This window comes from Cinclus cinclus, chromosome 2, assembly GCF_963662255.1.
Source record: "Cinclus cinclus chromosome 2, bCinCin1.1, whole genome shotgun sequence".
In the NCBI taxonomy this organism is placed as follows: Eukaryota; Metazoa; Chordata; class Aves; order Passeriformes; family Cinclidae; genus Cinclus; species Cinclus cinclus.
Genome location: NC_085047.1, coordinates 10913867 through 11058045, shown reverse-complemented (window position 1 = coordinate 11058045; position 144179 = coordinate 10913867).

Sequence of the window (144179 nt, the reverse complement as noted above, 5' to 3'; positions counted from 1 at the left end):
TTTCCTGTCCTAGCCTTGAGGGTGATCTTTACTTTCTCTACAATGAATGAGGACTCAGTGGTGCATAATGAAAAAATAAAGAGATTTTGCATTAGGAAATGACAGCTTTTCTTTCTTGATTTGTATGTAAAGCATATGCATTTGCTGAAATACAGCCAGTTTTACTGGGGTTCTTTTTTCTTCTTTTATATTGCTGTAGAAAGAAAAGAAGTACTGGACTTCTGTGCATGAAAATCACAAAGCATGACTGTTTTGCTTTTTATTCTATTGAGAACTTATACCACTACTGTGTTGTGGATTTAAAATGCTTGATTTTTTTTTAAACACCTGCAAAATTCCCCCATGTGTAATTTGATTCACTGATTCTTTTTTACTGTATCTAAATAAACAATTTAAGTAGTGTCTGGACACTGAAACTCAATTGATTATGAAGTTAGTTTGTATGTGGCTTGATTTTGTTCTGGGCCACCTCACACCATCCCAGAGAATTCCTGAGCAGATTGTGGGGGTTGGTGTGGGACCATTTGTATTACTGGCTGACATAGCTCACTGACCAAAATGCAGCCATCCTGTTTTGAAGACCATGAGAGAATTACAGTATAGACAGGCCCATTCTGCGCCACTTGGTGTCAGTGACCAAAAAACAAGGTAGAACTGATCTTTCTGGACATGGGGCTTCTAGAACTGTGAGGCTTCACTGGACAGTCACAGTAGGCTTTGGTCTTCACTGATACTTTCTATCTAAACAATTCTCTCTCATTCTTTCTCATGTTCTATCTCCATAAATCTGAAAGTCTAAGTTTCAGATAATCAGTTGGAAAAGGGCACTCTTGCGAGTATATTCTCCAGATAATAGAAGAGGGAAATCCTCACTAATTCTCATAATAGCATTCTATTGTTTTAGCTCCTTCTTTTCTATGTCATGAGCATCATACTTAAAGTTCTTCATGACCAATCCTGAGATATTAAAACAAATATTCTGAAACTCTGTATTAGGAAATTAGTCTAATAGCAGCTTTACAAAACAATGGATTGCAGCATTTTCTTTAGAGCCAAGAGAGCAAAGTCAGCCATCTCAAATCCCTGGTCTTTCCCAGATGTGTAGAGTTGAAAACAAGATCAATAGCAAACTGTGATGTCAAAAGAAAATTAGAATTCACTGGTCTCCAGGATTTTCCTATGGTTGCCTGGTGTTATCCTTCTTGTCTTCCAGGTATCAGTCTGGAAGAAAAGGAAAGGAAGGAAAGGAAGGAAAGGAAGGAAAGGAAGGAAAAGAAGGAAGGAAGGAAAGGAAGGAAGGAAGGAAGGAAAGGAAGGAAGGAAGGAAGGAAGGAAGGAAGGAAGGAAGGAAGGAAGGAAGGAAGGAAGGAAGGAAGGAAGGAAGGAAGGAAGGAAGGAAGGAAGGAAGGAAGGAAGGAAGGAAGGAAGGAAGGAAGGAAGGAAGGAAGGAAGGAAGGAAGGAAGGAAGGAAGATTAGATGCTTATTTCTCTTTTTCAGTGGAATGGCTAATATCAACATTGGTCAGTGGAGCCAGCTCTCTAGTTGAGATAGTTCCCAGGTCTTCAAGGACATTTGAATTATCCACTCATCTGAGTGAAAAATCTTTGGGATGCAGACTATTTTACTACACCTTTATCAAAGGCACAGGAAGGATTGTCAGTGCTTAACTAACAATGAGTAATTCCTCAAATGCTGCACTCAGAGCTGGGGTTATTCCCGGGAGCTGACATCTTCATAAGTTGCAGCTTTCTATTGCATCAAAGGGAATAAAAAGTAGTCTGGATGCAAAGACAGTAATTTTATCTGTGTGCCTGGTGCCAGGAAACCATTGCCAAATTAGGTCTATCCACCTCTCTTCTCAGAGCCTTTGAATGGTAAAAAAAATTGGTTTCATGATAACACAGTCTACTGATCCACACTAGATGAGAATTTAGTTAAGTTGTAGGCTAAGACAGCCTGTCACTGTTCTATACTGTAAAGTTCAAAAAAACAGCAAATTGGTCACAGTTTCAAAAGGCTGTGTAAAGCACATTGCCATAAAACAAAAAAAAAAAAAGTAAAATAAGGAAAACAAAACAAACAACACACACATAACATTTAAAAATGTTGAATGGCAAAAACATAAACAAATATTACTATCTACGCAGTTTGAAAGTCATATGATTACTCAAATAACTTCTTTCCTTTGTTGCTCATGTTCCTTGTGCTAAGTTTTTCTTCTTTCTTCTACTTTCACTTCACCTAAGGAGGAATCCCAGACAGATATTATCTAGCAATTCATAACTATGTTGGTATTTTTATTCTTTTGTTATCAGGGGAGAGGGTCTACTCAAACACATTAATTTCTTTTTTGGAATTTTCAAGCACATAAAAGGGTAGGAGATTCTGATAAGGCCCTATTGTAGTTATGTGGTATAACTACAGCTAAGGTCATGTCGACCTGCTCTTGTTAGAGTACATCTTCTACTTAGCAGAAAAGAAAACAAATTGTGTCACTCTTTATTCCATCAATGGCTGCAAATAAAAGGATATTTTGAGAAACTGAATTAATAATATGCTATAATAACAAGAAAGAAGGGATGATAATTAAACACGCTCTGCAATTCAATCCCAGCAGTGAATCTACTCTTTTGGTAACAGTTCTTTTTAATTATAGAAGAGACAATTCTGAACAACTCAAACCTGTGCCATGCTGCACACATGACCAAAGCAAAAATATAGTTTGTTCCTTTTGCACCCAGTTTACCCAATCACTACACTTCAAAAAGAATGCAGAAAGTAAGCAAGACCCAAATCTGGTATACAGGGGATGGGTTTGTTTGTTGCTTGGTTTGTTTTCAGATTTTTTTTGAAAGGTCAGGGATATTCAGCAGCATGGCTTTCCAAATGTGTTTCAGAATGATCAGCATGGTCCTTCAAATCACAGCATCTTATCCTGGGGGACAGACTACACAAGCAAGGCAGGCAAAATAAGCTTGAATGATAGCAATGGTAACTTATCAGAGGCAATTAAAACTTCAGGTATTCCTGATTAATTTAACACTGAAACATTGTGAGACTAAGAAGCATTGTGAGATGTGCAATCATTGTATCCTAGAGGCAAAAAAACATTTGGTAAAAGGATTTTTTGTTGCAAGTTTCTAACAAATTTTTGCTCGGAAGATCAAGACAATCCCTTTCTTTGTCTCTAGAAGCTACTGAAATAAAACATGATTCTCAGTGCCACTCAATTTTGATAAATGATGCTATATGAAATTACAGTGCCAGCAGGATATCAAGGAGAGAAAAACAAACCAGAAGAGTATCCTTACTAATGGCACTAATAGCAGTCTGCACCCATGTGCATAGTCACATTTGGATCACCATTCTGCTCCTAAGTGTATGACAGAGTAAAGTAGATAGATTCAAAACAAAACAGATTTGGCAGCAAATTCCAAATTCTTAAAATCCTTTTGCAAGGACTATGCTTCCTCATTGCTATTTTACCGTCTGGCCAAAGGGCATTCCTTTTTGCTGAGGGCTTTGCAGAAAAAGGGAACCAAGCTGGGTGGAAAAGGGTGGAACCAGGCTGGGAAGGGTCAGAGAGGTTGAGAAGATGTGCCAAGTCCACAGTGCATCTTCTGCTCTTGTATTGTTCAGGTAGGCTGACTCTGAATGAAACCTTGCTGTAGAACATGCCTAAACTTGACTGTCACCATTAGATTTAAAGACTTGACACCTCAAAGAGATGAATAGAATAAATTAAACTGACTGTCTCGGATAAGCTGCATCATTATCATATCACATGACTGTGTCCTGTAATGGGTGGCATATTCCCTGGGAAAGCAGCAGCAATTGCTTCTTTTTTAGTGTGTCCCGTATGCCTTGCTAAGGCACTTTTCACAGAGCTGGGTGATGGCTGTTTCTTGTGTGGATTATCGAAATAAATAGCAGGCTGCAGATGAAAGCCTGATCTTCCTACAGTGCTCAGGAAAAATGTCATTTCTAGCTTGTGAATAATGTGACCTACCTAAATTATACCTTTCAGCACAGTTGTGCAAATAATCTTGGTTTGGAGGGAAAAAAACAACCACACACACTTTTGTTTTGGTTTGCTTTCTTTTTCCTCTCAAAGGAAAGAGAAAATTTAGAATATAATATTCCTTCCTATCCATTTTCAAAGTCTGATCTTACTGTATTGGTCAGGGAAAAGTCCTGAGTTCTAAGAACATGCAGAATACTTGCTGTTTGGTTTTTACACTGTGAACATTGCATAAGATTAAATGTCAAGGAAAATTCTACATTTCTTCCAGGTAGATTGGCACTAATGTTAATTAAAAAATGAAAGATTTTAAAACCCAGAAGATTGATTGTCTCAGGTTTAGTAGAGGAAAGTGCCACTGTAATAAACAGCTATTTGACATAGGCCATGTGAAGTGGATATTTTATTGCCAGGGAGCAGGAGGGCACTCACACCTTTGGAATATAGACATTATGCTTTACTAAGAAGCTATGCTGAGCCATATCCTTCCAGAAATTCTTCATGACCTACTACTTGATCCCAAACCACAATTTTGGAACCAGATTGTAGCAATAATCATTCCTTACTATACACTTATTCCTGATATAAAGAAAATCAATCGAGCTTTTAAGAAAGGTCGAGATTAATCCATTCCAGCTATGGTTTGGAGGTATGATTCAAGTCCAACAAAGAGGAAAACCCCTCTATCAAAATCACAGATTTCTTGCTGAAACCCTCCATTCTCCCTATCCTGTCCTGCCCTTAAGAGGACTCGTGCTACTGCATCCTGCAAGACATTTCATTTACTAAGATCAAGTGAAGCTTTTTCAGCTGCTGAAAGTGAGTATCCCTCTTTGAGGAAAGGCAGGATTCACTGCACACATGGAGAATTGCACCATCATGTTCAGAGAGTGAAGAACTGCCACAATCACTCATTTTTTCTTTAAGACTTCAACAGAAATCCAGCCAGGAAATTTACCAAAAACATATTCTTTAGAGACAGACAAATGCCTATTAATATCCACTGTGTTGAAAGAAGAGTCCCTGGTCTGTGGGATCATCAGGATCTAATTTTGCCTTCCTGGTAAGATTCAATGGGTGATGATGTTGCTTCCTACAATGATCCTCATTGTATCAAAAATCTAAGTTCAACAGTAAGTTTGATATTTATACATAAAGCAGTCATCCTTAACTTCTATTGTTTTGACTTTCAGTGTGAATATAGACCATAGTATGTATAGTTGAGAGCCAGGTGGCACAGTCTTATCTCTCCAAGGGGAGCCTATACCTACATGTGCCACATATACCACATATGTGCCATATATAGGATGTGCCACATTATCTTGAGCAGTTCAGAAATACCATGGCCAGCTACTGAAAGCTAAGAAAATGTAATTCCAGTGAAAAACTAAGCTTTTTATATTGTGGTGGTTCTGTGGTTTTTGTTTGTTTTGCTTTTTTTTGTTTCATTTGGTTTGTTTTTTTGTTTTTTTTTTTTTTACTTCCCACTGAAAACACAACCTTATATTCAATGCTTTCCTAAAGCTCAGGAGAATATGATCAAATATATCAAATACCACTTTTGCTACTAGTATTTCTTGTATTACTTATCTTAAAAAACACTGAAAAATAAAGTCGGAAAGCTAAAAGGGCAAAAGGCAGAAAGAATCAAGTTACCTAGATCCTAACAGACAAGACAAATAAATACTATTATTTAAGTTAACAAAAGGATGACTGATTTGGGCTCAAACTTTGGAGCAATACACAAAGCTGTGAAGGATACCAGGAAAGTTAGAGATTTCTACTTTTAGTTCACGGAATGAGACATCAATAATGGATGTAATATAGTTAGTGCCCACAGTACCTTTGAGCCAACTAGTAAAATGCATCATTACATAGAATACTTAACACAAAATGTATGATAAGCAAAGAAAATTCAATATAATCTGCAACAAATATTACACTTGCCTGATTGCTCACTGAAGATTAAAAAAAAAATAAAAATTATATAACCTTACATCCCAAACTAAAAAATTTAAAGTGTTTTATGGGGAAAGTTAAACAGCCAAGTACAAGCATTTAACCAGAGTAAAAGTGGCAGAAGTAGAGTGGACTTGAGAAAACAGGAGAATGCAATTCCACAGATGGAGCACAGACAGATCAAGAGGCGATTCTTCATGGCCTAAAGAAAACCTCCTAAATACCCACCTAAACTAAGCTGCTTTAGTAATTTATCCACTGAAGAATTATTTCCCGAGAGGCAGAAACAGTATATTTTATACTGAGTTCTAGCACTTTACAAACAAGACCAACTTGTACAGGGTGGGAATTTAGAGTCCCAACCATTGCTTTCACTGTGGGATCAGCATTCCCAGCAGCAGAACCATCCCTCGCTATGCAGTAAATTCTCTGTTGGGGTTCTCAAAGAGCTGCTTCCAAGGATTCTACAGTACAATTAAAACTACAGCACTAATGGGTTTGACTAAAAAAGGTGTCCCCTTTCCTCCCTGCCGTTTCTCCTGTCCATCCTTGGAGTGTGCTGGACCTTGGAAGCTGTGACAGGGCAGGGCAGGCTTTCCTGGGCAGGGTTAGTGACCATGCTGGCACCTCATCCCACTCTGCAGGTGGCTGCAAAGAGGCACAGCCTCCTGCAGGCAGCAACTCCAGCTCTCCTGGATGTGTGCGTGTCTGTAGTGCTGCAGCTGGAGGGAAAGAAGGAACTGCTCCTGGGTGACAGCTCTGCAGCCTGGAAATAACGCCAGGCTCCGAGCAGCTGCACGGATACTGCAGTGAAACTGAGCTAGGTGGGCACTTCCCAAACGTCTGGGACATGATTTACCTCTCTCAGAGATTCTCTAGCTTTTCCTACTTACACAGAGCAAGAAGTAAAGCTGCTGTGATCCTTGGTGCACTTGAAAAACGACCACGTGAGGTGTAACTTAATATGATCAGAGCAAAAATCCTCATTGTGTTAAGAGTGGGTGAACTCCTTTGGCTAGGTTTCCAGACTAAATATCTATATTAATTTATTACTATTTGTTGCTACTCCACTTTGTATTTCACATCTTCTTCCACTTGTGTTGTACTGAAGTTGAATTTCCATGCTCCAGGTTTGTAAGTGATTTTTTCCAAGAGGCACATGGTTAAAAGGTGACAGAACTCAGCCACAGGGGCTTCCACTGAACAGACAAGTCAATCTCACAGCTAAAAATCTTCAGAAGCTGCATGTAAAATGGATTTTTCTTCCTAAAAATAAATTTTAGTATGTGTGTGCAATTTAAGACTCTAGTCCAATGACAGTCAATGAAAAAATTACAGGAATACCTCATAATTCCAGTGCTGTGAAAGTCCTCTTTTAAAATATAAAAAACCTTAGAATGGAATGCCTGGAGTGGTAAGGTTTCACATCCTGGTGTGCTTTTGGTCACTCTAAGGTCTATTTCTACTCTTAACCAAATGTTCTTCCCCACCATAAGCTGAGAAATGTTTCCTGAGTAAGCTGTCATTGAAACAGATACTGCTTGGCACAAATTTCTATGACTAGGCACTTTCTAATGAAAAAAAGTAAATCAAAAATTCTCAGTAAGTTTCATACAAATAATCATTGAAATTAGACAAGAAGTAAATGGACTTGGCATGTTAAATCAGCATTGTTTCCAAGCACAAAGCATGGAAAACAGAAGCTCCTAGAGTGGTTTTAAAGTGAAAGTGTAATTGAATTGCATATATATTAATCCAAACATTATTTTTTTCTTTCTTCTAATCCACTGGAACTGGCAATTTATATGCACAAGCAGTTCTGCCCAACTAACCAACCTTAAAATGCCTTTGTATTTAAATAGAGTGACATCTGACATTTCTGTGTCCACGTCTTATCAGACCTCTGTTTACCCTATGGAAAGTGCCAGCCTAGGGGGAGAATAAGGTAAAGTGAGAATTTGCCTGCTGGGTCGAGGACAGCTGGACTTCTGATTTAATGTGAAAGTTCAGGATGTCCCAATTAAATCAGGACACTTGAGAGATATGAAGACTCAAATGTCCCCCAAAAGCTTTGGTCTAATGTGATTAAGCTGGCTGTTTTTGCTAATGATAGACATATTCCAGATTGCAGAAAAATGGTAAGTAGGTATAATGGGATTTTACTGTTGTGTGCTTACAAGAATATGCCCCAAAAAGAATATGCCCCAAAAAAGGTTTCTCTTCCCTGCTTCCATTTTCTATTGAATGCCAATTATTTTTAACTTCTGGAATGTATAATATAATCCTCCTTGAGATACATGATGCCCTTAGCTCCTAGGAACATAATGGTCTTTTATTTTTACTCCTACACTCCTTGCTATCTTTCCTTCTTTGAACCTTACTTGGTGATTTTTAGACTGCAATGCCTTCATGAAATGTCTATGATTTCTTCATGTGAACAATACTGTTTGTGGAGGGAGTACTAGCTGACCACAAGGTGTGAAGGAAATGTACTTCATTATGCAGTGTAATGCTGCACAAACATGCAGTACAGATGGAGTTTTGAAAAGGTAAAAAACTGTTAAGCCCTAAATATCTGAATAGCATAGTAGTTGCTCTCAGCTGGAATTACTGTTGAACTGTAAGCAAATATAACTTTATTGCTTTACTTCCACAAAGACAAATATTCTCCAAGAATTGAAAGGGCAAATAAAGGAAAATGTGTGTTCTGCACTGCAGAAACAGCCTAAAAACGAATGATTAATAGAAAGAAAATCCACTTACAAGCTCATAATTTTTAAATTTCTGTAATTGTCTAATGTTATTTAACCACACACAGGTTTTAAGTCAGTGATAAGTTACCATTTGTCATGAAATGTCTTTCTTTAGCATGATTGCGTCCTTCTCTCCCCACCATGACAGATTGTATTTAATTGAACAGTTGCTGGTTTAGAAGTGTCATTAAAAATGCATATATTCAAATAGTCTTAGTACAGTGTATTGCCCTTTCAGTTAATTTTCTCCTTTTATGTAGCAGTAAATATCCCTTTGTGTTCTGGTTCTAATTTGCTTAGAAATAATGTGCTTATACTAAGTGCAAAGAATTTTTTAAAGGATCAGCTAAGCTGGTTAAGTTGCTTGCTAATATATTTTATTGACCTGGTGTCTCTCAGTCCTTATACCATTAAACTCCAGGGTCTTTGTTGACAGGATACACTTAGAGGAAAAACTTGGATCCAGTTCTCACTTTTTTTCCCCAAGATGGTTTTAAAAGGAAATTCATGCTATAAAAATAATTTTGGCCTTACATGAGAGAGAAATCTTGGACTTTAACCAGTCAACACAGATTCTGACTAGGTAAACAGAGGAGAGACATCTACCTCACTGGAGTTTTGCCAGAAGGAAGAACTGGGGTGCTTAAGTCATACCAACACACACATCCTTAAACCATGTCCACACTGTGCCTGGCTCAAGCAAATGGCTTAGGCTGGCCTCTCAGTTTATACAGTCTGAGTTGCCCTTTAAACACAGCCACACAGAAAGTCAGAGAGCAAGCCAGTTGTATAGATGTTCCCAACAACATGTATATCCACACTCCCAACTAACCTGGGATGGAACCAGCAGGAATAATAACTATTAAACTTTACTGCCTACTCTGCAGCACTCACTACTTAAATATTTTTAATCTCTTCTTTCCTTCCTCTTTTATTTGTTGGAGGGATGAATCTAGGTACATAAGGAGCTAATATTAGAATAGTTAATTCTATAAAATCTAATAACAGCGAAATATCATCATGCTGGAAGCAATGGGCCTGACCTGTGGCTGCTGTGAGCTGAAAAGCTTCATTAGCATAGATGGAGCTGTGTGAAATCTCGATATACTGAGGATCTGGCCCATTTTTTGCTGATGATAAAATTTGACAATGCCTGTGACTTTTATATTATGTGTGTGGATGTTGCCCTGAAAGTTTCATAGACTATGAAAGAAAGGGATAATTACCAATGACAAATCTAATGCTTGAAGAACTCTGATGTTACTCATCCTTCAACTGTCTAAATCTTTTTTTGAGATTTTTTTCCAGTAATACAGTTTTGTATAGAGAAAATAAAATTAACACTTCATTATTATTCATCATATGGCACTGGAGACAAACTTGAGAAAATATACATTATTTACCATCAGCAATCTAATTAAAAACAATAAAATAAAAATGTATCACTAAGCTACTCATTAAGAATTCATCCAAGACATAATCTAGCAAAGTAGTTGGATGAGACCTAATAGTACATTGATTAGGGAAAACCCATCATGATTAAGATGAAAATTAGGAACAAAAACAGACGAGCTAGAGAGTCAATAAAAATTTCTTTAGACTAGAATTTCTCAAAACTCTTGAGTTGCCAACAGTGGGAACAAAGCACTTATAATCAGAAAGATCCATGGTCACTGATAAAATTTTGCATGAGAGAGATGTATTTTTGTAAATATAGTTAATTTTATTGTCATGGACAAATTCTAGGGTGATTTTTCTGACAAATATAGAATAGTTCCAGCCAACTCTCTGTCAAGCCAAGCTTTTATGTGCCTGCAGAGAGCTATGGTAGAAAGATAACACATATAGGCAGAAAAAAAAAAAATGAAGGAAGAAGCAACTCAAAGGCTTACACCTGGAAACACAATTGGAGTGTAACAATAGAACCACTGAGTTAAGCAGTTGTAAAGACATGCTAGCATGGGCTCTCTAAGCATAATTTTTGGTCAAGGACAGATTATTGTAAAAATTGTAATAAAAGACAATTTTAGATTCCTTTGCAATGAGCCTTCACAAAAGCAATAAAAGTAATACGTGCTATATAAGCATGTTTTGTACAAAGCCAATTAACCTCTTTATTTAAAAACAAGAGCTTCGTTATTGTTGAATACAGCAGCTAATCCTTTGCAGCAGATAACTTTCAGCAAGTATGAGTGGAATGAGTTGTACTTGCTATGCCACATGTTCTTCCACAATTGGAAGATTAAATATTTAATTTGCTACATACTGGTATATATGAAGGTCAGGAAACTTTTGGTATAGGAAAAGTTGAGGTGTCATCTGAGGACATCATAAATGTTTGTACTAGGTCCATCTTTCCATTTATTTCTTTTCTTGAAATACAGGTAAAAATACACAGCCTTTTGGTCAGCAAATTTCAGCTTTTTTAAGTCAATAAAAGTTTGTAATCAGCTTCAAAGTAGCATCATGATTGTATGGCTAAGAAAAGCTACTAAGACCAGCTATCTTTGTTTTTTTGTATAAAGATGCAGCAAAGTTGCACTGATAGACAAGGTGGCCGAACCATGGTTTCAAGCAGTAAAGACTAATACATTTCTCTGAGATGTTTAATACAGCATTACACAGGGACAAATGCCTAATCACAGTCCTGTCTTTATAATTAGGACCACGCAGATTGATGCAATGGTAATTTCTGATTAATGACAAGACTGATAAAGTGAATTAAGAATAAATAGTACAATGAATTAGGAACAAAGAGTATGGCAATGTGACCAGAAAAACCTTTCAAAATTAAATTTCTGTTATAAGAAGATAATAGAACAGGTTATGAGGAGGTGAGGAGGCAAAACAGGGAAGCATATCCTTCCTTCTAGAGATTAGGCTTAAGTTGTGTTCTCTGGCAAAACCTCACTTGCAACATTTTCATCAAAAAGCAGCATCAATTTTTGGTCTCTAAACAAGGACAGAGAGACACTGAGGAAGGCTTAACCTTTTGCTCTGCCCTAACCAGACAGCACTACTAGACTGTGGCCTCAACAAGGGACAGGACATTAGAAGAATCTATTATCTTTCTCTGCTCAAAGAACAGAAAGCTTCTTATTACAGGTAATACATTTAATTTTGAAAACAGATCTATTTTCCTTACATGTAATTGAGTTCTGTTACAGAGCACAAAACAAGGAGGGCTCATTGTCATCTGCAATGGAAAGAGGTCGATATCGAAGGACACAGACTTGAGTTCCCTTTTATTTTCAAGGGCATAAATTTCTTTATGAAAGGTTTCCAGAACACAAGAACCTCTCTTTTTTGCATCCATACAGGCTAAATACTGTTTTCACTGGATTAAGGTACAAGCTGAACATAAAACATAATTTTTCCCTCTTCAAGCAGCAGTTTCAGTGAGCACCAGCTGCAGTCAGGTCTCCCATCTCTTAACTCCTCCTTGATAGGATTTCTTTGCTCTTACTTTGCTGTTGAACGTGGTTCTGGCTTTTTCCATCTTGTGTACAGAGGCAGCAGGACTCGCCCTAACCTGTGTGACCGCCTTTCAAACCCTGGGTCAAAAAAGGAGGCTGCTGGCATCGTGCAGGTTTGTTCTGCTGCACGAGCGGCTGTTGAAGAGGAATGGCTGACTCAGAACTACTTGAAAATCATTTTGGCATGTCTTAGTAGGCTGTTACTGGTGGGCTAAAAGAAGAATGGTGATGTTAGAGCATAAATATATATTTTTTTTTTTTCGCAAGACAGGAACCATCCAATTAAAATATAAGTCACTCGTGTCAGGGACTATCAATATGTACACAACCAACATTACTGAAGAACTGGTTTATAAGATGACAAGATTAAATCAATAATAAGAACAATAAGAATAAGCAGAATAGAAGAGGTGTTGAAAGTGCTGGGGTTTTTTTAATGGTCGGAAAGAAATACATAAATTTTACGTATATATGTCAAGTATACAAGTGCTATGATACTAAGCTTCAAAACAATATTATATTTAATCACCTTAGACTACAACAGGAGAAGAATGCCTTTTTTGGAACCTGGGTTTCAGATGATGGTAGAAAATTATGTCTCTGCTTTAAAGACATGAGCAGATTGTCTAATTTCTCCATCTACATATTACTGTGTCCTTTATAATTTCTGATAAACCATATGTACTCCAGTGGACACAGGACTTCAGCTCCCCATATTCTGACAACTGTGTCCACTTATACTTACACTGTCTCACTGCCACTTGCTGAACATGACATTCTGTATAGCTTTCTTAGAAACATGAGGTGAATATAGCTCCTGATTAAACCTTCCCTCTTCCTCTCACTCTCAAAAAAGTGACAGCTGGGTGGGTGACTTCACTTGGCTGTTTTAGGTATCAGCAAGGTGCTGCTCAAGCTATCTATATCAAGACCCTTGGGTCCCTATAGCCATGAGGATAACTGGAGTTTTCCTGAGGTACGTCCAAGCATTTAAGTGAGACAGTAGATAGAAAGAATATTTGTCATGCATTAAAAACGTAGACTTGAAAATCACCAGGGACTTTCTTTCCTTGTAAAGAAATTGCATGTTTATCTTGTGTTATCTCCATTTTTCAGTGGGAAAGCACAGAGTCTTCTGTAAAACTATCATGCACAAAAAGCATACACTGTTTTATGTCTTATCTCCTTCTAACTGTACATCTTAAGAAATTCTTACTGCAGCTGGACATTATTTAAATAACAAAAAAATCAGTAAATAGAGAGATAATTGATACCACCTTATACTATTCATATAAGGACTTTCTGGAGAAGAAGTATAATCAGGGTCATTTTCTTACCCTCTCCTGAAAGATTGCTCACTGTTAAAATTAACTCTTAAAATAAACTTAAAATAATGTTTACAGCTGTTTTACTAAAAATACGAGAAATAATGGCAACATGCGATCCTGTCTGCAGTTCCTGTCAAAATCACAATGCAAGACAGTTCTGCAGCAGATAACATTGATTAATGTTCCTGTATAGCAATGACACTGTACATTTATGGACAGACTGGTGAACCTTTGCCAAAACTCACTAAAAGCAGCTGCAAGGCAGGACTGACTTTTAACCTCCCCCATTTAATGCAGGAACTTCTTGGCATAAAAACGGTGCTAGTAGCATACAACCTGCAGGGTTACCATTAACAAAAACAGATTTGGCCAGCAGGATGTGTCTATTTCCTGAATAAACTCCTGACAGCTTACATGAAAGTTAAGTTATACAGACATATCTGGAAACTGGAGGAAGAAGCAACCAGAAGACATTATTTCTGAGGATACTCTGGAAAAAGAACCACACATTTTTGATGTGACAATTCCCATTTTCATTGGTTAACAAGTAATATTATTTGATATGAGAAGTAAACACCTGCAGAGTTCTGTCCGTTGGTGTAAGCTGTGCATATGAATCCTTATTTCTGCAAAGTGATCTCTGAACAATAGAGTGGAGCTTTTGATTTTCTCAACAATATATTGTGAAGGTACAGAAGAATTGTTCTTGCCTTCTGAGGAGACATGTATGGTTAAAGCCAGATTGTCAAAAATAGCTTGTCTGTGAGTCAAAAAAGGATATTGTAGGAGAACAATGGTATTTTCCTTCTCTTTGGGGACAGGAAATCAGGGAATTCCTTAATAAGGGATGCTGATTAAGGAAAGATGCTTTTTACTACTCAGAAGGCTATATTCATGTCAAATTTCATTTTCTGAAGTCAGCAATATATTATTAGTGTCATTTTCTGGAACAAATGATGCTGTAAATAATTCCAGCAAGTGCACTTAATATAGATTTGTTTGCTAAGTGGTGGTGTCTCCCGCCAGGGTTAAAGGTAGAATAAGATGTTGTTTATCCCATGGGCAAAAGAAATGACAGGATTTCTTGCTTCCTCTCTTGTTTCTGTCTGTGAGCCATTGTGATCCCGGGTCAGAAGGTCTATCACATGCTAAAGGAGGGACTTCTTGCACAGAGCCCTTTGTTTTTGCAGGGCAGTATAAGTGGCCCATTGTGCCATTCACTAATGCCCCATCTCTTTGTTTCTTCCTCTGTTTCTTTTAAACAAACCCCTGCCTACTTCTGGAAAAAAGTTCTATGCTCAGCTGTTTAATTCTGGATTACAGCCTTCTTGATAACCAAAAGTAAGGGTGTTAAAACAGCTAGAGCTGACATGTTAAAGCTAGAAAAAATGAGGTACTTCTGAGAAAAGAGCTGCATAAGATATATTATTTTTCATTCAAATGAGAGCTCCCAGAATCCTTTAGGCCCCAGTCCCACATCCACTCATACCTTTGGTATTTCACTCCAGGAAAGCCAACAGAAGCATCCCCAGGCAGCCACCTGTGAGCACGTGCATGTACAGAGCCTTAATCCATCAGTCTAGTGGAAGACGAAAAGAGATAGAGACAGCTTTACTGCCTCAGTTACTGGCTGTGAAAAAAAAAAAATCACAAAATACAAGCAGCTGCTAACTGGCTTAACTATGTGAATTACTCTCCTAAAAGATCCAGATGACCTTTATTGGTGCAGAATCCTATCAGAACACACACTTTCTTAAAAAAACCAAACAACCAACATCAACAAAACTCTTGTTTTCAAACCGAAAGCTGCTAGCCATTCTTTCAATGAAGGAATGATCATAAAATGTTCATCTTTATACTGTTTGCAGGCAAATGAAATTAATATTGTTTGCAGAAAAGTTAGCCCTTCCATTTGCAGGTAGAAACCATGACCTGTTTCTTCCAACACACACTATTGCAGGTTTCAAATCAAAATGTCCAAACTCCTTTCATTTCTGGCCAAGAAGAAACAAGGCTTGCAGTAGTGAAATGAGAATGCTAGCATGGGTAAAATTTCCTAAAGCTGTTCAAACTTGCAGTCATGCTGACAGACTTTCAGATCCAAAATGTTTATTCTCTTAAGAATTGAAAAGAAATTGTTGAAAATAATGAATCTGCTTCTGAAAACCACTACTTTTCTCCTGAGAATTGGTCTGAAAAATCACATCTGCAAGTTGAAATAAACAATCACCTTTCAGACAGTGGCTCTGGTAGAATCCTCCCTGTCAACAGGCCCATTTTAATCAAATACCCTCTTATCAGGTAACCCCCACACAGAAACTGTAAGTGCATTTTTTACTTTGAATATTTGTATGAACATTTGAATAACTTTAACTCGAAAAGTCAGCTTGAATACATGTAAATTATCATGAGACACACAAAATTGCACCTAGATCTCTACCTCTGATTTATCTACCCATCTGTTTTAGTTTCAGATGATTCATCTTGAGAGCACTAGAACACCTCCTGAAACATGGAAGATTAATCAGTCCTGCAATGGACTTATGGAGATGCTTTACTGTGAGGATGTGAGTTGTGTTGATGACTGCACTGAATCTACTCACTGGCTTGAAACTTAGTCAGTCTGAATAAACACACTTCAGAGGGTTCATTTCTCTTCCTAGTTTTCCCATAGACCAGATGGATTCATTGTATTCTTTTCCTTCTAATATTTTATTTAATTTTTCTCTTTTCAACCACTTGATTTTTGTCCTTAGCATAAGTATTTCCCTTCTTAGGAGGAGTCTTTATGCTCTATAACAAATTCTAACAGAGGGCTTTGACCATCTTAGATAGATTTTTAGTGCACAGTGGGGATCTCAGCTATAACCAACTTTTTTCAGTACTATTTTTACATAAATATGTTCAACAACAACATCCATAACAATTTTGACAGACTGTCAACTGTGTTAAAGACTCTGATTTATCCATGTCAAGAAGGTGGTTTTCTTAAAGTCAGCTTAAGAAAGTGTATTTTCATTTTCACTCTAATGAGGAATTCAGCAGTATACAAATGAGGGTAGAAAAAAATGTGAAGAAGGTGCTTATCAGAAGTTAAATAGGTGTGGATTAAAAGAATCTGGTTGCTTTTCCACTTTTCAGCTGAAAGGCAATTGCACTTACATGCAGCTTTATCAAGAAGCATTTTTTTCCCCAGTGCCACAACAGGAAAATGTCTTTCCTCAAGGAAGAGCTACAAGTAGGCACCTATAACTAAAATGGCTATTGACAAAGAATTAAGGGCATTGCCATGATTTCGAATCATTCCTACTCTTCAATTATCAATAGGATTTAACTTCTGGGATTTTTTCCCCCCTAAAGTGATGGCACTGCTGTTCAAAATAGACCTACTATACAAATCACAACTGGAAATTACAAGTGGCACTGTTTGGCTGGCGCATAAACCTCAACCAATGGTTTTCAGTTTGATTCACATTGGGCGTGCCTTTTTTCTCCCTTAAAAAATTAAAAATTACCATTTTCAAAAGGAAAGGAGCTGTGAATAGTCCACGTTTTCTATAGGCATTGCTAGTAAGCAGAGCAGAATAAAGATGCCTTCATTTCACTAACAATTATGAAAAGATCATATCAGACAATGACCTTTAGAAATGCTTCAGTGACCACTGTGTCAAGCTGTAAGTCCTAAGTGGGAATTCTTCAGATAAGCTTTGACTTCACTTTCACTTATATGCCTAATTTTGCCTCATTCATGTTAACATGATTTTTACTGATGACTTTAAAAAGGAAAGAACAGAGCCCTGATGTGGAATAGGCTAAAAGAAATTAATAGACGGCCATATGTACAGTGGAGAGCTGGATTTAGCTGTGCATTTTCACTTCCTGGTTTCTTGATTTTCCAAGGACATCCTTTAGCATTTGATGTTGGTGCCAATTAGAGAGAAGGTGGAGGTAGAATTTATGGCACTGCCATCGACAAAACTCTTGCTGAAGCAAACGGGAAATACGTGCATGAATTTAGCTGAGTGTCAGTAAGGTAGAAAAGAGCCAGCTGACTGGTTCTTTTCAGTTTGTAGATGGACTAATAATCTCAAAAAAACCCCCAAAAAACAAACAAACAAACAAACAAACAAACAAAAAACAAACCAAACCAAAACAAAACAAAACAAAAAAAAACAGTGGGAGAGAAATATCTCTTTGTTAGGGTTTAAAATAAAGTTTGTATGTGTACTTACTTTTTCTAACAACAGTCCGCATAAGATTCAACAATACAAATCTGTAACATTCTCCTGCCATTCAAGGTCATGTTAACCTTCTTGAAGAAGAAGCCAAGAACTCCTTAAGTTAATCATCCTCTACATTGAAGCTAGAGCTTTTTTGATTCTGAGGTTTTGCTCAAGACGCAACAAGCCTGTGAAAAATTGGTGAAATGCAAGATTTCATTTACACAAGGTCAAAGTGACCCAGATTTCGAGTGAGGTCCAAAGTATTATTGGTCTTTCACACAAGAAAAGTTCTGTGCACAGCTCATTTAATATTTAAGAGGTTTGCATAAGAGTATGTAAAAGAGCATTTTCTTCTTGCTCTGCCAAGAAAGATCAAATAACTGTTAATACTAGATAAACCTTGTGTGAGTTCTAGTCCCCAGAGTAACTTGGATTATATCTTGTATTCTCAATACACAACTGTTTATTCAAGCTGGAAATCTATAGGAAGGGGCTATATCCACCACAGATCCAAGTTTGTAGCTCTGTGGGCTCTGGTTGTGCCTGCAATTGTTGGGCCCACAATTGCTAAGATAAGTAAGTGTAATGAGAACTGAACATTTATATCTACTATGAGATTACGGTAAAAAGCTTTTGAGCATTCAGCTTTGGCTGTGGCATAGCTCAAAAATACAGGCAAATTTATTAAAAAGATGCTGCATTTTGAGTTGAATGACTTTATGACAATATAAATCTATGTTGCTGTGACGTTAATATCTCACTGACTCAGACTTAAACAACCAGCGTTTGCATTGGGGAAAAAGTTACTGGCTTGAAAATTAATGATTAATTTTATATTAAGTTTGGGAGAATGAGAACAGTGAAGTCAATAGCTCTAGCAAACAATATGATTTCCATATCACATTTAATTACACATGAGTTCTTTAATATTATTTTTTCAAAAAATCACATTAAACCTCACTTATAAATATTTTAGCAGTTACATAATGGACTGAGTTGTTATTTGCTGTGAGATTTTTTTTTTCTTCATATTTTCCTTCGGTCCTATCTGTCAACATGTCAATAGTCAGCTCAGGGACATGGACACTCACACAGCCAGTGTGAGATGAGCAGCATAACACGTAACTGTGACAGGCAGAATCAGATCTGAGGTGATCTTTTTGTAGAGTGTTACACTACAGTGAAGCAGTTACTCACTTTTAGCGAGTAACTTTTAAGTGTTTGTCAGCTACTGCAATTGAAAGGGGAACACAAAATTGTGACAAACGGTGATATTTTTTTGCTGTAAGTATTTTTATAAGTTAGAGAGACAGAGTTGAGAAATCTTTAATGTAGAGGTCTTCTAGTATACACCTGTTATCTGCTGACTTTCCTTGTGCTAAAGTCAGAAAGTTGGCCATTCCAGTTCAGAAGAAGAGTTGTATCATGCCTTGAAGATAGATTCCTCACTGGGGAGGCAGGGTCCCTGCCCCATTTCTGGCACACGAGCCCAGCTCTCTCCACCTATTAACACAAGGACAGAAGAGACTCTGCTGCAGCCCATTCCCAGTCTAACACCAGTCTGGCAAGGCCAGAAGCAGCCCTTGTACCCTGGGAGAGTACAGGCTCAGCAGTGGTACCTGTCTGTTCATCTGCTCAGTCACTCCATGAGCTTTCTCTCACAGTAGCCTGTGGACAGGCCAGGAATTCTGCATCATTTGTCTGTAAATCCAGGGCCTGTCTTGCAACCACAAGCCATTGCATTGTTTATAAAACACAGACTGCTCTCTGCTTCTTAAATACAACCCGTCCTAGTCTGAAACCTCTTTAAATTGAGCATTGTCTTACGCACTTTGATTGTGTGTGGAAATATACTGCTTCAAGGCAAAAGGAGAGGAGTTGAATTATTATCCTGAAGGCTGTTTGTACACTTCCATGATCCACCCACTCATCTTACCTTGAGGGCAATGTGAATTGCATGGGCTGGTCAAGAACAGAGCAAAGCAGTCAAGTGCTGACTGACAAGGTTGCCCCTCCTAAGTGCTGGCTCTGAGCTCTGATCTCTGAGCACTATTGATACTCAGCAGTGAAGCAGAACTGCTGACGCTCCTGCTGGGCTCCACACAGAAACCTGAACACCACCACTGCATTCACAAATTGGAGCCAGAGTTCAAGGAAGGGAATTTAAAGCAGGAATTTTCATCTTAAATGAAAGATGTTTTTGCTCTGGCTTCTATTCAGTACCATACTCAAACTTTAACCTAACTTTAAACATTGCACCTAACTTTAAACATTAAAACCCTATTGTGTACTGGAAGGCTAGAAGTCAGCTGTGTGAGTGAACTTAGGCCTATATCAAGAGAGAAACCTCTAAAGCACTTCTCTTTATTAAAATATATTTCTACTGAGAGCTGATATGTTCCAGATATGGCAGCAGACCACATTTCTTAAAAGTTACCTCATGGTCTCAGCCTTCCTAATGACACTGTAAACCATTGGTTACCAAACCAGATTTAAAGTGTGTGCATATAGAAAACTCCATTACAAAGACAGCTGTCACAGCTGGCCTGGCCATTCTTACTTCATTACAGAAGAATAACAAATATGTGTCCATGTGTATCTACGTATCTGTATGCATTTCATTTTTAAAAAACAAAGGGTAAATTCCTGGCCCTTGGAAAATAATTACCTTCCCATGTATTTCAGCAGGGCAGGATTTCTCATATTTCTCATCAGCAGTTTGATCTCTTACCTGATTTCCCTCTGAATGTGGTTTAAACTTTACCCAGTTCTTTTTCTTCCCCCTACTTCTTGCTTTATAAATGTGAAAACACAATTAATTAACTGTGATTATAAAAAGAAAATCTTTACATTTACACAGGCATGGATTTTTACCTTCATCAACTGGAAATCTGTCTTTATAAGTTTTACAACTATAGTAGAGTATTAGCTATAAATGAAAGTTATATTTCATTAATCCTCTGAGGTACACTTGAAACTTAAAGTAATAATAAAATAATCTACAAAAGTAAATTTTAAATACTTAGGTGTGCTTAAGAAAAAAAAATTAAGAGAAGGGAATATGCAAAAAAGTGGTTGTTAAAAATGTTAATGGTCTTAGAACTTGCTTGTGAGAGTAATAATATTGCACAGAGCAAGCTACAGATGGGCATGTGGTGACCACATCTCTGTAAGGATTCTCACCATTGCCATATGCTGCTGCTGATATAAAAGGAGAAAAATCAGAGATGGAGGAACCACAGACTGTAAATTTGATGCAGTGCTTTAAAAGAAATTGAGTGTGATAGATTCTTAGCTGCCTAGTTCAAATGTTATAAAGACTTTTGTGTAAATTTTCCAGCTTTTCTACTGAATACTTCTCCCAACATGAGGTGTATGTGGAGTAGGAGTGGATGGCTGAGTCAAGTTCATTGGAAATGAGGTAATAAAGAAACAAAAGTATTGTATCTGGGTAGGTACAATGGAAGAGGAAATCAGCACTGGAAGGATTTTCCTGTGAAGGGGATACTGTCAAAGGGTTAAGCATCACTGCAAAGTTATCTTTTATCTCCAGTACTAGTTTACAGAGGCAAAGTGCCATCCAAACTTATGTGGGATACCTATGTATGTCATCTGTGTGGCATGCAGGTGGATATATAGAAATAATGCTGAAAAGCCCTAGACCTGCAAATCCTTAGACCTTTTGAAAGCTCTAGTTTAGATGTGGGCAGGGAGATGGCCCTTTGCTCCCTCAGCCCTCTGAAATCACATTCTGACTTCAGAGTGGACAAATCACCACCGTCAGCTGCTAAATTAATTGAACCAAAAAACTGAGGGAGAGGGACCCACCACCCATTCCACACACGCGAAAATTTGGGCAGGAGGAGGATGGGGGAGGCTTCCTGATCTGCCTACTAGACCACTCTGTGAACACTTTCAAACAACACACCTTCAAATCCTTGTCTAGACATGGCCTTATGCAAGTGAGAGATAAGAATCAGCCCCTGAATGGGTGTTTTGTTATATAACCACCCATGAGGCACAGGGAGTTAAACATTTGCAGTAGTTTGTAACATTCCTAAAGCATTACGTTTTCAGCAAAGTGGATTATCTTGTCTCATTTTTCTCTGATGAACAATCAACTTCGATCTTGACACATGAATTTATTATGCTTGGGTTAGACAAACTGAGCCTTAATAAGCTGCAGTTAGAAACCTCACTTTGTGTTTGTGAAGAGAAAACTCAGCTCTTAGGTTGCCTGACAGTAGCATGAAAATGAAGTCAGGCTTCTCTACCCTCATCCAGCTCAGGTTGGATGTTTGTATACCAAAGATGTGACTTTTTGTTATAGGTTTTGCTAGATATTTGATTGCCTTATTGGAACAGTTCCACAGTAGCTGACTGAGCTGACCTCCAGATGTATCCCCTCCAGGGCATTATGTTCTGTTTCGCATTATCAGCTGCATGCTCCAAAGGTTAGGTTGTGAGAGCTTGGGTGGGGCTTTTAACTCCTTCGTCCATCCCAGCAATCCTGACATGCCTGTTCTCCTGTGGTTAATTCTACCCAACACTGGAAAAAACATAATACAAACTCAGCTTGATTTAATAATTGCAGTCATGATTTATGTGCAACGGTGTCACTTCACTGAGCATTGATTTGATAGATAATGGAAAGCATGCGCCTGGCTTATTTGGAAAGTTTATTTGACACTATAGATTCTTGAAGGAATGTGCAGAAACTTCTAAGTATATGGAACAAGCTCACCTGGTGTAAATCAGATATCTGAATTGACAAGAGCAGTAATGGGTAAGGCAGTAATTAGTATGCATAACTATTTCAAGGTGAGTAAAGTAATACAGTTCCAGTGCCCAGAGTGTCATTGATTTACGCCAGCTGAGGATATGGCCTGTAGAACTGACAAGAAATGGCTATGCCTACTAATTACTGAAGCTGCTAATGTATTTCAGTTGGTACTAACTGGTTTTATGTCACTGGAAAATTACAGAAGTGCAGATGAGACACCAATATGTTTGTGCAGTTTTTTTCGGTTAAATGTCTAAAATAGTGGGGCTGCATTTTGTGTGTTGACTTGTTAACATTAAACCTTGCTTGATGCACTGATCAGACTTCTCACTAACTTGAGCATCCTCCTTACAGTTTGCACTGTCTTCATACCAGATCAAGGCAGGATGAAAAGCTGATTTTTTTGGTTAGCCTTCTGGCATAGTGTGTATGCACGTAGGATGCTTTTGACGCTGTTACAATTTCAGGTGGTTACTCAGGAAGAAGCAGGTGGTGAGTACACAGAACTTCCATACTTGGTATTTGCTGTGGTTTTTAAGTAGCAAGAGCTGAAAATGTGTGGGAAGTGCTTTAAACTCAATGGGCTCACACAGTTCCTAATTTATGTAGAGGGTATTGAGGGTTATACTGCGTGCCATATTTTGTCCTGTCAGATTTATGTCTCAGATCACTTCAGTCACAGGTATGTCTTTCCAGGGATTCAAATCATCACTGAAGGTAAAAGCCCTCACAGAAATGAGGACACCAAAGTCCTTCAAACCACGGCCATAAGGTGATTGAGCATTCCTTCCCAGCTGCTGTTTTGTTAAATTCAAGGACTGTGATGTTTTCAAATGCAAGAGTATTTTTTTTTATGCCAGGATCAAGTTTCTTTGTAACATCATTGGTAACTGTAGGCATAATTGCCAGCGGTACTTGACCATATAAAAACATTTAGAAGAGCTTTTAAGACTGAGGTCTCTGCCCTGGCTTTACTCTACTGTCTCTGACACAATAACAGTGAAACTCCCTGGAAATATTCAGCACTAAGATATTTTTTGTATATTGGTGTGCTCCACATATACAATACTATGGCAAATAACTAAACCTTTGTGGTTACTTCCCTGCGAGGAAGTTCTCTTTGTAGTTTTGGGCTGGAAGACAAACAAGCGAGCCCAAGATTGTTCATGTTCACAGAGTAACTTTTATTTGCATAGTCAGTAACCCTGGAAAACAGATGGTTACAGAAACTTGAGGGCAACTCCTTCACCCTCTATTCCCAGTTCAGCACTAGTGGATAAAAGGCAAATTAATTCTAAAGCTCAATGTAGTACATGTGGTAAGAATTAGTCAGGAAAACTCCCCTTAAAGAAATAGAGTTACAGATCCAGCAATTTCTATTCTCAAGACTAAAATTCCTGTCCACAAGCTAGCAACAGGAAAAAAGGTAAACATCTCTGCACCTTCTTGTGCAAGAAAAACATTAAAAGACGAGCTAATGAGGTTGTGATATTTTCTTGTTTTCACAGTCCAAACCAAAACCTATTATTAATTGTCACAAGTATCTTTGTGCTAGTATCTCCTTTTCTTTCAATTGACAGGCTCTGGTTTGTTATAGTGTTAATCCATTTTGACAATACAGACAGGATATCTTCATAAGAAACAAGACTTTCTGTTGACCTTTACCACATAGCTAGGCTATTTTCATAATTTACCTTTATTATCCTCACTTCAGCTCTGAAGAGACACAGCACTTTAGAAAAAAATTCAACTAAAACCAAACTGGCCAATAAAAATATCATCTCAGATCTACAATGCTTCTTGAACAGATGTTTTAAAAAATCTTAATTTAAAAATTACTAAGTTTGTTGCAGTTTATTTGTCTTAATATTATTCAGTATTTCTGTGCATGCTTTTACTAACGCAACTCCTAATAAATCATTATGAAAGAAGAAAAAATATTATTTGGTATTAAGCCAGATTGCCTTTTTTATCCATTTTTCTTTCTTTTTTGGAGTTGTTTATCCACAAGGTTGGCTCTGGCAACTTTTAAGTACCTAAACTTCAATTATCAGATCTTGTCCAAACTATTGCACTCATCCATTAGATCTCTTACATATTCCTTATTCTTACATAGAAAAGAAATATATTTAGCCTGGTTCTTCATTGTCTACTCTGTGAGTAGTCATTATGCCCATGCAAGAAAAACACAACATGAAAGGAAAAAAAAATCTTATTGGTAGCACAATGAATTTGTTTTGAATTCACCACAATAATTACACAAGGTGATGAGTAGCTCGTTATTGCTAAGAACCAACTATCTTTTAGCTAGTACTGCATATCATAGATATAAAGGCCCTGTCTTATTACAGTGATTATTGTTAGCCCAGTGCCAATCCAAAGATCATATTTGATTGTCCCATGTGCAGCAGAATACTAATCTATTTCCCTTCTTCATTCTTCCTCTATGCTTGTATAGACAGGTACATTAATCTATTCTGCCAAGAGCTATCTTTTTATCTGTGCAGAACTAAAATGATCCTTCCCTCTCATCAGCATCTTCCTATATGCAGAAGATAAACCAAAAATGTTTCCTCACCCCATGTTTTTGTCAGTTCTCTGCTTGGAGGGTGATCAGATCATTTTTAATTGCATGTTGAGCAACAAATATCTGACATTAGAGTTTGAGTGACTAAGAACCGAATTTTGTTGACAATATTAATCTGTTCTTCTGTTTAATAAGTTTTTAGGAGTTTAATCAGATTAACACTTTGCTGAGGACTCAGGAATACCTCATTCTGACAATACTCAATGTTTGTCATTCACCAGACAACACCAAGCTAAATTCCTTTACACAAAAATCCTTCATGCATCACATCCCAGTGTATCCTGGGAAGGAAAGTAGCAGTGCAAATAGACCCAGTTCTTAGCAAAGAGGTTTCAAAAGACAGAATGATCCAACCATACAGTTTGCTGGCAAGAAAAAAGGGCAGTCCCACTCATCCCCTTCCCTTTCCTCGGGCACTGCTCTTATCTCCTGTCAAACAGACTAAGCACAGAGAAATGACCGAATGAATCATCTTCTGGGGGCCTCGTAACCTCACGGGAGGAATTTCACCATCATCCCTTTGGAAGGCAGGATCAAGCCTGTAGGGCCACTCTGAAATAATTTATCTGTGGGAGGAAGAATCTAAACTTCTATGATCCTCAGCTTAGCTGGATGGAAAGGTTTTCGTGCAAAATTTTCATGAAATTTGAAGCGGTGTAGAATTTTCTTTTGACAGTGTTTGGCTGTTTGTTTCAGTTTTGAGAGTTACTCAGGGCTCTAACTAAAAGAGAGGGAAATGAAGAGGATCTCATCTTCTTGTCAGCCCATGAGTCAGCATGATGAGAAGATGCAAGGTATGACCCAAGTACATTTTTGGGTGACAAGTTAATGCAAAGTTCTGACCATCTTGCTCATTAAAGATCCCACTGCAGCAATTATATCTGTAAAGTGTGTTAACTCTGATGGCCTGGCTAGATGTCAAGCTTAAAAATTACATTCTCCCATCTTTGTTTCAAGTGGACACTATAGTCTTCATTTCCTCTCCAAAAGAGCCCTCTTACTCTGGACTGCTAAATTCTTCCTATGTCTCATCACAAACTTTCAGCACTGTAATAGACTGAACGATCATGACATGGTTTCTGTATCAACTTGTAAAGCAAAAGAGTATTTCACAAGATGAAAGGTGGTATAAAAATGTAAACTACTAATAGTTTTGGGCCTGCTCACTGCAATATGAAATTTTGCCAGTGGCAAAAATTAGTCAGCTGAGGGAGAGTTGAGGGGCTCCATGAACCATTGACGTGCAACATTTCTCCCAGCATCTCTCCCAGTTCAGTGTCATGAATGCATAAGTTTGACCTAAAAATCAGATCTTTATGTATATTGTAGTACTGGCTCAGCTTTCTTTTTTTTAGGTCAGAATCTCATCAGATTTATGCTGCAAGCAATTACAAGTTCTGCTTGAGAGACACTTGTGCTAAGAACAACAAAAAGGTAGTACTTGGGCTTTTTGTACATGCTTGGTTGCCTTTGTGGGCTCAATGGAGGAGAGTAATTTCATAAAGGACACAAACAAGCCGTCTATGCTAAAGTTCTCCCTTGTCTGATGCTAACACTGGGTGTTTAGAGAGAGAACATAAGAGGAGGGCACCCCTGTAGCAGTACTTCCCCTGGTAGTATCTCCTCAGATTCTCCCTCTGCAGAGCTGTACACAAAGAAACAATGAACAGGACTGTGGCGTGAAGAAGTGATATACAGATATAGCTGCCACTGAAAATGCAATTTGCATAATATGGTAATGTGTGCATTATAGTTCCAACTACATACATGATCAAAGCATCCATTGTAAATGATAATGCAAATTAATTTTAGGTGCATTATTATTAATTGAACCTGAATAGAAATCAGATTCAGTAAAAATAGAATCAAGAAACAAACTGAAACTATTTAGGGAAACAGACATTAATGCTGTTATTCTCTCTCACTTATAGCTAGGCACGTGCTCCTTCTGCCTTCTCTGGTATGATTTCAGATAGAAATTCTCCTTTATTCTGCAGTTCCTTCTCTTGATTTCTCTTTTGACGTTCATGTCACTCTCTCAGCACACTTTCTTAAATGTATTATTAAGGTCTGCATGGTCTAATAGGTTGCTATTACCCAAAGCTTTATTCATTCGTTTTCCAAATTAAATCAAGTTTGGGCTTGAATAATGTTGATAGGGACATTTGCGTAAACTGAGTTTTTTACTCCAGTAATGGGGTTGTTTTTGTGAATTAATGGGTCATTTGTTTTCAAAAACAGAACACCAGCATGTTCCTAATGTTCCTGCCCCTTCTAATAACTCTGTAATGGCAATCTTTTGTACTGTTGTAATGGTTTCTAGTTTCTTCAGTGCCTGGAGATAAGAGAAGGATAAAACTCTAGGATATAGCCATTACCCAGTACTGAAGTTCCTGTCCTAAAGTGGGTTTAAAATCATTTAATCATATAATGTAATTAAATCCTGATTTTTGTTAAATATTTACATCTGGTGGGACTACATTTTTTTCTAGACAGTATTAGAATGTGATATTCAGTGACTACAAAAATATTTAGCATTGATAGCTCTCAACTGCAAGAAGTGCGTGGTTAGTTTCCCGAGTATTAAAGCCACCATTAAGATATGAGCATCTTTTATCTCTCTATGAGTATTTGAACTTCATCATAAACATACTTTCAGCACAGGATAATGCATTGGGCAAAGACTGCATGCAGCTGTAGATGTAAAACAATATTAAATTTCTTCCTAAATTGAGGAAGCTAAAGAGAACAGATAAAGTTTGTGATCTCATTTCTGGGAACATTTGTCTGTCTCTCCTTTGTAAGATCTTAACAACTTCACTCTGTCATTTGAAAGAAAATGCCATTTTAAGTAAAAAGTAATCTTATTAATTTCCTTACTGTTAGTATTTTCCTTATTACAGATCTCCTGATTTATTTACATGTGGCATTGTAAGAAATGTTTATAAAACAGCATCTTTTTTTTTTTTTAGCAGTTCATACTATATTGATAGTTATAACTGCAGTGACATTGCACAGAGCTTATTATCTTTGTATCATATGATGTATTAGTTAATACCCAATCCCTCTCCTAAAATAATTTTGGAAAATGTATTGAGCAGTGTTGTATTTATATCACAGTGGCTACCTCTGAACCAACAGGACCAATATAACTATAATATATTATAAATATTTATATATATAGATATATAGAGAGAGTGTGTGTATATGTATATACATATATGTATATATACTCTGATCAATTATTGCCTACATCACCTACAGAGAGCAAAGGTAGAGTGAAAACTGGAAGGCTAAAGGGAGGTGTTTTTTCCCTGTCTCTTGATGGCTACTTACACTTTTATCCTGCTGTATTTCAGATGTTCTCACCCTATCACTTTCAAGAGAGATACGGGCAAGGGAAAGCTGAAATACTTTTCCCATTGTCGAACACAGAAAACATTTCCTTGGAGAAGTCCTGGTTACCAAATGTGTCTGCAGAATGTGCAGACACTAACAGCAGTAGAGCATGCCCAAAAGATTGGCTTTGTCACCTTTATTCATGATAAATTACATTTTACTTCGTGCACACTCACTGAAGTCAGCAGGGCTCGAAGCAGAGTATGCAGATTCACTCTTCCCAAATTTCACATTTTTTAGAAATGCTGGTCACCATTTCAACGGCTCTCAAACTGGGTGTTGCAGGTGTCTTCACTGAGAGCTGCAATTTTACTGATGCTCTGAAGCACAGGATGTCCACTCTCATTATGTTTCAAGGCACAGGAAATGCAACTCAGTATATGAATGCATAAGAAGGAAGGAGCCTTGATTTTTAAGTTGCTGTAGGAGTGAGAAGAGAGCATTTACTGGATCATTAATTTTGAAACTTGCTTTTCATTTTTAATGTTTCCTACAGGATTCAAGAACTCTGTTTGCACCAACCCCCAAAAGCCCGCAGTGAGGAGGCTCACAAATGGGAAGTGAAGAACTGCCAGGCACTTGGATCCTTATTGTGAAGACTGACTGAAGAGAAGCATGTGTAACACAAGGTGCTGCATAGAAACCTTTGAATCAGAATGGGTAACTAAACAAATGATAAACAAACAAACAAAAAAAAAGTTGAGAAATACGCATGTGTGCACTGCACTCAAAATTAGTCTGTTGCACTGTTGCCTGAGGCCATAATTTACTTCAGATGTTCAGCAGGATTCAAATCTGACAAAATACTAATGTGGACAACAGGAGATTCCCAAACCCAGGTTTTCTAAAAAACCTGCTGGAGAGGTTATACCTTCCTACATAGTAAAGCATAAGGAAATTCCTTATCATCAAGAGCAAGAAGGAGAATTTTTCCAAGAATGTATATTTTTTTTTCCTTAGTTCTTTTCTCTGAACTTCTGCTCACTAATGGTATGATGCTGGAAATTGTTGTCTCCTGTGGTCTTGATCCAACATGGTCGTTCCTACATCTCTAATCAGGATGGATACTCAGTAAATAAATAAGTCTTGTGACATGCAAAAGGAGGAAAGGGACAAAGCATTCCAGGCCAAGGTCAGAAAGTCCCTGTGAGCTCTATTCTAGATTACTCACTGTATTTTCTATTTTCACATGGCTTACTCTGCAGACTTCGACTTGCTTGATGCCTTTCAGTTTCATGGGATATTTTTTCAGATATTGACAATAGGTGTTTTGCCCTGGATGACAAGCATGACAGACTGTAAAGTCATGTCCTAGACATTCTGGTATGTGCTCATATCCTGGTGTGATCTCATTTTAAGGAATGTGATTGTGATTCCCAGCATTACAAGCTGAAATCAGGATTTGGTTATATCTGCCATATACCAAGTGAAATACTGTCTCTCTCAGAATTTCAGCTCATGCCAGTACATCTTCATAGCCAATGCTGGGAAACATCACCAATTACTGTGGCTGTTTACAGAGCACAAGAACAGAATATTTAATTTTACCAGCCTCTAAGGAGAGCAAATCTGAATTTGAACTCTAGTTAAAGTTTTGCTGATTACTCCTGACCTTTCTGGGACAAAAACATGAAGGTCACTGGAGTCATGACTTTTTTCACATTCTGCTTGTCTTTGTCATTCCCCTGATAATGCGGAGGACTAGAAACAAGAGCTGGGTGGTGTTTTTTTCCCCCTGCCTGGAAATGTATTTAGATTAGTCACCAGGTTTTCCAGTCTACGGTCATTGAAGGTCATTTGGTTTACAGCTGAAATTCTCAATTGGAACCTCATCTTGTAATCAGAACTTAAAACCCAGGCGAGATTTTGTATCTCCTCTGAAAGGGTAGGTTGTTGTGTGATTAGCTTCAGAATGTTAAATGGACTGTCTGTGTAATGATGGGTAATTTTGGGGGGCTTAAATTGCTCAGTGAGAAGACCTGTCTTGAATAATAATACTGGGCTATATTATAAAGAACAGTATTCTAGGCTTCTCCTAAATGCTAATTCTATTACACATTAACATTTCCTTGGCTGTAAAATGGCAAAAGGCAAGCCAGCAAGATGTAAAAATCTTGCAAAGTGCATTTTCACTTATAGACTGTTCCTAAGAGCAGGCTGTTTCCTGAATGCGTCCCTTTAATAAGCATCCACTTACAGTGGTCATCATCATCCAGTCAGCATCTGTTAATACCTGTTCCACAGCCTTATCTGCTGGCAAACACAGAGTATTTGTTGCAATCTATAGAGTCATGGAAATGCCTTTGTGATTTTTGCACTGGTTTTTAAAAAAACTATTTTTGGCCCTAAGTATGAAGCGTCAGTCACACTGTGTAGATGTACTCCTAGGGGCTGTTCGCAAAGCCTGGTGTCCTGTACGTTCTTTGGTTCCATAAGACTACTGAGGAGAACCTGAAAGCCCTTTTTAATTTTTTGTTGATTAATTGATTATTTTAATGTCTCTGGTCCATGTGCAGTTCAACCACAAATATTTACATTTGCATGTATGTGTGTGTGTATACATAAATAAATAAAACAGAAGGCTCCTTGAAGGAAACAATCCACCCCTGCCATGATACCGTTATTGAGGATAGTATTTAGCTTTGTTAGGGGAAACAAGTTTTTTTGGCCAACACCTCCTGATGTACAAGTTGATCTTTGATTTCTTCATCGTTATTGCACTTTAGGATCTCAGCTGCAGAGGTTAACCCATGGATGGCTTCAGCATGTTCCATCTCCCTGTTTGCCCCAGTTGCTATCTCCCTTTCTGTGTTTCCATTTGACCTCCATGCTTGGATATGAGCAGGAGGTTATTCTGCATAGGGATGGGGGTCAGACACTGCCCTGTGCAGGGACAGCTTGATGAGTGTCTCCAGTTGGATGTCACCCCACAGTCCCCCAGCATCACACCATGACCTGTGATGCCAGCTCGTTGCTGTTCCAGCAGGCAATATTGTCACCGTTACTGGAAAGTTGGGCATTTCCAGAACATCTCTGTGGTGCATCCCCATCTTGGCTCCATTTTTAAGGAGTCTGAATCATCACCCTTTGGACGCTACTTCTTGATTCCTCTCTGGGCTTGCAGAGACACCACTCAGCTCTTAATCTCTTCTCCAGAGGCACTAAACTCTAATGCCAGACTACCTTTCTCCTTTATCTTCTTTAGCCACTCTACAAGCAGAGCTTCTTTTAAGTGATTACTCTCATATATTCACTTTACACAGATTAAAAATGTTCCATGGATTTCAGAATAGTTCACTCCAATACATTCCAGTTCAGCAAGTCCACCAGCCACCCAGAGGTTGCAGACACCACAAATGTGAATGCACCCCTACTCTCCATGCTTTTTAATATATTGGGATCAAAATCATGCTGCTGTTGCTTCACATCTCTCTGATGCAAAGACAATGGAAGAATGAATATCTGGAAAAAAACACAGCCACATAAGGAATCAATACCATTCAGAGCTATCTGCATTTTTTAGTTGTCATTAGCCAAACAAGACCCTGACTTCTTTGGAGACCAAAAGGCAGCAAAGTCGTTAAACAATTTTCTTTTACTCAAATTAATTTCATGAGTCGGATACATCCCAGGGATCTGGTCCTACACTTCTAAAGCTGGTTATTTTGCTGAGGCCAGGCTGACTTTTCCAGCTAGCTCCCTTTCTCCACAGCTGAGATCTCAGAAGAAATAAAAATCAGTTTAACTCCTGTTACAAGGGCACCTTTTAACTCTATGTACCCAGATCCATCAGCCTCCTGCCTCTCACAGGCTGGCAACCAAATACCAGCAAGTTGGAGAATGTGTTTACTTTTTGATGAAGTACAGACCTTAAAAAGTGAAGCTGGATACAAGGCTCATGACAGACAGCAAGACCTTTTGGAGACAGAAACATGCAGCTGCAGAAATGGCCTGCTTACAATGAATTGCAGGAAGGTTATGGTTTGAGATATTTCACTTTTTAATAGGCCATGGAGTCTCCTGGATCTATGTGGACACTGCACTGGCTCCAGGGGTCACATCTCTAGCAATAATGTAGGTAGCTGTGTGCTCCGTTCTAGCACACGATTTAGATGATGTTCCTGAACCTAATGAATTTTGGCAGCAGGAATGATAATAGCAGACAATTGTTTGTCTCCAGTCGCTAAATTTTGTTGGAGAGTTAAAATAAACCTGTCTGCTTGACTAGTCTCATGTGCAACAAAACAAAAATAAGCTTTCACAAAGAATCATTTTCAAGCACCATTTTACTTTTTGTCTTAGGCTCGCAAATGCCTTTCATGTTTTCTGATATGTCAGATATCATAATGCAAAATAAATAACCAAATGAAACACACAGACATATTCTCTGGGTGGCTTGCGATGTAGAAAAAAAGGGCCTTCTGCTGCTTCCCTTACCTCCTTCTTAGTCTTCCTTTTTTTTCTTCCTCCCCCCCGCCCCCTGCTTTCTATGACTTTCAATAGATTCTTCTTTGTAGCATGGGCATGAAGCACCAATGTTATTTTAATGCTGTACCATTTTGCAGCATTTTGAAGCCCAGTCACAGCTCTAACAGCTCTAACTCACAGGACCCCCTGTGAGTTAGACATTGTGCAGAAAGAACAAAGTCAGCCCTGGCTCTGAGGACAGCCCATCCCACACTGCACCTCCCATGGCCACAGGAGACTCGTTTTGTAAATGTTGATGCATTCAACACATCTGCCACACATGCAGATCATGGAGACAGGGACATTGCCTGGGATGCTGGGGAGCTGGCAGCAATGCCTATTGGTTGCTAAATACATCATTCAAATGGAACCATTTGTTTTTTTTAAAAAAATAGCTTAAAGCTGATGTTAGTAGTGTGAATTCAGCTTTGGAGGATCATGGTAGCGGAGCAGGACTTGTTAGGTCAAACATTTAAAAGTCCCCCAGGCATGTAGGAAATCAGCCTTAATTTCAAAGTTGAAATTTAATTTCAAGGAGCAAAGAACTTAAGATATTTTTTGCAAGGAAGGATATGTTCCCATTTCACTTTTCAAAATATTACCCCTTCTGTTTAAAAACCATGCTCCCGCATACAGACCCATTCCTGACACTCCAGAACACCGAGAAAACAGCAATAATTCTTTGTTGATTAGACCAGCACAGTGTCTGGCCACTAACAACAGCCAGAGAAGAAAAATCCCTGTTACGGTCCTGCAACGGGACCTTTTTTTCTTTGTCAATAAGGGATTCACAACTAAATTTTACGGGAGGCAAATTAAACAGAAAACTAAAATCTCGCCCTCCTCTGGTTCCCATCTCTAGCATTGTTGTTTGACTTTACATTTACATTTTATTACAAATAATATTTCAAAACTGCATAGGAGCAGCGACCTATCATTTAGCATCAGCTTGTATTTTTTCCATAAGAGCAAACCTGCTTCAGCTAGAAGTAGCTACGGGCATTTGATTAGTTAATTTTTTTGTTTGAATTAATATTTTTTTATCAAAATAAAATGTTATTTCTAAATTATCTCCCCCCCCCCCCAAATCTATTAAAGGTCTTCCTAAAAGCAAAGCAGATTTTCTATTTTTTAAAGTAAGGATCATAACTAAAGGCTGTTATTTCCTTTTTCTGTGGAGTTATTTGGGCAATTAAATATTAATTAAAAGAAATTATTTTTTTTTTATCCTAGAAAACTCATATTTTTTTCCCTCAAAATAATAATAACAGAGTGGAGTAATACATTCTAGAAAGATAAATAAAATTGTTCTGTGCCTCACAATTCTTTTGTTTTGACCTGCAGGTCAAAATTGGATAATGTTTCTTGCTAATAATAGCTCTGTAAGGGGAAACATGTTGACAGTGACTTCAAAACAGTTTCAAACAATAAATGATCCAGCATCCTTGCTTAAAATCCCTCATAAAAATATCTAACTTCTAAGACTGTAACCTTCCAAGGTCTGTTCCCTAGGCTGGTCTCCATGCCCAGCTGATGTTGGGTTTGCATTCACTGCTGGACTGTGTCCCCTGTTCTGTAGGCGATGCTGTCCAAGGAGATTCCTGGCACCAGTAAAACACCCTCCAAGCTGCTGCATGATATGTTTTTCTAAATCATCTGCTGGTTCATTAAAACAGAGTGAAAAATTTTATAATTTTGAAATTGGGGGGCAGCTGCAGGAACATGATTTCTCTTGGACAGAGTAAAGCCATTGGGACTCTGACCCATATCTAGACTTTAAACCAGTAAGAAATTACCCGTATTTTGCTGATTTCTTGCAGCTGAGGATCCTGTAGATTTTCGAAGGGTTTAAAACTACTCTTATTAAATACACAGTTTATGCTCTGCATAGTGGGATTAATAAGTCTTTTGCCACCAACTGGGATAGTCCGCGTATGATAAAAGTTGCAGCCACTATAATCCTGCTGCATGAGAAGTATATTATGGCCATAGCTGGGAGAAATTTGGCTTAGCTCCCTTGATTGCATAAATGTGAAGTCCTCTTACACCAGCTGTGTATCTGGCCTTAGAAACTGATTTATCATCTGGTCCCTTAGCCTAGGTCAAAACTATCATGCATGTATCTAATTGAACGTGCAGAATAGCTGACATGGAAAGAGAAAATATGTTTGAAAAAAATAATTGAAAGTATGTCAGAAAGCTACAAGACCATTCCTAGTTATTTTTAGAGTGCTCATGACAAATTTCTGATGCGCTAACCACCTGTGAGGCAGTGCTAGCTCCTTCCAGCGAGAAAGGCTCCCACTTGGTCTTCGTCTTTACAGCCAAAGTTTTCAAGGACACGGCTTGTTGCTTAATTCATTTGATCCTATTGGCTAGCTGTCAACAAAAGTGTCAATCCTGTATTTGTAACGTCATAAACTTCCAAGTATGATGTTGTAAACTGAGGACCATGACTTTGACTTAAGGGCAGCAGCAGATGGCCGAGGCACGCATTTACAAGCTTGTTTTCAGGAATCGAGACCTTGCGATCATAACACTAAAAAGTTACTTCACTGGAAAAGAAGGCAAGAAATCATTTTGCCGAGGTGCCCCTACTGTTTCTTCAAACCTTCCTGAAACAAACGTAATTGATTTCTAAGATCTGGGCAAGACTGCATATTTATTGCGCTGAATGAAATATGGATTGCATGAATTCTGCCGGTGTGACATTCAACCCACTCGAATATTATGAGTTTGACAGTTTGACTCTAACTCAGTTTATTTCCCACTTGAGAGACTGGAAAGGAACAGATGGGGATGTGAGAACGACCAGGGAGGGGAAGAGCGTGCAGCAGCTTGTGCTGCCGGGCCCTGGTGTGAGCGCACGTCCCCGCAGCCACTCAGGGGTTGTGACCGCCACTGAGAAGTGGCTTCCCAGACATTATTAAAGCTGCTGAAGCACACGCAGCTCCTAAAGCAGGCGTTAGGCAGCCCCAGAAGGTAAGAGAAGGTCTGCTGAGTATGGGCTGTGCCAAATTTAGCGCTGGAGGAGAAAAGGTGATAGAGGTCAGCTTTACAGGTCGTGTAGGACGCTGGCTGTTTCAACTGCTCATCACTGCTGTCAGGCATACCCCTACAGTACTGCTGAGTTAATAAATAACTGGTAGCTGCATCATCACAATATTTACTATACTGGTCTGAACATCCCCCCCCCCCCCCCCTCCCCAGTTGATAGCGTCTCTCTTTTTAAAATGTTTTGTGTGTTTTCAGGTCTTTTGTCCACTTACCATATTTTGTGTCCTTATTACATATACTGCTTAGTCATATATTTACTGAAAATTAATGAAGAAGAACACTTGGCACATTCCAGAGTCAAAATACTTTGCAAACATTAACTAATTAATAATGTATCCCTTATTTTCAGACATGCTAGCATGCTTGAATGCCGAGTGAAATTCTGCTAAATCATTGTCTCCCTGCACGTCTCATGCTCTTTTGCTAACCCATTACATGGTTCAAGAGTCTGATTATTGAGTTTGGTTATAGACAGCAAGTCTGATTCAAACTTTTGATAAGCGCATGATTTCCAAAATGTGTCTATAATCCAGACCAGGCTTCCAAACAGAGCTCAGTGTGACACACAACAGTGAGTGCATGAGCTATGATCTTAAAATAAGCTGAATGTCTTCTACCTGACAAAATATAACCACCGTTTTAAGAAAGTCTGGCCCCAGATGGCAGAGGCTTTGCCTAGGAATCAAAGAGGTTTTACTATTTTGTTGTATATTCCAGTGGAGACCCTGAACTGAGCGCACTCCATATGCCAACAGGGATTCTGCAGCAGCGCCAGCACTACCTTCTGCAGCAGCTCGGGCCACGGCTGTGCATTTAACTCTTTGCCAGCCAAGAAGACTCAGACTCCTATTCTCCAGATAGAAAACCAAGATACAAAACTTATAATTAACAGCAGCTATGTCCATTCTTTTTAGAGCCTTGTTTCACTGCAGAGTTTACAGAGGCTGCACCTTTATTTATCCCAGGACACCCTTATGAATGTTTGAGTGCAAGGCTCAGTTACTGCAATGCCCTCTTAGCAGGAGTTTGCCATAACTCAGCTGGTTCACGAGGCTTGCTCACAGACCTGACAGCTTGAGCGATATTGCTCCCACCTTGTTTTCCCTGATTTTTGCCAGCATGTGTATCTCATTCCCTTTTCTGTTTACCATCTCCCTGCTGCCTTTGCATGATGCAAACTGTTGTCTTGAAAGAATCACGGAGCGTTTGGGAAATATTCCTTTGTGAAACTTCAAACAGATAAAGCAATGTGCAAGTCCAGATGCCTCTTCAAGGGTTTTCATATTTTGAAGGTGAGGGAGGGATTGTGGGGCTTAAGATTTTGGTTTTGTTTTATAAGTACAGGGAGAGTGCTCTAGGTCTAGACAATGATCAAGAGCACTGAACACTGCTTTCATTCAGGTACTACAGCCAGAAGAGATGACTTCCAAAGATTCACTTCCTCGAATAAGTGATGCCCTTCCAGGAGGTACCACCCACTTGCCCAAAAAGAACAAAAGGCACAGTATGTACATATTCTTGGATAACACTCCTGAGGAAGGAACAACTAGTCTCTTTCTTCATGAGAGGCTTATCTGAATTCTGTACACCAGTTCTTCTTAGTCTGCGATGTTTGCAGCTCAGTCACAAATTTTTCTCTACATTTTCCACCTCGCTTGAGTGTTCCAAAGCCTAATATGAGAGCAAGCAATGTGCTTTTTCTGGTCTGCAGAAACCAGTATGCCCTACTTTTCACTTTCTGTAGAAAATAATTTTTTTTCTTCAGAGAGTGCTCTGTAGAAATGCAATGAATCCTCCAGCCTGCTATTTTATAACATGCTGTACTCCCAAGGTCAATCGATTATTATTCTATATTAATTATTAAATTTCTGATTAACTCTTGCCATCCCCCAACCCTTATTGAACTCACTCAGAACAGTGACTGTACTGATATTTCTTGCTTTCTTTGTTCTTCAGGTTCTATGGAGTGGTTAGGGGTGAACCTGACACTGCTAGAACCTAGATAACAAAGTAGAAGAGATTTTTAAGATAATTTAAGAGAACTGCTGTGGCATCTAGGCACCAATACAGAAACAGCAGCTCTTCTGTCATACAGAAATAAACCCTTTGCCTAAGAACTTATTGCTTCTAGGACTCCCAGACTAGTCCTTATAAATAGCAAACTTGTAAATAGTTTGACAGCCTTCAGGGACTGGTGACCTTGAATTCCCTTTCTATGAGTACATCCAAGATCATGCAAGAAATCCGTGTAAAGCAACACCTATATTTATAAAACTTATAGAAATGCATAATGTAGCAGACCTGCCTTGGAAACAGCTACTGTTTTGACTGTTTTACTCTTCCATGGTTGTAATACAGGCACAAAAGAAAGTTCAGCTATTAGTTCATCCTGGCCCTTAAGAAACATCACTCCTATGATTAGCTTAATGCTTTTTGTTTATAAACCATTCAATCCCCCCAGGCCTCCTAATCCAGTTCTCACTCCCATGCTACACATAAAAATAGTCAGAATAACCCATAGTGAAGTAATTTTTCAGCATTATGCCCAGATGCAGCTTCTGGATCTCTTTGTCCCAGGTCCTTGGAGCTGTTTGTCTACCCTAAATGTCAAAGAAGCAGACTCCCATGAACGCTCCTGTCTGTGGGGATTCCCAGCTGCCTCTCAGACATCTGCAGGCGAGGAACGAGGAATGATTCAGAAAAAAGGCTTGCAAATGAGGTGTGTTTCCTTGATTTAAAGAGAACATAATGTAAAGCAGCTCCTTGGATTTTTTCGTGCAGGGCCAGGAACTGGATCAGAGGCCAGAAGAGGTGTGTTTCAGAGCTCACACTGACATCTGTGCCTCTTTCTAAACTCATATTGAGTATTTCTGTTACTGACTTGAAAAAAACCACAAGCAAATACAACCCCACATTTCTACCCCAGCTGTTAATTCTGATTGTTGACATACTTTAGGGGTTTCTCGTCACCTTAAATATTATTATCAAGGCACTGGTGTCAACTGAAATGTTTCCACTCAATAAAGCTGTTGATTCATAGTGGCAAAGAATTTAGCAATTTCTTTTATGGATGCTGTTATAGGGGAAGTACTACATTTGTCTGTTTTGTCAACTGAGCACTGGATTGCTCTGGTGAGATACTTAATATTACTTCTTCAGGCTAACTTTGCAAATGTAGCTTAATGGGAAAATGTGTAACATTATTATTAATTTAAAACAGAAATTACATGTGTTCTACTTGGACTTGCGTTTAAATTTGCTTAATATTCTTTCTTTATAATTTAATGCGTTTTGACCTCTCAGAGTTGACTGATAAACGAATAATATCAGGGGTCATTTAAAGTAGTGGACTTGAAATATGCTAGTTTATAAAATTGATAAAAGTGCACTGATTAGGTGGAAAATTGGAATTTGAAATGTGTCTTGAGTTCTTTTGGTTTTAAGAATCCTGATTATACGGCATTAATGTCTTGAGCTTAAACTCAGTGTTTAAACCGATACAAGCAGGAACAGGGGAATATAGATCTGCAGTGCACTGCTTGTTCCTGCTGAGTTCAGGCCATTTTGGGGGATTCACAATGAAGAAATAGATTTGGGATGGAAGGCACCAGGTCACGGGGGCACTCTGATTGCCATGCAGGACTCCCATCCCCCAGCTGCCCAGACAGCGTGGCAGAGCAGCTCCCATGCAGGCCCTGAAACTGCATTTCTTTTCCGTGGAAACCAGGGAGTGGATTCCCAAACCTAAGCTGAACGTGCAGCTGGTTTTTGTACATTCTGGGAATTGCTGCCAGGATCCTCAGTTCAGCTGTTAACCATTCAGGGTTGGTCCTCTACTCCAAATCACTATGATTATGTTACAAAAAACATAAGATGAGAAGAGTAACTCCTCACCAAAATAGCTTCAGCAAGGACTGAACACTACTCCAAAGAACAAAAAGGTCCCAGCTTACAGCTGAAAAGTAGTTTGTCCAGGCATAGAACTGCAGTTCTGTAGTGCCAAAGGCAAATGAGGGGAAAAACAAGGGTTTAAAATGCTGCATAAATACAGCAGTATTTCATATAGTAAGTCTGTAAAGACAAAATTTATCTTGTGCCTTTATTTCAGTGACAGAGCTTTCAATGGCACTTTGGTTCAGAGGTACAAGTAGTATTGGGAAGAGCAGAATTTACCAGCCTAGATGCATTGACAAACCTTCTGTAACCCTATAAATGCAAGAACCGATTCCTTAGGTGCCCCAAGTTGAATTGCACTTGTTTGCTATAACAGAACTTCCCTTCAAGGTCCTCCATCACTCTCAAGGATGTTTTGTATAGATACTGCAAAAGGGCAGTTGTTTTGTGAACAATTCTGCTTTATCTCACCAGATGATGCAAAGCAGATTGGGACTCCCAGTTCCCATCAGATAGAGCAGGGATGGCTGAAGAGGTCATCACTGCCAGTGATAACCTGCCCTGTCCCTGTCCCAGAGGCCAATGCCACCATCACAAGTCAGCACAGGAGAACAGGGATCCTGTGTCTGCCAGCAGAGTTCATAACCCAGTGTTTTAACTTAAATTGCCACTTCTGTCATTTTAATTTGCCAGACTGTAATTTGCACAGCAGGAACCCAGTGAGTCCAGCCCACCTCACAGCCTTGTCTGGGAGAAGGGGGCACACAGCAAAGACCCTGGCAAAATCCAACACAGATTCCAACTCGGAGTCTTATATTTCTGATTTTTCAGGGCCGCGCATGTTATACTGTACCATTACACACCATTTATGGGATTCTCTTTAAATGCACCCACAAAGGTTTGTCACCAGCCTTGACTTTTAATTAGAGCTGGTAGGGAATTTCTGCCTGAAAATGTTTTTCACTGATAAATAGTGATGCCTCAGATTTGGGGATTGCTCTAAAAAAGAGATACAAGCAGGAAAGGACTAATTAACCATATGAAGAGTAAATGTATTTTGAGGTGGAGAAAGCTGGAGGAGAGGAAAGAGATGTTAATTTGTCAAATGGGGTGGAATGGATGCACATATTTTTCATTGCAGTGATTCAGAAAGGAGGCGATGTTTTATATCGTGACAAGTCCTGCAGCAGAGGAGAGCTGCTGCCAGCCCAAATCCAACCCTAACCCAAAGCAGAGGAAAACACACCCAGAACTGTCTCCTGCGGCATCTCCCTTTGGATCAGGCCGAACCCTCCGGGATGCAGTCCGTTGATGCTGCTTGCCCCACATCCTCCACCTGCAGAGAGCTCGGGGGCACTCAGAGCCCCTCTCAGGCACTGCAGCCTCCAGGCACCCAGCACCAGAGGCACCCACCGCTCTCCAGGGCTCCCTGCATCCCTCCAGACAGAGCCTCCATTCCTCCGGCATCGGAAAGCACGCTCTGCCATCCTGCCAGCATCACTGCAGACGTTTCAATAATGCATGAACAGGGCTCCTGCCCTCGTTTTTTACAGTTCTTAATCAGATAAAAATCAGATGTTTCTTAGGTGCTGCCGTGTATGGGGCTGCCGTGGCAGTTTGGTTCATGGTGATTTCTGCATGTCGAAATTTCTCCGCGCGCTCGGGAGTTGGTGCTGTGACTCTGGGGAGCAGGCTCCCAATTAGGCACAACAAAGCACGTCATTTCCATTCTGAGACTACAGGTAAATCCTTTAATTAAAGAAGTCTTACGTACTTCAGTGGTTCCTTCTGGAACCACAGCATCCTCCTGAGGACACAGATGTCCTGCTCTACTTCTCCTACACAGACCTATTCCTGGACCTCCTCCTTTTCATTAACGTGAGCATGACAGGGTGGCTCTTGGCTCATTTGCATTCAAGGTCTGACCTGACAATTGGGGGTCACTCAAGGACACAGCTGCAGCAACTTCTCTGTGCTCTTCCAGGCGACTCCACGGTGGCCAGGATGCAAAATCTGCATGGATGAGGCAGAGCTGCCACCCCTGAGGATTCCGTGTGCCTGCTGTGATTTGCCTCACAGCAAATAATTTCCATCCACCTCTCCCCTCAATCCCTGGCTTTTGCTGCACCCAGAAGCAGGTGGAACACAGCAGACATTCCCTGTGGAGAATATCTTGTGTATGCCAGGTATTCCCACTTTCTCCAAGCCAAAGGCACAAACAAGCAGGGGTTGTGATGAGATCCCGAGTAGAGGTGATGCAGAGGATGTTAGCACAGCTGGCGTTTCATGGTGGTCCTGAGGTGAGGCTGAAGCCTCCTCTGGCTGCTCTGGGGAGGGGCCCTGACCCCCACTGCTCTGGGGTCCAGCCCCAACTGGTCCAGCCCAGGGAGCCCAGAGCACACCAAGGTCCTTCCCACAGGCTCTGCAGGGCAAGCTCAGCCAAGCCTCAAAACAGAACTACCCTGTAAATGCAAAGCTCTCCAGAATACCTATTCATGAGAAAGGCAGCAAAGTTTATCTATTCAGGAAGGAGACTGTTTTTTAAGGCTTCTTTCCCCCGACAAAGTGCACATACTGGCCTGGTATTAGAATACCTGCAACCAACATTTGTTTTCAATCAATGGCATAAATGAGGCTGTGAAGTTATTTCAGCTACTATGAAATCATTATGTTTTGGTACTACATGGCCTTATGCTTGCTTTCCTTTTCCTTTTTTTTTTTTTCCTCTTTAACACAATTTAGCAATTCTGCTCTTCTGCAGATGTCTATAAAAATTATTCAGGAAAAAAAAATTGAGGACTTTTCAACCTTCCAAAAAAATTCCAGAACTTTCTTTTGTAAAACTTTGCCACAGATTTAAATGTATTGGCAGGTCTGGTTAGTATTCACATTCCTACTTATAATAGTGAAAATATTTTGACATATTTCTGGGAGTAGTCAACCCTGTTAGCTCCCACTTAAAGCGCAATTATTCAGGAATATTATAGATCATTATGTGGCTTTGGGGAAAAATCAGTATGACTCAAGTGCCCATTAGTGAAAGTGAAATGGTAGTAGGACACCTAGGAAAGCACATGTGGTATTCCCATGAATATCAAATTAATTCATTATGATAGCATTGGTAAAGTGTTGAACTATTTCCTATTTAATGACACAAGATTTATTTGCCAAGGCTGGAATATAAACACTACCTGACAGTCATAAGAAAGGGTTTGTCTTGAACAGGTTTATGTAAGAGGTGGCCATGGGTGTCCAGTGGTGCTTGTGGTGGCTCATTTATTCTGTCTCCTTTTCCCAGTTAGAAGAGCTTATGTGTGGTGTTTGAATAACAGCTTATGTGACAAAGAGCTTTTCCCTTCCCAAATTCTGCCTGGGTACAAGGAATAACAGCTCTCCATTTGAAGTAAGGCATCCCCTGTTGGGAGGTCAGAGAGAGCACACACTCTGCAATCCACAAAATGAAGACACATTCCCTAGCAGGAGTCAGGGAAGTGGCTCCCACACTGCAAAGCACACACAACACTTTCTGTGCATTTCCTGGCCAGCTCCATGCCCTGAGGAGATAAAACGAGGAGCAGTGATCCCCTCTGCCCATTACAGAGCAGCTACCTGCACACCAGCCCCTGGAGCAGAACATCTTCTCCCTCACCCTGGGCTTTAAACAGGACTCACACAGCTGCCTCCAGCCTCCTCTGAGCCAGGGGTATTTGATGCATTCTCCTGGCACATCACTACAGCACCTTTATTGCTTCAGCTCCTCCTGAGCCAGGGGCTGTTCTTCAGATTTTTGGAGTTTCTGACCAGATCTGCTCATTAGCTGGGAATGAATAGAGGCTATGAAGTGACCAGAAATGTGACATTCTGTGGCATCTCTGCTATATTGTGGTAGCTCTACCTGTTATGGGCAGACAAACAAAATGTTTTCTCATGAGTTTCTCACTCAATGCTGTTTCAGTTCAACATGAAGCATAGCAATAGGAAAAATCCACATCTCAGGCCAGGGTTAAGACCACAACATGGCAAAGAAATAAAGGAGTCTGGACATTGACAGGCTACTCTCAGGTGTCACAAATGGGAGAGAACTGGAAAAGAAAGAACAAGGACGTCCTGCCTTGCCACAGATCCAGGCTTGATCTTCTTCAATGCCTCCTGCTGCCTGATAGATGGGAAAAACAGTGTGTACCTCCTCTCCTCAGAAGGTACCTTTGTAACCTTCCAGAGTTTCCCTTGAAGGCTTCAGGCATATGAACATTAAAACATACTTCCAGTCCCACATCACACATGCAGTGATGCTTGTCTCAAAGAATTATGGTTTTCTAGACCTAAGACAGGCATTTGCTCTGTGACCACGATCATTATAGGAAGGGAGGGGAATGATTTTGCAAAATACCTTGACCTCAGAGTTATTTGCACAGCAGAGCATTCAAAAGTGACTAAGTTGCTAGTTTTTGTACTGTTTCAATGAAGGCTTTTAAACAACTGATCAAATTTCTTGCATTTCTCCTCAAGTTTCCCAATTCCTGTTGCCTGGCCTGTAGTTCTATTCAACTAAAAAACAAAACAAAACAAAACAAAACCAAAAAAAACCCAAAAAACAAGCCAATCTTTGAATGCACAATGAGATTTCGAGACATACTTCCAAACAGATTGCAAAGAATAGAATCTTTAATATGAACAAAGTGGGAGTGGCTTCCTGAGAAAATTCTTTGAAGCCCATTTACTAAGAAATTTCCACAGTCTCCAGTAAAAGGCAAACAAGTTATACAGGAAGCTTGTTCAGGAAGAGAGCAGCACACTTCAAGGCACCAATGAAGTTGTCACAGGTCATCTCTCACCCTTAGGAAAGGTTCTGCAGACCGTCCCTCACCCTCAGTTTCCCCTTCAGCCCACCACCCTTCCTTCAGTGGCGCTTTAGCTGTTCATCTTCTCCTTTAGGGAATGTCTCCCAGCTGCCAGGGCATTTCACACCTATTCCCTGTTGTCACCTCATCTGACATAGATTTAGTCACCCAGAAGGTTCCCAAGGCAATTGACACCCAACTGATTCATCTCCACTGTGTTGCAATTAAAAGTCTGCCAGCCTTGCAGAGGGCTGGGAGTGTTTCTTGTTTATGATGTAAGTGCAAGTTCTCCTGTTGAGCCCCAGAGACTTCCCTGTGACAGTGGCCTGCAAGCCTGGTGTCCTTCCAGAGAAAATGCCCCCAAAAAATATGACACACTTGAGGGAGATCTAACCATGAGCCTTTTCTTCTTAGAAATACAGGAAACAATATGCAATGGAATTAAACCTAGAGTATTCTTAAGTAAACTCTGTTACAATCACACCAAAGTCAGCATATGCCAGACCAATAAAACAGAAGAATTAGGAAATGGAGGAGAAAACAGCTACAGCTTGAACCAACAGGATACACATTTTCTCTTTGCACACCAGCACAAAGCTCTCACAGTGATCACAACTCAGTAGAGACTGAGACACTACCTTAACACCATATATGACTTCAAAAAAAAAATAAATCTAAAGCATTGCTGATGGTACCAAAGAAATAGATGTATTACTGTTACCTCAATAATTTTTAGGGGGGTTTAGTCAGGTAGTGAAGGGGCATAAGAGTAAAAGTACACATGTATAAGGGAGAATATGACAGAATTTATGTACCTGGATTTTAACAAGGAATTTCATATGTTTCCACGGAAGTTAAGCTAAAGAAAGCCCATGTTAGTAGCCATGTTGTAGGTATAGTTAAAGATCTTTCTAAGCAGTGTCAAAATGGAAAGCATGAGGATTCAGGAGAATGGTGCAAGGAAAGGTCTTGAAACCTACCAATCATTCCCTAAGGTTTTTGGCACACAGGTAGGAATGCACAAATGAAATTTGCTGATCACAATGTTAATGTTGAGGTACTGTTAATACAGAGGACTATTAGTATATCACATGGAAAGAAATAAATGACAAATGGAGCAATATAAATTGGATTAAATTCAATTATACTAACTGCAAGGTGACATGCTCAGGGACAAGTAGCAGAAATCTCTTATAAATTGGGAACTTTCAAGTGGAAACCAGCCGAGTATACCCTACAGACTTTGTTACAGCTCTTCTTTCTGCATAAATACAAAGCCCTGGTAAAGCGCAATCATGAAAGAGAGAAATGCAGCCAATCCTAGATGGGACTCAGCAGAATTCCTCTCTGGAATTCTGGGCATCGGACCATCCATGTCCAGGAAAGGTTATTTCAGATGAAACAGATATGGGCAATGATTGAGGAAAGAAAACAGTCACAAGAAAATGTGAGATCAAAAGAAAATGTAGAGCAGAGAATTTCCAGAAAAATCCAGGCAAAAATTGTACCTATTATTAAACTGGTGATCAGTCAGCTTATAAAAAGGATTGGACAAAACATTTGCAGTGATATAGGATTTGAACATTGGATGCTCACAGGAAAATCCCTAAATTTAATCAGCTGAGAAAGAGAAAAAGAGGTCAAAGAGGAGAAAGAACTCACAGAGGTTGCCAAGTAGTTTCTGTATGGGTCTTCACTCTGAGAAGAAAAGGGAAATACCTATCTTTGGTTTGTGAAGGTGAACTGCTGTCAGAGGAGCATAAGAAAAAGTGCTGAAACAACTTGACAAATTAAATTGCAATAAATCACTGAGACTGGAACCTATTCATCTCAAAGTTCTGAAGGAACCAAACAAAATAGCTGAGCTATTAAACATATGTAATTTATCATTAAAAACAGCTACTAGATCAGAGATTTGGAGGGGAGCCAGCAGTAGTCCAGATCTATAATTTAAATAGGCACCCTGGGTGAGCCTAAGAAACATTACTGTGGTCCTGACATGACTGGCTGGGGGAGCAACCACGTCAGCAGCAACAACACTCGCTGCAGGAAACCCCTTGGTGTGAACCACAGCACTCAGGGAGGGTAAAGTATTTATCTAGCTTGGTTTGGGGGCTGCGCTGTTTTGAAATGCACCAGATCAAAGCTACACAGGAAGAAATCTCTCTCCATTGTGAAGATGAACCAGCTCCTGGAGTCACCCCACAGTCTCAGATAGCTCCACACTATGCCAGGATCTCTGTGGACACCAGCACATTTCCCTCATAGATCGACTTCATCAAACCTACTCACCATTAAAGGATTGTAATTGTTTTGTTGTTGTTGTTGTTTTGTTTTGTTGTTTTTTGGTGTTTTTTTGTTTGGGGCTGATGTTATTTGCTTTACTACAGTTCCTTTTATGGATCAAGATCCCATTATGCAAAATGTTGCATACACAGGAAGGACAAGTGAGTGCTACCCAATTATCCAGCAGAGACATGAGAAGTCTGGGCAGGTAAAGAGGGGACTACAAGATAACAAGAGCATAGATACAGATTAGGGGAGTAGCAGACTCCCCTGTGTACCCACTGCCAGCTTTCCCTGGAGCTGGACTGGAGGAGAGGATTGCAACAGCATCCTGGGGAATCAGGTCTGAGGGATCCCAGGGTGCAAACCTGTACCTCACTTATTTGGAAGTTGAGCATCCTGTAAATGAAAGATGGTAGGACTGGCCAGCAGACAGAATAATCTTGCTAAGATCAGTGTCCATCACCTCCTTTCTGGTTCAGCATTAATACTGTTCTGTCTGTTTTCAATTCTTTGTGACTTTCATTTTAAACATTTTCTGAGAGAAGGGCAAACAATACATAACAGATTTGAGCCTAATGACAATAGGTTTGCTTTTAGAGTTCATTTTCACGCACCATTAAAGAGCAGCTAATGAAGCACGTGTTAAAATCTACTTGTTTATACATTTCTGCACATTAAAGAATACAATATAGCACCATAGAAAGTACAGCTGAATTCTAATAACTTGTGTATTATAAACATTTGAACATATACAGACCTAATATCATGGGCAGATTACAGCTCTTCTGCTTTTACTGCTGAACTCATAATAATAGTCTTATCATAGTCCAATTTTTAAACATTTATTTCAGAAAAAGACTTTTTTTGTTTGTTTGTTTTTAAAGATATACACAGCCTCAGAAAAATGTTATGCAAGACAGGTACATTTAAGTAATGTCAGAGAGGTATCTTAAGTGGCACATGCTTTACAGCAAACTCGACCTTTAGAATTTTGACTTTTGGTAGACTTAGTCTGAAGGCAAAAACTGTTCTGCAAGAGCTGTATTGAACTGAATGCAAAATTAAGAACTGTCAACAAAAAGTCTGACTTTATCCTTCAAATGTTGGTAATTTCAGAGCTCTTGCCCAAAATGAAATATTGAAGTTGAGGTGGAGTTGACAAAAACTTTAACTGATATAAGTGCACCACATCTGTGCATTCATCATGGTATTTAAATGCTTGAAAATCCAAACCAGACCATAATGTTTTCAATAATTTCATATACTGCCATCCTAGACTAACAGCTGGGCAACTGGGCTTGAAGTCAGAAATAGATCCTTGTAGCTGTCAGCAGCCCCATTTTGGGTAGGTGGCTTCCAGAAAGAGCCTTAGCCGACATAACCTAGAGAAACCCTGAAAGAATCGAGCTTTCCTCCAATAGCAATTTCATTACCTTTGTAATTCAACATTTCACATTGCCATCACCTAAAAAGTCATGAGGAAAAATAAAGCCTAGGAATTACAACTGCATTTTGGGAGATGGGAGATTGCATAAGCATCTTTCCAGCTCTGACAGGATTGCATAGCTAATTTGAAATATATTATTTTGCATATTAAGAAAAAAAAAAGTAAGAATAATCTTTTTTTACAGTTTGAAAGACTCCCAACAACCCACGAAGGTAAACCATCATTTTAAATGCAAATATAAATTAAATGTTTGCTGCTCAATGAACTTTTGCTTGAAAGAGAATTTCTCCCCTGACTGCAAGGTCTGCAGAGCTGATAATTCCTGATGCACAGACATGTAAGATTCATTGACCTATTTAAATGCATTTCCCTGTTAAGAGGCCTGATTACCAAGGACTGACCAAACTAGTCCCACTCTGTATCTCAATTCGACATCTTCACTCCAGCATGATTCATTACTATATATGATAAGGATGCCAGGAAGTAGCAAACACACAAAGTGGGGAGGGAATGCAAACGGGAAATATCTGACATTCAAAGAGGGTGCTTGAAGCTGACAGTGAATGCAAATGAACAGCCAGTTTGGACCATTTCCTGCTTATGCTAAAAAAAGTGTTGCTTTATCAGAAATGAACCCGCTTTAAATCCAAGATGAGAGTAGTGCATAAGCGTTTTTGAAGAATACACCTAAAATCCCAATTGCTTTAAAAAATATGGGGCTATTTTGGAAGCAGGTCAGGAGACAAGCCTGTTGTAACTGACTCAGTTATAATTATAGTACAGATCAGGCCCTGACTCCACTGTAATTGTATAGCATGACAGGCTCATGTATGAACAAAGAGTAGGAGTCTTGGCTAGAGCAAGAAAAATACTAATATCATGAACATAACAGTGAAAATCATAATTACAGATATGTCACTGCAGATTGGGGATGCAGCAAGCAGGGACTGATTCCCAGTGACCTGAGAAAGATTGACTCAGCTCTGTGCTGCCGTGACCGCTGTGTTTTGCCAGGAGGGAAAATGACTGCTGGGGTGGGTATTCCCAGTGGGTCATTGCCAGAAGATGGTGATGCAGGGGCTCATCTCTTGCTTTGCCACAGTGCAGTGACCCCTGAAGGTGGGCAAGTGCCTGCCTCACAGAGAAAAACCAAGGCACCAGCAGCAGGGTGCCTTCCTTGCTCCTGCAACTTGTGGGATCCAGTGGATCACGCTGGTTGCACTACACATCACTGTCCTCTGCCTGCTCTGCTCCCCTACCTGTCTCTCACAAAAAGGTGCCCCTTCTCAGCTAGCCAGCACACACCTTCACAAGCCACCTCTGCAGTGCAAGAGGTGACCTACAGCCAAGGCAGGAGATGGGCAGCCAGTGGTGATGCTTTTTTCCCCCTGGGTTCATAAACCGTCACCCACAAAACCACTTTGGTGCCTTCTAAAGCACTCAGGGCACCCAGAGGAGAGCAGATGTGGAGAGACACCAAGAGCAGGTCTCTTCAGCATCTCGCCTCCTGGATGAGCTTGGCACCAAGCTCCAGGCTCCAGGGAGTTAGGGAATATCTTCCCCAGTGCACATTCTCCTGTTACGCTTTTCCTTTAGGATTTGGTGATGATATCAGCGCCTTTTATAGAACGGGGTTAAGCACTTCAATGGGCTTCAGGGTGACCCCTTCACAAGTTCAGGGGCCTTCTCAGGTTTATGGATTCACATCTGACCTTTTCTGCTTCCCAGAACAGCATCTTTTAATCAACAACCTCTAGGCTGCAGAGAACAAGTGTATACCTTCCCCTTCCACACTTCCAATCCCTTGTGGAAAATATAGTTTTTATATTCCTCCAAAAATCAGTGAGAAAGGGAAACAGACATGATTATCCATTTGACATTAAACAGTTACTGGAGTTGACATTTGAGCATACAACAAAAAACCAACAGATGGATATTGGCAGATGGAGGAGCATGAAGAAACAATGAGACATCCTCAACCATCCTTCTCTGCTTCTGAAGCATGTTTTTGTTTCCCCTACCATCTCTCTTGACCCCAGCCCCATTTTCAAGTCCCACTCCATATGCTTCCTTTCTTTGCCTCCATATGTCTTAGACATGTTTTAAAAAAAAAAACAAGTTAGAGTAAACAGTCTCACTTGTTGTGGCCCTACTCAGTCAGTTCTCTCTCCCCCTGCAAAATCTGCTTTCTTTTCCCCCTCATCCATAGAAATGGCTTACAGCATTGCCAAGAAAGTCACCAGCAAGCCCAGCAAGCTCATCCTCCCTTCCGTTGTAGGGTGAATGCACACCCTCCCTTCCTGAAAAACACCTGTTCTCCAGCTTTCAGAAATGCCATACGCTTCTTGTTTTCCTCCATTCCCATGTCATGACACACTTCCACATCTTCAACTACCCGTTACAAACTCAGCGATTTAACTTCTTCATTTCCACTCTGCTTTGCTCACAGCTGGCCTTTCCCTCACCAGCTGAACTTCCTCAATATCCATCTGCAGAAGGAAAACCACAGACTAACAAACTGTGAAACCCAATCACTTTAATTAAAGTTTCCTCTATTCCTTGATGCTTGTAAGTATATCCTCTTCTTCTGATTTACTGTTTCTTATCCAACTTTTCCCACTGCCATTTAGTCTTAAAATTCACACAATTGTATTTTCTCTACAGTCTCCAACAAACAAATATATCAGCATTTCAAAAGTTACAGATAAATGATTCATTATCTTTTTGCTCCTGATATTTTTCCTAAGCTGATTTCTATCTTACCTTTCACTTGGATCAAATCCCATTCTTCTTCAAGTTCTTTTGCTGACCTTCCTATTAAATTTGATTTTTTTGCCTTCATGGACATGCACATCTTAACGTCTTTCTGTGTCTCCTTCTAGTACACTTCATCTGCAGAAACCCTTCATTTGCCACTTTTAAAGACTCAGTCCTGTCTTTTCTTTCTCTGTTCTTGGTACTGATCCACTGGGCCAATCCAACTAATTTCTGTTGGCTCTTCTTTGAAAAGAGCTATAAATCCTACCTTCCCTGCTCTTAATATTAGAAATTACTAATGAAGATTAATAAAGGTATTAGCCCAGATGCAAGCAAACTTCATTGCTTCTTTACTTATATTTCATTGTTTATTTGAGAATTTCATTTGTGATTATAAACTGTGATAAGACCTTTGAATCTTTTGATGTATCTCTAAGTATCTGGCACGCTTTGAGATGTGTATGAATTACACCCAATATGTCACAAAATTGAACTAATGTTTAAAGCTTTGGAAAATTAATCTCTACCAAATTCTGATGTATGAATTCAATACTTCATTTGGAATCTGTCATGAAATATAATTACAGTGGAAGGTGAAATAAAGAAGAGTAGTATGAACATTTTGCATACCTGCTATTCACCATCTGTTCCTTGTGATAGAATGATACTCTTTTCTTTACAGAGGATTTTGACTTGATGGAAAAGGGAGAACTGCACTTTTTATTATACTGCAGAAATATTTTAATTTTGTTTTTAAGTACCAAATAAAGCAAACGCAATATCTCTTAGTGGGTTATGGTGATATATTAGGTGACTCCTAACTTCAGAAGCCATACATTAGGATGCCATTACCAGGAAATCATAGTACTGCCTAACAGGGCAGTTGGTGAGGCACCAACAACAATTCCCCCACTCATCTTTTGGAGTCTTTTTATGCTTAATCTTGATTATGAGCTCTAAAAGCTTCCTCAGGCACTGGAAGTTATCCTTTAAAATGTACTGTGGTTTTCACATAGAATCACAGAATGGTTTTGAGTTTGAAGAAACTTTACAGATCATCGAGTTCCAATCCCACTGCCACAGGCAGGGACATTTTCCATTAGATCAAGTTGTCCAGAGCCCCATCCAACCTGGCCCTGAACACTTCCAGGGATGGGGCATCCACAGCTTCACTGACAGGGGCTCTGGTTCTCCTCCACACCTTCTCTTCTCCAGGCTGAACAAGCCAAACTCTCTTAGCAGAGAGTCTCCATAGCAGGGATGTGCCAGCCCTCTGAGCAGCTTTGTGCCTCCTCGGGACTCACTGCAGAGCCATATCCTGCTTATGCTGGGGACCCAGAGCTGGACACAAGACTTCAGCTGGGACAGTAAAGGTCGGAATTATTAGGAAAAAAAAGTGCTGCTACAAGATTTACATTAATTTCATGAACATTGGCGAAACCGAGTGAAAACACGGGCACAGGCACTTGAATGGACTGACACCGGGGTTGTCTCGCGGTGAGAAATGTGCTTTACCCCACAACGTGCATCCCTACCTCATCTCTGGTTACCTTAACACGGGAGTCGGGAATGAGGGATTAATTGCTGGTGTGAAAACTGGCTGCAGGTGGGTGTCATTTCTCCTGCCTTCTTAGAGTGAATTCCCACCTCAGGAATAGCCTCTCTTTTCCCCTTACCTCCACCGCTCCTTTTGAAGCATCAAAGCTACCTCAGCAGCGGTCCAGCCGCGGGGGCTCCACCAGCCTGCGCATCCTGGTCCTGTTTTTTATCTTTGATAAGCGGAGCGGGGGAAGGGTTAATTTTTTTCCGCCCCAGACAGTGTCCTGCTGCTCCGGTAATGAGTAAGCGATGCCTGTGGATAGCTCGGTGTGAACTGGGGTAACCCAGCCTGACTCCCCCGACCTTGGCCAGCCCGGGGTCCGGCCGCCCCGGGCGTGTGACTCCTACGTGCTGCTCGCCCGGGTGCCAAAGCCTTTTATAACAACTGGGCCTGAGTCAGCTGCTGGAGGTAATGTAATATACCTCAGTCAATAGCTCTGTGTTGCACAACATACGATGTGGCAGTTCCTTTCTAACTTGGGGAGCCACCCAGTCTTTTTAGGATTTCCAGGAAGAGCTGAGGCATTTGACCTTCAAGTGTTATTAAAAGAAATCAAAGATTGTATAACAGTCTGTCAGAGCTTTGCATTTCATAGTGGAGTTATGTTTCGGCGAATGCCTCCACATTTCTGAGCTTCACAGGTTCTTTATCCCTTTACTTGTTTATCCTCTGGTAAGCATTTATTAATAGAGAGACTTATTCCTTTACTGTACTTGTTTATCTTTCAGGGGGGTTGTTTTGTTTTTCAATTTAGAAGCAGAAGGGTCTCCCACGCATTTCACATTTCTATCTGCAGGTGAAGTCACTGCATGGCTTTGATAGCAATCTTCCAGCTGTCCATTTTTTGCCCTGGAATCCCTCCCTTTGGCTGATTTTCTGCATTATCACCATAGTTTTTGACTAAGACTATTAATCCACCTGTCCCTCTGTGAAAGCAGCTAGATTGGTTTGTGTAAAAGGGGAGTAAGATGGTATGAACTGTAAGTCTGCTATTAATCCTGTTAATAAGGGATTAAAGCGAAGCCTTGTGAGTAGGAAAGGCTGATTTGATTGTTTGGGACTATAACTTAGCTCTCCCTTATGAAAGCAGTGTTTGCTGTGCATCGCGTTTTGTCATTTGCATATTTGGTCTCTGTGGAAATCAAGGTTAAATATAGCAAGGAGATTCTGCTGGCTTAAACTGGTAGCACAACCGTGCTCCTTCAGCCTAACAGTGCCTCGGATAGCACAAGAAGGAGCCCTGCCTGCTCTTGCCTGGCAGTGACTGCATCCTATAATGCGACTTATATTATCAGCTTATGCTTTGCCTCTGACCTTTACGTGCACTTTGCTTATGTACCAGCTAGGATGCATGCCTTATTTTAGAAAGAAAGAAGCAACAGAGGAATGGACTAAAATAAATATCTTGCTGCTGCTATTTTCAGTAAAAGGCTTACAAAAGCAACAGCAGCAGAAAGCTGAAGAGCACCATATATTCTCTGGGCAAGGCAATCATATGAAGCAACATCAATCTCATTAAAAAAAAAAAAAATTGATTCTGTCCATGTCTTAGAGCTTAGCATTCTGCTTCCTCCTCAGCCTTAGGAGAAGGCCTATAAATTATTAATACTAACATCAGTGTGAGACAACAGATGGTAAAGATTACTTGGAAAAAGTCTTCACATTAACATATTACAGCCCTAGTTTCACAGCATGTTGGGATTGTTTCCTGATGCTGCCAGCCAACCTGGCCCTGGGAGAAACCTCCCAGCGGAGGGGAATCCTTGGGCAGCAGCAGAAAGGTCCTGCCCTGGTTCAGCTGCAGAAAGAGCTACCCAGCTGCCCCTGCAGAGAGGGCTGGGCATGTGTCACGGCACCCCTTGGATACCACACTGGCCCCGTGAGGCTCCTGGCATCTGCTACCAGGGGCCAGGCCAAGAAACAATGAGCTCAGGAGGAAAAGTTTCTGGTAGCTGAAAAATGTATTCCTTGCTGAGCTGCTTTCGGGTGGCATCAGTTGTGTTGTGTGCTCCGAAAAATAAGAAATACGCATTTACAAGTTGTGAACTTTTCTTGAGCTGGGGGTGATATGAGATCCAAAGTGACATATAGGTGCATTAGCCAAAAATCTTGCATGCAATTTAAGTATTTTATTGTTCCCTCCAACGGGTTACTTGAGCTTCTCCAGGTTTACAAATGTATTAAAACTATTATCAAGCAAGTAAATGAGAATTTCCTTGCAAGTACACAGGTATTACTGCCTTGTCTCAAGCCAGCAGCTGGTACAGCAGAACAAGTATGTACTCTTGTTTTGTAGTTACCTCCTATGACTCTCCACACTGCTCACACCACTTTTCAGATAACTCAGTTCCAGAATCTCTGAGAGAGAAGGAATTTATCCAGCCTTTTAAGGGACTTGTGCAGGAGACCTTTTCTCATGGCTCATTACTTCTGCAAATGCATACACCTTGTGAGTGTTTCACTGTGACTTAATCATGGCTTAAAAACGTAATTATCATGTTCCTATATCCACCTGGTGCCATGCAAAGTTTTCCATAAATCCCGAATAACAAAAACACAGGCAAGTGCTACTGTTCTCAGAATGCTGGGCCCAAGTGTGGTTCTGTGAGTTGAGCAGGAACCAGCTCTTCATTTATCACCTTGTTGGAAAACTCCTCCAATCCAGGAGATGGGCAATCTGTGGGTGAGGGCACGGAGCGATCACTGGAAGATGCCTTCAACAGTGCTCTTGTTGTCCTATTTTCATGATGAGCACCAAAGCCATGGTTAGCAGCCTTTGATTCTCACCACTTTCATAACTGAGTAATATCTGATTTACTGAACAGACGTGATTATCCCCCTCATGTTTGTGTTGTGCTGCCCTGCAGAGTTCCTCTTTGCCTTGGCTCTGGCTAGCCTTCTTTAAGGGAAAATGTCTGTGTTTGCACAGCTGCCAACCCAAAACCCTCACAGTGAAACTGTTGCTTATTTCTGTGCATCCACACTTCCCCTGCAAGCGCTTCTGCCTTCACATTCAGTTTACAGGATGCCTTGGAAAGTTGGGTGCTCTGCAGGGTTTTCCTGTTGATGTGTGATTCTACAATTTGTCACAATCCTGAGATGCCACCCTGGAATCAGTCAGCCCTTGAAATGTATTCATTTGGGAATGAGGTGGTGGAACAACTGTTTGAAGATGCCTTATGTGCCAGTAATAAAATGTTCATTGATTTAAATTACTATTTTTTAATCATTTAATGATGTAGTCAACAGGTTCTTGTAACTAAGGACAGGTTAATCAAGTCTTCTTAATATTATTTCGGAAATATTTTTTCCCCTCTAAAATTCCACTAACTGTCATAGTGTCTAAGTTTGATTTATAAAAGAATTCCCCAAAGATGCAGTCTTAGAGCCATTGAAGGTGCAGGCAACATTTAGGTTAAGGCCATCAGGGAAAGCATTCAGGGAACAGTATTAGTGGCACAGAAAAGGGTTCAGATGTTAGCATCTGGTATTTTGAGATCACCTCTACCTAAAAACAGCTACACTGGCACAGATTTGCATTAGCCTGTGGACGACTAACAAGTGTTTACAGGCTCTGGATTACAATGGTGACAATCTGTTATGTCACAAATAATCTTGTTTCCAAGTGCCGGGTGTGTGGGTAATTAGTAATCTGCTTTCTGTGACCGAATATGCTCCTAATGACTTGCTTTTGTTGGATGATTTTACAGGAACTTGGGAGTCAAGGTCTCATTTGTCAGTTGGGCACGACCCAGGGAAGGTCACAGAGCTGGTTCCCAGCCCCCTCCCCAGCCCCACTCAGTGGTCATTTTGGTCTCTCTGTGGGAGAACTGTTGCCAAGGTTTTGAGCAGAAGTTGTAGGTCAGAGGGATTTTAAGTTATTTATTTGCCTCCTGGATGAATTTCCAGATTCTTCACCCTATTGCTGGTATCAGGAGGGAGATAACACAGGGCTTCAGAGGCAGAGGTGGCAACTCTGCTCCCACCAGAGCAATTCCCAGGGAAGGTTACTAAGGCTCCCGGAGGTCAAAGGAGAAAAGCAACAAGACGTGTTAAAACAAAAGGATGATAAGATATGTGTGAAGGCAGTTTCTGTGACTGTACAAGCTGTCCTGCACTTGGTCTGCCTGCTAGCTGAGCTGGTAAGCTCCAATTCAGAGCCCTGGAACATGCTTTGTCTGTGTCCATCTATCCGTCCTCCATCAGGCCCTGTCTGGACCTCAAACAGGACGAGGTTCCTCCATCTTTAAATTATTAAATGCACTCCTAGTGGAGTGATCTTTTGAACTGATGTCAGTCAGCTCGCTAAGAGGAAATCAAACCATGAAGAATCAGGAAAGCCTTTTTGGGTCAGTCAATAAAGTATTGGGTCTGGAGGGATGATAGGAAGGTTTGGCATCATGTGAATATGCATAGAGGAGTGAAAGCTGTTACTTTCATTATTGTAAGTATGGAACCATCATAGTTTAAAAGAGCCAGTGCCATATCTGTCCAAATTAGCAGTACAGGTGTAGCTCTGCATGTTACCCTGTGCAGACAAAACGAGCCCTCAAATTCTGATGCATGCTATGTTTTGTGTGAAGGTCAGCTTGTGACCTATGCAAAACAAAAATGCAATTAAAGATAACTTTGAAAGCATTGAAACAAACCTGAGTGAAGCTACTGGTATGTATGAAGGAGTGTGTGGGGGAAATAGACACACAGGAAAAAAAGTGCGTTAATTAAGATTCCTGGGAAGGGAGGGAAACAGCTTGCTGCTCTGCAGAGGGACGAAATGCTGAAGGGAGGAGCAGACTTTACAAGGTAATGAGAGTGCTAAATGGCAAAGTTTGGGCTGGGAGAGGGGCAGAGCTTCAAAGGTGGAATGTGCACAACTGGGATTCTAAGCTGTCTTCACATCTGTCCTTAGCAAACTTCAAGATGAAAGCATCTGCACTCAAAGGACCTGCTCCTCTGTTGCCTTTCACCTTCTGAGCTTATTTGTATCTGTGCAAAGGGTATGTAAATTGCCAGGGCTCCAGTTCAGTGGTTTGTTGTTTGGCTGTGTGGGGTGAACCAGCCTAAATGCTGGGCTCTGAGTGCGGGGGGACTTTCCTGTCCCACCGAGTGCTGCTCTGCAAGGGGGGATTTGCGGGGTGTACCCATAACAGCACATCTGCCTACGTGTGTGAGATGAGATACTGGAACACTGTCAGGTTTTTGGTGTGGCTTGTTGGCTCCTCTGCCTTGGCCCATGGTGCAGGAGCTGTGGCTCTGTCCTTCTGCCTGCCATGCTGCTCCCCTTCCTGCTGTGGCAGAAGGGGTGATGCCCCTGGGGAGGGCAGCTGAGCAGAAGAGCTTCTGGGCATGAGGTCTCCACCTTTAGCCACGGTGGCAGCCTTTCTGCCAATGAAAGGGTCTGGGAATGTGCAGGAGTTGGGCTGGGGTGGGAGATGAGAAGGGTGTGTTGAGGGGTCCCAGACCTGAGGTCAGAGACAGAGAAGAAAAAGGCCTGTCCACACCAGAGTGCCATCGATATAGTTACCAGGAGAGCATGGAAATTGTGTGGGGAAAACACTGAAGGATCAGGAACTGACAGAGGACTCTATGGCAGAATGTGTATTGCATTTTTTTGGTCTCATTTTTCTTGTGGGAGTGTTAGTTATGAGCCTGTAGAAATGCTTGGGAATGCCTGTATTTAGTGTGCTGCAGGACTCACTGCAGTTAAGCCCCAATTATTCCAATGGTATTAAGGGGTCCTGTGTGGGTTTTGCAAAATTCATTTACATCTACTTTAAGGACCCTTTGCACAGCCTGAACAAATGATAACACCAACTTAAGTGGGAAAAAAAAAATGGAAAGATTCATCTCAAAAAGAAATGAGCTTCACATTTGTGGTCCATTATAGCCAAAGGCACAATCACCTAATCTGACTCCTAAGGTTAGCCCTAAATATCGGTGTAGGCAAGTCCCTGGCCAGTTGCCAGTGTCTCAGGGCAGATAACATCAGCACAAGTCGAGAAGAGGTCTCCAGTCTAGCCTGCGTTTTAATATACTATTAAAATAAAATGAGACAGCAATTAGTTTCTCTTCAGCTATTCCACAGCATAACTTCTTCGGTCAATTAGTATGAATAAATAAATATAGGTCTTGAATTATTAATCTGCAAATAGAAGAAGCAACTGCATTTAATATTTCACTGTTCCTTCTCCTTGCTCTTTTGCTTTGCTTGGAGTTTTGACTCAGTTGGTATTATAGGAGTGCTATTGTCTATTCTTAACTCTTTCCAAACTTTTAATTTTTCCATAGGATAATTTTCTTACTCAAATACCACTTTTAATCTTGACTCAAGACATATAGACGTTGGATTACCAGAAGGTATTCATTCACAGAGTTACAGGGAGATTAGTGTTTTTTAAAAAAGGAAAAAAGATCAGATCATTTATGTGCCTTGGTATGGTCTTACAAACTGTAGGCTTCCACTTACTAAAACCTTCACAGAATTATGGAATGGGTCCTTGAAGTTCATTTAGTTCCAACCCCCCTGCAATGGGGGTTTGGCCTTAATCTTTTCTGCATGGGTTCAGGAGAGTAAACAATGTCTGATTATCCTACCAGTTAATCCCTTTTCCCAGCAAGAGAGGCAGAAAGAGGGGTTGATCAGGGTTAGGATATCTTCTGCTTGTGTCCGAAGACCTGTAGCTACTTTGGGCAGGGAGTGCCAGTCTGACAGAGTTCCTTAGGAAACTGGAGTGCCACAGGCTGTAGAATCCACTCTAGATCTTTGGCACCTCAGGTTTCATACCTGTGCCTTACCCAAATTTTATAAGAATGTGTGATCAACAGAGATGTGTCTCTCTATCTGCAGCATGGGGAGAAGGTCTGTCCCACCAAAAAAGGGAAAGCCTCATTATAATTTTAGATTTTGGTCATTTTCAGGAGATTTTCAAGAAGGCACTTCTGACTTGTATGTTCACAAATGGTGGCGTTTCCCTCTTTGGTCACAAGGGCTGATTCTTACAGAAATGGGTTACTACAGTTCTGTATTCAGCAGTGTCTGGATGTCAGATCACGTGTTCCCTGTTGGAAATGGCCAAAGAAAATATAAAGTATTAGTAACACATTTAACTTTCTGTTGATGTCAATGTATATAAAAGGAGGAAGAAATATAACTTAAGTCAGTAAGCTGGAGGGAGGCTGAAAATTCTCAGGGTATTTGTCTCCCCTCATGGGAGCACCTGCCCACAGACCTGTGGTTTTGATTTTGGACCAAATTCACACTCTTCAGTTTTCTGTGCTGATGACAAACCTGAGCTGCTTCTGTTTATACTTTAAATGTGTATTTTTTTTCCCCTTTGAAGTTGCTTGAGGCACAGTGTGAGCTGAATGCATTCTTCTTAGCTTGGCTCACTGCAGTGTATTTTACAATGTTAATTTCAATGAGATTTGTTTTCTATTTTAGTCTGAATATTGTATTTTTCTTTTTCTGGCCTGCTTTTATGTTCTGGCTTCCTGTATTGCTAGTGTAAGACCTTTGAAGAGTGTAGTTTGGGTACGTTAATAAAACTTTTCTGCAGTGCACAGATTTCAGGTAGAAGTCATAAATGGGTCACGGCAGCAGCCAGGGGAGGATGTGACATACAGTGTTGTGGTTATGTCTTACAGGTGCTGCTGTCTGATCTACTCCAGTCCTGCAGGGTTTTCCCCTCTGTGCTTAGCTGCCATGGTGATGGGTGACTTGGACATGCCATAAATAGACAAAGTAGCAGGGCTTTCATTGAGGCTGAGCATGAGGACAGTCCTCTGGCTTAGTGCTCTCCAGCTTCTGCTTATGTGTGTGGAAACTGCCACTGGAGGTTCTTGCCTACAAATCTAATGTGGCAAACACCATGATGCCTGTAAGGGTATGAGAGCTTTTATTGGGAGGGCTGGAGATAAGGAACAGTGTGCTGGATTCTGATCAGCCTGGAGCTGAGGGGTTTATCTCCTCAGCCCAGTTCCAGGCAACATTTTGCAAAACTGGCATGTCTCCACAAGGATTCAGCACAGTAGGGAAGTGTCACTGCAAAGCAGAGACAGTGTCTTAGCATTGGTGGTGTTTGTGGTCTCCGAGCTGAGGTGAGCACAGCCACCCAGCCCCTCTTTCTCAGCATGCCCCATGAGTTTCTGAAACCCTCCTCATGTATGAAATGTGTGCCAGACTATGGAGCAGACAAGTCCGTTTCCAAGAGGCCAGGGAAGGATGTTCCCCATGTTCCTGCAAGTCATGTAATAACAGAAGCATTGCAGCTTAAAGCTGCTGCTAAAGCTTTTGTGTCTTTTTGTGAAAAAATACATGAGGTGCAGAAGAGGTCTGTGAAGAGAAAATTAAACCAGAGCTGGAACAAGGCAAGGACTGAAAGAATAAATCTTGACATCGGAGCCTGAGACTCAACTCTTGTGTCTGCAGGGCTGGGGTACTCCACAGCATCATCCCTCACAACATTCCTCCCCTTGCTTGGGTCAAGCAGAAGGGTTCCTTCCCTGCCCACGTGGAGAAGGAAACCAGTGTGTGCAGCTGGTGCTCCTGACCCAAAGCCAGCCTGGAGGGCTGGCAGCAACATGGCCAGGGCACCCTGCGGGGACCACCTGCCCCGTGGTGCCACAGGGCTGAGGGAGGAGTCCATCCTGAGCTAGACTGTCCCGTGCAGGCTGGTCCCTAACCTGGGAGAGACCACAGAAGACAGGCCAAGGAAAAAAGGGCTGAAAATAGTACGAAAGATACAGGGAAGCAAGAAGAGGAGTCTTTTAAGAAAGGCAATTTTAATGTATGGAGGTATGCAGAATTAGTTCAGCAAGAGGGAAAAGAAGCATGGATGTAAAGAATAAAGCAAGTAGAAGGAATATGGAAGAAAGAGGAAAAACTGGGTAGAAGGACTAAAAGCATTAATAAGGATGGTTGGAATTTTTAATCTATTACATGAGCTGCAAATATGATTTTTCAATAAAGTTAGCTATTAGTTTTTTAATGTATTAGATGAGCTCTTAAATATAATTTATTCTGCTCTCTCACATACAAATCTAATTTTTTTTAAGTAATTCTTAAGGAAGTCGATATGAAATTTTCAGACCAAATTGAGATGGATTTGAGTTCTATATATATGTCAAAATATCTGAAATTATAGCTTTTGCAGTTGTATTGGCCCTTTAAAAAGCATAAACCCTTCAGGAATGTGACAGGTGTCAGAGAAAGAAAAATAAACCATTCAGAAATTCAAGTGCTTACAAAACAAGAATTTGTAGATGATGTGTTCAAAATGGAGCTGAAAATGCCAGCTGTGTGTATGTTCGTATATTTAAGAGACATAAAGGGTGGCTATAATGCAATTAAAGATGTTTTAATGAGTGAGATGATGGTATGTCAACCGAACCTCTCCCTTAAAAGAAGACAAAACAAGGAGAGTGGAAAGAAGTACCACCATTATTCATATGTAGTACTTTGCTGCATTGGAGAGAAGGCATTGGATAGAGCTCAGTGACTAATTTGTTGGCTATTAGTCCTTCATTAGTTTTGCTTCTACTTCAGTTTGATTTATGTGCTGCATAGTAGGATTTACTAAATAATTTCTGCAAACAAGTATTCATTGGAGGAATATAATATTCAAAACTAAAGCTACAAGTTAAATTACACAGATTAGTTACAGGCTCTGGTTTTGATCCCTAACTGGATTAATAGAAATGGGATTCTGGTACAAGTACACAAAGCCAGGACTAGGTTTGAGTTTTAAAAACAAACAAACAAATTATACCCAAACCCCAACTTGATTCCTTCTCCTGACAGTTCCTGTTGCTGCAGGAGACCTGTCTGTGTTGATGGGGAGAGCAGACACAAGCACAGAGGTGTTCTCACAGCAGCTGTGTATTGAAACACGGAGTGGCTCTGTGTGTGCACACTGTGACTTGGGAAATCACTTCCACTTCCTTGCTTCCTGACATGCTGGTCCTTGCAGCAGGATTGAAGTACATCTTTATGCTCTCTGACATGGCACCTACATACCTGCTGGGTTTGTTGCTAGAACTTTTTGTTTCTTTCTAAATATGTCAAAATAGTAACAAGAAGCTTTGCAACCAAAGAGTTCAGGTTTCCTAGGGATCAACTGATTTAGCCTCATGTCCTTCAAATAGTTTAAGCTGTTGTGCAATCTCATTTAAGTTCATGAAGTTGACTCATGTCCCTAACTGCTGTATCTGTATGGCCAGGTCTTGAGTCCTGTTTTGGATGAGATGGCTCTGATAGATATAACCTCTTCAAAATGCTTTTCACAAGGTGGGCTTTGTTCCTTGATAAAATCCCACATGTAATATTGTTGAATGATAAAACTGTCATTGCGTTTTGCAATGAAAATGTTTCCTTTGTATGGTAGATATTCATTCAAATTGTGCTAAACTAAATGTAAATCCAAGTGAACTGATTCTTCTTGTATCAGTTTTGTTATAATGGGTCCTCGGTAGCTCCTGCTGTTTGGAAGATTTCTTTAATTTTTATTTTATTTTAAATGCCCAGTGCCTAATTTATTTTTCTCCCCTAAAATTCAGAGAGAAATCTCCTTTGAGTGGTTAAGTATCCAGGTCATTTTTCTGTGACCTATTTTTCTGCTGCTGTTGAGTCAAAACACAGATCTGAAGTGAAAATGAGAATAGCTTGTCAAGATTCACAACAGCATGCAAAGGCCTGGCAGTGGGCAAATGTGAGTCAGAAAGAGAGGTTCACATGAACCTACATGGTTTTTCTTTTCCACTGTATGAGATAGAAAGGTGCTACACAACGAAGTATTTTTGAGAGAGACGTGAACTCTGCACCCTCTGTCAAAGCTTTCAGCAGAAGATGGGAGATCCTCTTAGCAAAGAGGAGTCAGACTTAAACGAGCAGTGGGTCAATTCTGTAAGCTTCTTGCTTTGTGTCCAGGGAGTCATCTGGGGCACTCTTGCTAAGCCAGGAGTGAACAGGCACTTCCAGTTGGGTTAGTTCTGTCTGCTATGGAGTCAGCAGAGGAGGAAATGCATGGAGACATGGCACAGGCAGCTGTGAGCAGCACAGTAAATCACCAAGCCAAATGGAAGAAATAACTATTTCCCATTCTCCTGTGGGCATGATGAAGTTCTTTCAAAATCTAGTAACATTGGTGCCATGCAGATGAGTGCTGTAGCAGCTCTCTGCCCAGGAGTGAGGGGGGGTGTGTGCCCTCACCTTACACAGACAAATTGTTTGTGGTGGTGTCATCTGCAGTCAAAGCTGAGTTTTCATTTGGTTGCTGTTTGAGTGCTGTCTTAAGCTACTCTTGAATGTGGTGTCTCTGAGGCGTTTTTTCCATTATTTTTTATATACTATTTTTTCAATACTATACCAAAAGCACTCATAAAGCATCTCCAGTGCATGTGTTCTTCCTTCTGTATCTGTAGCCTTATGGCCTTTACTGTGTCTGCCACAATAGTCTTTCACTTTTTCACATGGTTTTCTAGCCCAGGTCTCTGTGATATTGTACTGCTGAAATCACCTTTCTTGATAATCCTGTGACATCTGTTTTGTAAAACCCAGAACATATTCTCTGATGCTTTGAGTATTAAACTCTTTCAGAAAAAAAAGTTGTGCTATGTCTTCAAGAGCATGTTTGACTCAGTTTATTGCTACATGCTAGATCTTTGTTTCCTTTTCTTGAGATTTTTTCCCCAGTCAATGACTAAAACCCTTATCTCCATCAATTTTTTCCATCTCTGTTGCTTTTCACATTTGTACTGTATCTAATAAGCTACCACCACTACCTCACAAGTGTAAATCACAGGTAATTAATATATTGAAAGCTGTTTCAGCTGCCCTCCAGACTCCAGTCCAGCAAAGGACTTCTATATGAGAATAGCTGGGAGTGCAGAGATTTCCCCACTGGATTTCCCCACTGATCAGTGGTGTCACTACAGTCCTGGAAAAAAACAAGCCCCAGCAGAACTGGATGTATGGCTGTGCTCCTCCCTACATTATTTGTCTAGCTTCTATATGTTTAAGCATTCAAAATTTGCTTGTCTGCTTGATCTAGGAGTAGGTTTGAAAATGGGAAAATCCTTGTCCGAGTCAGGTTTGATTAAAAGATCTGTGTCCATCTGGGAAATCATAGCAACATCAGTGCATGGCAGCTGCGCATGGAACGGGTCACAAAAATACAGCAACCCTTAAGGGAAGACAAGAAGGTACAGGTTGAGAGTGCAAAAGGCAGTGGTAGCATCCGTATACTGATGGTGAACTCAAATGATGATGCCTCACTAAATGAGGTCATCCTCTAACACACCCTCCCCTCCATGCCCAGGAACAAATATGTGGCTGAATTCTGATGAAATATTTGTCAGTCAGTGGGTGTTTCTTATGTTTACTCCTACAAGTATGGAGACTAAATCACTTGTGTCAGGATGATATGAGTTAAATGAAGGTCACTTTCAGAATACTTTAGCATGCCTTGGAGACACTGCTGATAAGGAAAAAGACAAAAGGACAAAAAAACAAAATTAACTTTTAATTTCCCACCAAAGCTATGGCTGTCAGGAATAGGAAGATGAGTGAAATCTCTTGTAACATACAGTACAGGGTTGTATATTTAACACCTTATCTGATTCAGCCTATCACAGAGACAGAACATGTGATTGTGTGTGTGGGTTTCTATAAGTATAAATAAAAATGGATCAGTACACATAGCTCAGAAAAATTTTTGTGACACACTTTCATATCTAGTTTCAGTTTAAAAATCTTTCTACCCTAAATTAGGTGAATATATAAACAAATCAGATATATTAATTTTCTGTTGAGAATGCTTTGGTGATTGCTTACAAAGAAAAGTTATTTACATGCTGATATAAGGCATTACTTAGCATAATGAGTGGTAATTTTCTCAGCCTCAAAGGTACTAGGCTCCCTTACTTGTTATTCCCAGCTCTATAGCTCTGTTACATGGTTTGCTGCTCTGTGTGATCCCCAGGTGCATGCTTGGGGTTTGTCTGATGGACAAACCATGGAGGGGGTGCTCCACAGACAGGCAGTGCCCACCAGCCCCCAGTCATCACCCCCTACAGCCGGGGAGGCAGAGCCAGCTGCACCCCAGACCCTCCCAGGCCAGGGAAGGTCAGGAGGGAGGTGCTTTGAGCACCCCTGGGTGTGTGTTGGTGGGCAGCTCACCCACCTGAGGGTCCTTAATGGACATATGCACTGAGGAGCTTGGTTTGGGTTTTGGAACATGACTAATACCTCCCCTGAAGATACCTGGTGATCATGTTGTGTGCTTGAGGAAGGGATAGCATCCTCCTTGCCCTTTCAGAGTACTCTGTCTTCACAGAGTCACAGAATATACTGAGTTGGAAGGGACCCGTCAGGATCATCGAGTCTCACTCTGAGCCTGGCACAGAACCATCCCCAGGAATTCCATCATGTGCCCAAAAGCATTGTCCAAATGAAATGCTTCTTGAGCTCTGTGCTGTCACCACTGCCCCATGAGCCTGTTCCAGTGCCCAACCACCCTCTAGAGGAAGAATCTTTTCCTGATATCCAACCTAAACCTCCCCTGACACAGCTTCGGGCCATTCCCTCCTGTCATTGGTCACAGAGAGAAGAAATCAGTGCCTTCCCTTCCTCTTCCCCTCATGTTGATGACTACAATGAGGTCTCCCCTCAGGCTCCTCCAGGCTGGACAGACCAAGTATCCTCAGCTGCTCCTCATAAGGCTTCCCTTCCTGACCCTTCACCATCCTCGTGTCCCTCCTTTGGACACTCTGTAATAACATCTTTTTATTTTTTATGCTGTGGTGGGCAAACCTGAACACAGTACTCAAGGAGACAAAATGTATGTAAAAATGAAGAGTCACAAATGGTAATGGTTGTAATGTCTGCTAATGACATTGATCTGGGGCTTTAAGAGATGACTGGTTATAAAGAAAAATTTCAAAATCTTATATATAAAAAATTATGTTTTTCTGACTTGAATTGTGAAAAGCCCCATTCACTTATTTTGAGGTTTACCAAAGAATATGTTTGTGTTCAGAGTCCATCTCAGGAACATGAGGACCTGTGGTCACGCACCAAATAAATGAAGTGGTCAGAAAACTAATTCAAATCTCCTTTGACACTGTTTTAGTTTTGCTTTGGCCTTGGCACTGAAACCACTTTGCCTTTTAGAGCCTCTGGCTTTTTGGTGTCTGTTTTATTCTGAGCAACCTGGTCTATTTGAAGGCATTCCTGCTCACAGGAGAGGGGTTGGAATTTCAAGGTGTCCTTCCAACCCATCCTACAGTTCTGTGGAGAATCATGGCAAGGATATTAAGTGCAATGTTGGGATCCATAAGGTAGGTGAGAAATAGAATGAGATTTGCTGTACTGAGACAACCAACTTTCTTATCAGTTACTTGAATTCAAACCATTGACAGGCTGTGAGCCCTACAGTCACTGTCAGTTTTTTGATCTTAAATTATGAGCTGTTCAAAAATACATTGTATTTTCATCTTAAATAGTTTGATGTCTATTTACATTTTAATTGATGTGGTATGTAGGCATCTGCAGATACTTTTCGTGTGGAGGCCATTTTGAAATATGGTATATCAGGGGCCATTTTAAAATATGCTATATCTGAGGTGCCTTAAAAATTCATTTGTATTGTGCTACAATGTGTTTGCTGAGAATATTGCCATTAAACAATTAAGCCTCTAAGGCTTTTGCCTGAACAGGTCTAGGTTCTGTTTTGTCAGCAGCAAATGGCATGACTGCCTGGCAATGGCAAGATGATCTTGCATTGAGCTACAGCAAGGTCACTGTCCATGTGACAGCAGCCAGAGCTTGCCCATGTTTCAAAATGGCATGACCTGGTCTTCTGGAAGTTCCTCATCTGCTCCCACACATGGGTCTGGGGCATCCATGCCTTCACCTTTGTGAAGCATGCAGGAGTGGGAGTACTTTGAAGAAGAAAATATCAGCTTTGTCCTGAAATCACATCTCTGATTCACCAGAGAGAGGGCAGGTCTTTATGTAAACCAAAGCCTTGAATTCACTTATTTCAAAAGGGCATTTAGGTTGGGATGGATATCCAGAGGTCTGCTGTCCAAGCTCCAGCTCAAAGAAAGGTCACCTGTGACACCAGACCATGTTACTCCAGCCTTTGTGCAGGCAGCTCTTGAAAGCTTTCAGCAGCAGAGCCTACACAGCCTGTCTGATGATTTCTTCCACTGCCTGCCTGCCCTCATGGACAACAGATTGCTCTTTATATCCAGTCTGACTCTCATTTCAGCTGTAGTGTCTAATCCTGCCAGACACTGATGGCAGGATATGGCTCCATCTCCTCCATCACTGCCCTGTCCATAAGGCAGCTGGACAGTGGGTCTTTCCCCAGGCTGTGCCCCTCAGCCTCCTCTCAGTTGCTCCAGATATTCATAGGCTAAAAAAAGACCTCTTTTGCTTTTCCTGCCTTAGTGCCTGTTCAGTGGTGCCTGTTCAGTGAGGGTTCCTCACAGCTGTGTGACCATGGATGTTGGGAGGAGAGGAGGTGGGAAGGGTAGCACTGACAGGGCCTCTGAAATGGGACTGTGCTGGCTTCTGCACATTAATGTTGTTTTCATTGAGTTCTCCTCTTCTTAATTAACAGTAATTTTTGTTGGTCTACCAAAGAAGTCATTGCTGTTCAGCTCTGGAATTTCTTTCCAGTACTACTTCATCTCTAACCTTTTTGATAAGTATGTTGCTTAAGAAAATCCCTTCCCTCATTTTTCTAGTCTCAGATCCCATAGTCTTGATTAGTTTGAAAATTCATTTTGCTCTTACTTAAACCAAGAAATAAATTGTTCTCTGCATAGGCAGGACCTGTGCTGGCCTCTGCAGCTCAGTGGTGCAGAGAACTGGGTGTCCTGGCGTGGGAGCAGAGAGAGGCCTGGGCTGGCTCTCAAGCTTTAAGCCAGGAGCCATTGTTCAAAGTAAACAAGAGCTGTGTGCACGCAGCAGAGGAGCACAAGTGCGGGATGTTCAGCACCCTCTGCATCCTTGTGCTCCAGCAGCACGGGACAGTGCTTCCAGCCTGTGTCTGGGAAAAGCAGAGTGAGTCTCAGCACTGCTTGTTCAAGCCTTGAACTCTACCAGAGCACTCTTGAGGCAGGACAGTAAGTGCACAGTACAATCACTTGAGTTCTAGTTTGAATACAAAATTTTCTCAATGAGTAATCATTGGCAGGTGCAGTTAACAGAAACTCTCAAAAATCAGATGGCCTGGCTTCAGCACAAGAGTACCTGGGTTCTTAAATTTTTTGCAAATATTACAGGTTCCCAGCATATATGGATTTAGTTTCACTTTGATTTCAGTCATCATTTTTGTTCACTGAAGAAAAGGCTCTTTTCCCTCCCTCTCCATTCTCTTTGTTCCTTTATTGAGTACCGGGTATGCTGCTACCCTCTCACCTCAGCCATTGCAATGTCATTAACTGCTGGCAAAGCATAGAACACAAAAGAGATCTGTGATTTCCAAGCTGCTTTATTTATTTATTCGATTTTTTTTTTCTTTTTAAGTAGGTAGCGTTTCAATGAGTTCATGTGGGGAGGAAGCTTCTAGAGGAAGTTCCTTAAATGGGTTCAGGAGAAATCTACTCAGTATGCAGGTTCTGAAAACACTGGACATAAAAACCCCACATGAAAATGAATTGAACTTTAGTGTCTTCTGGCCTGAAACTCTAGATGGGTTGGTTTTACACTTTTATCTTTCAACTGTGGACAGAGGAGACCAGACAGCCAATTATTAATGGTGTATATCTGTTGACTAGACATCATGGGACAAAGTTACACCTTGTTTAAAATGGTATAATTCCACTGCCTGCCCTGAGTTTCCTCTGCTCTGGACAGGGACCCTGCCTAGTTAGTGTATGCAATGGTAGTGTGGGCATAATTACACAAAGGTCTCTTTTGGGGAAAAAGGCAACCTGAGGAATGAAAACCTCACTGTCTGCAGGCAGCAGTTCTGTATGGATTGGGACTCTTTGCCAGAGCTGCTGTGAAATAACATTGGGGATCACGGTACAGCTGAATGTTATTTCTTTCACGTTGTGTGAGAAACATTCCAGCTGGGCCTTCTCTTCCTTATGTACTCTGCAAGGCAACTGTCTCAAAAGAGCAGCTTATAAATTTGGAAAGAAGGTGAAGTAACTCCCACTGGATGTTTCAAGGGTTCCTACTTATTTGTTTATTCATTAACTCTTTATGCACACAGGTGAGGACCACAAAACTATTCACCTAATTTTTGACACAACGAGCTCCATCCCCATTTCAATGCAAGCATCAGATAACTTTAGCTCTAGATTTTCCTGAAATTAGTATTTGAAAACAAAACTATGGAATTAGAGAAATAATATAATTTATTAGCAGATGTTTAAGTGCTTCTGCTTTCCAGCATTTCTCTGTTGTTCAGTAAGTCAAAATAACAATGGGAATTGCTTGAGTGGAAGACTAACAACAATCATGCATTTAATTTACATCTTAATGCATTGTTGTTGTTTTTCCTGTTTGAGTAAACTACTTCTTAGGATGCACCTGTATAATGAATTTCCATGGGAATAGGCTTATATGAATTTTTCCTTGCTGTGTCTACGAGAGATCAGGTTAAGATTAAAACAAATGTTGTCTCGAACACCAGGAATGAAGTGAAAAATTCACCAAGAATTAGGAGTTTAGGGGTCAGGCCTCCCCTTTTGTTGGTCTATCTGTCACCCTCCTGCTTCTACCTGTAACTGGGGGCTGCAGCAGCAGCAGCATACAGGCTTTGTGATAGTCTTAGGGCTGGGTCAAATGCTGCCTGCAGCTCTTGATCCATCAATAAAACATATGCTAACCATGGCATATCACACCTAAAATCTCCTACCTGACCGGCCTCTGCTAAGTTTCTGTGAGAAAACAGGTGAATTTATTTTAAATATATGGGCAATGATGACCTTTTTGACTAACACTGGCTATGGGTTTAATTGACCTTGGCATCATGCAAGGGTCATTTCTTGACATGGCTGAACTGTTCTAGAACAATTTATCCAATGTGCTGGGTACAAACAGTCTTTTCTTCAGTAATCAGGCATGCATGTCTTATCTTTCTGCCTATTCTTTTTTAAAGAATCTTAGCTATTGTGAAGCAGGCAAGGAAAAATGTGTTCTCTATTTATATTGTTTGTTCTCCTCAGCCTCTACTATTCTATCTCGGGTAATAACATTTTATGAATACCTATTTTTGCACTTTTTTTTTTTTTGGATGATTTTAAAAGAGCCTCTTTTTCTTCTTCAGCACTGCAGAACAGGGTCTCAGGGCCTGTTTTTGTGATACTGATACTGGTGGACCCTTTCCAGTTGATTAAACTGGTTTTAATCAACATCTAATACCGTCTTCTGAATGTAAGGAAAGAAAACCCAACTTGGTTGTTTTAAAACAGCAGTTCTTGAAATATGGTGTGAACAAGTGATAATACCTGGTAAGAACACTCCCTTCTGCTTTGTTTTTCAGTGAAAGTTTTACCTTAATACTGGGAAAAGAACAGATTTTTTAGGCATCCAGAAAGAAGGATCTAGTTCAGCTCTACTTTCTCTCTATGTGGAGGTCTGCAATTACCAGGGTGGGTTGTTTGATTTGGCGTTTTGGGGAGGGTTGTGGCGACGTTTCTTCTAACTGACGGGACAAAAGATCATGTCAGGTTTTGGTTCAAAATGAAAATCAGTGTTCTCTTCTTTGTGGTTTATCAATAATATCCTCTAGAACAGAGTTACTGAATTAGCCATGTCCCGGTGTAGACAGTGAAAAATGCAAGTGTGTTTATGTGCAAGGTTTTCTTTTTCCAAAGGAAATGTTGTGAAGGCACTGCACATGAAGAATATCTCTGGGGAAGAAAAACATGGTTATGAATCTGATGGAAGATAATTAAATTCATATCCTTCCCCAGCCATTCTCCATTGCCCTGGCAATTCAGTTGTGGTTTGTTTTGGGATTTTTCCCTTCCATTTTACTGTTTCACAGATGGTCCAGGGTAATTCAGTAGCATATTTTTATTTTATTTATTTTATTTCATTTAGCAGCCATCAAACATTAGAGTACAAGAGCTTTTAGATCTCTATTGCTTCTTATTTTCCTGAGAAATATTTTTGTCTTTGTCATTAATTTAAAATTTTGCATTATTCTCCATGTTTCTCTTAGAGAAATAGTAGATGTAAGTGTTGTAGACAAAATTTTAACCGTGACATTTTAGGCCCCAATCTAAGGATGTGTAGTGCTAATTTTAATAACAATTTTGGTGGAAGACATCTAATTCCAGTGTAGAGCATGAATTTTAGAAGACATATACCTGCACAGTCCTATTAGGATGTCCTTGTTTGAAAATCTGGAAAGTAAAGCATAATGCAATTGAAATCAGTTATGTTATGAATAATGTAGACTCCATTATCCTTTGTAAAAAGTTGCACGTGCTTCTCAAACCTACCTGGATACATCCCTGTTATGTGACCCCCATAGCAATGAGAGCCATGGAATACCAGGGGGACCACAGAGGGTTATGTTTTCCTGGAGTGTTAAGCCAAAACTGCACCTAAATTACACCAGCTGGGTGTTTGAACCCCACACCCCCAAAGAGAAATCAGCGTGTTTCTGAGGACAGGGCTTGGCTCACAGAGTTACCACAAACCTGCCTTCCTTTATTGTTTCCCAATAAAACAGCCTCTTTGGCTGAGATCCTGCAAAGATTTATGTGCATGCTTGGTTCTCTGCTCTGAGACTAATCTCACTGGTTTCAGCAGGACCACAGGCAGTGTGTACATGTAAATCATCATGGCACTCGTTTCTGAAAATCAATGTAAATAGAAAATAGATTTAAATGTATATCTGGTTATTCAGACTTCATATTTAAGGGGAGGAGGGGCAAGACACATTTCCTTTTGACAAAAGAGTTTGAAAATCCTTAAGTCAGGTCTTATTGCAAAACTGGTATTGGACTATTATTGCAAAATGGAGTTGATCATGAAAGTATGTAGGTCTTATCTCCTCAATGGCTAGTGGTAGACACTCAACAAATACTTATTTTGGTGAGAACTACTGATTTTCTCACTGAACCTGTTCTAATTTTACTGTGCCCTTGTATTTTGTGTAGGATCACATCTTCAGATTCTTGAGAGAAAGTAGTCCTTCCAGTAATCAAAGATCCAAGAGGGTAATGTGGGATTAGAGCAAATATGGCATGGAACTTCTTTCTTTCTTCTATGTGCTTTCCTGACTAGGATATTTTCTCATTATGTTCTCTGCAGCTTAGGATGCTGTCTGAACACTTCAGCCACTTAATAAGATACTTTTTTTTTTTAATTTTGTGTTAGTATTTTCATTTCTTGGGTAAGAAAATTTTTTCCCTCCCTTTGCTAAAATCCAGTCTCTGGCTTTTTGCAAGATACAGAACCTTAGTTAAGAGCAGACACATGAGGCTTCAGCAGGTCAGTCAACCTTGTCAGCCTTGGAGGGGAGGATCTCAGGAGGGGAAGCACAAACTGACCCAAGCTGAATGTGACTGGGAGGCTACACAGGGGTTTGGGGTATACCTGAGAATGCTTGGGTTAAGCTTCAGCAGGGAAATAATAAATGTTGTTGTCTTTTAATTATTTGGGGGGAGGAGAAAAATAGGGATCTTCATGGTGCAAGTGGGGCAGGTAGTGAAACTGAGATAAAGAGAACTAAAAACCAAATGCCCCATGTTCTTTTGGACTGCATCCCTGCTTTTCTCAGCATCACTTCACAGTTTGTCTTTAAATCCTCTCATTCAGGACTAGTAGAGAAGAAGATAAAGGTAAGGAGCTAACCAGAGGAGGGAAGGGGCAAGTGGGGGGGGGGGAGGGGGGGGGCATTGACCTCGGTGTTGGGCACTGAAGGGCTTCTGCTGTTGTGGTGTAATCCTTTGCTGGAACGAGCCAAACACTGTTACTTAATTGGGCAAAGCTCCTGTTGATTTGTGCTTGATTAACAACCCTGGGATCTGGCTCTGTGCAGTTGTGATGAGAGATGCCTCAGCATTTCAGCTCAGCCTGCCAATGCTGATCCCCCCAGGTGCTGCTCCCCAGAGCTCCCCAGCTACTGTTGGTGTGCACTGTTTGAGGAGGGAAGTTTCTCTTTGAGCAGCTGCAAAATGTTGTAGTATGCATGCTGAAAGGCAAAGCCATCAGCTGGCAAAAGGGAGTGAGGGAATGAGGGTTAGGCAAATGGCAGAGCAGAAATCACACACCTTTTCTCCTTTCCACCTTTCCAGCCCATTTGAACTGCCATTGCCAAAAAAGTTTTGGGGTTGGCCTTTTTTTTTTTTTTTTTTTTTTAAGTTATAGTGTGATTGGTTTGCTTTTGTGGTTGCCTTTGGGGATTTGTGCAGTGTAAAATCCATTGTCATTTGGCATTAGTTAAGAGCCTTCCCTTCCGTGGGTCTGTCTTGATGGTACCAGAAGATATGGGCTGTTAGGGGGTTTATTGTTTGTTTGTTTGAATGGAGCCAGCAGACCTGCTTGCTAACAGCTTTTAGCACTTTGGAAAGTTAGGGACCACCCATGGTGCCTCTTACAGGTTTGTGGTAAAATACAGTCTCCTCTAAGTAGCAGCAGGATCAGAAAAGCACTGAGCTGAGCACACACATATAACGATGCCTAAAATTTTCTTCTTCAGACAGACTGTGAGGTTTCACCTGATGCTCATTGTACACAGCTTTCTAATGGATGCACTCAGTTTGAAAATCTGCAAGTCAGGCATGTGCAGCCATAGTGTACTGCTGCAGTGCTGCTACCATGTGCTCCTACCATGTGCAGGAGTCACTTTATGTAGAAAATAGTCTGGACTGTCTCTTAAAAACAAATATTTGGTTGTACTTGTCTCATGAGCACTGGCCACGTTTTATTGCACATAAACTCTATGAACACCAGTCATAGATGAACAGTCATCTATGAACACCTCAAAACAAAAACAAACAAACAAACAAAAAAACCCCAAAGCAGTCAAACTGTATAGATTGCAAAAAATATAATTGTGCACAGGGCTGTTATTAAACCACCTCAGATGCCCCATCAGTCTCTGAATTAAGAACAAACAAACAAAAGGTCTGAAGGCTCCCTGATGTTTAACAAAAGAGGGACAATTAATGAATTGGTTGCGAAGCTGCACTGAGATTTTTATGAAATATTTTGGAAAGGGTGTTAAAGTAATGGAATCCATAACATTTGGCAAAGGGTTTACTGGTTTTAATTTCACATTCTTTGTACATTCTTAACTGTCTCATGGACATCTAATGAACAGAATAAACTTTCTGTGTAGCATCTTCACAGTATCTTCACTTTGTTATATATATATGAAATGGTTAAGCACAAAAATGTTAGCCATATATAATTTGGTTTCTATTACAGAATTATTAATGATATGGCAGATGTAGTGTTTGCATATTCTACTTTGTCATTAAAACCTTGCTGTGCATCTCCTTGATGGTAACTCCTTTTAAGCTGAGCAGTAACGTGGCCTGAATGAAGACTTTAGGGTTTAGCAAATGAGGAATACACAGGCTTGGGATTCAGAGGATCTGATGCTCTGTCAGCTCTTCTGTGTTGATGGTGATGTGCTCCTGTCATGTTCACTCTCTGTGCTTGAGAATTGCCTTTTGAGAAGCAGCAGCATCACGCTGGCTGAAATTGCTCTGGGGTCAATATCTTTATCCTTCTTTAGGGAAGGAAAGTGGATCCTGCCATCCTCTCTATGGACCACAACGAATTTCCATTCTTTTTGTTTTAAGACTGCAATTCCTATTGTTTGTTCAGGTTCTTTCCAGTCCAGAAAGTGGTAACAATAGGCCATGAAATGAGCTGTATAAAAGGCTGGACACTAATTAATGGGGCAGAAGTAGATATAAACAATTAGATTTCTAAGTGCACTTATCTAGTTGGTTTTCTAGATAGAGGGGGGAATATCACTAGGGAAATAATGTTGATTTGTTTTATTGTGAAAAAAAACAACAACAAAAACTGATATGGCCTAATCATCTGAATTTCTGGAGCTGTATAGCATCTGAAGAGTGATTTAAAAGAAAAGTAAGAAATACTTCTCCTTTGTTTTATATTGGTGTCCCCAAATATGCAGCTGTTGAGCACACAGAGCCAACAAAAACAGATGTGGGAAGAAGAAACTGGAGAACATAAGAGCATACAATAAAATAGATTATCCCATGCCCAGAAACCCACATTTCTCCCATAGATGATGGATATATAGCTTACACCAATATATGAAGACAGTATAAAGAGAAAGGGAGGGACAAGTGAATTACAGCAGTGCAGTCCCTGGTACTCTGTAGCTTTTATGGGGCTGCTATGCCTGGCTGCAGAGGGATTCTGTTTTACAGCATCCACTACCGTGTTCCACTTCCCTGCTGAATTTTCAGGAGTGTAACTTTGTTATTGATGTTGTTGGTGAATTGTGGTTTTAATTGATGGAGACGGTACGTGGGGAAAAGAGCTTCTGGTGCATCTTCGTGTCACTGTCATGGCTCTTTCCCAGTACCTCTCTACAGTAAATCTATCCTTACACTTCTGGCAGTGCAGCTGTAGCAACTGAGCTGATTGATTACACGTAGGCTCACACCAGTCTTTCAGAAAGCAAGTCTATTTAAATTTCTCAGGGGTGTGCTTTTTTTTAAAAAAAAACCTTTTACCCATAGCTGAAATGCACTAAGCTTTAATGATATTAATGCTATTTTACGTACTGTATCTAGTCTTTGATACACAGAACATCCCTATAAACTAATGGATTCAAGGTTTGTCCCTACGTAATTAATTCCTCCCTTTATGTTTTTAGGCTGGTGGAATAATGGAAAAGCATTTAATTAAGGGTATATTTGTGAATCTTCCCTGAGGCTGATTCATGCATTAAACTTAGAAATGACGTGCTGCTCAGCTAGTAACTTTTCAACAAGATCCCTTCCTTTCAGCAAAGAGACCTCTTGTTTTGAGGTAGTAATTGTCTCTTCCAGATATTTGGCCAAATCAAATACTGGTGCAGATCAGCATAGCTTCATTGCCTGCAGCAGATTAATGCCCATTCCCAAAGCCTAAGCCTTTAATTGACTGTTCTTATGGAGGCAATCATGTCACAGAGTAATAGGAAAGTTATACTTGATTGTATGTGGCTGGCAGTTGTTGGTTGTTTGGTTTGTTGTTTTCCAGAATTTAAACCACTTGATAAAATCTTAAAACATGCGTGTGGCTTTGTTTTTTGTTGTGTGAGGGTTTTTTTAATACATTTAATTCTATTAAATCTTCTTGATATCTGTGTTGAGAGACTTATACAGTGGCATGCTGGAAGAGAGGTAGACACAAAACTCTATACCATTTCCAAAACTTAAAACAAAATAATGGTTTTACCTGATTTACTCTGTTGGTACACGTGGTTCTGTTTAAGAGAAAAAAAAACAAACCCAAACAAGAAAAACATACAAACAAACACCAACCCCCCAAAGCAGAGTACAGGGAAAATATTGCAACTCAGTGGGAGGCATAATACAGATTTGCTTCATGTAGTAATTCCTTTGATTTCTTTCTCTTTCATGTGTGGTGCCATCATTTATGATGCTAGTTTTTGTTTGCATGTCTCTAACTATGGTGTTTACTCCCAGGAATTCTTTTGTGGTGGCTGATTGCCCCAAATAAAGAATGGTTAGATAACCTTGTCTTTAGGTAAAATAGCTTGAGTTTTTTCCACGGACAAAATACAATTATTATTAGAATACAAAAATCAAATACAGTTCTTCACCCAGTAACCTGCAGAGGGAATGAAAAGAAATGAGACTTTCTGTAATAATTTATAGCCCAATATTCACAATTTTGTTAAGAAATGTGATTCTTTTATTGAACTACAAACTAAAAATGCATATACTTCTGCTTGTTTTTTCCTACTTATATTGAGACCCAGGAAAACAGTATTAACTTAGAGACTAAAAACCTAATAAAAGACATGGTTTCCATTTTACACACCAAAATATTCACTCAGAATAAAAATTTGGACAGGTTTAAGGGAACATGTTGATAAGTGAAAAGTGACATGTGACAGAGATGTGACTACTGTCGTCACTTTGATATATATTCAACAATCATTCCCTCTGATATTCTATATGTACAGCAAAGATTGTTCTAACCCAAATCCCAGATAAAAACCTACATGGAGACAGTTGGAGGCATAAAATCCAAATAGAGATTTTGTTTTCAGACCCTGCTGTAATTTCATCAGGAAGATGTGTTTTCATTGCAATTTGTTAAATTACTGTGTCACCCCGGTTACTTTTATATCCCAAAGTTGTTATTCTATATATATAAAAAAATAAAAGTGCTGATACAGTACAAAATGAATCTTTCTGTTTGCTTGAGATTCTGCAATCTTTTAGGATCTCACAACTGCAGGAAAAAGAGTAGTGCCATAATGAATATAAGTTATGAAATCCAATTTCCTGTAGTGTTGTACTAATTGTGTGAATCTTCTTGCTTCCAATAGATTAACATAGGAAATTTCCCTCTGCAGGAACACTATCTTTCCTCTTCCTTATCATCCATACATGTACAGAACTTGATGAGACCATATTCTTATAACTGCTACCGTTCTGTCAAAACCTCATTGAAATTGCCCTGGAAAACTGGAAGTTATTTTGCAAGGCAGAAAAATGGATAGAAGCACCTAAGCAGGCAGTTGTATAAAGTGAAGGTGGACTGATAATAAAAACTGACTTGCTTAATTCCAGGTGCTCTGACTATGCTGGAGCAGATAACCTGTGCCTCTGTTTGTCACAGAGGGAGGAAGCGAGAGCAGCCCCTTTATCGCCAGACTTGATCTGCTGCAACTCAGAAGTGTTGTTCTGCTTGCAGGAGATCTCTGAATGGATTTCATTCTGCAGTGGTATCAGCTGGAGGGTGATTGATTTGGTTGTGCTCTTTTTCTTCCCTATTGTGTAAGAGTTGTGGAGATTTCAAAAAAATGTTTCTTTTACAGCATTAGCTGAAAGGCCAGAGGAAAAAAATACAAATCAACAGCATGTCCCAGCTCAATCCTTTGCATCCACCCACCAGTAAAATCCAGGGAAGCTTATTTGCTGTTCTTCAATTTTGACAATGTATATTTTTTCAAACTGTTAAGCTTTTGTTGTTGTTGATATTGCTTTAGAAATAGGAAATGTAGTACTACAGTTTGAAACTTCAAAATGTACATACAGTGGAAAATTTCTGAATTAAAAATATTCCACAGCTTCAAGGGTGGTCAAAATGCTGCCTTCCAGGGTGGATATGTTGTTCCTTTGGATCCATATTTTCTGATGTCTGGTAAGGTTCTATAGCTCATCTGGTTAGAGCCTGGTGCTAATAATGCCAGGGTCATGTGTTTGATCCCTGTATGGCAATTCACTTAAGAGTTGGGTTTGATTATCCTTTTGGGTCCCTTCCAGCTAGAATATTCTGTAATCCTAATTATAAACAAATGCATATATATAAATGTTTGGCTGTTCCAGTATTCAGGCTTGGCCAGCCCCTCTCTGAGGACCATCTGTTGGGAAGTCTAGAGAAAAGTGTGTATCAGGATGGCTTTCACTTCCTCTCCTTTCCCCCCTTTGTTTTAATTTCTCTTCCTCTAAGGGAACAACTGAGGCCCACAGGACTGGGCACATTTGACTAAATGAGAGAAGCTGACATAACTATCTTTTATATTGACTATCTACATAAACCTAAACTTCTAGAGTACTTAGTGATCAGCTAAGCTGAACAGATTGCCCAGAGTAACTGTAGGCTGTTTGAAATAGCTTTTTATCCATCATTTATAGACCTGAGCAAGTTTTTTTTTTTTTTAAGTGGAGTTGGCACTACAAAAATCAGTTTAAATTAAAAACAAACAACAAAACAACACCAGCCTCACAGTAAAGAATTTAATCTCCCATATGTACCTGTCTGTACAATGTATATTTCTTCTCCCTACATATCACCCTGGCTACAAATACGAGTGCTTAGGAGGGAAAAATTTCATGTCAAAACATGGGCACTTGATGACATTGCCCTAGTGGGATCTTCTAAGGTGAAAAGCATTTGTGTGTGAGATCTGATCTATTTGCTCTGGCTGGTTATTCAGCAGTCAGACTTGGGGAAGGAATGCACAGTCTAAAAGAAGCTGTTGACAACAAATGGAACAAAAGAAAAGAGAGATTTATACTTGGTCTTTCCTCTGGGGCCAGTATGTGTCCTGCAGGACTCCTAAAACTGAAATTTCTCTGGCAATACACGGGTGCTGACAGGACCCTTCAGAGTCCTCCTGGGTCTTCCCACTGCCACCACTGCTGTGGAGGAGGGAGATGCCCACCCTGCTGTGTTCCTTCATCTCTTTTTAATGCTATCCTGCTGGTTTGGTCAGCTGACTTGTCCCCCTGCTTGAGTTAATTTCTGCTATAAAACTGAAAAGCTGGCAATGAAATCTTTCAGGGTTTAACTTCTGTTTTTCCCGTTTAGAGCAGCCTCTCAGGAAGCTCTTTCTCCTGGTGGTTCTGACTCATGGCACCTCTGGATCCTACTCCAGTCTCTGCTCCACAGGGCTGGGGAACAGCCAACAGCAACTCTTCAGAGACAGCTGGGGCTTCTCTGAGACTTCTCATGGTGAATAATCTGTGTCTGATGCCTGGGATGGCCTCAGGCAGCTCCGGTTGCTTCTGGGTCTTAGAGCTGCTTAAAGATATTTGCTGGAGCCTCGGGGCCCTGCATTAGACAGCAGCAGATCCCCTACAAAGCTGCCACTTACTCAGACCTGTGGATGGACTTAGGAAGGTCTGTCTTGCCCTTGGCTAGGGGGATTGGTGTTGTCTGACCAGCAGGCACCTTGCATGGATACAGTTGAAACTCTTTACTGGAACAGCTTTTTTGGGAATGGTTCATTGGCAGTGGCAACTGCTTCTGTCTTGTTGCTCCGTTGAGTGAAAAATGATGGTATGGTAGAACAGCATTCCTGTGTCAGTGAGGGTCTCTTTTGGAACTGTTTCAGACTCTGTAGATGGCTTGCTGGAAGGAGTTGGTGGAGGAACGGTTGTCCCAAGCTGAATGTGACAGCCAGAGCTGTCCTGATGGATGGTTTGTGCAGCACTGCATCCATGGGGCTGAGCCTGGTCTCCTCCACTATCTGCCATTGTGCAGGGCCAGGATGACACCACCACACCACTGGTGATTTTAGAGGCTTAAGCAGTAGCAGTTAGCTCTGGAAGATGAGGTAATGGACTTGACAACCACCAAGGTTGTCTTCTGGTTGGTTTTGTTTATTTCTAATGCTCAAGTACTTGAGATCAGAATCACCAGGAGCTGCTCTAAACATGTCCTGTAATAACTTTCTTGCTGAATCTAAGCCTTGAAAATACTTTCCACTCCATTCCTGTCTTGTCTTCAGTCCTGTAAGAGCTTTATGCTTCACCCGCTTAAAACCTTTCTGGGTCTCACATGTGATAAGGGTCCTTAACCAAAAACATGCTTTAGACTCACAGGCTATAGCATGTGTGTGTCAACTTCAGCTACATGTGTGCCTTTCCCTTTAGATCATCTTAGGCAGCTGGGGAAAGTTCCTTAAAATGGGATCTTGATGATAAAAATATAAAAAGAAAAAATAATAAAAAATCCCCCACACCAAACAAACAACAAAAAAAAGCAGAAAATTTGCATGAGGAGTACAGTACTTGAGCTGTCCTAGTTAATGACCTCTCTGAGAAGCTTATCAAGCAAACACTGAAGAGTCTTTGAACTTGCCCTTAACACAGGCATTGATATTGGGCTCATCAGTGCTGCAGAATTATAGTATACTTCAGGGAATTGTTTATCACTGTGATCCTCAAAAACAGGATGACTGGAATGGTTAGCGGCAAACACGAGCCATTTTGTTCTGGCATGGGCTGGGCTTTCAAACACTTGAGATGATGAAAGCTGTATTCTGTCTTGCCTTATGGATGTTATCCTGCCTGCTATCATTCTTCAAGCATCTGGGAAATAGCATTGTGTTTTGATGGACTAACTTGAGCTTTCTAAATAAAATAAAAATAATTTCCTCTATTTTGTTCTGAAATTTTTAATTTTTTATTTCCTCTCAGTATTTGTCGTTGCACATGTGAGGTATATCCAAACTGATGTACCCTGTGTCTTGGTTTCTTCCAACCTGAGGCCTCTTTGGCTCTAGGTTTTTTGTTATTACTTTACTGAAGTGATCATTTCAGTACACAAAACACTGGACTTAACAACATCACTATATTCTACTCTGTAACTGAACAGTAGTAGGAAGAATATTTATAAACTGCTCTTATAAATTGCTTTTGTTTCAGAACTTTCTGAATTTAATTCACAGATCACTGATGCTTCCACATCCAAAGTGCAGCACTGCTGACAGTTTTTTGAAGGCGAAGCACTGGCACGCTTGATGTTCACACTTAGGTGCACGAGATGTTGTTGCTGTAAACATTATGGCTGGGCTATTACAACATGGACCTGGAAAGAAAAAGAGAAGCTCCTTACAAGAGGTGACATCAGGAGGAGCAGTACCCTGCTCTCTGAAAATGGAGAATTTTATGATCTCCCTCCTCCTGTGTGATTAGTCATTGGGAGAGCAGCTGTTCACCACGTACTGGGCAGCTTTCCAGCAGTGTGACATTATTGACATGTCCCAATCATCACCCATTTCTGCCTACACTTCTGGCTAACATGCTTGAAATGTTCTTTCGTCAGCTTTTGGGTTGACAGGAGGCTGGAGCCTGTGTGAAAGTGAGATGAGAGTACCTCTACAACAAACAAGACTCCTCGTTTCACGCGTCCTTACTGCAGTTCTCTTCTTTCACTGGGATTACACTTGAGTTAGTAAAGCCAACAAGGGGCTCCCTCAGCCTGGGGATCAAGTTGCCATGTAAAAGTTTTTTAATTCAGCAATTCTGGGTTAAATAATCTTCAAGGACTAAAAGGAAACTCGCATATTTTTTTTCCAAGAAGGTAGGTTTCTTAAGTGCTTGGATGCTGCTGAGCCACTGAAGGAGGGATTCCACAGATAATCTTATCATTTTCGTATGGTCTCCTGAAATTATATCTGTCATCCCTTCCCCCTCCAAGGGGGACATCACTTCATCTTACTGGAAGGGTTTTTGGAAGGGTTACAAAAATATCTCTTACACTCACTGAAATGTGACTGACTCACTTGGAAATAAAACCTATGCTAGGAAGCCATAAGAAACAGATGAGCTATGGCTGTCCCAGATTTTGGATATGCTCTTTGGTCTCTCTTTGCACTTCAAAAGAATTATATAATTTTCAGAATTAATCAATGAGTTACGCTTGTATGGAGGAAACCAAAATAGATAGGTTAGTTGGTTGAGAGCAAAACCAAAAAAAAGAGCAATAATCCTTTTCTTCTTAGTCCCACAGTAGACATATTTGATAGTGTTGTGGCTTGTTATCTTCCTTCTTTTTCTAAAGGTGGGGGTGTCTTTTCATCCCTGGCACTGCACTCCCACAGACACAAGTGGGGCTGGTTCCCTTTGAGCAGGGCTGTTGTGGTCAGAGCCTGAAATACCCCCAGGAACCTTGAACCACTGGCTGGGGAGGAGCAACTTATGACCTTGAGGGGGAAAATGGTGATAAACATTATGCTCCGGCCGCTGGCTGTTCTTTCATTGCTTCCTTGAAAAACAAGGATTAATAAAACAGCAGAAGACTGGCATATTTAGGGTTTGGGTTACCTTGTTTTTCAGCATCTCGGCAGCTCAGTTGCTGCTCCTGAGAGCTCCAGTATCAACTGGACAATCAGTGCTCAGAGAAAGGAGCTTGATGTTTCCTTCAGTGTTAAAGGACAAGAGCTACCTGCCTCACTGGAGAATGTGATTAATTGTCACTTGTCTGGAGGAGAGGAGTTATGGCCTGCTGGCTTTTCAGACTGCCTTGTCTGCCTTGCCTCTCCTACAAGGATATGGAAAGGAGTGGAGGGGAGGATACTGTAGAATTTGTCAGTGTGATACTGATATACAGTGAAGTCCGTGAGTATAAATATACTTCTCCTTTTTCAACTGATCTGCATCCACAAATAAGCAGATTACAATAAAGCATGGGGTAAATCTCTTAATTTTTATTTTTTTTTCACAGAGAAGAGCAGTCATGAAAAGCAGGTCAGCTTCCAAAACTGCTCCTTTGCCAAATGAAACATTTAGATATATATACACCAGTGTGATCCAGCACTGACATCCTAATAGCAATGGAATAAAATTGTCTTTTAATGCCCATGCTAATTCCTTGTACCCTCAATAGCTGCTCAAGACATGACTTTGCTGATAAGCATTCATAAGGTTTTGTTTAGAAGAATTGTTTTCTATGTTGTCCCTGCAAGATAGTCTGGGGAAAGAGGTTCTTGAAACAAGAGGGCTTCTATTTTACTGAAAAATCTAAAAATTTTTTGTTTTTCCATTTCATTTAAAACTCTTGTAAAATTATTGTGTTAAAAAAAAAAAGAAAAAGAAAAGAAAGTAACGAGTTTTTGGTACTTATTTGTAAAATGGAAAGAAGACCCAATGAAAGATTCTCATCCTCCTATTAATAAGAAAATAAATTATTATTTTCACTGTTTATTTAAGCACAGAAAAGTCATAGTTTTTGTAACTAGTAGGTACCTGGATTATACCCCAAGAAGTCCAAAATATAGTCCTAGCTGTGTTACAGTCCTATGTCCAGATAATGATGATAATCATAGACATGTTTTTATTTGAGGAGTTTTGGAAGACAGGACTGTAGTGAATCATTCTAAAACCAGAGCTGGGCTTCCCATCAGGTCTTCCCCATGCCAAACTTTTCTCCTGCTCTTCATTTTCACATTATGATTGTTTTCTTTTACTGTGTGTCCTTCTTAGCCTGCTCTCCTGACAGCCCAGCTGGTACTGCTCATAATTGGCAGGCCATTCAGGGCTTAGACAAAAATAGCTGTAAATTAAAACACGATTGACTGACCACTCTCTCCCCTGCCTTGCACCTTCTGTAGATACTTCTATGTGTGGAAAATGAGTGGGAAATTATACCACTTTGTTCTAGTAAGGTTTTATGCATGTTTTGCAGGGATGTAAAGGAATACAGTCTGGTATTGCTTAGACACCCAGACGACAATTTACATTAAGGCTTCTGTGCTAGTTCTTCCTTTGGTTCACACTTTCCACTTTTCATGCATTTCATTAATTTTAATTATTTATAATATTAATAATAAATCATTCTTCCTTCTACTCTGTCCCAGGGGAACCCTATTATGAAAGTTAAAAATTAGGTATGTTATTACTGTATCTGCTAAGCATTAGGAGTCAGATTATTCTAGATAGTGATATCTGGAGAGTATGCTGATAATTTTAGATAGTCATTCACCTAGATAGTGAATTGGAATTGGAATTGAAAGAGGGGTGGAGGGTATCAAGCTATTACAAGCTCCGTAACAGCACCTCTGGAAACCTGAATGGTGATTTAATAATGAAAAAAGACTCTAAAAGCATTTTTTAAAAAAATAAAAATCCAAAGCTTACAATGGTCTGAACCTGTATCAAGATGGATTAATAAAATACTTTTGAAATGCTAATTATTAAGATGAAAGGCTAATAATTAGTCTGTGTAATTATTACCCAACTTTCAGAACTGACCTGACAGCTGTTTCCTGTGTTTTGGAAAGGAAGATGGACAGAGGGAGAAGGCTGCCACAGATCCACCCATCCTTACTGACAGACACATACTGGGAGGTGCAAAGCCCACAACTGGTACTGCAGTTCAGATAGAAAGGAAGGCAGGCAGGTAAGCAGGTTCATGCAGAGTGAATGGGAGACATGCTTAGGTTTGACTTAATCTAAACCACCTCCTCCTGCTCTGAAAATTGAAAAGTTCTGGGAAGTTTTTTGACATGGTTTTGGCATCTGTTTTGGTGGCTGTGTGGGGCTTAGAGTCTGTACCTTGCTAAAGGGGCAATTCTTGTAGCAGGCTAACAAAGGAGTCCATGCCCAGTGTTCTGGTGTAGCATCTGTAAAAGGGGGGTCACAGCTCTCCTAATTCTACAGGTTGGTAGAGCTTTTACAGCAATGGCTTTCCTTAGAGCAGGCATCCAATTTCTTTTAAATCCTTTTAGGTCCAGCTGACCCTGGAGAAGACATTCTTAGCAGGAGATTTCTCTTTCTTCCCCATCTAGTCATTGTACAAACAAGTACTCAGCCTCTATGAGTAAATTACTGTATTTGGTTTAAATGTCTTCAGACTTCAGCAAGTTCAAGATGTGCAGCCAGACTTGTTTTAATTCTCTCTTCCCCTCTCCCACAAACTTTTGCTCAAAAAAGAGTTTCTGGGATGAGTTTTGACTAGATTCTGACTTTGCATATACTTTTTTTCCTACGTGCTTTCTGGCATATTTGTTGTGTTCACGGGGTAATTGCTGTTCTGCACCACATAAAGACCTTGATCTGCCACTGAAACAAATACAGTTCCTGTGCTGAAGGCAGAAGCTTCCTTTTGAAAGTTGTCACAAAGCTCCTACTCTTGCAGAAGATAATAGATTTCAAAGCCATCAGGAAAACTGTCAGAGGGATCAGGCTGAATATCACCCTAAGGCATATGGATATCTGTTTATTTTTTTCCCTTTTTTAATTAATTAATACAGACTAAAGCTTGTCAGGTCTTGGAAAGTTAGGAGTACCTTCGAAGTGGATTTGTTGGCAGAGGCTGGAACACAGGATCAAAGGTGTTGATTCTTTACTGCATGGCCCAGCTTCAGAGAATTTGCTCTCATCTCACAGTGCAAAAGTCAATGGTGATTTTTAATTTTTTTTTTGTGTAATCTATTCTGAACACCTTTCAGATCTCTGCTGTGACTGGTATCATTGAGCTGTGCTTAATGCCTAGTTGACTGACTTATCCTAACATTGAAAATATATATGCTATGTTTGGGTTATTTTGAACCAAAAGCCCATTTTAGGATGTAGTTCACTTCACATGCTTTCACTGTTGCAGGAGAGGACAGAATTTGAAAATGTGTGTATTTTAAATGGAAAAGGAGAGTTTTCATGTGTTGGACAGTAATTGTTTTCACATTGAGGAATGCATGAGAGTGCAAAATGTGAGAGTGCTGTGGGACTGAAACAAAGGGTGGAGAAGGAATTAGTGTTTTGCAGGGTGCTATTGTAAAGCTGATGGCTGACTTGCTTTGCAGCTTTTTTTCCTTTCACAGGTTCTGATCCTGGGGAAACTCACCTAGGATCTCCATAGAGTAAACTAGAACAGAATCTGAAGAGCTGTCCCAGAGGACTGGGGGCAGGGATGTGTGAAAATGGATGGGCAGAGGAGCTGGAGGGAAATTACATCTATGAGTTCCTCATTACCACTCTTCTGACTTTTATATATATTTTAATAGGTTGCTCTTAGTCCTGGTGAGCCTGCTGTGTTGGCTCCTATGCTTTTGCCTTTCCCTGCATGGTAGGATGCTTGCTGAGACAAGGATGAGAGATGGGGAAAATATGTTCATGTTGTTTGGTAGTGGGTGCATACCTGAGTGATTCCAGGTGAACCACCTTCTAGACTGCTGCCACACCTGAACTAATTACCTTCACAGAGATGTTTTTATTTACTTTGAGGAAGTCCCCAGAAATTGTGCTGTCTGTGTAGGAAGAAGAGTTTAAATCATTCCTGTAGCCCCTTTCTTACACTCATTTTCTGTCAGAATTGTTGTTGTCTGTATTTTCCAGGTAGTATTGAGAGCAAGCTGATAATTGTAGCTTTGGTAAGCTGTTACTATGATCACTTTTTTTTCTAGGTTAAATTATTTGTAATGTTTTACCACAGCTTTATAAACAGGAAAAGCCAGCCTAAAGACAGAAGAGAGATACTAATTAGAGAATGATAGAAACACAATTTTAAAGCAGCCACAGTAAGGCAAAGAATTTAAACAAAAGAGCGTGCCTTTTATTACAACCTAAGCCTTAATTACATATCCTAAGTCCTCTATTATATCCTAAGTTTAATTGCTAAAAACAGGGGATGGGAAAACTAAGCCTTCACAGCCATATTTGGCAGGAGCTCCAGAATAAGATTTGCCACTAGAAGAGAAAGTAGGAAGTGAGCCTTCATGAGGAGCAGCTGAGAGACATCTGGATGCTCTAAGTTGGCCAAGAGGACATGATGAGAACCTGGAGCTCCTGCCCCCACAGAAGGGGACAGAAGTAAGTTGGTAAGTGCAGGCTGGACCCCACCTGAAGTAGTTTAAGGAGAAGGTGATGGTCAAATATGACCTGGGGATGTACTTTAATGTTTTAGTCATTAAAAAACAAAAAAGAAAAAAAAAAGTTTAACTCCACATTGATGGTATGAATTTGTCCCAGGATGGCTTAATGGGCTCCCAAATTGTTTATCAGCCACCACGAATGGTGTTTTCTTGAGAAAATGTTCAATTAATTGTTATTTCGGGGGATTGGTAGCATTAGGCGTTGATCTTGCAGAAAGAACGCATTTAGTAAATCAGGGAAGTATAGAGAGTGCAGCTCCTTTTCCTCTCAGTATTTAATGACAGCAAGCTTTCTCTGTTATGTGTGTGGACCCTCTTCTGCAGATTTGCTTTGTTTCATTTCCTCCCATCTTCCCCAAAGTGGTCACTGAGGAGGGACGTGTCATGCTTCAGTTGGTGTGCAGACTATGATCAGAATCCTGGGTTTCGTGTGTTTTCCTAGTTTAGTTTTCATTGTTTCCAAATACACTGTACTATCTAGCTTGTCTAAATTGAGTGTGTTCATTAAGTCTGAATAATGAAAGCATCCCTTTTTCCTCTTGGCTTAGTACAGACAATACAAAGAAGCCATAACCCAGATAATCATGGAAGCTTAAACACCTCCAGTTCATTTACTAAAAGTAGTTTCCTCAAAGTTTCAAGAGTTCAGATGGGTTGCTTTTGGTTTGGGTTCTTGTGTGCATGTGTGGCTTCTGAGACAGAGTTGTCTTTTAATTAAAAAAGGTGGATTTTTTTTTCCTAACAAAGTAAATGCACTAATTTAGCCACCTTTGGTTTATATTTTGTATTCTTGCTTCAAATAATGGGAGTCCTACAGAATTTCTGAATAAAATAATTGAGTATTTTACATAAGAGTATTTTCTAATGGCATTCTGTAACCTGAAGTTAAACACCCAGAAAGATGATAGATATTAGTGGACAGTCTATATTAAAGACTTAATGTGTCCAGAGTATCTTAATATTTCTTCAATGCTTAATGTTATCTACCTGTATTTCGTCTATAGGCAGAAAATTGTCATCTGTTTTCCCTTTTCCACAGATGAAGTGACACACAAAGGCAATTAGATCTAGCTCTTCCCACTTCTTTTTAAAAGCATCAGGGCCCAAGTTCATGCAAAAATAATATGGCAGTGTCAGAAGCTAAACTTCACTTTTAGTTTTAGATCACATTCCTCTTCCTTCAGCTGAAGTGCCTCCAAAGGGGATTTTGAAAGCTTCATACCATGAGCGAAATCTTCCTGTGGGTGCTTTCCCTCTGTTGCTTCCAATGTAATTTTGGTAGGTGCTGTTTATGGTCTCCTTTTGTAGCAGCTTATGTGAAGCATGGAATTCCTCAGGGAGAGAGCAGTTAGTGAGAGACTCACAAAGACAGTGTGTGTGGAAATGGAAGAAGGTCTCTAACTCCATTTTAAATTCAGTGGGTTGTCATGGGCTCCATTCCAGCTGACAGAGGCACTCGATAAATCTCCATTCCCAACTTAGTTTGTGATTTTTCTTCCCGGCATCTGACCAGGAAAACGGTTTGTCTCCATTGCTGCTATCTATTCATGGACATTCAGAGGGTACAGCTGCATTTTTTACACATACGGAGCTAGTTAGGACTTGGGGTTATTGTAGATAAAGAAAATTATCAACTCTTCTGTTCTTATATTATACAGTTTTCACATCTTCAGTGTAAAATCTATTGATGGTTGTGACACTGCGAAACCTGGGCTGTTTTCTTCTTCTGTCTTTTTTTTTTTAATGCATAGTTTTGCTCTCAGTATGGGATTTCTTTGTCAAAAACAGCGGGGTGAAGAGCCACGCAGCTCTCACCTTGTGAAAGAGCTTTACAGCAAGCTGTAGCTGTGCTCTCCTGCACTGGGGGAAACCAAGCTGTCTGGCTGACATCTTTGAGAAACGGGAGTGTGTCTCCACATCTCTACCTCCTTTGCATAATCTGTGATATCTGAATTAGGTTTCATGACATATTAACACTTTGAAGCTGAGTTAATATACTGTGTTGTATATAATACATTATGTATGACTTGGGCATCAATTGTGATGGAGCATCAGCAGCCACAGACTTGAAAATGTCTCTTTCTGTGATAGAAATCCTAAATAATACTGAATGCAAGCCTGTTGGCATGGTTTTAGTTTGTATTCCTTGTCCCATTATAGTATCTCTTCCTAGCAAAACTGCTCATGTTCAAGCCATCTAGATTCTTCTTCTCTCCTCCATGTACTTGTCACAAAGTCCCTGTTCCACATCTTTTGTATTACAAATATTCCCATGGTGTTGCATGGTTAATTTTAATTTGTAACATCAGAAGTGCTAGGATTATGTTAGCTTTGCTGAGCCTGGGCACTATGATGTGAGGAAGAACAATGATGAGCATTAACATTTATAATAACGATGTGCTGCAAAGAAGGGTAAGAAACAGAAAGACAAACCCCACTGTGCTTTTTCTCTTCTTGCATATTTACATATCGTGCTCCCAAACTGAGCTAAGATAGAGGGGTTTTTTTGTAAAAGTTGTCTTGTGAACTCCACATTGGTTTGACATTGGATATAGTGTGTATATATATATAAATACATATATATATATATACACATATATATACATATATATATATATATATATATATATAGGAAAATATGCAGTCACAGGTTTACTGCTCTTAATATAACTCATCTTAAGCCTGATTACTTTTGATTCAAAATTAGATTCTTAGAACATATTAATTATGGACATATCCCCAGACAACATGGCTGTCCATAGGGGATTTCTGCCCTTAACTCTGATTAGTGTTAATAGGAGCTACCCATGTAAACTCTTAGAGAACCAAAAGAGAAATAATGTTCTGCTGTGGTTTTTTATTTAGCATTAGAACAATGCTAAAATATTCCAGGAGGGAATTGGTAGAATGCCTGATAGTGCCAGCCTGAAACCTTTCCTGTCTTTATGTAAATACTGTAAATATTTCTATATACAAGAGCACGTAGGGATAGAACAAGGGGGAATGGGTTCAAATTGAGAGAGAACAGGTTTAGAATAGTTCAGATATTAGAAAAAAAGAATCTTTACTCTGAAGGTGCTGAGGCAGTGGAATAGATTTCCCGAGAAGTTCAGGATGTCCATCCCTGGAAGTGTTCAAGGCCGGGCTGGATGGGAGTCTGAGCAACCTGGTCCAGTGGAAGGTGTCACTGCCCATGGCAGGGGATTGGAACCAGGTGATCTTTAAGGTCCCTTCCAACCCAGACCATTCTATGACTCTCTGTGGTGAATTCTGGAACTGATAAAAGCACATCACAGTACTATACACAATATTATATATTTTAAAGTTTATATAGAATGTGATAGTCTTTTTTTGTTTGTTTGTTTGGGGTTTTGTTGTTGTGATTTTGCTTTTCTAACCTGTATTAGGCATTAGGGAATACCTTTTCTTTTTTTTTTTTTTTTTCCCCTGGAAGCACTGGACTGAGGAATGCTACTATTATATAAATAATGTCTACGTGACCTGATGTTGTATGCCCTAATTATCCACTTGTCATAATTCTCCCGCCTTGAATTTCTTGGGGAAAAAATAATCTCATTGGAATTAGCAACAGGAACAATTTTCAGACAGAGGGGGTGGCATGTGCTAGATGTTAGATAAACTTAGAGATTATTGGGCCTGTGTTGTCTGAGACTTCTGAGCTCTAGTGGAAGCTAAGCATATAATAATTAAAATAGCTTCTTAGTGATGGAGAATTTACTGCATCTTTTGACAATTCACCTCAGTAGCTAATTATACTTAAAACGTGCTTTTTATCTTCAGATTGAACTTGCAAATATTGGATTCAGTTGTGTGTCTGCCCACTAATTTAGAGTCTTATGAAATATCTTCTTCTTGTCTAGTCCCTTAAAGATTATAATCTTGTCTTTGAAGCAAAATACATTTAGTTCAGTGTCTCACTGGAAGGAGTCTTCCTTTTCTTTTTTCCCAGAACATAATCATTCTTGTTGCTCTTCTCAGCTGTCTTTCCAAGCTTATTTATTTATTATTTATTTATTTATTTAAATTAAAGGTATCATAGTTTCCAAGAGGCTTTCCTGCTTTATTCCCAGAGACATTATGGTTTCCTGTGCGTGTCCGCAGCTGTTCCTAACTAAGCAAATGGCACAGACCTTCGTGCCTGCCCTGGTGGAGAGAGGTCTGACACCCCTGAGCTGATGGAAAGAGCAGGCAGATGCCATCCAGAATCCAGCCTGAAGGGTTTTATTGTCTAACACCATCCAGAAGCTGCACCCAGGAATAAAGCAGGAGCTCTTGCAAACGATCGTGCCTATTCTTAGCAACAGCTAAATCTTATGATCATGATGGTCAGCCCATGTGACTGGAGGGCCATGTTCCAGTGATGAGGAATGCATAATGCCTGCCTTGTCATGGGGGGGGGAGGCTCCTCAAGGAGGAGAAAGCCACAGCTTGCTGGATATACAGAAGGAAATAAGGTGTAACACAGCTGTAGCTGTGCCAGCTGCTCTGCAGGTCAGAGCAGGGAAAAAGTACTCTGACCCAAAATGTAGTAAAAGAAGAACAGTAATTGTGTCATTTTCTGTCAGTCTGCTCTCAGAAAACAATGCAAGTCACACTCGAGGATTAGATAAATGGTGATGCTGACAGAGCAGTGCCCTAAGGAGTGTGTGGGGGTAAACAAATACATCAAAATGAGAAAACTCACGGGCTTCTCTTAGGGAGCAGCAGGAGCTGACCATCCTCATCCTCTTGCTCTGAGTCCAGCTAGCCCAGCTTCATGCAAGGGAATGCTTTGATATTGCTTCACTTTGTTTATTCTTTACCCACCTGACTTGCTAGACTAGTTGAAAATTTCCTTTTTTTTTTAATCATACTGTTAATGAAAATGAAGGAAAACTAGGTCATGTGTGTGTGAGGGTGTCTCCCCCATCACATGGAAGAAAAAAAAAAAAAAAAGGAAGAGCAAAAAGCTCACCAGAGAGGCGTGAAAGGAAATTCATGTTGAAAAGATGGTAGTGATGAAAAATAGGAAGAGTGTGACTGTGATCCCTCTGTCTATGGGTAATTTATTTCTAAGAGGCTGTAAGAAATATTATACTTTCAAGTATCTGTTTTATTCTAGTTGCAGATGAATTGTTCACTACACCTTTACTTTCTTAATCTTCTTTTGTTGCTCCATATTTTTATGATGACACAGATATAATGGAGCATTATCAGGATCTTCCAGTACTTTTCTGTCACTTGGTTTTGTTACAGTAAATGCATACAGGCATCTTGAGCTTTTACTTTTGGTACAGAAATGATTAAAGCATCTTAGGTGGCCTCATTCTTGAGGTTTCCATTTGATGCTTAGGTAGGTTTCTGTTCCTGATCAAAGATTTATTTTAGTGAAGGATAGGGCACAAATGTTTTCTCTTTAAATTTGCTGGGCTGTGTGTGTTAGCATATTTTATGATGAAATACACAGAAGCCAAGCACTGACACTGCTCCAAAGTAAAACTTGTAGCAAAAAGCTGTGCAACTATAAAACTCATGACGCTGTCATAAAGTATGGCATTTTAGTGTGGATGGGCTGACGCTTTTCTACTATTTCATCTTTTTAGCTGATTTATTAAATAAGGTTGAATGTCGCTGTGGGCTGAATTGCTGTAGGTTTCATCTCAAAAAGTCATGTCTGCAAAGACGGGCCTCAGAACATTGCCTGATTTCTGTATTTAGCTCTGGTTATTAGAACTGATCACTCAGAAGAGAGCACACAGTATTCAGAAGGTGCATAAAATCTTAAACTGATTTAATTGTTTTGGGGTTTTTTTACTGTTTAACATTTAATATAATCCTATCAAGCTGGGTGGTGGGTTTTATTGTCTGGGCATAGGTGGGGAAGGTTGGGGGAAAAAAAACCCTCACACCACACTTTAAAGCCTCATTAACAAAGAACTTTACTCAAGGAGGAGATGTTAATAAGTAATGAAACAAAGGCTCTTTTATGGAGATTAAATGTCCATGTGTCAAAGTACAAAGTTCGTGTTGCAAAGTGCAGCTGTTCCCCTGCTCCAAAAGCAGCCCCAAAGCCTGGGTTCAAAGTGTGCCAGCTTTCCTGTCATGGAGCTGACCGGGGCAAGGTCCGGCCGGGGCTCAGAGGTCAGTGGCCAAAGCCTTGCTGGCCCGGTGGCCCTGCTGTCTGCCACACTCCATGAGCACACGGCTTCAGATCGTAAGTGCAACCAACAAAAAACTTCCCCTTCCCTTTTCTGGTGTGTCAGGTTTCATTAGAGAGGGAGCGTTTTGGAAGAAGTCGCTGAAGTGTTTAAAAATAATGTGCTGCATAATGGAGTGACCTCAGCAAACCCCTCTGAAGGAGCAGGCTGGGAAAATGATGCATTTGGTGGGAAGTAGTGCCCGTGTGCCTTCTCCTTCCTCCTGAGATGTATTTAAATGAGGAAAAAATGAACAGCTAATTCTATATATCCAAAGAGATGAAACAACTCTTTTTAAAAAAAGAAGCAAGAAAGAAAAAAGGCTAGTCCCTGTGTTCCACACCATGGCGGTGAAGAGAACTTAATGCGTCTGGATATCCTGCTTTCAAATCCTCCTTTTTCACCTCCTTCAGAGGCTTTTTCAAAGCTAACCCCAACTTTCTTATTCATAGGGGCTGAAAACCCCACCTGTGCAGCTTTTCTGATTAGCTGTGGTCATATCAAAGGCTGCTGTACCCAAGCACAGACCCTGAGTGAGAACGGAGACTGACAGCTGGGAGCAAAGGCTGGTACAAACGCCCTTGGAGGAATTTATATTTCAGGCAATGCTGTAGCTGTATTGCAGATAGAGAAAAGTTTCCTGTCTGTTGCCACATCCTTTATCGTGGAAAGGATGATAAACCATGGGTGGTAAACCAAGCCATCAGTGCTCAGTGCCCACAGCATGCTGCAGACTGCTGCCATCTCACCTCACTGAAAGGAACACACATGTTCAGAAAACTTTCTCAGACATCAGAAGTCTGCCCCAGTTGTATCACGGCTGCAATATGTCTGGGTGCAATAAGCTTAATTATTGAGAGCCACGAGTAAAAACAGGATTCACAGAAGGACTGTGTTAGCCAAAAATGTGAGTTCTGGACAAAAAAAATTGTGTGCTTAGAAACGATGATTTTTTTTCTTTCCTGCAAGCAACAGAGGAGCCTTCCTCTGATAAGTTAGTCCTGTGCTTTTGCTATTACTTCAGGTCTGACCTTCCTCTTCTCAGCAATATATAATACCATGAACATTCCAGTCCATGGCTTGTGAGGACTTGGAAGAGAGCATGAGCTACTCAGTGCTTAAAAGAAGTGTGTGGGGGGGAAATGTCAGCCAAGGTCCACAGATCCAAAATAATGTGTTATAATGGCTGAGCTTCCTGGGAGAACGCTGAGAAACAGAAATAACAGAAAAACTGCACCTGTGATGTTCCATTCCTGTCCTGGACAGTGGAAACTCAGGAATATTAGGAAGTTTTTTCTACATGCAACCACTGCAGCGAACAGACCAAGTCACTGAGATATTGTTGGAAGCAGTGACTGTGGCAGAGTACATCCGTAATCAGTTCATTTTCCCTGATGCAAATCCCTGACATAGCAGCAACAGTGAGTAACATTTTATGTTGCTCCCGCTGCTGGAGTTCCACCTGAGTCTCTGGCCTCTCTTGGCTAGGCTGATTGTACCTGGCCTTGGAATCTTTGTTTCCTAAAAAACTCTGACTGTCACTACCCTTCCAAGCACTTCTGGCAACTGAAAATACACAAAAGGTGGGGAGAAGATGATAAAGTTAACAGCTATAAAATGTGTACATTGCTTGCTGCACTGATAAAAGTCCTTCAGGTGACAGAGCTCTTCTGGGTGGTAACTGCAACTTTGAGCCTTGGCTTGCCTCATCTGAAAAGATGAACACTGTCAGGCCATTACTACTGTACGGAGTGACATTCCTTCATTCTTTTCTGTTGGCACTGACCACATACTAATACTACTACTACTAATAATACATTTACAGTGGAAGGTATAATGGAAGGAAGGAGGAGAGTGCCTATAGCCTCGTGGTTAGTGAGGTTTCAAGGGCCAGGGCAGTAGGCTGAAGTTCAGGTACATAGTCCAAATCAAGCAAAACAGCAACTGAGACTGGGTTTGCTAGGTAGCAAACCTTGCAAGGTATGCTGGTTGTTAGCTCCACTGAAGCAGATAGGTGAATGTTTACATCTCCCTCTTGCCTTCCCCTCGCCCCATTTTCATCATAGTCTTGTGTGCCTGTGTCACCTGGCTTCAGTTAGACATACAAGAATAAACAGGAAAACTACTTGCAGGTCAATTCTTGATTTTAGTTTTCTGATTCTTTACTTTTTCTATCTCTTTTTTTTTTTTCTTTTCCCTTTTTGTTTTAATTTAAATGTTTGCCTGGGTGTACCTGCTTTTATTTAAAGCTGCCTACTTTCTTTCTCAGAAGATAGTTTGATAATCATCCCACCTGTTTCCTGTCTGAACCAAGAACCACCAGTACATTGAGAAGGACTGTGCCATACAAGTCACTTGCAGATCTACTGAAATCCTAATATTGAGAGAGATCTAACAGGTAAGTAAAAGTTTGAATTTATTCAAGGCGCTGAGACTGTTAAAAGAGAGGACTGTTATTGCCCCTTCTGAAGAAAAAGGGCCAGGAAAGAGTGTATGCATGCAAATATGACTTGCAGGATATTTTTTTAATCTGGGAACTAGTATCTTTCCACTAAGAATCTGTGCCTGTGAAATGTTTTCTTCTCATTTACACACTCCCCAGTCCCTGTTTCAAACCCCTCCAGGTGAGACTATTAGAAAAGCCCTCCCATCTATCTTCCTCCTTCCCATGCAAATACAGGTGTCTAAAGAAAATGCAGGGGGATTTCCTTTGGCAGGAATACTGGAAAAAAAAAGCCAAACCAGAATAGTCCAAAAGGCATTTGTAGTTGTTTCTCATTATTGTTTTGATTTTGCTCTCCTCTTCAGAAATTTCTTTTCTGTGTGTCTCCTTCATCTAGTATTGACCACACTGGTTGGGTAAAGTAAGAGGCTTGTTTGCAGTTACAGTTTCACTGCTTTATTCTCCTGGGTAGTTAAGGTAAACTTTCCACCACCCATTGCTTCTTCCTAATGTAGGTTGTGTTATATCAGCAAGAAGGTGCTTGTAGAGATACTCAGAGTGCTCGCTAAAGCAAATTGACATTGATCATTTGGTGTCATATTCAGAAAAACTGTTTGCACACTAGGACTTTGATAATTTAAAAAAAAAATCGTATTTCAAATAAAATACAAATTACTCCAGGTAAATGTCAAAATAGAAGAGGATTCTGAGTAGCTCACTGCTTTATATGTTAGTAATATGAAAATGAAAGTAGTACACTTTAGATGAATTGCACACGTTATAAAATTAGAAGCAAAGAATGGACTAAAATTAAATTATTCTTATGGGTCTACATATATTTACTATGTAAGGACTTTGACAAACTTCTTCAAAAGAGTTGTTCCAACAGGAATATTTGTTTCCTCATATTCATGTTTTAAGCCTTTCCCTGGCAAGAAGCTCAGGGTTTTGCACTTCAGTCATGGAACATGGCCTGCACTGTGTAAAATATAGATTGAAAATAAGCTTTTCTAAGAAAAGAAAAAATAATAAAATAACCAAATTTACTCATAACACGTGAATTATGACAGATGTCATATGATATGAGAAAGGTTTGAGTCTTTATTATGAAAGGACCTTGTTTTTGGTCTTCCTGTCTGACATGAGATTTTATATGAAAATCCAGATTTGTATTAGTTCTGTGTTAAGTGGAGGGTTCTGCATGATCTCTGTGTGTGTGTCTGGCTGCTGGCTTGCCACAGTTAAGGGTGGAGATCAGTGGTTTATTGTGAAGATGTCAGTTTTAAAATCAGAGTTGAGATTGTGGTAGCAGCTTTTCATTTACTAAACTCTCAGTTCTCAAAGATGAATCTCAATAAACTGCCACCTGTGGTGGGAGCGATTTAAATATTTAATGTTTTGAATGGAAATGAATGAATGTAGAAGGATCTTCTAGAGTTAACACTGAATTAACTTCTCGCCACTGTTACTTTTAGCTTGGTCTTACTTTCTCTAAGTCGATCTCGCACTCTGGGAGTGATTCTTTGCTCCTGCTCTTGCTCCCCAGAGTGCTCCCTGCCTGACTATCAGCAGGGATACGTAGTTTTCATCTGTGGAGAAACTTCTAACTTTTTAGCCATAACTGAAAATTTATGTGCTCAGTTCAACTCGATGAATTGCATGACAAATCTGCAGCAAGGCAGACGCCATCGGGGAGACAGCGAGGCTGCCCGTCTGTCTTGCCAAGTATCTCAGCAATCCTGGGACAGCAGCAGCTCCCTAATGTGACAATGAGCCCTGTTGACTTTTTGATATATACGGGTACAAAGTTCCTGCTGAAGATTTTGCTTCCCGAGCGAGTGTTTGACGCGGCCGGCTATCTCCACCGTGCTTCCATATCTGATGAGAGGGAGGGGAAAACATCAGGGTGTTTCAGTGCCCTATCAGCCCTGCTGGTGGCTGGTGTGAAGACCAAAAAGGAGCCAATGTGCTCCTCATAGACTTCAAGGTGTGTGCCTGCATGTGTAGCCCATTTTCGACAACGCAGCTGAAATGTTCACTAACTAGCTTTTGCTTGTTTGCATTAACTGAACATAGGCTGTTCTGATATATTTAGTGTTATTTCAAAACTCTGTGCTATTTTTTATGCTGGATATACAGCATCACAATATTCTGGATATATAGCATCATAATAAATTATGCATTTATTTTCTGTGCTGACAAGCAGACTTGTTTCCTTGTGAGCAGATGAATTGTTTGCTTTTCAGACAAAATACAAACATAGTCTTTGGAATTATGTTATAGCATCCATTGTTCTGTCTGAGAGACTGGTAGGTACACACTACACAAACAACAGGTGTTAAATTTATTTCTACAGCTACAATAGCATTTGTTGAAATATACATAAAAAACTGACAATGCAAGAAGGACTTGAAAATGTGTCCAATTTTTAAACTCACATCCCATTTTGATACCTCATTTTTAAGTAACAATGAAATTGTTTGGGCTTATTTGGTTCAGAAGAAGTGAAGACAAGATAAAATAATTGGTTATCTTCAGTTAGGTGTTAAGATGAACTTTTTTTCTTTTTCCAGGAAAGATCCTTGAATTAAAAACAAGCCAGTTGATTTTCTGTGGATTTCATCTGAGTTATGAGCTTCAGGACAATGAGACTTTGAATTCCTTTTCAATGTATGTGAGGGACAGAGCTTAAGTTTTCATGTCAGTCTCAAGTTTTCTATTTTTAACGTGTTTTCTGAATGGACTCCTGTACTCTGGAATATTGGTGATGCAGGGCTTGCTTACTTTGACTAGGAACAGTAGTCAGTCACTGCTTGTGCACGTAGTGAAATTAAACCATGGAAGGAAGGAAAGAAGTTGAAACAACAGCTTATGAAATTGGCCACCCAGATTTCTTGTAATATGATGGTGACAGCAAAAAGACTCTTGAATCTTAGAATGCTTCACATCTCTGTGGAATTTAGCAGGTGCCTCCAGATACAGTTATTAGACCCAGATTCTTTAAAGTGGTGTTGATGTTTTCACAAAACTAAGCAGATATCAACCCCTGAAACACTATATGTATGGAAAAGAGGCAGATGGATTTAGTTGCATTCCTTCCCTTTGAATGTCATAAATGTGGCTTTCACACAAGGAAGATAAAACAGTGTTGCAGTTTAAGCAGCTTGTCTCTAATTTTTGGATTTTGCTTTTCTGCAATTGTGCCCCCCTTTTCCCCCTTCTTTGCCATTGACTTTTATGGCAAGGAGCTAATGTAAAGATGGTTTTGATAAACACATCCTGTGTATCTTAAGTATCACCTCAGTGTATATTCCTTTGAGCAGCAAATCCATTCCAATACCCAGGATTTTAGCCAGGGCCATAGGGTAAAACTCTTATGTTGTACAAAAGAAAAAAAAAAAACGAAAAAAAAAAAGCTTTGGGACTTTTAATGAACCAGCAGAGATGATAGGACCTTGGCATATGAAAAACCCTGATGTACTAAATCAAAGCAGGCTGTCTTGAGTGTAGTAATATTTCTATGCTAATAAATTAGTGTCATAAGTGATTTGTCAATAAGATGTAGAATATGCTATGAAAGAAGTCAGACAATATTTTTCTTTCCCATAGAAAAATAGGGTGAGGTCAAAGCAAAATCTTCAACGTGATATTTTTCTAAGAAATATCTGGGTGCTCTGACCCACTGCACAATATTTACACATTTAAATTCTTATGTGCCTAAGACATTCTTACATACCTAAGCAAGGTAGATGAAGATGGACTGAGAGCATTGGAATCTGGGGAGACCTTACAGTGGCCTTTTAGCACTAAAAGGTAGCTTGTAAGGAAGATGGGGACAGAATTTTTAGCAGGGCTTGTTGTGATAGGACAAGATGTAGAGGTTTTAAACTGAAAGAGGGAGATTGAAACTAGAGATGAGGGAAATTCTGTATGATGAGATTGCCCAGAGAAGTGATCAATGCCCCATCCCTGGAAGCTGATCAAGGTCAGGTTGGATGGAGTTCTGAGCAACCTGATCTAGTTGAAGATGTTCCTCCTTGGTCCAGGGAGTTGGACTAGATGATCTCCAACCCAAACAATTTACTTATCTTTTGATCTGATTTCTCACACCAGGCCCTGTTGCACACAGCCTTCCTCCACTGCTGCTTCATGCATACACAATTACAGGTAGAAGTCCAGTCAGACCATTTGGCACCCCTCTCCCCAGTGATGCTACAAAAATCCCTTAGGAAGGTCACAGAATTATCAAACCCCTAAGGAGTCATACTCTGATATCTTTGTTTTAATTCAATCCTGCTTTTAACAGATTTGGAAGTTGCATCTTAGTACAAAATTCAGAAGTGTTAAGTGGATGTAATTCCTCTGGAACTTGGTGGGTTGGATGCAGCAGAACTGAAAGCCTTCTATGGATCTACCAGAACAAGATACTGAGAAAAGATCTTTCTCAATATCCAGAGAGTTTTGGAGGGTAGAAGGTTGGTTTATTTGCCGTGGTTTTTTTCAGGAAAAATTTGCTAATCTGTGATAGGACCTTCTTCTGTAGAAGTAAATCAGGGTCTCTGCAGTTTGGACCTATTAGCCAGAGCACATCAGCCATGGTTCAGGAGCAGGTCTCCGAGGTGGAGCCCCAGCACATCCTCTCACACACCTCAGTGTATATTTTCAGAACCACCTCTGCACTGTGCCCCATGGTTGCAGTTTCTTCTTGTGGGTTTCTGATTTCAGGTCGTGATTCCTGGGCAGATGCTTATTCCTATGTCTAGCTGATGACCCTTGGTTTGACTTTCTGATTCCTGGTTTTTGGCCATGAACATTCAGCTCATTTCCCAGTTCTGGACACAGGCCCTAACCTTTGGGCTGGATAGCCCATGCTCCAGTCTGTAATCCTAGACAGCCACCAGGTCATCTGTAGTAGAGAGTACTTTAACTTACTCAATAACAAATGAAATCTAGCAGATAATTTTATTTTATTTGGGGGTGTGGGGGGTGGGTTTGTGGGGTTTGTTTGTTTGTTTTGGGTTTTTTGTGATTTGTTTTTGTTTTGTTGGTTTTTTTTATTTATGACAACTGCAGCTATTTATTTGTAAACTGATCTTCTATTAGTATTTTGCTGGATTGCAAAATGTGAGCTTCTACGATAACAATTAGTTATTGTATTGTGCCTAATGGCCATCCTTTCTTAGGGAGAATATTGCCGTGTCTGAGCCAGTGGAGAGGGTGAACAGAAATGTTAGCATGTATAAACATTTCAAATTGGTGACCACAATTTCAATAAATTACACTAGAAAAGGCAATAGTGTCAGAACTTCCATTTCATTTCTATGTGACATGTTATAAGCATTATTGATACGCACTAAGTGTGGTCTGCATTTTTTATGGGAGTTCATAATGTCATTCTAGCACACATGACATAAGAGTGTAAACACATTCAAAATGCAGTCACTCAGACCCATAAGAGTGTCGTGACTGAAACTTGATGAAAATACGAGTTACAAAGTTCACAAAGTATGAAGATAAATTTCCAGAAAGAGGAAGAATTGAAACTTATAATGTGTGTTAATTCATGGGTGGAAGAAGGGTCAGGTTGTTTTGGCAGGAGAATAAATGGATAAGGAACACAAAGCTGAGTTGTAAAATGAACTGAAGTTGATACTTAAGCAGTTACAAGTCATATGGTGTAGACAATAATAGGAATCTGGGTGAAGAGAAAACTGCTTTTATATATGCTACATGTGTTACATTGTTTATACACAAAATGGTGCACCATAGGAATTTATATATACATATGTGTTCAACAGAAAATAAAAGCCACAAGATCTGGGCGAATTTTATTTAATTTTGCCCATCAAAAATTCAGGGATAAAAAGTTCTATGCTGATGCAAAGTTTTTGCTTTGTAATACTTTGATGGGATTAGGTATCTAAAATCAAAATAAAAAGTAATCCATCTGTCCTGCTCCTATGTAAAAATGTGTGACAGTTGTCAATCTAGGAAAAATGGGGTATTTTGCTCTAGCTTAAAGGTAGTTATATTATATTCTGCTGTTCATGGCTGTTTCACAGAAACGTGAACCTTCCTTAATTTTAGAACTTAAATCAAGACCCATCAGTATAGAAACACCTAAATTAACTTTTTTATTAAATTTAGATTAACTTTTTAATTAAATTATACAAACTTCCTTCCTAAACCCATCCCCTTCTGCCCCCTGACAAGAGGAACTGTCCTTTAGTAGAGTAATTTTCCTGTAGATGAGTTTTTTTACCCCAAAGTAGGCTAGCTCATAAAAGGGATAGCAAGATGTTTATGAGATTTAGCTAACAGAGAATTTGGACTCTTTTGCTCAGTTCAAGTGATGAGGATGGTGTAAGCAGCAAGTTTAGTGCATTGCTTTGGTGTGTTTCTTCCAAACTGTCCCCATGCATTAATATTTTCGCATACTTTTTGTTAAACTACCAGCTCAGAGAATGAAATAAAACAAGTACCTCCTTCAATTTGTTGTTCAGTTAAAATCTGTTAGTATAAAAAACTAGAGCAGAACAGCAGGGCATAGTTTTTTATCTAAAGTAACTGAGCTTTTTACTTGCTTTAAAGCTCTTTAATGGAACTGCCTGTGAACTCATAGGATATTCACCATGTACAGTGATTTTTTTTTTTTCTCTCCAAATGAATTAAAAATGGAAAGTACTTCCAGTACTTCTTGGTAAGTACCAAGAAGTCAGATCCCTTGGTACCACAGAGGTCCTTTCTTCATTAGAGGCAGGTAGTCTCCATTACTCATATTCAGTATCATTTCATTTAAAGTCCCACCATTACTTAAAAAGCAAGATATTAATGAGAGATGTTATTGGAGTGCTGACTCTTAATTTTATATTGTCCAATCCAGCTGTTTTAAAATTTCTAAGAATAAAGCTTCCATTACCTTATATTAGAAAAGATTTTTGTAGACAAGAACATCAAATTCTTGGTTTCCCTTGATAGCCAATTGCTTTTCTTAAATCTTCACCATTTACTTCTAGGATAATCCTATTGCTTTGCTTTAAATAATTTCTTATAAATAATTATATATAGATTTTTTCATTCCACCCCCATCCAGTTTGCTAGTGAGTAGATATCTAATACATACTTAGTACTTTTAATTTCACCTCATAAATCAATCAGTGTAGCTAGCTCCAAAATCAGTTACATTTTTTCTTAAACCATTATTCAGTACAAAGAATCCATTATGCATGTCTGTGAATAATACATTAATTGTGTGGTTTAGATTCATAAACAATGTTACACAATTAACTTCATAAAATTGCTCACTTTGAAAACTGTGCAGCTGCAATTTCTATAATACTGCAGCTAAAAGACAACAGCACTCAGCCAGGCATTTTCACTTTGAATTGCCACTGGTAAAGTAGAGGCCTCTTAAATGTGCAATTATGACAGAGAGAAAGTGTATTCCTTGTTACAGATTCATTCCTTCAAGTTCTTTCTCAAAGGTTTTCACCTTGCTTTGTATTGCTGTGAGCTAATGGTGTAAGACACAATTACTTTAGGCAATGGCTTCACTAACATAAAGAAATATTACTGGATTAATTTAAAATTTAAATTTTAAAATTTATTAATTTCAACTGGATTTTTTAAAGAGTATCATTGTGTTTTATTCTCTATCAGGTAGTTAAAAAAGGATTTTGCTCTTTTGCCTTTGTTAAACACTTTTTTCCTGGGATGGCATGAATAGCAGGATTTACAAGAAAAGAGCACACAATCCAAAAACAAAAGGAACCCTCTTTATGTGTTTGTTTAATATTATAATTTTTAGTTTTAAGACTAAACTTAGGTCCAGGTTCCATAAGCTAGACAGCAGGGAAGGCATTTCTGTTGTATCACAGCATTTAGATAAGGTAGAGAAAGAGTTGAAATAGGCATTTCACGACTGGGAAACTGAGGTGGGAAAAGTGGAGGACTCTGCCCAGCATTGCAAAATTTGGCAGGAGAATCAGGAGTGTGAGCTCCCACCTTCCCACTGGACTGATCTACAAGGGCTCTATTTATTCTATAATCTGCTTTTATGCTCTTATCTATTTAATCTTCCCCTCACACCAATTTTTATAAGTATGTCTCCACAGAGAGCTCCAGCATAAGGGATATTTCTGCAGATGAACCCTTAGGATTTATATATAGTATATATATAGTACATATATATACTATATATATAGTGTGTGTGTATATATATGTGTATATATATATATCTAGACACACACATATATATAGTATATATGTGTATATATATATAAATATATATAGTATATATAGTATATATAGCCTATATCTATACATACACGCATATATAATATATATACTATATATATAGTGTGCCTATAGTATATATAGTATATATAGTATATATATACACTGTATTTATACTATATATACCATATGTATACACATACACACACAGATATATGTACTATATATAAGGTATATACATATATGGTAACAGTGTATACATATATAGTATATGTATATAGTATATGTATATAGTATATGTATAGTATATATACTATATATATAGTATATATATAGTATATATACACTATATTTAGACTATATTTATACTATATATACTATTTATACTATATATACCACATATATATATACACACACACATATATATGGTATATGTATATGTATATGTATATGTATATGTATATGTATATGTATATGTGTGTATACATATATATATGTATAAAAATATCAGTGGTAACAGTGTATAACCATTCCGCAGGAGGTACCCGGCGCTGAAGCGGTGCAAGTCCCGGTTGGAAGGGACTCATTCCAGCGCGGGGAAGGGAGGAGGGTTTGTGTCTCTTTTCGCCGCCCTGCCGTGGCTCAGGGCCGGCAGCAGCCGCTCCTTACATAATGTCACATATGTCACATATGTGCCGCCAGATTGCCCGGTCCTGCCGGGGCCAGGGCGGGCTCCGCTGCTCTCACGGGAAGGAAAACCCCGCGGAGTCCCGCTTGGGATTTTCCCGTCGGGAGCGGGAGCCCCGGGCCAGGCTCTGTGTCTCCGTGCGGGTGCCAAGGCAGGGAGGGGGAGATGCTGGCGCACATCCCGCTGCTGGGGACCCGCTGGCTCTGCTCTCCTTTTCCACAGCGCTGCTCGCCGCCTCCTCTCCCAGCCCGCCTGCTCCTCTCCTGCCCGCTGCTCCCCATCGTTCCTTCCTTCCTTCCTTCCGACTAACCCAGTTAGCGCTGCCCTTCTGTCGCCTGGCTATTCCTACACCAGGGCTGCGTAGACAAAACTCAGTGTCTCACAGCCACTCTTAACCTCTGCTGCATCAAAGTAAACTGGGGGGGAGGGGGGAGAATTATCCCATAGCCTGTATACAGCTGTGGTATAGAAATACACTCAGATGGAAGCCCAGATTTGGTACCCTACTACTCAACGTAAAACACAGCTCTTTACCATGGGCTACCAGTTACTGTACATGCTATTTGTTTAAATTGAGGATTCCACCACTGCTGAACGGTACCATGCGTGAAACTCCAAATCTGTTACAGCTCCAGATTTGTAAAACAGCATTATAGGGAATATTAATATTAGAGTCTAATTTCTGATTAGATTTTACAGCACCTCTGATGAGCTGCATAGATTTTACCCACTAAGAATTATGACGATCCAGTTCTGTCATTTTAAGTAGAATTAAAGCCAGTATTGTCAAGTAGGACAATGTCTTATGAAAAAAATGAACCAACTCTCTCACACGCACGCACACACACACACACAAACACACATATATGTATATGCAAACTAAAATTACCCATCACCATGTTATTTCTCTGTAGGAAAAGGGCCCTTTCCAAGAGAGTGGGACTGTTGCCTGTTAGTGCAGTCAAGAGCCTGTGGGTCTGACAGCTGACATCAAGAGAAATTCTGCTTTCAGGCTGAGCAGGTTAAGTAATGTTTCCTAGCACAGCTGTGAAATGTGTCTGTTGGTAATTAAAGGAGTCTGCTAAAGCTGGTTAAGGAAAAGCACGAAGTGAAGCATTTTCTATCAGAAAAATAGTTTCGTACAAAATTAAAATCTGTACAATGCATATGCCTTGTATTAGAGGAAATGAATTGGTTTTTTTAAAGAGGAAAAAGAAATCCAACTGTGAAACAGCCTGTTCTTGGTTTCTTTCAGACATAAACTCAAATAAACACCCCCGAAACCAAAAGTTGAAGTGTTGCAACATGAGAAGAAAACTTCCCTTTTCTATAGTGTCAATTTTAAATTTGGGGAAGGGACTTTTATTGATTTGACACTTTGCCAGATTCTGAAAGCAGACATAAAATCACATTCTCACTTGGGACATGACTTTCCATTTGCATTTGTAGATGCAAGGTACATTTTTTAGCCCCTACACTAATCCTGTTGACTTCACTTGAAAAGAATGGCACATTTCCCACTAACTTTATTAGTGGCAGGATTGGGCCTTGATGCAATACCTCATGTCACAGCAGCAAAACTTGTTGCCAATAGTCTGTCTCAAGGGAGGAGATTTCCAGTAACTGCTCCCTGAGAACTATTCTAAAAATGCAGCTTTTTTTTCAGTCCAGCCATCGGGATAATGATATACTCCATCCCTAAAGAGAGGGGCATTGGCAGAGCTGCATTGATGGCACCAGAGGTCCCTGCTGGCTTGTTCACTAAACAGAACTGGCAACTGACTCTGAAGATAAAAGTTCTTGACGTTTTTCCAAGCTGGTGGAATGGAGCTGAGTGACACTTAGAAATAAATAGAGGAGGGAATAGTATGATCTTGAATGACAGAGGAGCTTTCATGAAAGACTTTCATGGGGCAAGCATGGGATGTACTGTTCCAGGCTTGAATCTAGGGGATTTGTTGTTGTTGGATAATGTGCGTGTTTGCTACCACTTGTATAAAATGTGGAGGGAAAATAAGGGGAAAAATTCCAAAGGAATCTTTTATTTCCACTTAAACAGTTAAACCCAAATATAGTATGTATCTCTTCCTTCCCAACAACTGACTCTACAAATTGCCAATCTCTTTGGAAATCTCTTAGAAGAACATTCTCTCCCCTGACAAGGAAAACTACTTCATGCAAAACATTTGTCACTTGTCTGTTATCATAATTCATGATCTTATCCTTCATTCTCTAGCTTGTTTAAGCACACAGAAATAGTACTTTTAACCTGAGACTTCAAAGGTAAAAATATTGTGAAGAGGTCTCCATTCTTTTTCTTCTCATCTCTGATCTCAGCCTTTGAACATCAAAGTGGCTCAAAGTTTGGGGTAAGTTCTTAAGTTACTAGAAAGAAATCAATTGATTTTCCATGTTCATATTCACAATAGACCAGAAAAAATATTAATATTCAAGAATAGTTTAATTTATTAATTTACAACAATTACAACAAGTTGCTGCTTAATCTTTTGCTCGGTACAATGAAGCTCACTCATTCCATTGTATTGATATGAAAAGTCCTCGACTTCTGTCAGTCAGAAGTTGCCAGAAAAAAAACATAACCTAGGAATTACAAAACAATTAAGAATGTAAAATAAATTCCCCAAACAAAGAATGCTGCCATTTTAATTACAGATTTGCACTGTCATGTAAAACGTTAACAAAAAATGAGTCTTGCACCCTCAATCTGTTACCCCTAAGCAATATTTGTTTTCACATTAATTTCTGAAGGCTGCCATCTAAATTAAGTACTTTTTCAGCTCTGTCAGTTTATCTCTATACATATTCTCATTACAGCAGACACTAGAGCCAAAATATTTTAATCTTCAGTGTAATCCCTGTAGGCCCATATCCTTAGCTACAACTTTAGGGGTTCTGCAGCTGCTCTTTTCCTTTTCACCATTCAGTCGTGAAGCTCTGTGTTATCAGGAAAGGTTCTAATGACACCATTCTGGTAGATTTAATTTCTGGTCATTTAAAAGCCAAGTCCTGGGAACAAGACCCTTACTGTATTCTTTTTCACAGGAGAGACAAAATAAAATTAAACAGCTTAGACATTAAACACTTACTAAGCATTTCATGGCAGCTGACAGACGTAGCTGAAGCCAGAATCCCTTAGAAAACAATGGAAATCATGAGCATACTCAGACCATCACCAGGCAGAGCAGCCCAGACTGCCTCTGTTATTCCTAGTGCTCTGATCAGCCTGGAACAAGGGTGATGACACGTGAGAATTCTTCCTTTAGAAGAAAATCAGACTTTGCAAAGAAACAGTGCCTACATGTAGTTTTATATTTATTTTATTTATTATTTAATACATTGGGTACAGCCATAGTGCACAAGCACTGGGACTCAGGAGCTGAAAAGTGCTTCGCAATCTGCCGGTTGGGATACACCAACACTTTCTGAAATATGTATAGGATACAAGCAGAAATCCCACCCAGTGCTTATACAATAGCTTTAAAATCACGAGTAGACAATATTACTTTTTTTTTTTTTTTTTTTTTTTTTTTTTTTTTTTTTTTTTTTTTTTTTTTTTGTGTCTGAAGTCAGTGGTGAAGCTTCTGTTGCCTTAACCTGGTAGAATCACTCCCCTGACAAATATCTCATATAATAAACCAAAGTTCATGAAAAGACTTGGTAGTACAAGAGCAGTAACAGCTTAAATAGATTTTGTGGTGTGCTAGTAGCCACCATGAGAGAGCAGCAGGTATGAAACATGCATTAGCCTGTACAATACTTGCTCTGGAAACAGCACTTGCTACACAAGATGAAATTTGATAATCGGCCTCCTCAGCGGATCAACAAGCTGGGCATTAAAATAATCTAGCCTAGGGAACATAAAAGCATGAGTGAGCAATAAGCAAAGCACATTTAGTTCAATTAATAATAAGAAGCCTTAATCTTTTGACTGCAACACTGGAAGAAGAGCTTGCAATAATAAAACACATAGGGTTCTGAGCCAATGAACCTACGTTGAATTTTAAAGCTGAGTTGGAAGTTCAGGTGGGTGTGGGTTGATGGCAAGAGCCAGCCATGAACAGCTCAGGGTTTTTCTTTGATTTTAACTGAAGGAAATTGATGCTTGTAGAGGCTTTTATGCTTACCAGCTTGTCGATATGGTAATAACATTGTCTGAAATTGCTGGTTTGGTTGACAATATCTGTGTCTTGTCAGCATGGAAATGAAATCCAGGAGGATGCCAGTGACCAGCACTGCTCACAGGCAGCTTCAGACTGCTGAGTAAGAACAGGGCCAGAGTGGAACCCTACAGAGCACAAAAAATAAAGGCTTTGGGAGAAGAACACAAATCACCCTTGAAAATATAATGCAGGTAAATGTTGGATAAATATGATTTAAGCCAATTTAGAACTGTGCCAAACAGGAAGATAAAGCTCCTCAGGTATTCAAGGAGAACATTAAGATCTAGCAAAATGAGAGAAGCTGGTGTATGAGAGCCTGTCTTTCGGAGAAGGTTACATCTCTTTGCTGTCCTGCTGAAAATTTTAAGTAGTGGAACCCTCTCCCAAAATATAGAATCTGTTTCCATACTCACTAAAGTCAAAAGCAAATCCTTTATGTCTTTTGGCGATGTTGGTTTCTGGGAATGTAAAACAACACAGAAATTCTTGGAGGGATTTTATGCTTCATGTTGTGTATCAACTTACAACAAACAGAATTATTGCATGTGGCACTTCTTGCTTTTTTCTGGATTCCAGCAATTGAACAATGCTTATTGCTACTCTTTTTTCCATTTAAGACCAGAAGGGACAATAAAAAGACAATTAAACCTAACAGTGAGATAACAGATTCTGCAAATAATGATTTTTTTAGTCAATTTTCAAGAATTTAGGAAAAATTCAGTAGGCTTTTTATTTTCTGGTTTATAGATTTTCTTTCTACCAGAAGCATTCTAGCAGGATCAGAAAATGTCAATGAAAATATTCAGTGATATTTCAACTCTCAGAGAAGAGATAGGGGGAAGAAAGAATGAAAAATCAGAAGAGAACAGGTGTACAATCAAAGGAAAAGTCATTTGGAGTATCTGGGGCATACAATTTATCCCAAAAATAATAATAATTAAAAAAAAAGGTGGGGTTTTTGGACTTCAAGGTGGGAACTGGAAAAAAGCTGATGAGTCATAGAAAACAAAATTGCATGTCCTCGTGCCATGATTTACACTGTGTTTTGCTCATAAATCCAAGTACAGCTCATTACTGGAATTGCAGCACACATCTGATACTGGGAAAGAGAACTTCAGTAGAGAATAGTGAGACTCAACATAGTAGATTGTTTATGACTTCTCTGTTTCTTTATAGAAAGGACATGAACAATACCTATTTACAATTGAAGCAATAACTCTGGAAAGCACATGAAACTATTTGTTTAAAATATACAAGAATTTATCTGATTTGTTGTGCCTTTTTTAAGCTTTCTTTAAGCATCCATATGAGCAACATTAACCAGAGAGCATGAATGGAAAAGTACAAATAACTGGCACATAGAGTGGCTTGGGAGAGGTGAAAAAATGTTTATGGATTTAATTATTTTTTGTTGTCTCAAGCTGAACGATTTAACTGCTCAATAATTATCTGTTAAATATTAATTATTTAACAATTAGTTGAATAATTGTGACCAGTGTTCACCTCTTCAAGAGTCTAAATCTAAATACACAGACAGGTTTTTTTTCAAACACATTTTTTCGAGCAACTGTTTTTTGTATGATTCTGCTGGTAGAAAATGGGCTAGGCCATTGAAATATTTAAGAGTTATTAGGGATGCAGAACATAACATATTTTAGGAGCTGCCTGTACAGAGCAATGTGGGTGCTTACCCTTATATTAAGAAAGTTAACAATAGTATGACGTACCAGGAGTTTCAGTATGGTTTACATTAAAGAAGGGATTTTAGGGGATGGAATAATTTTGAAAGGAGTTTTTCAGAAAAAAACATGGATCCATTTGCATTTGGTATAAGTTGACAGTATTCTGCTTAAATAAAATAATAAAACAAAGCAAAAAGTGGGCATAGCAGATTAGACAAAATTCAGCAGGTTAAACTTAAAATGTTGTTTCCAAACCAAATAAACATGAAACAAAACTTTCAAATTACTAACAAAGTGAAATTATTTTCTCTACTCAGGCTTTTATTTTAAAGCAGTTGTTTTGGCCACTGTAATGCAGCAAAATGGATGTTGTTCAAATTAAGAATATAACCCAGATATTCTCTGTGCTAAGTCATCAAAACCCAGAATGAATTTTCTTCTCCACAGTAAACATTTCCTCCTTTTTTTTTAATCATATATATATATATATATATATATATATAAATGCAATTATTCCAAAATTAGAATTACATATATAGAAACATGGCATAGTATCTTCTGTTTATATATGGCAATATCCTCACGTTCCCACTCCTTTTAAAGCAAGGGCAATCTTGGCTAGGCAGCTCTTTAAAATATATGCAAAAAGTGGCAAAGGAAATTTCCCAGCTCTGCAAGGGGGTGTAACTTATGTGAACAGAGCTGTTGCTTTGTGGTTTATGGTGACTTGAGTCACTCCTATGCCTCTGACAGTTTTATGTCAGATGTAAACTGCTGGTGTGATGATCAACAACATCAAAGCTGGATTTGTTATATACCTAACATTTAGCAGAGCTAACGTCTCCCCATAAAACCTAGATATTTGTATGCTAACAAAAATATGCAAAGATACATAGTTGGGTCAGTTATAAAAGCACAGCTAACACGATTCTGATAAACTCTTCATGTAAAATACAATCAAGCAGAAACTCATCTAACTTTACATGGCCCAGTGATTTGAGTACTTTTAAGTTTTTTGATGTACAATTTGAATGGGTTTTCTCATTAGGCATCTGTATGTAAACAGAAACACTAATTAATCACTTGTGACTAAATTTTTGATGTCAGGCAGGTAAGCAATATTTTTTTGGAGAATATTTCATCCTCAGAACTGGAACCATGTTTTCAAAACAGTCTCCTTTTAGGTACCTATGCAAAGAAGCCAGATTTTCTTCAGAATTTCTTAGTTGTACATAAGCTACTATGTGGGGAGGGAAATAGATTTAATAAAAATACATGAGATGCACAGTTTAGCTTAACACAGCAGTTTCCTGTACTTGAGCCAGAGCACTTAGCATCATTTGTACTAAAGAATATTATTGCAATTTTAATATGTAATTAAAGCATTCGTGTATTTTAAAATGTTTGTCCAGCACCTGTGTTATTTTGAAGGACAAACACAGGACACTTAAAGCTTTGCTTTTTTAGGTGCTTCCTAATGGTCCTCTCCAGAACTTTATTCATTTGCAGAGTGGTACTGGCTGCCAGATCGTGTGTGTATAATTTGTACCTACCGTTCATTTCATTTTAGAACACACTGTTTCAACAACATGCCTTGTGTCATCAAGAGAACCACGACAAAGGGTTACCCAGAGCTCATGTTAGCCAGCCAGAAAAATGGGGCAGTGAAACAAAATTGTTACTGGGAGTAACTTCTGAAAGCAGAGTGTGAAAGAGGGCATGATTCTTCAGTCCTCTTTCAATCTGTTACTGCTGACATGGGGAACTCCTTTATCAGAGGAAAGAGGCAAATGCAAATTCTGAAAGGAAAATGAACGTTCTGAACAGTTTCAGCTACATGCCTATAACCTTCCCAAACATTATCTTTGCATGGCCATCGACCCACAAGTAGGAACAGTGCTTATGTAGTGTTAATACCTGCTCTACTGGTACTTCTCATGCCAGCTTATGAACAGGGCAGTTCTTTTCCAGTTATATATATCCAGTTATTTTCTGGATGTGCTTTCACACTCCCAGGAACGTGACTCATCAGAACAATGTTCTCAGAAATATATTCTTCATGTTTGTGCAAGTGGGATGAAATTGCAGAAAATTCAAAAGTACAGGATGCTCTCTTCTGGATAAGTACCCTGCTATTTTATTCTGGTAAAATAAATAATGTAAGGTACTCATATCAATTTAGCACCAATCCCTTTGACTCTTCTATGAAAGGTGTTACAAGGGCTGAAAGTAGTGTTTATTTCCTGCCACTAAATGTAAGAGCTGAAGTGTTAGTCCTCGTTTAGGGTCAAAAAACTGCACATGCCTACCCCAAAAACACACATGGCAAAGTAACTCTCACCCAGCTCCTGCCTCAGAACAGATATGGCATGCTGGAGGCATGGCCAAAACTCACCAGATGCTGCAAGCATATGATTCCTCCATGAGAGTTTATATGGTACAGCTGTCTTTAAATGTTTCTGTAATTGAAAAGACTCTAGCATCTGGTCCTTTGCTTATTACTCTTAGAACAAATAGTCACGATCTGAAGTCTACTTTTAAATTATGCAGGGAAAAAAAAATTAATTTTATGCTGCTAAGGGTACATTCCTCTCAGATGACCTGCTTGGAAGTACTTGGAGAAATGGAAGTAGATTCTCTAATTAAAAAAAAAAAACAAACAAACAAAAATAAACCCCCAGCAAAACAGCTCCCGTAGGGAATTATATACGTATGCATAGAAATACTTTTATAATCTTAAATGTAGGTAGATAAAAAAGCAGAGGTTTTATAACTTTCAGCTATAGAGTGTATTACTCTTCCTTGTACATGCTATTGTGTAATTCAACTCCACCACCAACAGTTGCAGCTGCTGTCATGAGGAAAATAGGAGATGCCCTACGGTACCCCCTGCAGGAATCCTTCCCTGGACCAGTTCTTCCTCTGATAATACCTGTAGGGCTCCCACTGATTTCAGATACTCCCAGTTAGTACTCCTGAAGAACAGCAGACTTTTTGCACCTTACTACTGCACATTTATGGACACTGCTTTATGATGATCATTAATTTAAGCAAACCTCATTTGAAGTCCTTTATTGAATAAACAGGATTAATAATAATTCCTGTTTTGGTTTTTATTCTATATTTTTGGGGTGTGTGTGTGTGTGCTTTCCTAAATTCTGGAACAACTAGGTAATTTAATCCTCTGTGAAGGCACCTTTGAAATGGTGGCTAATCTGACATATTACGTGAATTGAACTAGGCTGAGTCAAGGACAGAATTTCATTATTTGTCTACGTAAGGCTGACAAACTATTTTAGAGGAAGATTTAGCCTGGAAATGCATTTCTGTAAAGCTAGCTAGCTTCTCGATCACATCCTAAGCCTCTCATATCATGACTGGATGCAATAAAGCAAGGCCTTAATTATTGTGATTGAAAGAGGTAGTTTCAGAGTGGTTAGCTTTTTGAAAGGCTGAGATAACCTTAAAGAAAAATAAAAATAAAAGCAACTGTAGCTCTCCCAAGCTCTTCAAAGCACCTTATGTGATTTAAAAATAAGCTAGCATTAGGTTAAAAATGTTTGGGAATAACAAAATAGCATTTGCATTTACTTTTTGGTAATAATATGAGTCTTTTTACCATATGGCGCAGACCAATCTGTTTTGCTTCAGCAAGTTAAAGACAAAGTTTGATATTGAAGATGCAGCTTTGATCATAATTTTAATGCAGTATTGTAGTCATCAAAATTATCAAAGAAAAGTTGTAGGCACATCAACTATTCATTTAACCATTTTTTTAAATGGTCACACAGATTAATTTTGTTCTTCAAGAATGTCAGAATCATAGTTATATTTTGGCTTTGATAGAAGTTTTCCTAGGTCAAAAATATACCTCTCTGTCTTGAAAAGGAGGTGCATTATTATATATTTTTATAAATATAAAAAAGAAGTGTTTCGCTGATATTACCGAAGTGTGACACCAATAGCTGTCCACTAAGTGCTTGCAATTCTGGGAGTGAGTTCTAATGTAAGCTCTATAAATACACTTTTCCCTTCCAAGACTGGTGTTAAGGTAGTTTATGCTTCCCTATCACAACTGGCCTTCCATTTAGCAACACCTTATAGTGATGAATTCCCTTTGAAAGAAAAATCGAACAAGTGTCCTGTTTTGTGACGTCTGTAAGAAAGTGAAGTTATAGACACCCCCCACAGATGGTAGATAGGTACAGCCATGGATGCTCAACTTTTATGCCTGGGGAGTGAGTGTGGGTTGAGGTTTGGTTGATGACTGCTCAGGGAGGACCAACAAATACACATCAGTACTTTCATACTTCTTGAGAGATGGATTTCACTGTGTGATGGAATTTTTTCCTTTACTGGTACAGGGTATTTATTTGGTATGTTGTTTGAATTCTCATACTTAAGTAAGCATGGACTAGTGGCACAACTCATTGTGATATAACAATTAAGTGGTGGAAATAACCTACTATATGTTTTATTATTTATTACAGGCTCTGTTGATTGTATCTTTCTGAAACGTTTGTCCTCAAGCAACTGTGGGTTACATGACAGCAATAATTTTAACAAATACTCCACACACTTTTTTTTTGTTGTTGTTGCTTGTCCAAGATTCCTTGTTTTCTAGGTCTATCATCTACGCAATACGTTCCCTAAGGTTAAGAATGAAAGGCGTCCCTACTACAGACACTCTTGATTGAAATAGCAGATAAATTGCTGCAGTAATGAGAAAATTTCCTTTTCCCTAGATAACTCAGATGCTTAGCATTGAAAAAAAAATTGATGAAGATTCTTTGTGAAATAAAAAAATTAAGGATCATTTCTTTAGGATCAAAATTTGGTAACAAGTCTATAATGGAAATGAAGTGCAAACCCATTCTTTTCATGGAAGTACGATCAGGCTATTTAATGAGACATGCTTTCAAAAACAGAGATTGTATAAACACTGTGACATGCAATGACTTTAGAAAATGCTGCTGCATGTCTGGAAGAAAGTGGTTAAAAACGCATGATTAAGTTAACCTAAATCTTTCATTGGCTTAAAAAAATAGGTCAAGTAATACATTACTAGCTCCACTATGAGCCTGTACACAATCCGTACATTCCAAAGTGAAAGAGGTTTTGCTTAACATTCCTACATCTACTTTCATTCATGGCATCTCTTGGTTGAAATATTTAGCTTTTCATAAATGTGACTCCTTTTTGCTTTCTTTAACGTGGAAATTCCTGTGCTCTTTAACCATATTAGTCTCTTACTAAAATTATGCTTGAATAGATCGTTTATTTTACCTGAGTTTTAAAACTAAAACGTAGGCACGTGTTAATGCAGTAATTAACATGCAGTTAATTAAGTTAATTAAGTTGTGACTTGCAAACAAATTTGTTTCTCTTTCGTCAGTCTTTGACTTGCAGAAGTAAAGTATCATGAAGTATTCTGTAAAGCTTTTGGCAGACAGCGTGCGACACGTTGAGACATTTGTCAAACACGGGCACACAGGAGGTGTGATGAAGGTCGCATGCACTTCGTAGCTTCGGTTATACAGCCAAGTTCAGCCTGTATCTCTGTGTACTCTCTTCTTTGGTGGCAGCAAAGTCTAAAGAACAACTTGACATTCAGTAGAGGTTTGGGGGACGTCGCCTGCCAAAATGGAGGGCTGACTCTTCTGGGGAAGCACTGCCCAACTCCGGGCTGGTTTTGTTGTTTTTTTGTGCGATTTCCCCCCCTCCCCCCCCCAACTGTATTTATCTGCCACGTGGGCATCAGACAGCTTGGCTTCGATGAGCCGGTCTGCCCTGCCTGCCCTCCTTCCCCCGCGGCACAGGGACCGCCGGGCGCCCTGGCAGAGCCGGCAGGGATGCTCCCTGCTCCCGGTGGCCTGGGAAGCTGGGGCCGGGGATAAGGAGACGTGCCGGGAGCCGGCAGGGATGCTCCCTGCTCCCGGTGGCCTGGGAAGCTGGGGCCGGGGATAAGGAGACGTGCCGGGAGCCGGCAGGGCCGCGGCCGGGGCGGGCGGGGGCAGCGCCGCCCGGGAGCGGCCGCAGGTGCCGGGAGCATCCTGGTTTTTCCTTCGGAATAGCAGTAGTAGTAGTAATAATAATAATAATAACAATAACAACAATAATAATAGTAGTAGTATTAAAGTTTCTGGCGCATGTTTTTTCGGAGGAAAGGCTGAAAACATAAGCTCTAAATCGACGACACTAGAAGCGCCCTCCCTCCCCCCCTATTATTGCAAAGCCGCCGAAAGGGGAAAGGAAAAATGAAAGAAAAAAAACCAAACAAACAAACAAAAAAAAAGTGTTATTTTTAAGCCACTGCCGTTTTCATTAGATACGGGTCCTCCGGTGCTGGGGCTCGTAAGTTTGTTTCCCGGGAGCTCCGCGACTTCAGTGGGATTAATTGGAGACGGCAGGAGGGGATGGGATTCGCGTACGCGCGGCGCGGCCGCCCGGCCCTGCCCTGCCCTGCCCTCGCCGCGCCGGGCGGGGCGGGGGGCGCATCCCGGAATGCCCGCATCCCTCCCTGCGTCCTGCCGGGAGGTTACCAAAGGGTTAAGAAACTTGGCTGGAGAGATGAATGGCGCGGCGCGGGGAGGGGCCGGGCTGCGCCGCGGCGGGCGAGGTGGAAGGCGGAGAGGGAGGATCGCGGCTGCGGGTTAGGCTTTGAAAGTCAGCCTCGCAGGCATTGCAGCAGAGCCCCGAGCCGCGGAGAGCAGCGCAGCGGAGCTCGGCTCGCCCTGTATGTGCGCGGGGATGCGCGGGGCGGGGGGGGGGACGCGCGGGCTCGGGGGTGGCGGGAGGCGGCGCGTCCTGCCCTGTCCAGCCCCGTCCTGTCCTCCGGCCGCGGGGATCCCACCGCCCGCCTCGGCTCCGGCAGCCGCCGCTTCCCCGGAGCTCAGCGCCGGGACCGGCCGCGGTACCGGGGCGGCGTGCTCGGCGGCTGCGGCCGGAGCGGCTGCGGGGGGCTCGGGCAGCCCGCCCGGGCGGAGCCGCGGCGGCTGCGGGGTGAGTGCGGCGCTGTTCCGCCGGGGAAATGGCCGAGCGGGGCGGGCCGGGGCCGCGCCGTGCCGGGCGGCGGCACCGGGGAACAATGCCGGGGTGAGCCCGGCGCGGCGGCGGCAGCGCCCGCCCAGCGGCACCCGCGGTGCGGGCGGAAAGTTTTCCGGCCGCGGTGGGTCTGGGGGAGCCGCCGGAAAGGAAAAGTTACTAGTCCGTCCCCCCCGGGAGCCGCGAGCGTTTCGGCGAGCGCCGGCCGCACGCCGGGGCCCCCCTTTCGCGGGGACCCCGCGCTGCCCCTCCCGGAGCCAGCGATCCCCGGGGCCGCTCGCTCGGTGCGCGGCGGCGGCGGCGGCGGCGCGGGGCCCGGCCTCGCTCCCGGGGCTGCGGGCAAGGCCACGCCGCCCCCGCCGCCTCCCCGGACCTGGCGCTGCCCGCCCGCCGCCACCTGCGGGCCCGCAGCCAGCCCGGGGCTGCCGCCGCTCGGCCGCGGCTCGGGCTCGGCTCCCTGCGCCCCCCAAAGATGCCTTCTCATCGCTTCGGGCTCCTTAGGGACGTCGCTGTTTCCCTTCTAGACTAAAGGTTACTTTTCCAGACGTGTTTTTTTTTTTTTTTTTTTTTGTTGGTTTTTTTTTTTTTTTTTTTTTTGGTGTGTGTGTGTGTGTGTGTCCCCGAAGCCCTCTAAAGGTGATTTTTAAAATTTCTTCTCCGCCACTTCCACCCTCCGTTTTTCCCTACGGAACGGCGTTGTTAGAGGTTCTTCTTTCCAAGTGTCAGTGGGTGATTAAGTTGGAAGGTAGTGAAACCTAAGGAAACGTAGTATGGGCAAAACAGGGACAGCGTTGTGTCTGTGCGTCACCTTTCTTCTGTCTTGTGTATCCTGGTCGTTTACTTGGCTTTTAATTTAAAGAAGGATTCAGCTAAAATGCTTGACACGTGTTGAAGGTGTTGGTAAAAAACAGTGGGATTTCTGGCTTTGGGATTATGTTGTTGTTAAGAAGGCTGAAGTGGAGGTTGTCCTCTTTTGCCTCATCTCTCTGGAATCTGGAGTCTATATTATTCCTTGTTTTATTTTGAGGGGACCTGCTGCAGTGTCAGACAGCTCACAGGCTGATTAGAATTTAACTGAGTCATGGCACTATAAATGTTCAGAGATACCGTAAAGCTTTATTTAACAAAGAGTGCGAATCCAATCTGCGAAGACCTATGGGGAGGAAGCAGTCACTTGTGTAAAGGGGGTAGTATTCTACAGCGAGTAGGAAACATTTTCGTTAATACACAAATGCAATTTACTGCTTGTAGGGCTGACTGAACGCATGAGAGAGTGACACATTAAGATGCCAGATGACAAAAGCTCTCTGAGCTGAGGATATCTTGTGGTTGGGATCAGATTCAATGGCATCTGAGTAATTCTACTCTATGGGCATCAGTAGCTAACGTCTTGGAAGGCAGAAGCTCTCATCGAGAGCAGTGTTCAGGCAGCTTTTGGGGTTTTTGCTGTCTGAGGCAGCTGTCTTCCTAAACTTGCAGTCGAGAAGTTTGACTTGTTGTTCTGTCAGTGGTCTCCTGAGACAGAGTTGACGTGGACTCTAAAGCGAGACAGCAAGTTAGTCATGAGTGAAATGCAGATGTAAGGGTGATTGTGTTCTGCGAGTGCGATGGAGGTGAGGAGTAGTGACTGCATGTTTTGTGCAGGGGTGAAATCTGACCTGCTGCTGGACCAGCCTGTGCTTCTGGGTTATCTAATGAGCAAGAGCTATCTATCAGTGGCTTTCAGGTTTTTGCAGGCCATGCATGCACAGAATACAACATGCAGTCAAATGCCAAACCGTGCTGGATTGAGGTTTTTGGCTTTTTTCCCCCTTCTTTTGGCAGAAAATTGCAGATGAAAATATGCTTTTCTTCTCTGCTCCCTGTACTTGTTTCTCTTTCTAAAGTGAAAGATGTGCTAACCAAAATTTATTATAGTCATAAAAACTGTGTTGATAAAGAAGTAGAAGTAAATAATGTTTTTATATCGTAAACTTAAAAGGGTGATCTAATCAGTGGCTGTATCACCTGCACTGTTTGATAGTTGTGTTTGGGGTAAATTTGTTCTGTAAATGACATCAAGAAAAAAAAAATAAGTGATTCAGTAAAGATTGTAGAACTCAAACGTGAATTAACTTTATGGTGCTCGTATTTGCCTGTAGTTTTGCTTGCTGCAGGATTTGCTTAAAAGAATTGATGAAGCCTTGCTTGCTTAAAGCTTGTTTTGTATCTTCAGAGCTAACTCTATTTTTCAGGCTTTGAACATTGGCAAAAAGTTTATGAAATGCCAGCTTTATTATCATTAGCACTGAGAGCATTGTTAATTTTACCAGTGACAGTGCGGGACACGACTATAATAAAAGATAAGCCCTGTTTTGCCTTGTGCTGAGCACATGTATAAACTTGTCCAAGGCAAAGCCAGGGAGTTGCATTTCCCCCAGTCAGCTGTCCTGCTCTGGGGCTGTGCTTGACACCTCCTTGCAGGCTATCAGAGAACACATGAAGACCAGAAGATTTTTGTGAATTATCATTTGAGAATAGCTCTTCAGAGCTTGCTTGTACCTCAAACCTCCAAAGGCTTATGGCTGTGTTTCTTTTTCCTGTATGTGAATGTACAGGGAGTGGAGGGGATCCAGAAGAGAGTGTGGGTTTCCCAGCTGGGTGCCTGGTTTGGGAGCACAAGCCCCTTTTCCAGGGAGGGGCTTTGGTGGCTGCCCTCTCGTGCTGTGGGGCTGGCAGGGCTCATGTCCCACCTGCTGAGCCATGGGTTGGGTGATGAGCAGGAGGCAGGGTTAATAGGATATCTATTTTATGGATTAAAAAGGATAAATACCCTTTTGGGACAAGAAGTGCAAATTTTGAAGTGTAGATCATTGCTGCTCAGGAGGACAGGCAATGTCAAACAAGCAGAAAGGTGTGTAGGTAGAGAATGAAGCCTGAACAAGAGGAGGAGGTGTGAAAGAATATGCATAAATGTACAAAAAAGATAGAAAGCCTAAATTTGACAGTCTGTCTAAACAGTCTTGAGCTAAAGACAAAAAGGTTAATGGTACCAGCATTTGTGGTTTGCTCTTTCTTCCTGCCAGCAGGCCAAAACGATAAGAACAGTAACTCTGAGCTGTGCCAGCCTGCCTGCAGCAGAGAGGGGGAAGAACTGGGGGAAAGTGTTCAAACAGGGTTGTGGCATTGCTTTTGGACATTTTAGTGTTAGGGATTCACCAGTTGCTTTGGAAAACACGGAATCAGAAAACAGCATGCAAGGACTGGCAGCGAGTACTTCTGGGTGAACATCTGGGATCACATGAAAACTCATGTGTTTCCCAGTGGGAAGATATTCCTTGGGAAAAGTGGGCAGAGGGACTCTTTCGGTAAAATGGATGCCTGCTCTTTAGGGTTTCTGGATTATTTATTTCAGATACTTGGAAATGCTTGCAGACCTATTTAGCACTTGAAAGAATTAATTTGGTAATTTATTTGGCTGTCTGTTGCAGGTCACTTGGCTTGATGGTTGAAGAAGGAGAATAGAAACTAAAACTCATGCAAAAAAATATTCATGTGTAGAAAGGGGAAGAAGCAGTTGCTAGACATCTTAGCTTGGGTCAAACCCCTCCTGGCATTGTCTCCTCATACTTAAATTGTTATTGGAGCTCATTGCTCTTGTTTAATTGCCTGTCTTGAGTGAAATTTTGTTTTCATACTTATATTTTTAAATACTATTGCCTTCAGCAGAGGAAAACCAATTTTGCTTGTAGACAAAATCAAATTAAAAGCAGAAGCTCCAGATCTTCTGTTTTAGTCACCAGTTTCTGAGACGGTGAGTTTAATGTAGGAAAGAAAACTCGGTGTTGGGAAAAACTTCTGTGGAGGTGATCTTCCTCTCAAGAAAGGAAGTTGTGAGGGAGTCCTTGTTGAGAGATCAGGTGCCAGATGTAAAATGTGTTGCAGTCTAGGATGAAACTATTCTTTGAAAACAAATAAGGGATTATTTAATTTGCCCCAAAAAATAGTCCATGGAGTTCTGTGTTGAAATGTGTCCAAGCAGTAAGTCTTGCTCACAGGTGAGCAGTATTTTTGTTCTCATTGGTCCTAGAGTTGTTATTCTTGTTCTTTTTCCATAGCAAACTTTAAGATTCATAGCTACCTGCTTTCTGCTTCTTCTCTGTGCCCTATCCCACTGTGAAAAGAGAGAGGGGAAGTGAACTGAAAAGGTGTTTTCAGTGATGTCAAAAGCAGGGTTTGCCTCAGGTGTAGAAAGAAGTGATGGTTCTTGGTCCAGGAGATGGCCTTGTTGGTGGTGTTTGTGTTATCACCTATCCTGCATTTGGTAGTCCATAAAACAGCACAAATCATCACTTCAAAAACTGTAAGGTGTGTAAAGCAAGTGGTTCAGATGTGAAGTGTTTGGGAATAAAATACTATTCTATAAGAGGTTTTATTTTTTTCCCTCTCCTCAATTTTTAAAACATATTGAAGGAATATGGATTTTTTCCCAGAAATAAAAAAATTCTGTTGTTGTCTTTTCACTGAAATCTCATAAACCTTTTGCAGTTACTTGGAGCAATACAAAAAGACTGTCAAATGCTGACCTAAAGGAAATCCCATCTATGTGTTGAACCTTGATGGCAGTACTGTATGGAATGGGTTTTTATGCCTTGTTTTGTGTTTTTCCTTACTATAGAGCAATCTTTCTTCTCTTGGAAGTAGGAATGATTAAATTTGCCCACTTGTCGGTGGTGAAGAGCATTTTGTCTACATTTGTAGTATAGAGCAGTGATACTGGAATTAAATATTTTTCTCAAATTCAGGTGGCTTGGAAAGATGAGTATTTTTTTTTAATAGTGCTGCTTTCTTCTGCATTTCGGGACCTCTTATCCTGTTTTTCATTGTCCATGAAACATTCCACATCCAGTTTATTTACCCTTCCAGTAAAATGGAATTGAGAAGGCTTTGAACTGTTTATTAGCACCTTTGTCATTACGTGTCATTACTCTGTAAATTTTTAGTGTGATGGTAGATTCCCCCCCCCCCCAATTGAATATAAATTTTGAGGATTGCACCCCTTACCTTTTCATTTTGTGATGTATATGAAGAAGGATTTAGAATGGCATCTGCATGTAGTATTCCAGGGTATTTACTTATTTTTCAGCTTAATTTGCTCTGTTGTTGGGCATCCTTTGTTGGGTCTTGGTGCTGGCAGTAGTCCAGCACGCTGCTGTTATTTCATGTACCTGAAAGCTTTGAATAGGTGTTTTTGGATGATGACCTTGATCAACACCTGCATTTTTTTCCCAGTTAGCAAGCACGTTGCAGTGGCCAGAGTTAGATGTTTTCCTAATTTGGCTTGGACCCAAGTGGTTCTGTGGGGGGAGAAATGTGCCCCCAGCACACACACTTCCCACTCTTCCCTCTCTATCCTCTACCCACCCGTACCCACCTGTGGGGTCCTCAGTGCCAGAGGAATTCTGTGTTTAAAAAGCTTTTGTGTGCATTTTTTTGTGGGAGCATAGGCTAAAGGTGTTGAAATAAGGAGAGGAACTCACCCACTGCCAAGCAGAAGGAGGGAGGGGAAAGTTCAGCTAAGTGGTAGAGAAAGTCTACTCTTTCTCATTTTTTAAAGTGTATTTTATTGTATTTAAAGTTGGCTCTATGCATAATAAGCTTGCTGCTTGGGTGGTGACTTGACAATGTTTAATAGTGAAGCTTGTAACAAAACAAGGCTGAAATAGTAGAAATAAAAATGATCTGGCTATTTGTAAGTTTGCAACCTTTAGCAATATTTCACTTAATAATAGACAAGTGCTGAGAAGAACAACTTTTAAGGTTGTGATTGTAATGGGTAACATTCTCTAACTAAAATGAAATAGTGTTATATGCTATTTTTAAATCTCTCAAAAGCAAATATTACAATTTCTCCTAGTTAATTTTTTTCTAACTTATTTTGTTGTGTTTAGCATTGCCCTCACTTGTTATACTGTACTCTTGTCATTTCCTTATGTATGTGTAAATTAATAGAGGCTCTTTAAAAACTGATTTTGATGTTCGTGCATGCAAGTTTGAAATATTAAGCAGTAACCATTACATAGGAAGGAGGGCTTTCATGTCACAGCTGTTTTTTGAATGAAAGGAAGGAAAAGAGGATTCTGGCTTAGAGTTGAATGTCGATTTTGTTCTTGCAGAATAATGTCCCTTAGTACAAGTCTAGACAACATGAGTTGTTTCTGCTAGTTTTACTCATGGTTCTGTCTGGAAGATTTTGATTTCTGAAGTTTGGAACTACATATTTCTTCTGATATAAACATGTTATTTCCAGTTTGTACTAATGAAAATAAAGCATTGCTTTCTGTTGCAACAACAGTAAGAAAGTAGATCAAGGCCTATTAGGGAGGCAAGAATGATTTGCAGAATTTCATAGGGGGATTTCTGCTGTTCTTTTCAGATCAAGCATGAAATTTTGAGGAAGAAAATTAATGCATCCTTGGACTCCTGAAGGAAGAGCTTTCCTAATGGAACCACATTCAAGGTAAATAATTTGTTTGGGTTGTTTACCTTGTCTCTTTGGTTCGGGCTTTGTTCTTTGTCTTGCCAAAGCTGTCAGACAACTGTGTGCCATGTATAAGCCTTTAGGATTATTACATGTTTTGAAGTGATAAATGTTCAAGTTAATACCTCTCCTTTACTGTAAGAGTTGTGGGGTTTTTTTTAATATGTGTGCTGATTAAAGAAGAAGAAGTATTTTTGTGACATCTGAACTGTTTCCGTCTAATTCTCTGTTAAGTTCTGAAGGTTTAGCCCACTTGTTTGGGAGGTAGCTAAATAGTGAAGAACTTGATTTACATGTAATTTCAGAGTGAAAGAGAAGATTAAATAACACTTAATGTGTTACAGTCTCTCTTTATTTTTTAAATAAAACAGATCCAAATTGAGCTTGTGTGGCAAGGGACTGTCACAGTAAAATCATTATTAGATATTACTTTACAATGGCTTGTAGACATTTAGCATCACTGCCATTTTGTTCGGATCTGCTCCCTTGGTTCCCGTTTCCTAAATCCTATTTTTCTTTGATACCAGGGAATAATTCCCCGAGTGTTGTCCAGTGATTGCTTATGTATATGTGCTTTGGTTTGTGAGTCATTTTATTCACTTGAGTAGCCCCACTGTCCTCGGTGGGCCTACATGCGTGCCTAAGAACTTGAGAATGCTGATGAGCATAAAGAATACAATTTGGGCATGTAATGGTTGACAAGCAGTTGTTGTTTTGTTTCTGGTCTCTCTTAGGACTCATTTGCATTGCCTCCAGTGGCAACTTTTTGTGAGCATTAGTAGGGAAGGTCTAGAAGCTGGAGGCAGTCGTACCAAATCCCAGCCTGCAGAGCTTCTCATATCCGTTGTAATGTCACAGATTGCAGATGCAAGGATATATTTTTCTTTTATTTATTTTAAGTAAATCCATGCGTTGCTTGACTTTACTCGAGTGCAACGTTGGTCTGTGTAATGCTATTAGAGGTTCTCTAGCACAAGAAAATATAGCCAAGTGAAATCATTAGAAAATATATGCACTTTTTAAACTGGGGGGAGTTGGATTTAACCAGAATCAGTGCTTTGGAAATAAGCTGAAACTGAGATTAGAGATCAATTTTTTCCCCACAATGTTTTTTCTGTTTCTCTCTTCAAAAAAAGAAGTTAAATGTTGCTGTAGTGCATCTTATAGTTGTCAGAACAATTGTATTTACAGACAAGTTAATGGTATTACTTGCTGGTCTCAGAATCAGTAAGACAAGCACTTTGGAATTAAAACATAATTAATTAATTAGCAATTTAAAACTGGAGAATTGTTGTGATCAGCAGCAGATGGTCTCTTATACAGCTTTAATAGAACTTAGTAGACAGTGGCTTTTGTGGCAACAAGCCTATTGAAATCTTCCACATTTTCAAACACAGTTAAAGTAATTCAAAGCTTTGGTTCAAGATTGTTTCCTCTTTTTTAAAGGAGTTCTGTTTAGTCAGAGTTACAGAAGCATAAGCTGTAAACAAGGATGTTGCACCAAGTGTTCAACTTATCAGTAGAGTGGTTAAGCTAAAGATTTGGGAACGTGGTTGTCAGTGTATACATGGCTGGTAATCCCCACGCAGTTTGCATTCTGTTTTCTGTTCCTAACCTGTGTTATAAGGCAGTTATGGGCAGTCATCATTGTTTTTTTGGAGTGGGGAATAGGTTTGCTTACTAGCTATGAACACTAATTGTGGAATACCTCTGCTGGTATACCAAGCTTGCTTGCATACATAAATAGCTTTATTGTGGATTGCAGTAGTGTCTTGATCAGAGGTTTGTTATTTTCACTGGAATTAAGAGTTCTTGTTTAAGTCAGAGTTCTGGACCCTTAGGGTAGACTTTCTCCGAAAGAGTACTGCTTTAGAAACATATCTGCTGGTTTTGCTGATGCTGTGTAACCTTAGTGAATTAAAGTATAGTGGAGCAGAAGGCAGCCATGCTTTAGTTAAGCTTGCATGAAAGGAGAAGTGTGTAGCAAGAATGAATAAATGATGTCTTTAAGTCTGTGCAAGTCTGAGAAGCTTCAAAGGATGCAGCTCACCTGGAGATGCAGATGAGAGTTACAGACTAATAGTAAGCATAACTATCTTGTCAAAAAAACAAGATGGTGACTCAGTGTGAGGAGGGTTGGCAGAAGCAGCCTTTAATTGAGGAGAGATTGGTCACTGTAAACCAATTATGTCTTATTTTTAATGATGGGTTTCAGAAAACAGCAAATGAGGGCAGTATGATCTTGGCTGATAGCATGTGCTTTTCTTGTTGGAAAAGCCCAAAAGCCTGAGGATATGAAGTTGCTAGCAGAAGTTTTGCATGTTTTTTTTTCTTCACCCTCCTCTCTCCTCTGAAAAGGAAAAAGTAGGCTATGCCAGTGGAAGAAACTCCGTTTTTTTTTTTTGTTGTTTAACGGATTAGTGTTTGGACGGGTTTTGTCTTTGGGGACTATTACAGGGGTTGATAACTTGCAGGGTAGAGAGGCATCCCTCAATCCTTCTGTAGCTTGGCGTTTAATACCAAAAGCAAACTTTTAGGTTTAACATATTTGAACTTGTACTAGATAGGGTTAATAGGCTAGAACAAAAGGTCAAAGCATAAGGCATTAGGCTTAATTAAGGGAGAGCAAGAGTGGCGGGAGTGTGTGACAGTTAAATGGGTTTCCCACAGACTAATGTCTGTTACAGTGCAACCATGCCTCAACTTAAGTGGGTTATTTTGTGCAAAGGGCAGCTGTGATTAGCAGTTTGACATGCCAGACGTTTCTGGCCAATCCCATCTGTTTTGGAGGTTAAAAAGCATACCTTTATGAGCTGATAGATTGATTTGTGTGCCCGTCTGGTAAAGATTAGGAGTCCAAGGCCGATGCTGTAAATGCCAGTTATAGAATGCTGTACTTTCTTAGCCGCTCTTTGTTTGAACCGTGGTGCAGCGGGGCCAGCAGCTCTAAAAGTGTCCGTGCAGCAGAGGTGCCACGGTGAGCGCTGGGAGCCAGAAGCACTCTGGGAGGAGCGTTTCCTCCTTCCTCAGGTTTGTTTTGAATGTGAGCCTGTAGGCTTTGGGCGTTCTGCAGAGCTTTGCTCGGAAGGGAAATCTGGCTTAGCTCACGCCTCTGCCTTGCTGCTCGTGTGCTGTCCCAGAGGTTGGTTACCTGTCTCAGCACGAGCACTTCCCCAGCTCCGGCGCAGCTGGCTGCAGGACAGTTTTGGTACTTGAAAGGTTTCAGCATTTGTCTGAACTCATTAGGCTGTCTGTATCCTTCCTGCTCTGCTGTTGAACTGGGGCGATACATGCCTATTCTGTTGTTTTTCCTTTGTAGCTCTTACTTTCAGGATAGTTTTTCTGATTGTGTCATGAGGTTGCCTTAGAAGCCTGAAATAAAATAGGTAGCACAATAAGTCTTGACTGCGTTTCTCGTCATCTTTATGACTTTGTAAAGTCAAAGTTACATTACTATTAATATAAGACTATTAATAAATCGTTGATGCAATAAAACTGTTTTTGATAATGTTCAAGGTTCATACACAGTTGAAGGTGATTATCCTATTTTAAAATCAAGTAGAGGTCAGACTGTATTGTAAGATAACTGACTGTGGCCCAAATGGTATGTGATAGCTTCAAGTCAAATGACAGTCTTCCTCACTTCAAATATATACATGATTTAGAAAAAAATTGTTAACTTAAATGGCATGTTGTGTAACATGCTGATTAACTTCCGGTGCATTTTGTGAAAAGCAGGGACATGTATGCATTCATCTAGAAAAGCTCTCAATTTTAAGGCATTGTTCAAGTTTTCCTTATTCTGTCTCCTTTCTATTCAGTCAGTGACACTTGTAGCTAAATATAACTGAGACGTATTAGAGACAAATTAGCATTTGGCACCTTGCATTTAGCATTTCTACATTAACTTTTAGAATTAGTCACCTGTCTAAAGTTTCTTGGTTTTCTCCTTGCAAATGTGATTATCTTTCTCTTCTTCATTTAAAAGAAAATGAAATTGGTTGATAGCAATTACTTGCTATTCATACTGTAAAGATTCCATGTATCTGAGCTATATTTCTTCTGTGGCAGCTGTGACCTGTTCCTAAAAAATTTTCCTAATTTGCCAGTAACTTGTCTTCACTTTAAGAAGCTCTGTAAGAGCCACCCTAGTTTTTCCTTTTTTCTTGTGAAAGTCTCTTCTTTCTACTTCTGTTTGAAATGCCTAGAAATATTTTCAGTGTCCTTTAGGATGAGCAAGGCAACATCATTATCTTGCAGTTTATTTAGTAACATGGAGCTGAAATGGGCATATGCAGCATCATGTTCTCTATGGAATAATATCTATTTAAATGATTTGGATCTAATACATATTTACATGAAAAAACGTCTTGCCCTTCTCTGTGGGGAGAGAAGGTGAACAAGCATAAATTTTATAATACTCATTGCTTCTCTTGCACTAAATCATACTTAAATTGCAGAAGGTTGTTGGCTTGAGAATTGTATAAAAAGTGCTTGGCTAGTAAAATAGGGTGCAGGAAGATTTATCTAATTTAATACTAAGAAAATGTTGTCAGCTGCAGTGTATTGATATGGGACTGCCTAAATCCAAAAGCTGTACTTTAGATTTTTGTATAGTATATTTGTAATAATTTCATGGTTATAATACACAGAATGTAATCCAGAAATGATCCGTCAGTGCAGTGTGCATGTGTGCTCTATTTTGGCTAATTTGATTGCTATTGATCATATCTGAGCCATTATTTAATATCTTAGGAATGGATAGACTGTGTCTTACTTTTCTGCTGTTTTAGGACATGTCAGACTTTATGAAGTTTCTTGCAGCAGTTGTTGTTAAAAGTTTTTTTTGTAATTGCTCTTTGAACATTATTAGCATTAGTTTTCATGTAGCATTCTAAAAGTTATAAACTCCTCAGTTTAGCACTCCCAAGTACAAAGGCACTATACCAAATAGTATAGTTCTCAATGGTATGGATGTACTTTTGAAAAGTATATTTCATGTTCTGACTTTCATTTAGAATATTAAAAAAGATTTGCATAAGGTATTAAAAAAAAAAAAGAGAATGGACTTGGTCTTCAGTATTTTAGAGGATTTGCTTTTTCAATCTAATTGACGAAGAGCAAGTACTTGGTTGGTGTCCCTGACCCTTTGCAAACTGGGTTAGAGAGGATGCTGCACAGTCCTTGTGAACCGGCCGACTATGGATTTCTCCTTATTTTAGATTTCCATACTCTTTGACCTTGCAGTTGTTGACTTTGGTCTGGAACAATTTCAAAGTCATGTAAATGAATGTAATTAAGGTATTGCTTATCATCTCGGAGAGTTCACAATGATGCTTATTGGCTAGAAAGGTTTGTTTACTTAATATGGAAGGTTAATAGAAGGTTAAATTTTACTGTGTAAAATGGCTTCATAATGTTTTTATTTAGCAGCTGAAGAAAATAGTGTTTGAAAAGGCAAATAATAGTTTTATTTGACCTCCACGTGTTTCCTGTAGCTTGCATTATTGGGAAAATTTATCTTCATTGCATAGTCTTATTGCAGTTTTCCTTTCTTATTGTTTTACACAGGGAGCCTCTCAGAACTATTTGGAGGCATTTGTGTACAAAAGGAGCTACATTAAGGAAGGAAGTGCAAAAGTGTTTGACAATAATTGCTATAAGTAGTCCATCCACTTCCACTCTGCCTTTTGTTCCCCCTCCCAGTTTTTTGCCAGAATGAGATTTGGGCTTTGTTCTTTGATGCTTCTTTTGTCTTTATTCCCACTGCTGCAGAAACACAGTGAAAAAGCAGTGTGAAACAGCAGGGTAGAACATCAAGATTCTGGTTTCTGCCTTCATTTCTCTGGCAATAGAAAGAACTGCAACTAGGCCTCTCTTTTCTTGCCAGTAGCCTTCAGCTTTGTTTGGCTGTAGTTGTTTTGCTTATAATTTATGGAAAAAATTGCTTGTCTGAGTGGGTTGTTTGTTTTATTTTTTGTTTGTTTGTTTGTTTTGTTTGGTTTTTTTCTCCCCTCCACTCAGGAGTTTTTGTAGTTGGCAAAGAGATGAGTGTGTGACAAGTGTCGTACTAAACACAACAAAAGGACCCCAAAAAACTTTTCCCCACACCTTCTTCATCTCATGGTGTTTTTCTAGGATTGCAGCTTCCAGATGGAGAAGCAGGCATCCCTGCTGGATTAGGTGATCCAAGCAGGGGTGTTCTGCCAGTCCTATACTGGACTGAGTTTGGTAGGGAAGGACAAAGCTGTGTGAAACGTGGACACAACTTTCTGCACAGATTTCTGGATCCATCTAGGCAACAAGGACTGCTTGCTGGCTGTGTTTATTTTGCAGAGTTCTTGTTTTTTGTAATTTCTCTCTAACAAGGAAAGGATGTGGGCTTCTCGCTGTTGAGGTAGCTAACTTTATTCTGGTTACTGGAATTTTATGTGCCAAAGTAATTATGCAACAATGAGACTATCCTTCAAACACTCATTAATTCAATGCATAGGCTTATTTGACCATTTCTAGATTATGGAGATAGTCTCTTAACTCAAATCCAAGAGCACCCCTTGCCCTCCCATTTTTGCAAGAGCTGAAGGTTTCGAGTTCTATTCTGTTCTTCCTAAGTGTGAAGATAGAACAATGGCTTCTTTTTCCTTGAATTTATAGTAACAACCATAAATTGAAATTATCTAAAGGTGCTTGCAGGATGGGGATAGCAAAATCTCTTTGGGTGAGATGTGAGAAGTGCAAGAAGCTAAAGTTCAAAACCAGAATATAATGATCCAAAAGGACTGGGGGCTGTTGGGGAGGTGAAACACCATAGATGAGTGTGGAATCCTTCTGTTTCGAAATCAGGAGTGGTAGTGTTAAGTTCTTTAAGTCCAAAATTTCACCTGAATTCCAAGATCATATGTAAAGGTCCAAGAACTTCCAGAATAATGGATGTCTAGAGATGTATGGCTGTGGGAAAGAAAGGCAAAACCAACAGAAAAATCCCCATAATCTGTTACTTTGGGTCCTATTTGTGGAAAATAAGGGAAGAATCAATGCACCTTTGCTGATCACTTTTGCGTAGCCAGCATATAAAGCAAAACTGCTCCAATCTGGTAAACAGTGGCCACATGAGAGTGCAGAATTTCTTGAAGAGAAATTTCCTTTTGCCTCTGGAGTTCCAAAGGATTTTTCAAGAATCTGTCCTGGTCTTTTGACTCACTGGAGTTTACGTCTCTGCTACATTAAATTTTATCCTCCTACAAAATAAATGCAAAAAGACCATTTAATAAACTGTGCTGATAGTATTTTGTAACCTCTTTGTACTCCCTCACATGGGTTTAACTGTTGAGATGAAAAGATAACAAGGTTGTGCAGAATCACATTTGCTGTTTTTCTGAACTCCAGCTTGTCTTTAGATTGCAGTATCAACCATCAAAGTTTGAATGTGTCTCGTGGATATAGCTCTTGAGCACAGCTGTCTGAAGTGCTTGCTCACAAACTTTTTTTTAAAGATTGTTTGTCATATGCCCAAGGCTATCTGAGCATGCATATGACCCAACTGGTTTTTGATCTGAAATGCATAAAAGGTCACTTTGCTGAACTTTATCTTCTGGACCTCAGGTTTTACCATTAGTGATATTCTACTGTGGATTTCCTAAGTGGAAAAAAGGATCTGTTCAGTGTGTCCTTCAGGCTTTCCAGGCAATTTCACTTTTGCCTTAACCTGCTCTGGTTTTGTTTTCAGAGTAGTCTAACACTTGATGGAAGAAGTGAACAGTATTTGGACACTATTTTTGGGGTAATGCTGAGTATTTTGGGTTTCAATTCCGTATGGTTTCTCTAGCTCTGATGTCTTGTCCAGGCAAATGTCAGCTGTGTTCTGTCTGCAAAACTGAACTTGAGCATTAGGGCAGGTCTTAAAATATCCTCTTTGTGCTGATGATCACCCTACTTCCTGTGTCTTCTACCTAAGGACTCCGTTGTTACTTTTTGAGAAAAATTGTACATGCTTCATGAGATACCAGGAGCACAAAAACAATCACATTTCCTCTGTTCTAGCCTTCTGGGGGTATCATAGGCCACTGCTGTTCTTAAGTAGATTTGGAGCCTCTGATGCCAGTTACTCTTTTGGATAATGGATTGTATGAATTTTAACATATAAGCATGCTCGCCTCCTTTTCCTGTCCTCCTTAAAGGTCACTGAAAAGGAGGGAAAGTTGAGTCATGGGCTATAAACACTTGGAGGTCTGCTGTCTGATGTAATTTTTGTTAGCGTAGTGCTTGGTGCTGTGGCAGGTGGACTTTGTCAGGTTTATCCGTGGCGGTGCTGCTGACCCTGGTGACCTGCTTCATTCCTGTGCAGAAGTTCCTTCCCTGCAGGGAGATGGCACAAGTCAGGGTGTGTTATCTCTTCACTCCTGTACCTTGCTGAGCAAAGAGAATTGCTTGGAGATGCAGCTGTCCTATGTGTGGTTCTTCTTAATTTTTTTTTTCTTTTAATCTAAAAACTTGCCTGTGTCCCCTGGACATCATCTTCAGGATTCAGAAAACTCTTGTAGGATGTCCTGCATTGTAGAATATAGCAGGGGCTGTTTAAATAATTTAGGAAAGTAACTGAAGGTACTTCAGTATTTCTGAATATTGCAGATATTATGTATGATAGGAAAAAGACTGTGTCAAAGGGCATGTAACAACAGGTATAGTAGGGCTGGTGATACTGGGAGCAGCAAGTACTTCTAAGAGAGAGAGGGAAGTAACGGATGTGAACCATTTTTACAGTTCCTGACCCCCTTCCATCCGTCTGGGATGAAGCACCTACTGTGATCAGCTTTTTAGGTGTTGTCAGTTTTGGGGTTGTGTTTTTTTGGTTGGTTTTCAATCCCAATATAGATTCTGTAGTTGAGATATCAATCAAATGACCTCATAGATTCTTGTTCAGAAGAATTAGGTCAAAAAGCCACTTTGACATCATTGAACTTGTAGTTATGAGATTTACTTGTAGAAATTTTAGGGGAAAAATGTTTTGATAGAGGTTTCAGAAGCGAATTGTGTTTATTTTCCGTGCCTTTGAATATTTGAGTGAAAGCTTTATTCTTTCTGGGTAAAACAGGTCTTGCTTGGATGGATCAAATGTGAAATTTAAGTCTCATTTCTGGAAAAATTGTTTGGAGGCTTCTTAGGATTTCAAGAGTTCAAATAATGCAATGCTCTTCAGTTGTAATACATAAAAATGAGATGGAGAAACAAACACATGCTTAACTTTCAGCCTGCATAAACAGCGTTGCTAATTAAGATAAGGGCAAATATCCTTGCTAGTTTCCTTTTTGATTTAATCATTAGACTGTATTAAAAATGTGTAAACATAATTCATAAACTCACTTTCCTGAGTTCTGACTGCCTGTGTGTGTGCTGGTGTGTTCCAGCACTATGTTCCTGTATTTGTTATTTACAAGTGAGTTTCTTAAGATACGTAGAAATAACTGGTAATTACTAAAATGAGATCACAGAAGAGAAGAAAAAGGTGTAATATATGTGCTTTTATTAGCTCTCCTTGGTTACCTTGCGTGTGCTCTTTAGTCTTTGCGGATTGCTCATGTGGAGAACATGTTTTTGTCTGGAAATGGAAAAATGGTTTATTTGAGGAGTTCAGTGGCCATAGTATGGCTGGGAGACTTGTCTCCTGCTGGATTTATCCAGCAATGGATATTTTGATATGCTGTGGTCTGTGGGCACAGCTTCCTCTCAGTTTACAAATGCTGTTTACCACTCCTTGGGACTACACATGTAAATAACAGAAGTCTGAACTATTGTCAGATTAAATTTTAGTCCACAGAAATTGCTAATTGAGCATCTTATGTAAAGTAGCTAGTTAAATAAATCCCTCGCCCCTACCCACTCCTTTTTATCACCATTGCATTGTTTTTCCCAGCTGTTTGTAAGTGGAATGGGAAGAACTGGCTTAGTCTAAAGCAACTTACTACTCCTTAAATAGTTCACACTGACATCGGTGGTTGCCTGAAGTCTGTTTCCTTTCAAAAGATTTGTGATGTATACAGATTTTCAGGTACAAGACCCTTCTAAATAGAAGAATATAAACAGGCTTGGGTTAAAATTGTCACATTTGTGAGCCACCATAGCTAAAACTGTAGAACTGTATCTGGTAAAGAGAACTGCCAGAAGGTTTAGTCTTGTATTTATCCTGTAAAGTCTGTGGTGGGTTTATTTTCTTAGAGAGATAGTCAAGCCTAAGTCTGGGCTGGTTACTTTATGGATGAAGGCAGGTATTCTTATTTATACTCTTTTCTTTGCAAGCTGGGCAACAGCTGGTTTTTTTTCCTTCTTTTAAAGCCTTGCAGCATTTAATGAGATGGCTTTAAGTCATCATCTGCTGTGACAGAAAGTACATGTAATAGCATGCCTGCTGTAGGAAGTTATGGCTCTTGCCCTGTAAGTGCTGTGCCCTGTTCCTCTCTACAGGCTCTCCATCCCTGTGTTGTTGTTTGTTTTTTTTTTTTCTGCTTTTAGTGGGAAAGGGTGAGATGCAAACCTGTGACAGGCTAGCTTCCATGTCCTTGCAGCCTTCAGTAGTGCAACAGACTCAACAGGGATATCTGGGAGCAGAGAGGGTAAAAAGTGTCCAGACTCAAGTTTAAAAATTAATCTAGGAAGGACATTCTAAAAATAGATTAGAGCACGTGAACATTAAGCTGTGAGAAAGGGAACGTAAAATATTTTGGTCCTAAAAGAGTCTTTTAAAAGGGATAGCTGTTTGCATCTCTTTCAACATGCCAAATTGCATGATTCTGATCTTAAAAAATATTAATTCTGTTTTTAAGGGAAACCTGTCCTGGTTTGCTTTCAGTGCTTCCTGCTCTTATAAGCTTTGGCCGTGAGTGTGAGAAAACATCAGGCTTAAATGGAACACACCTAAATTTAGGGGAAACAGCCCTACTGCCTGCAGAAAGTGAGCTCTTTTTTAGAGGTAAAGTTTGAGTTTGTGACCAATTAACGTGGCTTGTAATATGCTAGCATTAGTTTTAATTGTCCCTTTTAATAGCTGCATTGCAGTAAGTGTGCCTTTTCCAAGGAGCAGTGGGTCCCTTAACCCCATACCAGGTACTGATTTCAGGGGGAGCTTAGTGTGAAAATTGGTGAAACTGTAGGGTCTTCTATGAGGTGGTGGTTTGGGTACTGCTGTTTCCTTTTGCTGGAAGGACCTGGGGAACAAGTGATTCCACCCCCCAAGTCTGACTGTGGTTTCCACTTCCTATGCTAATGTTTGTTTTGTAACACGAGAGCACATAAATGGTGGCTGGAAATAGCATTCCACTATGTTTTGGACTAGAAAACCACATGTGCACACTAAAACAGGGTAAGAATGGGACTGTTAAAATTTGACAAGCTAAAATGTGTGGGGCATCAAGTTAGCCAGAGCATCCAGAAAGGAAGTCTGTAGCAAGAGAGCCATCACAGGTCCCACAGGCTAGCACTACATCAATTTAGCACTGACAAACACCTGGTTGCTGTTGCATGTAGGTGTTATTTAACAATAGAGTGCCGGAAAAAGATGCTTGCATAGAACTAGCAGGAAGGGCAGCATCTTCCTAGCAGTGCATTGCATGAGATTAGCCCGTGGAGGAGACAGGGACAAAACTAAGGCCAGGTATGACCACGGGTAACCCTCTCACCAGACAGTCTATATTCAGAAACAAATAGAGCAAATATCCCTTATTTTGGTTTTTATGTTTATGTCTCTTCCTGCTAGACTTGGAGATTAGAAGGCACCTGTGCTGTAGTTGAGAAATTGAAGTACCTCTCTTACTTGAGGTCCTCATATGGAGGCAGAAACTCTGCTACCTGCATGGATGAGTGATGCAGTCAGCATTCAGTGTTACCAGTGCCAGCTGTCTACCCCTACTAAAGAATTTTCATTTTAAACCGCTGTCAAATAAGGAGAGATTTTGTTTGCACAAAGGCTGGCATTGCACATGTGGAGGAAAGCTTGGGCATATTCACTTAATTACGTGTGGAAATACAAGAGAACGGCAAGAGTGACTTCTTACACATAAAGACGAAGTACAACAGTGATAATTGCATTTCAGTTTCAGTCCTGACACTTCACTGGTACAGGCATGGGCTGTGGTATTGCCCTCGTGGGACCAGTTTTAAAGAGGTTGTTTTTCATATTAAGAGCATAAATATTTGTGCCATCTTCATTTTCTGAGCCTCCTGCAGGATGAGAAAATAGAGTGGTGTTACTGATCCGAGTTGGGAGAGCTGGAGGATATCTAAGGAAAGCATTGCATGAGAGCACAAGTGGAAGTAAAGGAAAGCAGGGGACTGGAAGTGATGATTTTTTGTATTTTATTGCTGCCTTCCTCCTCAGTAGGCTCACCTGAACCACCTTGCAGGTAATCAAGAGCAAGCACCAAGAGTTGGGTTAAATAAAAGTTAATAAATAAAATGAGTCACATATGTTACGTGATTCTCTGAACAAAAAAGTGACTGTTTCCTTCTGAGAGACTGTGTCAGTGTTGGATGCTTTCTAAGGGGCTTTTTTACCCCCCTCTTTATTTTGTCTTCCTTTTCCAGTTTTATTTATTTTTAGCACTTCTCCAATGTAAAGACATAATCAGGTATCCAAGCAGAGGATGTTTCTGAATCAGGTTTATGAGATACTCTGCTCTGGTTTTGCTGAAGGAAATTTTGTTGAAACACAAGCCCTGACCCATCTGTGTTACATTCTTTGACTCTAAAATGCAACTCTTCCATGGTTAATAAGTGACTATTCTAGCCTAGTATTGATGAAAAGGCAAATATTGCTACAGAAACTTCTGAATGCATTTGGTAATCAAAACTAATTTAAACAAACAAAGCCAACTCACAAAGACAAAGAAAAAAGAATGTATGAAGACTGCTCATTTCAGTCTTTGCTCTGTGCAGCTGATCAGCTGTGTTATTTAGGAATTTCTGTAGGTAATTCCTGTTCAATAAATGATGTTCAAGACCTTTGCTCTGAAGACTGCAGGAGACCTATCACAACAGTACTGACCTCCCTCTGAGTGAAGGAGTAGAAAAAGCATGATTGGATATTTCCAAATCCAAAAGCCTTTTGAAAAGTCTTAATAGGTTATGAACATTTTGATGACAAAAAATATGCTTATAAAGCTATAGAATATCGTGATTTGGAAGAGGGCCATAGAGCTTGTGGAGTCAGAGTCCCTGCTCCTTGCAGGACTACCCAACACTAAACCACAGGACTGATAGTGTCATCCAGAGGCTCCTTGAGCTGTGGCAGGCTTGGTGCCATGACTGCTTCCCTGGGGAGCCTGTTCCACTGACTGACTGTCCTCTCAGTGAACAACCTTTCCCTCATGTCCAAATGGGCATGGGAAAGATGTGCTCTAGTCCATAATTGCTGGGAGAATCTCCAGACTTTCTTTCTCCCAGTAATACAAGAAGACTGTGGTGCTTCCTGTTGGCATACATGGAGAAATGCTATGCACTTCTTCCTACAAGTACTTTCAGGATTAATTTTGATTGTCATAATATTTGAACATTTTATGCCCTACCTGGATCTGATCTGTAAAGCAGAAAAACTTAATTAAATATGTTTCAGATTTTATGTTGATGTCGGGGTTGTGTTGTTGTTGTTTTGTTGTTGTGTTGTTTATTTAATTTTGATTATTTGTTTATAAATGGCACTGGCTAGGTCTTTAGAAAATTGTCCTTGACACAGCTTTGTACTTGGCCCACACTGTTATTTGTAAAATTTGGACAAAGTGCTAGTTATCTTTACTGACTAAAGAGCTTGTATGTGTGGGAAAGAAAGCCTGTTTATGTTGTCATTGGACTAAATGAGCTGTCAATGGTCCATAGTACTGCACTTGCAGTAATTGCTGAATAGTTTAATTGATTGATAAGTTACTTTTTCCAAATACTGTTCCTGCTTTGAGGAGTTATTTTGACACCTGTAATTTTAAACGTTGAATAAAATAATACAAATATTGTTGAACTCGCTGTAGACTTTAGGTTTTCCAGCTGTGCTTGGTCTAGATGGGGTTATCAGGTTGTATGCTAAATATCAGCTCAGGGTCTGCCGCTTGAATATTGTATTACAGTACTGTAAAGAAGTTTTACAACAGTACAAATGGGCATATAACCTATATTGGCTTTGTAGAGAACTTCAAAAACTATAGTCAGAATCTAATCACATCCAGTTATCTATAATAAAAGTATTGTTTCTGGCGCTTGGACATCTAAAAAGCATTAAGATTCAGCAGTTCTTAAATGCAAAAGAAAATATTGATTACGATTTGAAAACCTGCTATGAGTTATGGAGTACATTTATATATTTTCATCTTTTGCTCTTTAAAAATTAAATTGTTCCTTTTATGCCTGCTGTATAAAAGACTGCTTTGTTCCAGGTGTGTGGATAAGTAAGATGAGCCCATAGTTGTTTTCTGTTTCAGCTGTAGCTGTATTAATTGAAAGGGCTCATGGAATTGTCTCTTCTTGTCATGAACTCATTATGTACCTGAAAATTGTCTTCTCCTGCTGTAAGACATGTTTGGTAATGATTGGAAGAATATGTGAAAGGACATAACCTTCACGTGGTAGCAGCTGTTCCAGGATCAGACTTCCCTGGCATTGGATTTTCTGGTTAACTGAGAGTCACCTGGTCTTGTTTTCTGGTCAACCAAAAGATGACTTACTTTTCCAGGTAATCTTTCCTTTCCAGTTGGACGTGGCACATGCTTTACCTTCAGAGATAATAGAAGCAGCAAACAGAGATAAAGCAGTAAAGGCAGGTGCTACAATAGTTTACCAGCCTCTGGAGCATTTTGCCTGCCCTTTTATCAAAGTGTTTTGTAATTTGCAGGTTTTCTGAGGTAGGTACAGCCACCCAACCTTCTGCCTGAGGATGCAGAGAGATGTCCTCAGGAGCTGGCGTGTCCCAGGGGCTGTCTGTGATTCTGTGACCTCGGTGTGAGTCCATGGAATCGCCGCTCCTTGGTCCTTGCTCCCAGGCTCCCTGCGTGCAGGGAGGGCAGGAACCATAAGAACGTGCTCGGGCAGTTCTTCAACAGCTGCTTGGCTTCCTTTTGGCTTCTGGGTACAATTCAGTGTTTTGGCCTCAGTTACTTTTAAGCCTAATGTGACTTGAGCTATTGCTGAGAGGTTGCTCTTTTTTTTTTTTTTTTTTTAATCCAGCATAGCAATTAATGTCAGCTGAGATACTTGACCTAGATCATCCTAGTTTTTAATGTCAAGTAGCCATTGGCAGGAAGTTCTTCGAGAAGCACTTCTGCCTGTGGAATGTGCTCCCAACCTGGTCTGGTGGAGTCAGCTCGCTGGGTGGGCTCTGTGCCAGGCTTATCTTATTTCTTGCCCTGTGGAGATGAGGAATAGCTCAGTGCTTCTCCTCTTCTCCTTTGCCCCTGAAGAAAGGCAGGTTAATGTGAGTCTATAATCACTGCACCAAGATTTTTCCACCTTAGCCAAGTGGGAAGAAAAGTGAAATATATGTGAAAGAAAAAATAGCATACGTGCCTTAGTATGGGAGGGCTTTTTTCCTGAGAGAATTTAATTGAATGTTTTGCATGGAATGAAAGCAAAAGACATTTCCTCACACAGACCAGTTTAAAAGTATGGCAAGTTAAATTTAGGTAAGTGCTGTTTTCTTTCAGCTTTGTGAAAGACTCTACAGCCAGACATGGAAAGTTCCCTTCCTGCTGGGAAAGATTTGTCAAAGCATTAAAACCATCACCAAGTGCTTTAAGCTTAAAGCACCATCTCCAGGTTTCTAAGCTGAACAGGCTGTAATAGGGCCCACTTTCCCTCAGGGGAGGGTGTTTGGTGCTTTTTTCTTAGCTGTGCCATTCGTTGATCAGCTGTTGAAGCAAAATGTTCAGGATCAAAAGTAGTTTTGAGGAGGAGGGATTTTGTCTGGAGTGCTGCATGGCAACTGCATGCCAAAGCTGGAGCGACGAACTGTTGGAATATAAATACAGTCATAACTTTGGCCTGGAAAAGCTCTGTTCTACAACTGCTGTGACATGTCTGCGAGTTTGTTGGCAAATGCCCAACAGCCAACCAAGATCACTCTGGGTATAGGAGGATACAAGGAAGGAAGAAGGGAGATAAATTTCATCTTAAGCAGCTAAGACTTGTTAGTTCAGCGTGGAACCAATTTCTAACAGTACATCAATATCACATCTCTTTTTGCTCAGATGAGACACTGCCTAGCCCTACAGGACAAGGAAGTTCAGCTTGCCTTGTCTGCTTTGGACAGGATAGAAAAAAAAATTGCTTACCTCCCTTTCCTGAACACATTTTAACACTTTTCCTGTCAGTCTGGATTCTGGAGACCTTTGGGAATATAGTTTAGGAGAAGAAAGAAGAGGAATTAGAGGTTAGAAGTAAGGGGAAAAAATTTACTTGTTTCTGGGAAAGATGAGGAAATACATCAGAAGTAGAATTAGGGAACTTGAGAATGTTTGTTGCTTTAGTTCTTGTCTGTCTAAAAAAACTGAGGACTGTACAAAAATGAGGCAAAAATAAGAAGTGATGGAGGTGATGAACCGGAGCAGGTGGCTTGTTTCAAAGTCAGATGAAGATTCTCACGTTTCAGCAGATACTGGATAATATTTTTAAGTGTAGAACAAAAGATAAAGGTTTGGGAAATCAAGAACTTAATATATAGGTCACACTTCTAAAGAGAGAGATGTTTTGTTATCCTTTTTGAAGACTGACAAGAAAAAGAGGATGTTCCTGTGCTAAGAGAAGAGTTACTGCCGAGAATCAGGCAATTCTTATGACATCTGAGAGGAAAAGTACTGAAGGAGTAAGTGCAAGCTGTCAGATAATGTTGAAATAAACACATTAATTGGAGTCATGTAACTAAAAGCAGTTACGTGGAGGACTGGTGTTAAGCAGGCACCCATTGTATTGAGTGGGAAATGTTGGGGAGGTACACAAAGTACTTCGTCACTAATTTTTAAACTGTGAGGATTAAGCTGATGTTAGGGTAGTGTGGGCTTTGTCTCACCTGTGTTATTAAGGTCTAACTCTCGAGTGGAAGTAGAGGGAAAACCCTAAATGTATCCAGCAAAGAGAAACAAGAATGCTGGACAGTTGTCAGATGGGGAGCAGAAGCAGGCACTTGTAGGATGTGATTCATTTGACCTCCTTTTGACATATTCTGTAGGAGGAGTTCAGTCCAAGAGCTGAGTTCTTCCCATGGGCTGTACAGGGATACCAACATGACCTGCTCAGATACAGACACCTACACTGTAAACATCTTCAATTGGGCAAGTGAATCCTGGCTTGGCATCCACATCTAAGAATGGGAAGAGAAGGTTGCTCTGTTATTAAGGCTTGTGGTTAAGTGTCAGATGCCCTCCATCCTACTTGAGTAAAGACTCAACACCTTTCCAAAATGGAAGATGGCATTCCAGGGCCTCCAGAGGTCTGCCCAGGTATGACCAGCGATTCGTGCTGAGGCGTGGTGAGGGCATTGCCTTTGTGCCATCTGTGCACGGGCAGAGGAGCCAGCCCAGGGTGACTCCTTGCACCTCTGGCGTCGGTGCCCATGGACACCAGGGGTAGATCCCAGCTACGAGGCACAGTCCTGGCAAGACAGGAGCACACGTGGGCAGCTCCTCCAGCTCTGGAGCGGGGGGAACCTTCCAGGAGCTGGGAGCAGTGCTTATTGACGTCCCCCCGCAGCAGCAGTGACTGATTTACAGGTGAGCGTGTGTGGATGTGACGGGCGCTCACACGGTGCGTGAGCTCCGTGGGGACCCTGACTGAGAGCAGGGGGTCTGTGCTGGCGACAGCCCTGCTGCTTACCTGTAAATCACCCGCTGCGTGCTTGGTGGGCCATGAGCAGCAAATGAGTTATTGAGCCTGGTTCCTGGGTGAAACTGGAGTGTTGCCCTGTGTTGTTCAATGGGGTCACGTAAAGCACAAGAACTCAGGTTTTGCTGTTACTAAGTCAGTAGTTTTGATCGTACGTCATATGCATAGTTACCATTGTGTTGTTTCTATTACATCCGTACAGATGTGTTTTTGTTGCTTCACGGCTTTGAGACTGTTGTTTATGCTGCAAAACTCACAAATAATTATACATATGTATCTGTATTTCGTTGGAAGACTCTATTTTTTTTCTCTTGAATTTTTTGGTGGTTCATTTGGAATACCAGCTTATTATATGGTGACTGCAGTATTCTTTCCCTGGGTATGCAGTATACTTGATGTCTCTGGAACAGATTTTTTTAAACTATTTTTTTTAAAGAACAAAACAGAAAAAGTTTAATATTCCATCATTGTGAAGTGTGTTCAAGTTAATTTTTTTTGTGGAAGCTTTTTGATAGAGAAGTTAATAAAACCCCTATTTTAATTTGATTTTAAGTTGTACTAAAATTTAAGGGACTGGACTAATTCTCTTTTAAGGAAAGGAGGAGGGTCACATTTAGGGTTATGACTACTATGAATTATTTTAGTCAAGTATATTTTTAAAAGTAGCCTTGTTGAGTAATGTCTTCATTTTTATTGCAGAAAAATGTAAACATATCATTCTCATTATTACACCTATTTTCTTAAAGTGCTCATTGTCTCGGTGCAGGCCCATTTTATAATGTATGCATCTGGTAATGAAAATAATAATTAAATTCTTTCACAATGAAACAGTGACTGGGGGGAGGGCGGGGGCGGAGAAAGCTCAGGCAATAGTAGCAGCTGAATTCATACCCAGTAAAGAAAGCTATAGCTAATGGACTAGTAAGGCTGATTCTTCACCTTTTATATGTTCTAAAGCCTAAAGTTATTTTTACAAAGAGGTGGTTCTCACTTTTTTCCCCCTTAACTGGCATTTCATATTTGGAAATACCACTTTCTTTTTTTCCGTCCTTTTATTCTTCCAGTATATTTTTCCCTGTTTCCTGCTCCCCAGCCCTCCACCAGTCTTCCCCCCATCCTCATGTGTGTTTTCTGACTTTCAGCCATTGACAAATTGC